We start from the raw sequence: 144,179 nt of genomic DNA, 5'->3' as shown, positions 1-144,179 counted from the left end.
TGGATGACATAGTAGATAAGAAGTATCCCTGGTGTAGAGAAACAACTGAAAGAGTTGAAAACAAATAAGTTACCACGTCTGGATGGAACCCCAGTTTGATTTTACATTGGCCCCTTTTTAATTTGCCTTTATCATGAATCCCAAGTGACTGAAAAAAAGTGCAGGTGGCTCCTGTGTATGAGAAGGGTAAAAGAATGGGCTCACAAAGTTACAGATCAATATCTCTAACATAGGTGTGCTGCAGAACCCTTGAACATATTCTCACTTCAAATGTAATATATTTTCTTGATACTGAGAAGCTTATGTCCATGAATCAGCATGATTTTAGAAAGCATTGCTTGTACGAATCTCAGCTTGCCCTTTTCTCACATGGTATACTGTGAACTATGGATGAAGGACAATAGGCAGAGTTGATATTTCTAGATTTCTGGAAAACATTTGATACAGTGCTCCAGTGCAGACTGCTAATGAAGATATAAGCACATGGTATAGGTACCCAGATATGCGAGTGGCTCGAGGATTTCTTATATGATAAAACCCAGTATGTTGTCCTTGATGGTGAGTGATCATCAGAGAGAATGGTATTGTCACGAGTATCCTAGGGAAGTGTGACTGGACTGTTATTATTTTATATACACATAAATGATCTGGCAGACAAAGTGGGCAGCAGTCTGTGGTTGTTTGCTATTGATATGTTTTGACTATAGGGGGATACAAGATGACTTAGACAAAATTTCTAGTTGGCGTAATGAAGGGCAGCTAGCTTTACATGTAGAAGACTGTAATTAATGTTGCAAAGTGACATGGAATGGAAAGAGCATGTGAGGATTGTGGTTGGGGAGGCAAATGGTTGACTTTCATTATTTGGGAGAATTTTAGGAAAGTGTGGTTCACTTGTAAAGGAGACTACATATAGGACACTAAGGCGACCTATTCTTGCGTACTGCTCAAGTGTCTGGGATCCTCACCAGGTTGGATTAAAGGAAGAGACTGAAGCATTTTAGAGGCAGGGTGTTAGATTTATTACCAGTAGGTTTGAACAGCACTCAAAGTGATACAGGAATGCTTCAGGAACTCAAATGGGAATCCCTGGAGGGAATGTGACATTCTTTCAGAGGAACACTATTGAGAAAATTCAGACGACAGATCTTCGAATCTGACTGCAGAATTATTCTACTGCCACTAACATTCATTTTGAATAAGGGTCACAAAGATAATCACAGAATGGAAACTCCAGGATGGAATATAATAATACTGTGAAAAGGAAAGTTGCTACTCATCATATAGCAGAGATGCTGATAGGCACAGCAAAAAGGCTGTCACAAATATAGCTTTTGGCAGTAAGGCCTTTGTCAAAATTAGATGACACACACACATATTCATGCAGATGCAACTCACACACACACATGACTGGGTATGGGGTACCTTCTGCCATGCACCTTGCAGTGGCTTCGGAATATGTATGTAGATGTAGCTGTAGATGTACTTTGTGGAACATTCCAGAAGATACTGTAACAATAAAAAATTAACTTAAAAACATTTACAGAATTTCAACCAAATATATTACTGTATCAGTTTGTTAATCTTGTGTCAAAGGCCTGTGGAGAATCCTCTCAAGGAGATACACTGACAAAAAGTTTAAATTTAAATTATTGTCATGTCATGGTTTTCAAAGTGTGCTTTACTACTTTTCACTTTGAAAATGTATTTCCAACTAAATTCTGATCATAAGAAACTTATTGTATTTTCCAGTAACAAATTTTCTACACAATTTATCAAATTGCCACAAATATTGGTTGTAATTTCAATTTTGATCATATTAAAACAATGTCATGAAAAATAGCTGTCATCATTGTGTATTTGTACACAGTGGCATGCCCACCAGTTCATTAGTTGCTGTCGTTAGAAATGAGTCTGTAATGATTGCAAAGTTGTAATATCCCATGTCAGTTTTATTCAGAAATGTAATTTGTACAGTATATTTGTTCAAGAAAGCAAAAATGAAACAAATTTTTATTGTTAAATTTAAAAAATATGGACCCTGCTACAATTTTTATTTTGTCATAGAAAACCCAAAATATACACCAAGCAGTGAAGTGCAGATTTACATCCCTAATTGTTGTGAAGAACTACATCACCAAATTAGATGACTATCTTTGATTTCCGCTCAAATATATATTCCACTCTGTTAAAATTAGTTACCCATAAAAAGGTACGTCACTTGAGCTACGAACTTTCAAATTTGAATCCATCATTGCACACACAACAAGAAAGTGAGATTAATAAGGTAAAAGGTGCTGTAGAGCCATGAAACAGAAGTAAAGATTGTACAGACTAAATTGTGTTTAGAAGGAAAGGCTGAAACTTTTAAATTTGACACTGATAAACAAATTTCTGTAATCAGCAACAAAGCTCATGATGTTGTCAATTGTAATGTAGATGCGTGCAAAAGTAAAGCATTAAACCTACACAGGAAATTTGAACTGTAAGAAGGAGGTGAAGCCAGGAAATTTATTAGTAGCTTTTGGAGGAAGTGGGCCAATGTCATTATTAAAAGCTTTCCTGGCGACAGAAAACTACACTCTGCAGACTTTTTACAACACTGCTGTGTCAATTTTTCACTTCAGATGACTAATGTATTTAAAGTTATGTTTGTAAAAAAGCTCTTGGATGGGGAAGTGCTTTCAAAGTCTAATCAGGATACTAGTACAGAAATGCCTTACAGTGAGTTTGAGAAAAGTTTTTAAGCAAAATTTGGTCAGAACCAGAGCAAGCAAGGATCAAGAGCAAATTTTTGAATGGACCAATTTACAGAGGGGGAAATGGAGGTACAAGCAATTTTGTGAAAAACCGTTATGGAAATTGGTTCATTTGGACAAGCCTTTTGATAAATCGACTCAACTAGATGCCCTAAATGAAAGGTTACCTGTGAACGTGCAGTGGGGAAGCTGGTTTACAGACCAGCTGGTCACTTTTTGAAGCATGTAGATAAATTAGACAGAGCCTTTGAAAGAAATGATAAGTAAAATTTTAAATCAAAGCAGTTTTGGGGATCCACAGAATGGGACTAGAATCAAAATTATAATGGGAGGAGGCATGGCGAAAATTACAGGGATGAATATCGGGGAGGTGAAACTAGAAAAGACTGTAAATAAAATGGCAGAAACGCAAATGCGAACAGAGAGTTTCATGAACAGATGTAGGTCATAGGAAGGTAATAACAGATCTCAGTATAACGGAAGGCCAGATAATAGAGGAAATGTACAGGAGAACTGGGAGTTGTCTATTGGAAGCCAGTCAGTTTTGGGTGTTTAAGTGGAATCACAATCAGGCAGATCTTTACAGGACAGACACAGAGATATAGGGAGAGAAGAAATTCTGGGTTGTGTGTGTGTGTGTGTGTGTGTGTGTGTGTGTGTGTGTGTGTGTGTGTGTGTGTGTGTGTTGGGCAGTGGGTGTGGGAGTGGGTGGAGGGGGGGGGGGGGGAGGTGCAGCAGGGGTGTGCCACACCACATGGTTATAACTTATTCTGATAAGAAATTTTGGGAGACTATGAGTGATGGAGTTAATAGTACAAGAAACAGTAAAGAACTATGCACCGGGTAGGTGGAATTAGATAATGAAACTCCAACAAACTTTTATAATCAGTCAGAAAACAGCATTATCAAGGATGAAGTCAGATAGCATTTGTGATGTAGTATAATTGACAGTGAGTAGAATAAAAAGTACTGTTACTGGTTCTAATCCCATCGCTGGTGAGGCGGTTGTCCATTTAGTGAGTGAGGAAGTGTTGACCTTAATTGTAACGATGCTGTAGATGCTGACGTTAATTTATGTAATGACAGTTGTAGAGTTGAAGGCAATTATTAGCCTGATGGGAGGATTTTGGTTGAGATTAAAGGAGTATAGACAGAATCACATATTGATGATGAGACAATTTGTGGAATGAGGACGCTTGCAGTAGAAATCATGGGAGTCACATTCTGCCACAAAAGATAGTGGAGCATCAACTGTAATGGGAATGGAAGTAGGAATAATGATTTTACTGAGATTTTGAGGGTGGTATGGGATAATTATATGGACAGTAATGAGAACAGGGAATTAAAGCTACAATAACGAATTTTGTGGGAAGTTTAATCCTGATTGTTGGAGAGTCGAACCACAGGTCAAGTGATGAGGGGGGAATCTGTAGAAGTCAATCAGCATGTTAAGGGGGATTGTGTAAGCGAAGGGAGCTCAATTTTTAAGTAGCTTACAAACTGAAAGATAAAAATTAAGAGAGGAGGATAAAATGAAAGAAATGAACTTTGAAGAATTACAGATGACATTTGTGTGAAGAAAATGAAGGTAAAGAATATGACTTACATGGAAGTCCATCAATTTATCTAAATGTTGGAAACAGGGAAGGTAACTGTTCACCTGATAATAATAGTCCTACCTGTAGGATTTATGATAAATTAAGAGGTGAAATCGAACACTGTTCTGATTTCACTGAAATGCCTGTTGTGGGCGTAAAAATAAAGGGAGCAAATGGTAGGTGCAGCAAAATTGTAAAGAAACAGGTACTCTTCATCATTCTCTATTAGAGATATAAAGTATGCCGAAAGATGCCTTGTAATTCCAATTTTCAGTGAAAGTGTCAACTTGTGGCGAACTAAATTACGAGGGCAGGGGTAGGATTTGACTGGTTCACAAGAGAATTAGCATTTACTGATCCAAAAAGCAAAATGCCTCTAAAACAAGACTGACAAATCAAAATTGTAGCAACACCACTTATCAAATTAGGGGGTGTAACTTTTGCTGATGAGATTATGTACTTTGACATTGATTATACTGGAGACAAATCTATTGATTAACAGTATAGTGGCTTACTTAAAGCTAAATTTCAGGAAGTAGAAAGTTAAATCCTGAAAGACACATTTGTGGGAATACTGTGACATTTCTGATGAGAAGCTTGGGAAATTAAAAAATTAAGAACATAAGTTAAAATGGAAACTACGTGAACCACCTTTCATTATACCTTGTGGGGTACTGATATCAGAAAGGGAGGCTTTCTTTCATATGCAACAACCCATGGGGGTGGAGGGGGGCTAAGATTGCTGTTGGATTTAAGACACTTAAATAAATGTTTGGTGAAAAGGAGACAGATCAACTGCAAAGCACTGATGAGTTGTTGCATAAATTTGAAAACACAAAATTTGTGATTAGTTTAGATCTCACTTTCAGTTTACATAATATCCTACTTAAACAGAATTCTGGAAATAACACTGCACTTCTTACAGGTGGAGACACTGCCAATATTGTGTTTTACCTTTTGGCCTTAACGTTTCTCTAGCAGAATTTATTCGTGTATTGGATTTTGTCCTGGTGAGATAATTGTGGGAAATTAACAACTCACACTAATTAGGATTTTAATTGCTGGAAGAAATTGGGAGGAGGTGGGACATTTTGGTTTACTGAGTGAAGTTTCTAAGAAATTAAGAGAGGAGGTTATGTCACTGAAGTTGGAGAAGTGAAAATTAGCTGTGAAGCAACTCAAATTTTTGGGTCACAGGTAACTGAAGAGGGAATTTTGCCTGAGGAGGAAAATGTTGAAGCCATTGCAAAACTCCCAGTTCCAAAAACAAAGAAATGGTTAAAATCATTTTATGGGCTTGGTGGATTCTGTAGGAACAACCTTTTAAAGAAAAATTCCATGTCAGTTTGGTATAAAGATCGACAGGAAGCAGCTGACAAAATTATGACACAACTATATGAAAGTAAAATTTTGCACAGAATGGATGTGATTCTACCATTCTATATCATAACACACAGTTGTGACAATCAGTTGGTGACCCATCTCTTCTGGGAGAAGACTGTAGATGGGAATGTAGATCAGGGTTAAGAAATTCTGGAAAGTTAACAAGAGTGATCTGGGGGCAGTGGGAATGGATCATAGTTGAATGGAGGAGTGAACTGAGTCAGGCAGGGTTCAACATTGGTCTTTGGTTGAGTGTGACAGATAGGCTTGGTGGTGAAAAAGAGTATCCACTGCAGAGACCAGAAGAAGGAGAGAAGAGACCCTTACTCCCATCCAGTTGCCTCTCCCATCATGCACTGCTGGTGCTGCTCATAGAGTGGCTTCAGCTGCCAGAGGCTGTGGTCATGTGTGTATGAGTTGCGTTTGTGTGTGTGTGTGTGTGTGTGTGTGTGTGTGTGTGTGTGTGTCATCTATTTTTGACAAAGGCCTTGTAGGCCGAAAGGTTATTGACTCAGCATCTCTGTTGTGCGGTGAATACAATTATCCCTTTTCAGTATCTATTGCATATTTTACAAACCAAAAAGGTTGCATCATGAAAAGTACCAAATCATACAACTAGCATATTTTCTTGTACTTCCACAGATTTACACTGTGGTTGTGATAAAATGTCATGTGGTTTATACAACACTTAATCAGACTGGGAAAAAGCCTTGTCACTATCTAGTGCTTTATTCTATGACACAGTTTATACTCGATTAGCTGCTGATCTGACTGAAGTATTTTAACTCTGTCACATGTCAGTTTGCATCGTTTAAAAGATGAAGAAAGAAAGAAAGACAAAGATGCACACAAGATTGCTTGTCTTACTCATTACTTAGTGAATTAATTTTGACATTTGCTACTGCATAGCTGGTGTTGAAATTTATCCAACACATTCAATTAATGGCTTTATTAATAATTAACTGAAGGTTTATTACTATTTTAATGTTAATGATTCATTGATCTTATTTATTTTATGTGATGTGACTGATCTGCTACAGACACACTGAACTTTTACGTTATTCATGATTTATGTTTAAAAAATATGGGATCTTATGCTAATGGGAAACTATGCTGATTCGATGAACTTGTTACTGTGCTAGGAACTGCTTGGTAAAAGAGAATGTTTTCCACAATGATAAATGGAGATTTTACCTTAAAATAAGCCATATTATTCAGGGTATGTGAGAATGTGCAACAAAACTTATGACAGATGACAACGACATGATAATACTTTGTATAAAGGTGAACTGGTTATTAGAATGTGGTATCAATGTTAACTAAGTAAATTATAATTGTTACAAGCCTTACTGTGGTGTCCTTAGCAGACTCATGGCTGCCATAAGAGTGTGATCAGAGAGGTCAGAAATTTATGTTTACTGGTCAAATACCATGATCAAAAGTAAAATATATTCATGTACTCATTACAAATATGCAAGATAGCTGACAAGATGCATTTTCTACCTAGTTTTGAGACAGTGCTGTTGAAAGGACCTTGTAAACTCATTTAAGTCAAATGTTAAATCATTTAAAATATCCTTTCACCACTGCATTCTGGGTAATTATGATGATGATGATTTCATTGTGTTTACCTGTATATGGTATATGTTTTATATTACAAGAAATGTTGATTCTTTTCTGATTAAAATTAATGATGTCAGTAATGACGAGGAGAGACTTCAGTCCACAAATACCTGTTCTGTCTAATGCTACATCCACCACAGCTACTAATAATGGTTTGTGCATATACGCTTTGTACGTAACATTTTGATGACTGTATTATTTAAGTTAGATTATGTTATTTCATTTTCAGAAAAGTATTAATTTATGACTAAATATGTAATTATTTCACATTGATTTTTTAGATTGCTGCTCCTAAAGTCACTAGCATTGATTGCCTCTTGTCCAAAACATATTACCTTTGTCCTGACTTGACATCATTTTGAAACTGTTTATTGACTTGTTTCTATTTCAGTATAAAACGTCCTGGTGACCAGCTCTGGCAGATATGAAAGAATAGCCAAATGACTGATATGTATAGAAGATGCCAGGCACACTATACAGGAAAACACAAATTAATGGATAAGTTGCTAAGGAAGACCTGCTAATTAAGAAAAATTCCTTTTCCTAAAAAAAAAATTATGGATCAAATCCAGTGACTCAGAAATACTGTAGTGTAGTACATGTCATAATCCAAAATATGCTAAAAATGTAACTGCCAGCATAGGAAGTTTTGCTGGAATGAATTACTTACTGACTCTTGCTATGAAGAATGTTATGTTGCTAGGGAGATTTATTTTGCAGATGGACTTGTTGGTTAGACATCTAAAAGTCAGCTATAATGTTCAACATACTTTTCATACAGTAATTAATGTATACACAAATTATTACAATTCAGTTCACAATAGTTTCTTATTTTCAAAGGATACATATATCTTGACTAGAATACAAGATTAGAACAATCATTGTAGTGTTTGTTCTGTAACATTAGTTGATATGATTCAGACAGATGTACAAAAACAGCTTTTGCTACAATTTCATTCTTTAATATTAATGTTGATTTCTCAGTATTGTTTTTTCTTCACTTTGGCAATGAATTATGTAACACAGTAATTGGAATTTAGAATGTTTAATTTTTTATACAAGTCATAATTAGATATAGAGCACCACACACATACACACAGCAGTTATACAAAATTTCCAAAAAAACATGTTTTGTTTTCATGTTTCTACATACTTATATTCTCATATACCAACTTGGTTTGTCTGTTGCAGGCATGCGGTATCTAATGGATAATTTTTATGTAAGGCATTCTGGGGCTGTATGATAGACCAAATTGGAGATTATGAAACTGACATGATACCAGACGTCACATATTTTTGAAATTTATATTGCATGATTTCTTTCTGCAAACTATGTAGTCCCTACAGAGGTATCAATTATACAAAAACAGTAAAAATGTTCAATTAACCTAGAAACTTAAAAGTCACATTATGAATAAGTGCTAATACTCATGGGTTTTTTTATTCTTTGATTTCAAACTGTTTTATAATACACCACTACACAATTTAGGTATTTTATCACACTGCAGGTGTAATCTTGTTTACATACTACAATGTTAGATCTAAAATTTTTCTTCTTTTATGTACAATTACTTTCTACAACATTCCAGAAGGTATTAAATTAACTTGAAAATATATACAAAATTTCAACCAAACATTTAACTGTATCAATTTTTGAGCTTATGTCAAAGACTTGGAGAATATTCATAATGAAATTCACTGAGTAATTAACAGAGTATATTAAAATTATTCACATGTCATTGATTGTAAAGTATATTTTATTAATTTTCGATCTAAAAATATGTTTCCCCGAAAATACTGGTCATAAAAAACTTCTTATTGTATTTTGTTGTAACAAAGTCTCTACACATTTTATCAAAATTCTATAAATACTGATCGATTATATTGAAAGAATGTAAGAACAAATAGCTACAGTTGTCATGTAAAATAGCTATTGTCATCATGTACTTACAAATGGTGGCAGCAACCACCAGTTAGTTTGTTGTTGTTAGGTAGTTAATTACTTAGCAATGAATCTGTCATGATTGCGAGGTTTCAGTATCCAATGTCAGTATGTTGGTTCAAGAAAACAAAAAGTGTAACAAATTGTGGAAACTAAACATTAAGAAATATGGTCTCAGTTACAGTTTTTAACTCATCATAGACATCCAAAACTATATGTTTGGCATCGAAATGCAGATTCACATCTGTAATCACTGTGAAAAGCTACACGGCAAAATCAGATAATCATATCCCTCTTCAGCTTAATTGTGTATTCTTCCCTGTCAAAATTAGATACTCCATTATGAATACATGTAAAAATGGTTTGTCATTTGTGTAACAAATTTTAAATTTTGAATCCATTATTGGACACATTGTGAGCAGAATATCTAGAGGTAAAAAATTAATACGTAACAAAATAATAAAGCAATACATTGCTTGCTGCTCTGCACAAGTGCTAAGAAAACATCTAAACACAGCAATTTCACTCCAACAGATTGGAAATACGCTAATCAATAAGGTAATGAGAAGTCCTTGTAGAATGTAAATAATTTGAGGAGTAAACATAACAATTAACTTTTGATCAGTTTGTCAGCTCGTATACTGTTTCAATTGTAGTTTACAAGATCACTTGGTTTTAAAGCACTTTCTTGTAATAAGTAATGTCTTCTCAGTGAATTTAGACATACAGTACAGTTATCAGAATGGAACAGAAATTAAAAGTTTACTTTTACAAGTTTCACTTGTATACTTAACATGACATAAACACCAATCAAGAAGAAGCAACAGTGTATACACTTAGGACTGTTTTAGAATAAAGTGCCACAGTAGCCTTGTATTTCACTATTTTAAGCACATTTCACACTATTGTAATTTTATTGTTTAAACAATTAAACAGTGACAGCAATATCATAAAAGCTGGTGCCGAGCCGGCTGACATGTTTCTGATATTCGTAGATTATGAAATGAAAACAGAAAAGACTGAGTAAAGTATTCTATAAATACTCTGAAATATGCCATTTATTACTCAAAGTTTGCAAGGTTATGCTTAAAAATTCTATCAGGAAGATGGCCTTCATTTAAATCAATGTACTTCCGGAACTTGTCATACACAGGCATCTGTAGGTCACTGTCAATAGCCAGAGTTTCATCAGCAATGGTTTATTTGGCTTCTCAGATGTTCACTATATGCTTCCAGAACACACAGTCTTTCAAGAATCCCCACATGAAAAAATATTAGACAATAAGACTGGGTAACCGAGGAAGCCACACAATGTCTTCAGACTGAGAGATAATGCTTCTGAACATTCCATAACCAATGGCCATATTGTCTCATGTCACGTTTGGGTCAATATCAAGCCATCATAAGTGAGGCTGAATAAAGTTATCTAACACAGTGACGTAACATTCTGAGTTAGTAGCAGCTGTTACTTCATCCTCATTCTAAAAAAATATGGGTTTACAATCCCAAAACACTGAATTTACACCAAACTATCACTTTGGGAGACTGCAATGGTTTCTTGTGCAGCTGTTTGAGAAACAAAATATTGTTCTTGTTAAACCCAACGAGCTCCCTATTTTCACAAAGTTATGAGTGCTATCAACAGAGGATCTCCAACTGATTCCACATTTCTACCTTTCCAGAAGGTTTATGACACTCTTCCTCACAAGGTATTTCCAATCAATTTGCATGCCTATATAGTAAGGATATCACTTCAGTTGTTTTACTGGATTCATGATTTCCTGTGAGAAGGATCACAGCACATAATAACCAGTGGTAAATCATTGAGTGATATTTGGTGACCCCCCAAGGAAGGGTTGTAGACCCTCTGCTGTTCCTAATGTACATGAACAATTCATGTGACAATCTGAGCAGCCCTCTTAGGTTGTTTCCAGATAAAGTTGTTGTCTACCACCTATTACAGTCATCAGAAGATCAAAACCAACTGCAAAGTGACTTAGATACGATATCTGAATTGTCTGGAAAGTGGCAATTTTTCCTTAATAAGGAAAACAGTGAAGTTACCAACATGAGTACAAAACGAAATCTGTTAAATTTCAATTACACAATAAATCACACAAATTTAAAGGCTGTCAATTCAACTAAATACCTGGGAATTACAATCTGAACAACATAAGTTGGAACACTCACAGAGATAATGTTGTGAGGAAGAAAAACTAAAGACTACATTTTACTGGCAGAACACTTAGAAGACACAAAAGTCTCCTAAAGAGGGTGTCTACATTACAGTTGTTCATCCTCTGCTAGAGTACTGTTATGCTGTATAGGATCCTTACCAGATAGAAATGACAGAGGAGGCTGAAAAAGTTCAAAGAAGGGCAGCTTGCTCTGCACTATCACGAAATATGGGAGAGAGTGTCACTGGTATGATAAGTGAGTCAGGATGGCAATAATTAAAACAAAGGCATTTTTTTGTGTGGTGGAATCTTTGCACAAAATTTCAATCACCAACTTTCTCCTCTAAAAGCAAAAATATTGTATTTTATCCAGCCTACATCAGGAGAAATGATAATCATAATAAAATAAGAGAAATCAGAGCTTGTACAGAAAGATTTAAGTATTGATTTTTCCCCATGCTGTTGGAGAGTGAAACAGTAGAGAAAAAGTCTGAAGGTGGTTCAAAGAATCCTCTACCAGGCACTTACATGTGAATTGCAGAGTAGTCATGTAGATGTAGATGTACTGGAGATCAGAACTTCACTTTCTGTTTGTTCACAAAGCCTCTAAAGATGAAAACGGGGTTTGGCATAATGAACAAATTATTCAAGAAAACAGGGCTTTTGCTTAGTGAATTGACCATGGCAGTGCAAAAAGTACCTTGTGCTTACTTGTCTCTGGGGTTAGGTTTCTGATAAATTTCCAATTTGTAAAGATGAAATTACATATCATCAAATATTTGATGTAAACTTCTTAAATTCACCCTAAAATATGAAACTGTGTAAGAGTCGAGGACTATGATCAAATTCTTTGTTCTTGCTGCAAGTTCTCGAGCGTGTGTGTTGCTCTCTGATGTCAGTGCTTCACATTCAGCACACGAATACTGCCTTGAGATTTCTTCAGCTAAACCAATATGGTACTCCCAAATGGTACCCAACCATGTTGAGCAACATTAAAATGTTGTCTAAAAAATGTTGCATTGCTGTCACAGATTTATTTTTGCAATAACAACAAACTGAGCTAAGACGATGTTAAACATTCCACTGCTGCTGGCATATGAAATCGCATCCTCTCCTTTGCCCTTTTCTCTCTGCCACCCAACACAAAATACTGCACATCCACAATATTCATGATCAAATTGTGGCAGCTGGGTCCACTCTAGGTTAATTCATTAAACAGATATTGTACTTACAATAAAGCAATGAGGTGGGTGTGCTGATATTTTTTATGCAAGAATTGGTATTCCCAGTATGGGTTTACACTTTTCCACATATTTAAAAAAAATATGTATTAAAATGCTTGGCAATTTTTTACGCATTGCCATGTCAACAAATAAACCATGCAGTATACATGGCAAAGGCCCTGTTATGACTTTTAAAGAAGCACATAAAAATAACACAGGCACATATATACAGCTTAAGTTCTTATTTTACGAAATGCAGTGACTATAATCTGTCCAGCTGTGCCATTATCCATTTGTATTCTGGAAGGATATATCTTTTAGCATCTGGTGGAGGTTCTTTTACAAGGTAAGCGAGGATGTAGACAGGATACAAACATGGTACTTTATTCTTAATCAAGGCTTCCATATCAATTGGTTCACTTAAATCTTTAATATCAGCAAAGCAATGTGTCGCTCCCTGTGGATCTTTGCACGGTGGCCTACAGAAATAAAAACAATTATTATTACCAGCAAAAATTAAAATATATTTAAGTTGTGCTATGAAAAGATCTTCCGTAATTAAATTTAAAATCTAATTGCAAATAACCATAAAATTTAAATCTAGACCTCCGCACCACCATAAGTGATTTGTTTATTTCGGACAAAGTGCAGGTCTGATATGTGGGTCACCATTTTGATAAAGTTTTGCAAGGACTTTTTCTATACACTATCTTGTTGGAAAAAAAAATCATATTTAATGACAGAAAATTGTATTTTCAATGCTATACATCAAAAGATCATCTCAAAACAAATATTTTTATTAATATGATATGGGACCCAAAGTTAATAATGTTCAAGTTATTAATGTTTTTGTGTTTTTGTGCTGTAGCTTGGATACCTGTCATTCAGTGTGCCTAACAGAGTGAGATGGGCAGCCGGGCAGTCAAGGTATTAGAGTAACTCCACTGGTCTGTGTTTGATTCTTGGTCATGGCATTTTTATCATTCTATATATTTTTCAGTGCATGTGATAATATTCTGATAACTTGATACTTTTCTACCCCCTTTTTTTGAAGTAAAACAGTGGGAGCTGTTATTAATAATCAAATAAATATACATTATAAATGATTGACAGTTACTTTCATCATGACACATAGTACAAAAATACACCTAAAGCTTATTATTACTTCATTCTAATTGCCTGCCTATTCTTGAGTGTTCTCACAATTAGTCGACTGAAATTTATCATTGAAACAGGAAAACTTAAATATTTCTCGAACCATGCACAACATACAAACAAAACCTCACCACACTGTCACGTTACTCGGTACTGTGTCCATGGAAAACATATCTGATTTACATTGCTAAAACAGATCCATCACATATCAATTTGGGTATGTACCCAGCATAAATAAGCACATCTTGAAGGACAGGTGTGGTCAAATGGTTATGAAGCAATGCACAAATTTTTATCACATCCACCCTATTTTATACCTCTTTGCTGTGTTGTGATGTCACCTGATTTTGAAGTCATCTGATGAAATTCTGTAACTGGCGGAAGTAAATGTCACACACTTGACAAAGAGGTACTTTTCAATGGTATGGTGCAAGTTGGTTGCGCATCATCATCTAAGAAAGTCCTATCTAGCATGTCATGTATCTCAATGAAAATAACTGTCAATACATTTTAATGTATATTTATTTGATTATTAATCACATTGTCCAATGTTTTACTTTTTTAAAAGAAGAAGAAGAAGGCAGAGAAAAGTATTTGGACTATCAAAATAATATCAAACCTACCGAAATAAATTAAAAAAAAAAAAAATTTGTGATGACAAAGAATTGGACATGGAACTGCGGTTTTGTAATCTAATGCCTCAACTGCTTGGCCACCAACTTCAACTTCATTCTGTTGGACACAATGAATGACGGGTACCTAAGATACAGTATAAAAACACAAAAACATTAATAACTCAAACATTGTTAACTTTGGCCCCATATTATATTCATAAAAAATGGTTGGTTTTAGATGATCTTTTAATGTATAGCACAGAAAATACCATTTTCATCAACTTTGATCTCAGTTTTTCCAAAAACTGGGGAGCAAAAACCCAAAACACATGTCTTTTTATTTTCAACACAGAATGTCCTTGCAAAACTTGAGCAAAATACATTACCCATGTGTCACTTCCTCCACTAGTGAGAATACTCATATAACCATTAGTTCTTCTACCATCTTATTTTGCTGCATATCTATTAATGCTGTTGCTCTACACATGCATCCCACAGAGAGAAACAACACTGTGATATTTTTGGACATAATCAGCCGTGACTGGGCAACCTTTGGTGGCATTAATTGCGTAATAAAGTTAATTGTAATACCAGTTCACAGTAATGGAGAAACTGGACTCGCATTTATTCATAGGAGCTATATAAATCAGAAGACATGATAATTGGTTTATCATGTCAGAGATGAGTCGAACTGTATAAAGAATCAACCAAATGCACAAACTGAAAAAAAAAAAAGTTGTCAGATACATGTGTAATGCACAGAAAACAGAATCTTGTCACCCTTTACTTTGAAAACTACAAATCCTAACTGTTCCCTCTATATACATTTATGAAATTATAAACTTCCTACACAGTAAACAAAAACTGTTTGCGAAAAAATATTTTAACCACACATACAACATGAAAAACAAAAAGAAGTTTACATCACCTACACACAAATTGAAATTATGCGCACGAACTCCATAATGATTAGAGATAAAGATACATAATGAATTAAGTGCCAAAAACATTTTTAATATGGAGCCACATATTCTAAAAACTGGGCTTCGGCAGATTCTGTGTGAGAAATAGTAATATTCGGTAGAAGAATTCACTGAGAAGGAAATGATAATTTGAGCAAGGGGGTAACTTACAAAATTGTTTTATTTTTAGGGTGCTAGTATTAACATCAATGGTTCTACATTTATGGTGAAGTTTTGACACAATTTTGACACATATCTTGTACCTGAACTGAATTATTCAGAGTTTTTACGTTATGGGACAAATAAATCACAATCCATGAAAGTACATTCTGTCATCAAACTATAATGAATTACCCAAATCCATAAAAATAATAATGAACACAAACAACTTTCAAATGAACACTGAAGGATTACATGATCAAGCACTGCTTCTATACAGTAAGGGAGTATCTAGAAAAACAAAACTGTACCACGAATTCAGATTGTATTGATTAAGTGCATAGTGCAATAAAATATTGCATAATATTACTTTTTGTTACAATAACATGTGAAAAATTTCAAGAACTGTATACAGCAAATAAGCAATTACACTATACAGTCCCAGATACACAGAACAAATAAATAAATAAATGGCAACTGGCTGTCTTTCCTCACACTTGTCTATATATGATACAAAATTTTCCAGTATCATATTAGGAAACAGGATGTTTGACTTACTAAAACATAAACTTACTAAGTTTTAATGTAGGAAACATTTTATAACTACCACCATCAGCTCAATAAAGTAATCATTGCACTGTATTACAAACAGTATCACAAAATAGCCAATCAGATCGGTATCGGCCCAACATCAAGGAAGTGAGGAATATGAAAAAATTAACTCTTTCTAAAACACCTCCAAGTTTGGAACATTTTGTTTTCCAATAGATACCTTCCAGTGGAAATGCTCTCCATCAGTTCCCCAATCATATAATAACATATTTTTCAAACAAAATGTTAAATCAGTAGTAATTTAAAGGTGGAGACAGTAAAATGAAGACAGCAATCACTTACCTACCTATTGTTTCATGCCTAAGTTACTACACTCCTTTAGCAACTGACCCCATCCCCTCCACCCTAGTGTTGGGATGAGGGAGGAACATGGTGGCAAAAAAATGGAAAGGAAAGCTCGAGCACGCGAGGTATGGAACTGGAAAGACAGTGGGGGCTAATGTAGATTTAGGCTAGAGGGACAATGAGAGTAAGACGTTCTGGAGGGGAAGTTCCCATGTGCATACTTCCTGGAACAGCTTCTAGGAGGGGAACTATATGGCACAGGAATTGAAGAATTTCGGAACATGTTTCATGCTCGTATATTATGAAATTCCTGGAGACCAAAAAACTCCTCAGTAGGATTCAACATGGGTTCCAAATACACTAATCATGTGAAAACCAGCTCACTCTCTTCATCCACAACACCCGAAAAACAACAGATAGTGGCACCCAGATAGATGCCGTGTTCCTTAATTCCCAGAAGGCATTCAAAACAGTTCTGCACTGTTGACTAAAAGAATTTTGGATGTACCCCAAGGGACTGTTACAAGAACTTTTTATGATATATATAAATGACCCAGTAGATCAGGTTGGATGTTCCATGAGGGTTTTCGCAGATGATGCTGTCTTATACAGAGAAGTCGCAATGTTTGAAAATTGCAGCAAAATGCAGGAAGACTTGCAGAAGATTGATGCTTGCTACGGAGACTGGCAATTGATGCTCAAAATAAACAAATATTGCATATTGCACATATATAAACAGAAGAACCCATTACTGTATTATTACACAATTGCAGAACAATGACTGGAAGCAGATACTTGTGCAAAAGATCTAGAAGCATGTGCATGGAGCAATTTCAAGTGGAACATAAAACTAACTGCATATAAGGCAGATGCCAGACTGACATTCATTGGAAGACTTCTCACAAAACATAGTGCACCAACAGACAGTGTAGTTTACAAAACCCTCATTTGACCAATACTTAAATATTGCTCATCAGCCTGGGATCCATAACAGACAGGATTGATAGAGGAAATATGGAAGATCCAAAGAAGAGTATCACACTTTGTTAGAAGTTCATTTAGTGAGCAAAAATTGTCATGGAGTCAATCACCCAACTCTGCCAGCAGAAAGACTTTGAAGTGTCAGCAATAGAGATAGTTGCTATAAATATGCCCAAGAAACTAACTATATTATGTGTAATCATTCTCCCAGTTGTAATTTAGAGATACTCTTTTCAAAACTTATACAAAGCCTAGAATTAGCGTTGACTCTGAAACATAATATCCTTTTCTGTGGGGACTTTAACATAAATACAACTAAAACAAATGACACCAGTAACACATTTATGAATATCCTACATAGTTTTGGACTATCATCACTAGTCAACTGTGCAACAAGAATAACCACACAATCATCTACCATTGACCATGTAGCTACATGTGTAGGCAGAGAAAACTGTGATGTACTTGTCAAAAATCTGGGACTGTCTGACCATCTATGTCAAATTATAAAAGTAAAAGCTTGTGTAAAAAAAGAATCAAAACTGCATGTATATAAAAGAGTCTACTCCCCATCAGCTTTGCAAGAGTTTTCCTTAAAGTTAGCACATGAAAGTTGGGAAGGAGTATACATAGAAACTAAAGTGAATAGCAAGTTCTCCAATTTTATGTCTCAGTTTAAATTAAAATTTGAGAAACATTCTCCAAATCATTAATTCCCTTTGGAACACCCATCAACAATAAATGGATGACTAAAGGAATTAGAAAAAGTGCTCAAACTTGTAAATACCTAAACGCCATTAAAAAGGACAACAGTGATCCAGTTTTTTTGCACTACTACAAAAACTACAAAAAGATCTACAGGAGGGTACTCAACACTGCAAAAAAATGAGCCAGCAATGGGTTCATAAATTTAGCCAATAATAAAGGTAAAGCTATATGAGCTGTAGTGAAACAAGAAACAGGAACTGTGAAGCAGAGAGTTACAAACACACAAATCAGGAACAAGGAAAACTTAGAAAGTAACCCGAAACAGTTAGCAAATTATGTGAATACCTACTTTAGCAGCATTGCAACAAACCTACAGAAAATTTTTCCAAAAGGTGCTAATCAACCAATACAGAAGCATATAGCAAACTCAATGGTATTGCTTCCAACTACTGAGGAGGAAGTATGCAATGTTGTAAGGCAGTTAAAGAACAAAAACTTGGCAGGTTTAGATCAAATCCCAATGTGTGTGCTGAAAAAATGCATAAACGGTATCAAAGCTCCACTAACAGAAATCATAAATGAATCCTTCAAAACTAGTTGCTTTCCTGGCTATCTGAAGCGTGCCAAAATTTTACCAGTTCACAAGAAAGGTGACATAGAAAATGTTGAGAACGACAGACCAATAACCCTATTGTCATGCTTTTCAAACTGATAGAAACAATAATGAAAAAGAGGCTTTTGAGCTATCTAAGTAAATTCAACCTCCTCTGCAATGACCAGCATGGTTTCAGGCCTGATACAGGTACAGAATCTACAATAGCACAATTTACAAAAACAGTTTTAGAAGCACTAGATGAGAACAGCTATGTAACTGGCGTTTTCCTAGACCTGTCTAAGGCATTTGACACAGTTGACCACCAGCAGCTGTCGCATAAATTAGAGGCACTAGGAGTAAGGGGAGTGGTTCTCAAATGGTTTTGTTCATATCTAGAAAACAGAGTACAGTCGGTAGAGATCATACATGTCTCCAGTGGATCAAAGTACATTGAGAAACCTATATCTGATCCACAATATATCAATACTGGTGTCCCTCAAGGAAGTGTACTAGGCCCTGTATTATTCCTGGTGTATATAAATGATTTCCCACAACATATCAGCCATGGAGAGAAGATATTGTTTGCAGATGACAGCAACATAGTAATCACCAGTAAGACACCAGCACAAATGTTGGAAAATTCTACTGAAGTGCTGAGGGATGTTCACAAATAGTCTCAGGAAAACAAAGTACCTCTCAATGTAAAGAAAACAAATACAATATGCTTTAGAATGAACAGAAAACAGAGTCCCTTAAATTTAAAACTAGATAACATCTCCATAGATGATGTACCTACAACAAAATTCTTAGGGTTGCACATTGACAGCCAAATGAAGTGGAATGAACATGCTATGAAACTTTCGAAAAAGATATCCACAACATGTTATGCACTTAAGAGTCCTTGTATCCGCATGCAGTAGTGAATGTTTGAGAACTTTATACTTTAGTTATGTTCATTCAGTAATCAGTTATGGTATTATTTTCTGGGGAAACAGTGCTCAGTATTTACTAACAGTATTTAAAATGCAAAAGAGAGCAGTAATAATTATAACAAAAAGCAGTAAGCGGGCCCACGGCACAGAACTTTTCAAAATGTTAGAAATTCTAACTGTTCCTTGTGAATTTATATTCCAAACCATAGTGTACATCAAGAAAAATACAGAAAATTATAGCACAAATTGCAGTTTTCATAACTATAGTACTAGAACAAGTCACTGTCTTCACCTAGACAGGAACAATAAACATAAGACTCAAAATAGCTTCTTGTATGAAGGTGTAAAACTGTATAATAAAGTGCCGCAGAAAATAAAAGAAGCAGATAACATGTACTGCGCTTTAGGAAAAATCTTAAATTGTTTTTGCAGGAACACTACTTTTACACTATAAGTGAATTCCTTAGTACAAAATGATTGTAAATAGTTTTTGTTTCACAATATTTTGATAAGGAGCAAAACTGATTGTAAATAACTTATATGTCACAATGTGTAACTACATGTAACAACAAACTGTACAAATATATGAATGTATGCAACTGACAACATCCATAGATTTTAAAATGTCCACGGATGGCTAAATAAATGTGCAAGAGAGGCATTCTGAATCAGGATGTGCTTTACTGCTAAGCTCCTGAGAGTGTATGTTCCTGGAAGAGTCAACCAATATATTGCTTCCTCCTACATATATCTCATGAAAAGAACATGAAGATAAAGTTAGAGAACTTTGAGTCCATGTGGGCACTTACCAGCAGTCATTCTTCCCGTGAATCATTTGCAACTTATACAGGCGAAGGGGAAAATGACAGCAGTACACAATGTACCCTCCACCACACTTCATAAGATGGCTTGTGGAGTATAGGCATAGAATAGGCATAGATGTAAACATAATAATACAGAAATGATTACGTAGGAAAGTCCTGATGGAACGTAAGTACTTTAGAAGTAAGGGACACCATCTGCTGGAAAATGGTAGCAATGAGTCATCAACAGGACAGAGGAAGGGGAAACCGTTGGGTGGAGGGTGTGGGGCAGTTGGTTAATGGAGGACAGGAGGGTTACATTAGTAGCAGCTAGTGGTGGAGGAAAGGATCCAGATGGGCCAGGCAGTGAAGCGACTACTTCTGCTTTTCAGTGGGTGGTCTCCTTTACTCGAAAAATATTTAATGCAGAAATTTGTGTTTTGAGGTACAACATCTAATCTTCAAGGACACAACATTTACAAGATTTGGGATAATGTCCATACATGCAACATTACGACTCTCGTAGCACTTCTGATCCAAAATCTCAACAATTTCTAATACACTAAAATACTTCTAAAAGCTTCTCCAAATTGCTCCAACTGAGAGATGCTACAGTCTTTTCAGCTTCACTAATAACATCCTGAAATTCACATTTTTCCTGCTGTTATGTTATAATTAAACTACACAAACTTAAAAATCAAAGCACGGATTGAAGTTAAGGAAGTCAAAATTGAAACTTCATCATAAACATCCACACTGCTGGATAATAAAGACATCCTCTAGACTTCCCTACACATTGCATCGTTGTAATCTTCAACTATATGTACCTGTGCTGCTTTTGCAAATTTTGTAATGACTTCTACTGACTGCTCTCACTGACGTTTCTTCTCTCTCACCATCCAGCATAGAACTTCCTATGTCCATCTACCATCCATTCACTTGCCTACATGTCTTGTCACCTCTATTTCATTTTTATTACATTTCTAATTGAATATTTCAATTCAATCTGATCCATCATCCATTTACATGTTTACCTGTTTCACCTTTTACATAAAAAACATGCACTACAAAGGAATTATCCAAATGGGACAGAAATTTGTAGAAGTGTTGTACATGTGCATGTCTTTGCTGGTCATCAAGGCTCAGTACAAAGTGGAACTCATCACTGTCTTTGCTGGTCATCAAGGCTCAGTACAAAGTGGAACTCATCACTGAAGACAATTCTACTCCAGTGAATGAGATTCCAGTCTGTAAACACATCTGGAGATGCCCCAGACAGCAGTGGGATACCAACCCGATATGACCTGAACCAGCAGTGATGGTCTGGGGTGCCATTTCTTTTCATAGCAATCCCAACTTGGCTGTCATCTGTAGCACCCTTACAGCACAGCAATATGTCAATGATATTCTATCCCCTGTTTTGTTGCCATCCTGGGATTACATATGAGCAAATAACGCCTACCACAAACATGGAAATTTTCTACTGCTTCTGTTCATGCCTGCCAACCCTACCTTGACTAGCAGGGTCACTGGATCTACATCTACATCTATACTATGCAAACCACTGTGAGGTTCATGGCAGAGAGTATGTACTGCCGTACCACTTATTAGGGTTTCTTCCAGTTCCATTCGTGTATGGATTGTGAGAAGAATGATAGTTTGACTGTCTCTGTGCATGTAGTAATTAATCTAATCTTATCCTCATGATTCCTATGTGAGTGATATGTGGGGGATTGTAGAGTAGTGTCACTATTTAAAGACAGTTCTTAAAACTTTGTTAACAGACTTTCTCAAGATAGTTTACATCTGTCTTCAAGAGTCTTCCGCCGCTTGGGGTAGACAAGCGGTCTGAGGCGTCTTGTCACGGTCTGCACGGCTACCCCCGTTGGAGGGTTGAGTCCTCCCTTGGGCAAGGGTGTGTGTGTTGTCCATAGAGTAAGTTGGTTGAAGTTAGATTAAGTAGTGTCTAAGCTTAGAGACCGATGACCTGAGCAGTTTGGTCCCATAAGATCTTACCACAAATTTACCAAGAGTCTTCCAATTCATTTCCTTCAGTATGTCTGTGACACTCTCCCATGGGTCAAACAAATCTGTGACCATTTGAGATTCCCACCTCTCTATACGTGCAATATCCCTTGTTAGTGCTATTTGGTATGGGCCCCAGACAATTCACCAATATTCTAGAACTGAACACACAAGGGATTTGTAAGCAATCTCCTTTGTAGGCTAATTGCAATTCCCCAGTATTCCATCAATAAACTGAAGCCTACCACCTGCTTTACCCGTGACTGAGCCTATGTGATTATTCCATTTCATATCCCTACAAAGTGTTATACCCAGGTATATGTGTTGCCTGATTCCAACAGTGAATCATTGATATTATAGTCGAAGGATACTATGTTTTTTCATTTTGTGAAGTGCAGAATTTTATGTTTCTGAACATTTAAAGCAATATTTGTACCACTTTGAAATCGTATCAAGATAGGACTGAATATTTATGCAGCTTCTTTTGGATACTATCTCCTTATAGATAACTGCATCAACTGCAAAAAGCCTGAAGTTAATATTAATATTGTTTGCAAGGTCATTAATATACAACATGAACAGCTAGGGTCCACACATTTCCCTGGGACACATGTGACATTGCTTCTACGTCTGATGATGACTTCCAAGCCACAATAACATGCTGCATCCTTCCTACCGAAAAGTCGTCAATCTGGTCACAAATTTCACTTAATATCCCACACGAGTATACTATTGACAATAAGCATAGGTGTGGTACTGAGTCAACTGCTTTTCAGAAATCAGGGAATACTGCATCTACTGCATATCTCCCCAAACGAGAACACTTGGAGTATTATAGGCAGGGCCCTCCAACCATCCACAGATTTTGACATTCTAACATGCCAACCAGACAGAATTTGGCATGACATCCCTCAGGAGAACAACCAACACCTCTATCACTGCCAAGCCAAATAACAGATTGCATAAGGGCCAGATGCAGACCAATGCATCATTGACTTACTCAATTTGTGAAGATCTTTCTCTTGAATTAATCATTGAATTTCTCTGAAATTGTAATCATTTGCTTGTCTGTATGTGTACGTCACATCTACTAATTTTCAACTCATTTTGATAATTCCTTCATAGTGCATTTTTTTTAAATTTTTTCCCAACATATGTCTCACCATGTCTTCTACATCTATATCCTTACTCTGCAAATCACTGTGAATAGCACAGCAGAGGGTATATACCTCTGTGCCACAATTTTGGATTTCTTCCTGTCTGGTTCATGTGAGGGAAGAATGAGAGCTAAAATGCCCAGTGCACGCAGTAGTTCATGTAATCTTGTCTTTGTGGTCTCTATGGGAGAGGGATGTACATGGCAGTTGTATATTCTTAGACTGTTTGCTAGTAATCATCAATTTTTGAATGGTTTTCACATTAAAAATTCACAGCTCACTGCCAAAATCTAAAACTGCACAGACTGATTGAAAATGTTAGTATACAGACACATGTTTACCCACAGCACTCAAAGCAAATTCCGCTTGTTTCTTTTGCTGTCCATTCAGATGTCTTCAACTACTCTGCACACAAAAATTCATGAACTGTTTCTATAATTTCATTATTACTGAGTTCTTCTTTTTTGTATGCTGGTTATACATTCTTATATTCTTATTGTAACTGATTTTCAAGCCCACTTTCAAATCAAGTTATTCCATTAGTTGTTGAAGTTTATTTGTACAACAGCCAAAGTGTATCGTGTCATCAGTCCAAAAAAAAACGTTGTTCTGATTACATTCTGCTTACACATATTCTTTCCTCATTTTCTCAGTGCAACAATTTGAATACTTCCTTTAAAGCTGCTGAGAAAATTTTTCTGATACGGAATCTCATTGCCCTACTTCCCCTTCGATTCCAAATTTTTCATTATACTGATCGAGTTTATACAAAGTGGTAATAATGAAGCATACAGCTGTGTATTTAGCTATGTTGAATCAGTACTTTGTTTCTCAAAGGCCGTTAGTATGGATGTCACTGAAGCAGAACCTAAAGTTTTTTCAGAATCTGTTACTTCCAGACAAAGTTGTAATTGATATTAGTTAGATCATTATACAAGTTTGTTCACAACTTGCAAATGATACACTGTGATATACACACTTCTAAAACCAGATCATTCCTTTACTGGATTAAAATCTAACTTTTTTCCTATGCAGTTGGCGGTAATTTTAGTAAATATTATGTATATTATTGAAAGAATCCTGATATGTCTGTAGCTTTTTTCGTCTTGTCTAACCTTTTCATAGAGAAGTGAAACAGGTAAAGCATTATTTGAGTTTTATAGAATTTTCTTGTTTCACAAACACCTAAAATCAATTTTCAAGTTCCCTTCTGTATTCTTCTTCTTCTAGCTACAACCATTTCAATTGGAACATTATCATCTCACAGCCCTCTTCTTTGTTCATAACACAATGCCGTTTACGTCTCATTTGGTATTACCTGCAGAAAGTTTTTATTTTCCATTACAGTATTAACATTCTGTGTTTCCAGGTCATCTCCTGCTTGGGAGAATTACCTCTCTGTAGTTAGCCAATTTGCCATCTCAACTGTTGCAATATGATGTCTACCCATCATATGGTTCTGCTTTGTTAATTCAGCATATTCTATCATGTTCCTCTTACATGGTCACAACAGTCAAGATTAGGTATATTGTGCATGATAAATTTATTAAAAGTGCATAACAGAGTATTAATTCTGTAAATATTAGCAGTTCCTTTTGCTGTAAGGTATTCACCTATTTTGACAATCTCCTGACAAATGAGCAGGGTAGTTAGTATTATATTCAAATGTTTTATGTTTTTTACGTTATACTTTCTGACATGTTCCGTACCCACAAGGATCATTTCAGTTTTTGGGTATACGGAATGCAAACTGGATCGATTCTAATTTAATCTAATCTATACTTTGATTGAAACTCCTGCCTTCTCCTGAATAGCTTCCGATTTGATCTGAGATTTTCTTGTCTTTTAAATCCTTTGTCCTTGCAAAGTCTTTTGCTGGTTGGATAAATACCTTTGTTAAAAATTCCTCTTTTGTCTGTATCCACATAATTTTCATTTCACAAGATGCTTAACCTTTTGCTTAATTTAATCACAAATCTCCTTATTCTTTGATGAATTCTAAAAATCTACTTTAGTAACTTCCTGCCTGATCAGTCTATTTTACTCTACATCTTAAGAGTGTATGATCAGTTGCCAGTCAAATGTGGTTCAGAACTGGCACATAGCGCTGTGCACTTGAGCAATGAAAGCCACACCTGGAGAACTTTGGTCTCTGCTTGAGCTTTGAAAGTCCTACAACTAGGGACATCTGTTGGTACTAGCTCCATGACAGAACTAACCACTGTAATTAATTCTGGAAGTCCCAATTACAATGCAATCTAATGGTCCATGTTTTATTTAGTTCAATAAACATTTAATCCATAACTAATTTTCTTGTTTCATCTTAATGATCTCATCATCGTTTTCCATTCTTTAAGAGCTGATAACTTTTTTAAAAGTGTTATTTTCATGAGTGAAAACTATTCAAAAAGTTCATTTGCAACCCCCTTAGAAATCTTAGTGCGAAATAACCAAATGAAATATTATTTCTCCCTGTTCTAGCTTCACAACTTGATATTTTTTGAAGGAAAACATTTTCACCTTTTACTCCTAGCTTTATTTTAAAGTGGTGAGATTGGTATTGGGTAATAGTAGTCTTATCAGAATGTGAAAGAAAATGCATCCAGAATAACATTTCTTTTTCCAGTAAATGTGTGTTAGACATGTTACATGTTCAGTAAATAATTTATAAACTGCTACATCAAAATGATCTACTTACTATTCTGCAGAAAAACAAATAACCTAAATTAAGAAAAAGTGTTGCATATATGCCATACGAGAATTCTTATTACAAATTTGGTCAAATACAACAGGAGTTTGTCTATTTACATTAAGGTCAGGGTTTGAAGATATTTCATCCACTGTTTGACAAAACTGTAGAATTTTAAATAGAGTGATAGCTTTCCATTGGGAACAGTTTGCCATTTCCTGCATGTCACTTGCAGTGTGAGTTACATAATAGTTCAAGTAACACTAGATTCTGTACCAAATTTGGTTGCCTACAGGAAAGTTTGGGCCCATTTGACCACTAGGATCATTTGCTAACCACATTCTGCACTACTTGTTTCTTATTATTTAGAGAGCAACACCCACTGAAAATGCCACAAGTTGAGACCAACAACAAGAAGATAAAACTGTTCACTCCTTGCCCGCTATCATGTATATGTGCTTCCTGCTATCTTGGGGCTACAATTTATGAGGGTTGTTTTAATTGAAAGTCGATGCCTGGTATTGGTAATAAATATGAGGCCTGTTCAGGAAATTCTGGAACATTCATAATTTCTCACCAATGTTGTGTTGCAAAAATGTGGTTAGCATACATGCACACACCTGTGTTTAATGTGTATGCACCAGAAGTTTCATTGTAGTACCAGTATGTCATTTAGTTATTGTTCAGTGCTGTGTTGAGCAGAACATTGTGTCACACAGTTTGTGTATTTCCATATGGCAGAGTTAGAGGAGCAACACATCTGCATTAAATTTTGAGTGAAACTCAAGAAAACCTTTACAGAGATACACCAAATGATGAAGGAAGCCTACAGTGATTAGTGTACTTGCTGTTATGAATGGTTCACATAGTTTATAAGTAGCCAGATGGAAGTTAAAGGCCTTCTTCATTGGGAATCTGGGCATACGAATGTGCACATTTTAGTATGGTTCATGAAATTCCAATACTGTTAGAGTATCCTCTGATGTCTTTTTTCTTTTTATGACGTTATGTAAGATATTTTAATGTTCTAGTCGTATGAACAGATGGGCTTCCTGCGTCATCATAGGTGTGGAATTTCGGTGGCGCCTGTTACCGGGCGCTGTCTGCCAACTACTGAAACTAAGCTATTTCTAACAGGTTGCAGGAAAACTAAAACAATGAAAAATTCCTGGGTTTTTCCTGTTTTCCCCTTTGTTGTTGTTGTCTTCAGTCCTGAGACTGGTTTGATGCAGCTCTCCATGCTACTCTATCCTGTACAAGCTTCTTCATCTCCCAGTACTTACTGCAACCTACATCCTTCTGAATCTGCTTAGTGTATTCAACTCTTGGTCTCCCTCTACGATTTTTACCCTCCACGCTGCCCTCCAATGCTAAATTTGTGATCCCTTGATGCCTCAGAACAGAAACTGTCTTAATTTCCAAATAAAAGGTTTGAATGATGGTTTGACTTTTTTCACAAATAGGCTTTTCTCCAGCACACAGGGAGTGAGTGTCACATGATACTGAGTCAGGGAACTGCCAGCTGTGCGCACATGCATAGTGTGTGATACAGATCAGGGGTGGGCAAATAGTGGCCCACGGGCCACATGTGGCCCACTAAGGGTTTTTGTGTGGCCCACTGAGAGTCCAAAAAACCTGCCTTGAACTGAGATTTCCTTCCCGTGCATGGCTGATCTTCACTAGGACAGCCACATCAGTACACATGTGCAGTGTAGGTACTATTTGTGCAAATCATGTTTATGCTTGGTGCAGTGGCTGATGGGGCTGAGGGTAAAAACATTTCCCATTTACGCTCGCTCCCATCAGCAACCGAGCCGACTGTCAACACGATGTGCATGCACAGTACGATGCAAAGCACTTTTCCAGTTAATCTGGTTTATTTCCATGTTGACTGTGCAACAGTAAACATATAAATGCCCAACTTTATTGAAACCACAAACTTCCAAAAAAACCTAAAATCATTAATGAATGTAATGTGTTCAATGAAGAATTGACCTTTTCTAAAACAGAAATGCAACTAATGAATACAAACATTTTAAATGGTGTGGCCCTCTGCTAAGCTTCATTTCAACAAAGTGGCTCCCAAGCTGCTATTGTCCAGCCTTGACTTAGACAGATGCTACTCACGCGGATGCAGTGCTCTAGTGTGTAGCCTGAGAGGACCATTTTGGAAGATTCGTACATCAGAGGTGGAAACAAAGAACTTGCCTGATGTCCAGCACCTCTCCACCTCCTGCCTTGATAACCTGGGCAAGAAGAACCGCCTTCTTCTGTTTTGTGCATACGATGGCCTTCATGCCGGTGAAAGGCCCGCTGTTACCGCCACACAGTTTACGTCGCCACCTGTAACCTGCCTTTGCCAGTGCCATTTGCATACTTCTGGGTTGCAGCTTGCCCCACAGTTTTTCTGCTTTAGGGTTTCCAAACTCATATTCCTCTTCCTGTCAAACAGTGAAATAGTTTTTAACCAACAGACATTGCAGTAACATTATTTGAACATTGTAGAAAATACATGTTTCAACAGTTAAAGTGAAAATTATTTTTCTTTTACACTTAAGGTAAATAAATAAATTTACTGACACAATTTTTTGTTGCTAGTGATAATATGAGGGCCATTTTTTCCAGCCACCAATCGATTGTAAAATGGAAGCTGCAGTGGAAATCAAAAATGTTTTATTTGCTACATTTAGCTACACCCTCGATCTACTTCTTGTCATAGTCATCACCCTGACTTTTTTTTTTTTAGCCATATGTCGTAGTCTGGTGCCACTTTTTAATATCCCGTTGTATAAATATATAATGTCAGCCATTTTTTGGAAACTTTATTCAGGCTACTAGTTTCCGTGCACCAGTTGTTTCTTCCTCATGTCCTTATATAGGTACAATAAGTACTTAACACGGCAAAGTATAAAAGTTCAGTAATACAATAAAATTGTTACGTCAAATAGATACAAGTATATAAATATGAACAAAAAATAATATGAACAACAGGAGTTCATAGACATAATGTGCAAGTACATCAGTTTGTTAAGACAAGTATGAAACACAATGGTGTTATTGTAGTGGGATGTAGCAAACTAGTGACACCATGTGTCCCATGGTTGTATTAATAGACCTGATATAATCCATACCTTGTGACTATGAGCTACTAATGTTCATATTTTTTTCTTACTTCATGATTATTTACTTGTATCAATTTGATATACCAATTTTATTGTATTACTGAACTTATTTTATACTTTATTGCTTTGAGCATTTTTTATAATTATATAGCAGCCTGAAGAAGGTGCTATGGAAGCAGTGAAACTAATAGCCTTGTTTTCAGAAACAATGGATGATAGTCTATATTTCTACTTATCATCATAGTTTGACAGGCCACTGTTCCTCATGCCATATTTTTATGAGGGATTTATGATTTCAATACCCTTGTCATAGAAGGCAAAAGCATGTGATTTCTGCTACATCTCCATGCTGGTCTGTAGCTCGTTGTCTGTGCCAAAGTGTTGTCTTCATAGCCAGCGATTCAGGTGAGCAAAGAGATGAAACTCAGAAGAAGCCAAGTCTTGGCTGTATAGTGGGTTATCCAACACTTTCCATTGGAAATGCTGCAGGAATGTGTTCATTGCTCCTGCAGTGTGCAGCTGAACATTGTCATGAAGAACAGAAAGTGTGAAATTTATGTTGTGTGGGGTGCATGAAATCAGGTGAAAAACCCTCAGCCAGCACTCCACACTTGACAGGAGACACTATTGTTCAATGAGCATTCATAAATGAAAAGTGTGACATGCTGTGATAGATGGGTATACTAGAGACACTGAATAACAACACATTTATGCAAAGCTTCACTGGATTTCAGTTGTGGTTTTTATTTCACAACCGACCGGATGCATTAAAAGAAAAAAAGAAAAAAGAAAAAAATTAAAACTTGTATTACTTTTACTAAATGCAAATCATATACACATTGTTCCCATCATGACCAGAGCAAATGCAACGAGAAACTGTATTTGTTTTTGACTTTGTGAATCTAAGCACTCCAAACCTTTCTCTCAGCTTCTTACTACTGATCTTTTCTCTACAATTTTTCCTTCCAGTATGTCTTAGCATTACTGTTGGTAAACAAACAATCTCATTTTTAAGAAAAGTAAGTGCTAGCTTGTTAAGTTCTGCTATTGTTTTCCTGGGTCTGATCAAGTTTATCTTACATCAAAGTTCTCCTCTCTTGATTTGGCCAAAATCCTCTTGTTTTCTGATTTTGATTGTGAACTTCAGTTCCTCATCCTTATCAGTTCACCTTAGAACATATTCATTGGTTACTCTTTGTGTCCAGGATGTCTTAACACTCATTGATACAGCCACATTTGGAGTGTCTCAATCTTCTTCACTGTTGTCTTATTAATTATCTTGCCTCCATTCTACACAATAGTACTTGTGTTATGTAACATTTATTATTCTTTAAGAGTCTTAGTTGCAAGTTAAAATTACAGTTGGTAAACAAACAATCTCATTTTTAAGAAAAGTAAGTGCTAGCTTGTTAAGTTCTGCTATTGTTTTCCTGGGTCTGATCAAGTTTATCTTACATCAAAGTTCTGTGATACAAGGGTGTGCTGAAAAGTAATGCCTCCAAATTTTATATGTGAAAACTGAAAGTGAAGTCGTCAAAGGAGTTCTTTTCTGGGTGCAGCATCTGGGGACTGTGGGGGAGGAGTGGTGGCGGTGGTGGTGGTGGTGGTGGTGGTGGTGGTGGTGGTGGTGGTGGTGGTGGTGGCGGTGGTGGTGGGAGGGGGGGGGGGGGGTGAGGAGGGTGAGGGGGGAGTATGGAGGAGCAGAAAAGGAGAGGAGCAGAGAGCTGGAAAGACTGGTGGATGAGTTGGTAGACAGTGGTGCACAATGGAGGTGAGGGACCATGAACTGGGAGGTGGTGATAGGATAGAGCATGTGGAAACTGTGGAGGGTGAGGGGACAGTGGGCTACTGTTGGTTAAGGCTGGGGTAATTTTTGGGAGTGGAGAAAAAAGTGTTGTATGGATAACTGGATCCTCCCCTCCACCACAAGCTTTCCTCGACAGTGTAGGTGGCAGTCATCCCTACAATCCTAGTGAAAGTTAATTACATCAGTGTAAAGGGAACAACCAAGATGATACTCTGAACAATAAATTCAAGTGAAATCAAGACTAAATAAGAATTTGAAATTTTTGTGTATGTGTTACATGCAAATAAATTACTGTATTGAAAACAAGATGAAAATTAGAACAAAAATCTTTTAGAGCATACATTCTATTGCATTGGGATTCTCTATGAAATTCCCAGTTAGTTGTGCATTGAGTGTTGTAGTAGAACTGGTCAGTGCACCTTATTTTGTCACATATTGTAGAATATGACACAAATGATTAATTGATAATGGGATCCAATGGTATACAAATTGTAATCTTGCATTTAGTGTAATTTTGGCAACATAACTAAAATTGTCTTATATATTCATAAACAGAAAAGATGAATTTAACATAAAACCTATAATGCACCAGAAAACAATCATTTTTATATTTTTGATCAAACAGTGGGAACTCCAGTAGAAGTATCAACAATGCAGGAAAAGTCATATTGCTACTTACTGTAAAGAAGACACGTTAAGTTGTACACAGGCACAATTAAAAAACACTTACATGAAGCTTTTGGCTACAGCCTTCATCAGTAAAAGAGAGACACATATCATTCATACACACAAGCAAGAACACCTCATGCACCCATGACCACCTACTCCAGCCAAGATTCTGGCCTGAGATGTTGCAGCTGGCGGTCAGAGCTGCATGAGGTGTGCTTGCATGTGTGTGTGAATGATGTGTGTCTCTCTTTTACTGATGAAGGCTGTAGCCAAAAGCTTCATGTAAGTTTCTTTTAATTGTGTAACTTAACATGTCTTCTTTACAGTACGCAGTAATCTGTCTTTACCTGTATTGTTTATACACTACTGGCCATTAAAATTGCTACACCAAGAAGAAATGCAGATGATAAATGGGTATTCATTGGACAAATATATTATACTAGAACTGACATGTGATTACATTTTCACGCAATTTGGGTGCATAGATCCTGAGAAATCAGTACCCAGGACAACCACCTCTGGCCATAATAATGGCCTTGATATGCCTGGGCATTGAGTCAGACAGAGCTTGATGGCGTGTACAGGTACAGCTGCCCATGCAGCTTCAACATGATACCACAGTTCATCAAGAGTAGTGACTGGTGTATTGTGAAAAGCCAGTTGCTCGGCCACCATTGACCAGACATTTCCAATTGGTGACAGATCTGGAGAATGTGCTGGCCAGGGCAGCAGTCGAATATTTTCTGTATCCAGAAAGGCCCGTACAGGACCTGCAACATGTGGTTGTGCATCATCCTGCTGAAATGTAGGGTTTCGCAGGGATCAAGGGTAGAGCCACGGGTCGTAACACATCTGAAATGTAACGTCCACTGTTCAAAATGCCGTCAATGTGATCAAGAGGTGACCGAGATGTGTAACCAATGGCACCCCATACCATCACGCCGGGTGATACGCCAGTATGGCAATAACGAATACACGCTTCCAATTTGCGTTCACCGCGATGTTGCCAAATACGGATGCGACCACCATGATGCTGTAAACAGAACCTGGATTCATCCGAAAAAATGACGTTTTGCCATTCGTGCACCCAGGTTTGTTGTTGAGTACATCATCACAGACGCTCCTGTCTGTGATGCAGCGTCAAGGGTAACAGCAGCCGTGGTCTCCGAGTTGATAGTCCACGCTGCTGCAAATGTCATCGAACTATTCATGCAGATGGTTGTTGTCTTGCAAATGTCCCCATCTGTTGACTCAGGGATCGAGACGTGGCTGCACGATCTGTTACAGCTAAGTGTATAAGATGCCTGTCATCTCAACTACTAGTGATACGAGGCCGTTGGGATCCAGCAAGGCGTTCTGTATTACCCTCCTGAACCCTCTGATTCCATATTCTGCTAACAGTCATTGGATCTCGACCAACGCAAGCAGCAATGTCACGATACGATAAACCGCAATCGCGATAGGCTACAATCCGACCTTTATCAAAGTCGGAAACATGATTATATGCATTTCTCCTCCTTACACGAGGCATCACAACAACGTTTCACCAGGCAACGATGGTCAACTGCTGTTTGTCTATGAGAAATTGGTTGGAAACTTTCCTCATGTCAGCATGTTGTAGGTGTTGCTACCAGCACCAACCTTGTGTGAATGCTCTTAAAAGCTAATCATTTGCATATCACAGCATCTTCTTCCTGTCAGTTAAATTTTGCATCTTTAGCACGTCATCTTTGCGGTGTAGCAATTTTAATGGCCAGTAGTGTATTTTTTATATATTTCAAAATCATAATTGCATTTTAAGGTACTGACATTTAAAATTATTATGACTGTGTTTAATGTTTCCATAACTTTTTTGAAAAATAAGTCGAAAGACTTTTCTATATGAATAATTAATCATATTTAAGTTTCTCTGCATGTAAAAAATTGATATGCAACTGCAGCATCTTTCAATGGAAATGTGAGTTGTCATATTGCAGGTCACTCTGCTATGAAATGCTGCATTGTAAAGTTGTTATGGTGCGCTGCTAAGAAGTGGTTGGTTTCTATGCATTGAAACATGATGATTTGTGCTGGCTGGAAGAAGTGTAATTTCTAGTGCTTATTAAAAATTGATGTGACAACAAATTTGCCTGCAATATCTACATTATTTTATTGTACATATTTTAAAATTTAAACCAGACTTCCTCTTACAAGAAGACCAAGCTACTATAACATGAGCAAATCAATAATTTATATATCTCCAAATTGGCACTGAAAGTTAAGTACAAACCATTAACTTTATTTTTCTACTTGCTCTTATGCATTCTAATATACATCTCTTATGCACACATAAGCAAAGCAAAAAACTTCAAAAGTTTGTAAAGTATTAATAATTTGAATATTGTAGTCAACAGAGCAAGGAGGCAGGTTAGAATATGCAGGGTGATAGTTACAAATTTTAATTTGTACCTGATAGGTACTCATGTTCAAATCATTTCTTATATAGACTCAATTTCTACTTCACTTGATTTAAGATATTTGTTTACCGTTAGAAACACTGGGTGTCCATAATTAAAGTTCCAGTTTCAAAATACAGTAGAAAGAGAACCACTGCTCAGAATGACTTCGCATTTGAACAGCATACTACTGACAGAGGGAAATGCGATATGGGAAAAAATGAAAATTTGACCAATGAATGGCACTGTAAGTGTCAGAATATGCACACCAACAGTCGTGTGGTACATAGATTTTCCTCAATTTGTGTCTGAGACTCCTGACATGACTGTCTCCATGGCAGATCCCACACTGCCAGTAATGATCTTTTACAAGAATAATGACTGTGCACCAGCAGCTCTGTGAAAGGGCTGTACACTCAGGTGAAAAAAAAGGGGGGGGGGTTATTGGTCTAATGTCTGCTAAGGCTCTGGAGAAAATGACTACAAAATTAGAAAAGACAGGCTCTTTTGAAATACAATGTGGCAGATGACAGATAGCAGTCAATCTGATGTCTGTCGAAGATGTGGTTGCAGCACTGCAGGGGAGGTCAAGTTGTGGTGTGGAAACATGCAGTGCATGGGGAATTGCCTGAACATTGGACATGCCTGTGTGGTTCATAAAATCCTTTGAAACACCATGCATTAGTTGTTGTTGCTACTCTATCCTGTGCAAGCTTCTTCATCTCCCAGTACCTACTGCAACCTACATCCTTCTGAATCTATTTAGTGTATTGATCTCTTGATCTCCCTCTATGATTTTTACCCTCCACGCTGCCCTTCAATACTAAATTGGTGATCCCTTGATGCCTCAACACATGTCCTACCAACCGATCCCTTCTTCTAGTCAAGATGTGCCACAAACTTCTCTTCTCCCCAATCCTATTCAATACTTCCTCATTAGTTATGTGATCTACCCATCTAATCTTCAGCATTCTTCTGTAGCACCACATTTCAAAAGCTTCTATTCTCTTCTTCTCTAAACTATTTATTGTCCACATTTCATTTCCATACATGGCTACACTCCATACAAATACTTTCAGAAACGACTTACTTAAATCTATACTCGACGTTAACAAATTTCTCTTCTTCAGAAATGCTTTCCTTGCCATTGACAGTCTACATTTTATATCCTCTCTACTTCAACCATCATCAGTTATTTTGTTCCCAAATAGCAAAACTCATTTACTAATTTAAGCCTCTCATGTCCTAATCTAATTCCCACAGCATCACCCGATTTAAACCATTATCCTCGTTTTGCTTCTGTTGATGTTCATCTTATATCCTCCTTTCAAGAGACTGTCCATTCCATTCAGCTGCTCTTCCAGGTCCTTTGCTGTCTCTGACAGAATTACAATGTCATCGGCGAACCTCAAAGCTTTTATTTCTTCTCCATGGATTTTAATTCCTACTCCAAATTTTTCTTTTGTTTCCTGTACTGGTTGCTCAATATGCATTGGTATCCACATAAAATCACCCATGTTCTTGAGTTGCTTCCTGCTGATTTGCCAGTAAGAGAATCATCCGCTCTGGAATGTCTTGCTTGCATGGAACTGGACAATGAATTGCAGTGGAACATTCTGTGGACAGACAAAGCTTATTTCCAATTCCAAGGACATGTCACTATGCAGAATTGCAGAATACGAGCAATGGAAAATCCACTTGCACATCAGCCAGTACCACTTCATTCTGAAAAGGTGACTGTATGGTGCAGTTTGATGGCATCATTTATCATAGGGCTGTATTTTTTCAAGGAGATGAATCCTGTGGGTCCTATTACCTGTACAGTCAGTGGTAAACGCTGTGAGAGCCTTTCGTGCACCAATGTCATTCCAATCCTTCAACAGTGTGGATGTGTGGGTAGGATCTTTTTCATGCAAGATAGCACTGCTCCGCACATTGCACAGCCAGTAAAGTGGCTGCTGCAGAGGCATTTCAGAAATGCTAGAATTATCAGCTATCATTTCTCTACAGCGTTGTCATCCAGATCACCTGATATTAATCTGTGTGACTTCTGGCTGCAGGGTTATCTGAAGATGTTTTGTGCAGTGCTCCAATCACAAATGTAGCTGAATTGAAGGCACACGTTGCAGAACACACTCTGAATGTGATCCCCCGGAGACAATTAGATCTGTTGTGAAACATGCTGTTTCTCAATTTCAACTAGTGGCACAATATGGAGGACAGCATATTGAATATGTCTTGTGCATCTCATGACAATTAGAAACCAATGTCATTTTTAATTTTTTGCAGTTTTTGGCCCAGGATGATTAAAAAGCGATCTTCCCATCCGATGTGGTATTACCTTGCCGTGGTGGATGGGCTTACCTAACTAACAATACCACAACTGTTGACTACCAATCTTGTATAGACATGCACATTGAACAGTATGGATGGAGAAATGCAACTCAAACCACAGCCATCATATTGTGATCCATTTGTCATCTGTAGTCGACCTCATTTATGTTAAGACACTTACGGTGTCATCTATTGCCAAAATTTTTGTTAAAACTTTTTTGTGTTCCATGAAATTTCCACCTGCATTAATAATATGCTGTTCAAATTTGATGTCATTCTGAACAGTGGTTCTCTTTCTACAGAGTTTTGAAAAATGAACTTTAATTATGGACACCCTGAACATCACCTCTTATCCCATGGAAATTGTTTTAGTGGTTTGTACCAAACATTTGAGTACTGTCAATTACTCACAAAGAGAGCTTTGTGATTTCTGTAAGTTTTTAACTTGGGCACTTTTCTATGAATGAATCTCCTGTTGTCCACTAATATCTGAATATTCCCACCTATTGGAAGTATTTCTTGTAGTTTAATATGAGCATTTTGCAACACTCTGGAGGAATGTTCATCTTGCCTGGACTGAGAGAAAAAAAATCCTTTATGTACACACTTAAAGAGTAAGTTATTTTGGTAGTACTTAGAGGAATGCTTTAGTTTTCATTCCAATGGTGCAAGTCTAGGAGGCCAAAACCTTTATTGTCAAATAATTGCCTAGGTCTCACTCTTTCCAATGGGCAGTCTTTTTTATTTATTTTCTCGTAAAAGTCTAGTTTGTAGCCTGATGTTCTCTGTAGCGGCCAGAGACTATTCTTCATGTGTGTGTGTATTTACAATGTCTTTCAAAGCAATGTTAAACCTGTTGAACGCAGCTTACAGTTCAGGTACTTGATTTCAGTCCAACTTAAAAAAATTACCTGAAAAATTCAACCTTATTACATTCACACAGCACACTGACAGGAAAGTCACAAAGCTCTAAGTATGTTTCTGATTGACAGTTATCTAAATGGTCTTCACAGTAATTACTAAGGAAAAAAATTCTGTTCATTCTCAATATCTAGTAAGAATTTGTTGCTTTGACATCCACTATAAATAAAGTGACACATGTATTATTATTTACCTAATCATGCTGATTAGCAGATTATGAGGAACACACACAATAATGGATCAATATAGATTCTCTTCCAACTACTATTATTTTAAACGAATGGCTGAAAATGGTGTTCCTTTTACCTCAACAAAAGTACCTGCTCGGCAACTTGCATCTATGAAGCTCTTGTGTAATATCCATTTCCCAGATGCAATACAAAGCAATAGGTTACAACATGCTGTCTTTTTATACCATCCTGGCCTGGAACAAATGAGATGCGTTGTTGTGGGATCAAAGACAGATTTATACGACACAATGCCACCCAGGTCCATGATCATTTTGACATATGCACGCTTGTCCTGAAATAAATTTAATTCAATAGGTCACAGCTGTGTTCCCTAGCTTGTGTTGGAGAAGAATTAAAAGCACACTTTACATATATAAGTCTGCTACTTACTTTCATGGACGATATCAGTATTTTGGGTGATTGTTTCACTCCCTGTAAAGTAAAAAAAAAAACCCAAGTGTACTGCATTCACAATAATGAGAATTTATCTGCACTTAATAAGCAACTCAGAAAGTGCATCATCAAATAAACAGAACATGTAACATATTGTTTTAACAATTAAAGGATCATGAACCTCGTTACATATTTCTGGAGCAGCAGTATCTATAAATATCCTACAGTGAATAACGCGATAAACTTGGATAAATGAAGCAAACCAGAACATTCTGCAGTTAATACATCATTTGGTAAAGCTATCCAGACATTATATGGTCAAAAAACAATTCTTAATTAATTGCAGTGATGCATACTAAAAAGTATGGACCAATGAATCTCCCCAGATTTGACAACATTGATGAGTTGGATGCCTCCAACATGAAAAATGGTAAGTTAGGATATTAATCCCCAACATATTTTTTCCAATCGAAAATTGTATGTCATTGTTAAATTACACATGAGGAGCACCTTTTCAAAATGCATAATGTCACAAAATATAAAATTTTCAGGAGAAGCAAAAAAATGTATGCCGCTAAAGAACTCTATTAATTTTTTTGAATTTTACACAAGATACTCAGGTAGGACCACTGATAAAAATATGTTTATTACAAGGCAATTTTTCTTATTTTACTTTCAATATACAAGGACTTCTGTGAGGGGCTAAATGTGGTTTGTTATGTTCTACTGGACAATATGGCTTTAGCTGTAACCTATTTCAACATACTGTATTTTGTCTAGTTTTCAATAACATAAAACTGGTAAATTATATTTTCTGTTTTGAAAATTCAATTCTTAATATTAAAAAATGCACATAAAAACCACAAGTAGAAACGAAAAATAAATGTGCTTCATTTCCAAAGATAGTGTTAACATTGCTATTTTGCTGCAGCTCTATCCACAATTGCCTAGTAGCAAAAAGCAATTTGCACGAGCCTCATAAAAGTAGTTGAGGTGAGTATTGATTTTCACCTTATTTACCCTTTTGCCTACCATGTATTTATTCAAATGAACTGTTTTCACATCACTGATCCCATTTACAGATTTCAAATTTTTACTCACTTCCTTGTAATCAAATATTTCCCAATCTTTTCTCAAAATCCTTGTTTCACCCACTTCTGCATACATTTCCTGGTACATATCTGAGTTCAATATTTCTGAAATTTTGCAGTGTTTCTCTTCTACTCAACCAAAAGCACAGTCACCAGGTAAAAATGATTGTCCTCAATGTGGAGAACCACATCAGTGACATCCTTTGAAAATTCTTTTCTCTTTTAACTAAAAAAAAGGCAAAAATGAATGAAAAATATGCATCAACACACTATTATACACTCCATCTTAACAGTAAAAAGTTTTTACATATGTCTTCTGTAATGCTGACAATGAATAGCAGTTGGTCATTTTTGGTGTGTTAAAAGCTTTCACTTTAGTCCACTAGTCTTACATTATAGCTAACATAGCTTAATGAAACCAAATAAAATAATCTGGTGGGCTATATGCAGTCTGATGCATTCATATTAGGGGACAAAATCTATTTGTTGCATCTACTAGTTTTCAGCTCTTTTTGGCGATATTAAAATGTGTTTTGACAATATCTGATTGTAGGCATGTGTGGAGCAGGACATAAAATACACAATTTTATATCAAACTCAATTTTGTCCACCAGTGGACATCAAGCATTTTTAAAAGTTGCTCCTTGTATGTTATGATACATTAATCGTCAGCTAACCCACCAGACACCGAATAATCACACATCATTAAGATCAATTTAATTTATCCAATGTGGAACATTAGCACATTATACTGCAGATAGAGGTTCAATATCTGATAAATGACAAAGGAGCAACAACAGAAAGCTGCCTATGTACTTGTTAGAAGGAACGGCATGAGAATCCAAAAAAAAGTACAAAAAAGTCCAGATACCTGAAGAGACACTCTTGTATACTTAGTACTCATTTGTGATCACAGATTGTGAGAACTGTTGGAGTAAATATGTACAACATATTGAGAAAGTTCTGTATACACACAAAAATATCCTCTTATCCACACAAAATGTTACACGAGTCTTTTACTTTGAATAATGATTAAAAGGAGGCTGCCAAAAACAAGCCTATTAACTTGAATTTGAAAATCTGGGGTTTATCTCGCACTGAACTTTGACAGAAAGCCCATTAAAAATGGTATCTTCAGAATAGTGTAAATAATTAAAGTTCTAATTTTTAGTAAGTGAATGCTGCAATTACTTTCAACATGAGTCTATACTGCGTGGAGGAAAATATGTACAGACATGGTGGACTCTTTATCACCAGCCTGCACAAAGTTTTTAAACTGTTATCACAGGCAGTTTTTGATGCCATTTCTAAGCTGGGACTGTTCTTTGTGAATACCACTTACTCTGCTACCATAGGAGATAATGAAATTGCCTTTTGTGAGTCTTAGTAAATAAGACAGTGATAAGTAGCTATCAAAGTGAAAGGAGGGCACATTTCAAAATTACAGAAAATGTTATCAGGAGAAGTAAGTATTGAATCATTCAATCATAACAAAGAATCAACTAGTTTGGTTGGTAACGGAACAGAAACTAAGAAAAATTAGAAAGCCTTAGTTCTGAAGTCTGACAGAAAGTGCTCCTGTGAGCCATAAATGCTATGTCACATTCTGTGTCCAAGGTCTCAGAACCAGTATCTAGTTTACAGAGAGAAATGTCTGATATGCGCAGCAAAATTGCCACTGTGAAATGAAAGGCAACTAAACAATGACGTTTGAGAATCTTTTGAAATCGAAATTGCATTTCATTTTTTACAAAAATGCTGTTGTGACATTCAAGTTTTTAAACATAATTTGTCTTAGTCAAAACAATGAAACCACGAGATTTAACATAAACAACAGGTGCTACTGTCTGTCCCTACTGTATAGGTAATCCAACATAAGTTGAGTGTCAAGCTACATCCTAACAAGGATGTGGGGAAGGGAAAGAGGAAAAATTCTTGGAGAACATGAGGGGATGGATGTTTAGGTGTCAGCTTGAAAGACTGCCAACTTTTAGCCATGCATGTATCACACATGCAGTCAATCAGGAGCTACATCATGTATTATGATATAGAAAAAAACACAATTTCACAAAAGCCCATTATTCAGACATTCATGTTGAAACACTCCTTGCATTATTTATTTCTCATTGGCGCACATAACACAAGACAATGCCATGCTGCTAGACTGCTGAGGTTGCAGGCAGTTGTAAACAGAAGGTGATATGTATTGAACATAGCTTCAGAATGAAGCTCAGCTTATCTTCACTATGCTGTACATCTCTCTCAGACAGTGACAAGTAGTAAACAGTTGTAAACAGAAGCCAGGCAACACCAATCACAACCTCAGAATGAAGTTCAACTTGTATTGGGTACACTGTAGAGACACACATACATATGTACGTGCACAATTGTAGTAACATTGTGATTTATCACATGTGCACTACTTTAAATCTTCAGCTCCAACACGTTCCAGCAATTGTTTAAAAAAATCCCTAGGAGGTGCCAGAACACTACTCTGATGCATTCAAACCAAAGTTAACCACCGAATAGCTCCTTCCAAAATTGTCTCTCTGAAGTAGAAGCACTTCTGTTTCAGACCAGCTTCAATCTGAAAAGAGAGAGTCATGTATTTGTTGATCAGTGACAAGCCCACAAAGCATTTCAATATGAACGAGGTAACAACTCAGAAAAAGCTGAGGCAAGAAGCAGGGAAACAGTACTGCAGTCTCAGATTTTAAGATGGTGGTTATCTAACAGATGTAACCACTGGTCAGCATCACCTCACAGTGGGAGGAGCTAGTTCAGATGGTTCTCTCTGAGGAAATTGGGAGGGACACAAGTCCAGGCCTCAAATGCAGGAGGGTCTGTCTGGACAAAGGTGCTCTAATCTTCGTCAGTGATGGAATGGGAACAGTGGATTGGATTAAGGAGATGGCAGAAAAGGTACTTCTGCATGAGGAAGCAACAAAGCTGATCAAGACAGCAGCTAAATTCCTCAAGATCACAAAGATATCAATTTGAGTACCAAAACTTCTTAAGGATGCTCCACCAAAGATCCTGTTCAAGAAAGTATGGGCACAGAACTGTAAGATCTTGACAGAGGATTCGAGGGTAATCAAACACAAGGTTGTACCTGATAATCAAACCTACCCTGAGTCCTCTCCTGGAAAGACAGGAGATGGATGAGGCCCTGATCCAGTATCCCAATTTATATAAAAAAGGTGTATCCAGCCTCGGAAGAACTGTGAGAAAACTGATTTATGCTAGGTATCTTAAAACCTCCAGAACATGCATTTAAGTCGAAAATGGAAAATCATTCATGCCAATGATAGACTTTTGCTAAAGGGACTTAATGACTATCAGGGCAAAAAACTGTAAGGAAGGAAGCACAAATGCTTACCTTCCCTGTGAGGATAGTACTCCCCTTTCCTGGAGAGTGAGGAGTCTGAGAGACAGCTGCTCATAGCTGAATGAACAGCTGCTCGTCAGTTGTGATGCCAATGCCCACTACCTGGAGTGGGGAAGCAATGACACCAACAGTGGGGGTGAGTACATACTAGAATATCTTCTTGAGAGCAATTTGGAGATATTGAATAGGGTTGGGGAACCTAACTTCAGGAACAGAAGAAGGGAAGAAGTAACTGACATAACTTTTGCTGTCCATACCAATGGGCAATTATGTCAAACAATGGCATGTGGTGTTGGACCATACGTATCTGACCACATGTATATTAAGTTTGAGGCTGAAATCATTGTTAAACATACCATGGCCTGTAGGAATCCTAGGAAAACAAGATGAACTTTTATAAGAACAACTTAAACATTCACTCATCTGAATATGTAACTTCACCAGAAGATCTTGAGGAAAGGGTAGGCAAAGTGACACCTCATACTTAGAAAGTTGTCCAATCCCTATGAAGAGCACAAAGAGAAAGGAATCTTGGTAGAACAACAATGTGGTATTGCAAATAAAGCGTGTAAGAAGACTGTTCAAAGTAGCAAGAAGGAAAAAAACAGTGAGAAAAATGTCAGGAGGCCTTTGCAAAATACAGCACTGTAATTAAGCAAGCAAAACTATCATGCTGGAAGTCATTCTGTGATGCAGTGGAAGGTGAAGTTACTTGCAAAACATCTTGCACATTATCTCTCACTCATCACATGCTAACTATTTAATGAATAAATACTGCATTAAAATTTATTGCTGCCAAAAGTGTAATTTATCAGTCTAGACTAGAATTTCATGAATATTTGTGCCATGTAAGTAAATAATGAGTTATTGTTGCAATTCTGCTGTAAAAACTAAGACCAATCTAAGTACATATATAAAAGGCAATGTCCTGACTGACTGACTGACTCACAAGCATCCAGCCCAAACTGCTAAGGACAGAAAATTGAAATCTGAAGATACTGTTGCTGTTATACTGCAGGCATCATTTAAGAAGGGCTTTTATTGAAGTCCATGCATAAGAGGGTGAAACAGGAAATGGAAGGTTTTTTAAAAATATGTCACTATTAAGACAATTTTGAAGTTAGAACATCAAAAAGTGATATTTCATTTCTTGGTCAGAAATGAAAACATGTGTTTTAGCATTTCAGGAACTACAGCCCCAAAGGGGGTGCTATAGTAGGTGTAAGTGTATTTTTAAGTTTATTTCGAAAATAAATCATTATTAAAAAACTACTAACGCATTATTCCCCCCAAGAACCATGGACCTTGCTGTTGGTGGGGAGGCTTGCGTGCCTCAGCGATACAGATAGCCGTGCCGTAGATGCAACCACAACGGAGGGGTATCTGCTGAGAGGCCAGACAAACTTGTGGTTCCTGAAGAGGGGCAGCAGCCTTTTCAGTAGTTGCAGGGGCAACAGTCTGGATGATTGACTGATCTGGCTTGTAACACTAACCAAAACGGCCTTGCTGTGCTGGTACTGCAAACGGCTGAAAGCTAGGGGAAACTACGGCCATAATTTTTCCCGAGGGCATGCAGGTTTACTGTAAGATTAAATGATGATGGCATCCTCTTGGGTAAAATATTCCGGAGGTAAAATAGTCCCCCATTCAGATCTCCGGGCGGGGACTACTCAAGAGGACGTCGTCATCAGGAGAAAGAAAACTGGCGTTCTATGGATCGGAGCGTGGAATGTCAGATCCCTTAATCGGGCAGGTAGGTTAGAAAATTTAAAAAGGGAAATGGATAGGTTAAAGTTAGATATAGTGGAAATTAGTGAAATTTGGTGGCAGGAGGAACAAGACTTCTGGTCAGGTGACTACAGGGTTATAAACACATAATCAAATAGGGGTAATGCAGGAGTAGGTTTAATAATGAATAGGAAAATAGGAATGCGGGTAAGCTACAACAAACAGCATAGTGAATGCATTATTGTTGCCAAGACAGATACGAAGCCCACACCTACTACAGTAGTACAAGTTTATATGCCAACTAGCTCTGCAGATGACGAAGAAATTGAAGAAATGTATGATGAAATAAAAGAAATTATTCAGATAGTGAAGGGTGACGAAAATTTAATAGTCATGGGTGACTGGAATTCGGTAGTAGGAAAAGGGAGAGAAGGAAACATAGTAGGTGAATATGGATTGGGGCTAAGAAATGAAAGAGGAAGCCGCCTGGTAGAATTTTGCACAGAGCACAACTTAATCATAGCTAACACTTGGTTTAAGAATCATGAAAGAAGAACCCTGGAGATACTAAAAGGTGTCAGATAGATTATATAATGGTAAGATAGAGATTTAGGAACCAGGTTTTAAATTGTAAGACATTTCCAGGGGCAGATGTGGACTCTGACCACAATCTATTGGTTATGACCTGTAGATTAAAACTAAAGAAACTGCAAAAAGGTGGGAATTTAAGGAAATGGGACCTGGATAAAACGACTAAACCAGAGGTTGTACAGAGGTTCAGAGAGAGCATAAGGGAACAATTGACAGGAATGGGGGAAAGAAATACAGTAGAAGAAGAATGGGTAGCTTTGAGAGATGAAATAGTGAAGGCAGCACAGGATCAAGTAGGTAAAAAGACGAGGGCTAGTAGAAATCCTTGGGTAACAGAAGAAATACTGAATTTAATTGATGAAAGGAGAAAATATAAAAATGCAGTAAATGAAGCAGGCAAAAAGGAATACAAACGTCTCAAAAATGAGATCGACAGGAAGTGCAAAATGGCTAAGCAGGCGTGGCTACAGGACAAATGTAAGGAAGTAGAGGCTTATCTCACTAGGGGTAAGATAGATACAGCCTACAGGAAAATTAAAGAGACCTTTGGAGAAAAGAGAACCACTTGTATGAATATCAAAAGCTCAGATGGGAACCCAGTTCTAAGCAAAGAAGGGAAGGCAGAAAGGTGGAAAGAGTATATAGAGGGTCTATACACGAGCGATGCACTTGAGGACAATATTATGGAAATGGAAGAGGATGTAGATGAAGATGAAATGGGAGATATAATACTGCGTGAAGGTTTTGACAGAGCACTGAAAGGCCTGAGTCAAAACAAGGCCCTGGGAGTACACAACATTCATTAGAACTACTGACAGCCTTGGGAGAACCAGTCCTGACAAAACTCTTACCATCTGGTGAGCAAGATGTATGAAACAGGTGAAATACCCTCAGACTTCAAGAAGAATATAATAATTCCAATCCCAAAGAAAGCAGGTGTTGACAAATGTGAAAATTACCGAACTATCAGTTTAATAAGTCACGGCTGCAAAATACTAACGCGTATTCTTTACAGACGAATGGAAAAACTGGTAGAAGCCGACCTCGGGGAAGATCAGTTTGGATTCCGTAGAAATACTGGAACACGTGAGGCAATACTGACCCTACGACTTATCTTAGAAGCTAGATTAAGGAAAGGCAAACCTACGTTTCTAGCATTTGTAGACTTAGAGAAAGCTTTTGACAATGTTGACGGGAATGCTCTCTTTCAAATTCTGAAGGTGGCACGGGTAAAATACAGGGAGCGAAAGGCTATTTACAATTTGTACAGAAACCAGATGGCAGTTATAAGAGTCGAGGGGCACGAAAGGGAAGCAGCGGTTGGGAAGGGAGTGAGACAGGGTTGTAGCCTCTCCCCGATGTTATTCAATCTGTATATTGAGCAAGCAGTGAAGGAAACAAAAGAAAACTTCAGAGTAGGTATTAAAATCCATGGAGAAGAAATAAAAACTTTGAGGTTCCCCGATGACATTGTAATTCTGTCAGAGACAGCAAAGGACTTGGAAGAGCAGTTGAACGGAATGGACAGTGTCTTGAAAGGAGGGTATAAGATGAATACCAACAAGAGCAAAACGAGGATAATGGAATGTACTCGAATTAAGTCGGGTGATGCTGAGGGAATTAGATTAGGAAATGAGACACTTAAAGTAGTAAAGGAGTTTTGCTATTTGGGGAGCAAAATAACTGATGATGGTCGAAGTAGAGAGGATATAAAATGTAGACTGGCAATGGCAAGGAAAGCATTTCTGAAGAAGAGAAATTTGTTAACATCGAGTGTAGATTTAAGTGTTAGGAAGTCATTTCTGAAAGTATTTGTATGGAGTGTAGCCATGTATGGAAGTGAAACATGGACAATAAATAGTTTGGACAAGAAGAGAATAGAAGCTTTCGAAATGTGGTGCTACAGAAGAATGCTGAAGATTAGATGGGTAGATCACATAACTAATGAGGAAGTATTGAATAGGATTGGGGAGAAGAGAAGTTTGTGGCACAACTTGACCAGAAGAAGGGATCGGTTGGTAGGACATGTTCTGAGGCATCAAGGGATCACCAATTTAGTACTGGAGGGCAGTGTGGAGGGTAAAAATCGTAGAGGGAGACCAAGAGATGAATACACTAAGCAGATTCAGAAGGATGTAGGTTGCAGTAGGTACTGGGAGATGAAGAAGCTTGCACAGGATAGAGTAGCATGGAGAGCGGCATCAAACCAGTCTCAGGACTGAAGACCACAACAACAAACAACGACATACAGTTCTCAGCTCTTTGGCACAAGTCTAGGAAGTCACAGCTTAGCTTGTCACAAAACCTTAAGATACAAACATAAATATTGTTTACAGCTAATGATACAGTCCAAATTATATTTTTCAAATGTTTTGAAACACCATCAAATGTGGTGAAGCTAATCACTGGCATGAAGTTGGCTGAAAAGTTAAAAAAAAAAACGTTTTAAGTTAAGTAACTACACATTGGTCATGAAAATTCTTTTATTTTAGCTATTATGTTTCCTGTCTGAAAGCTCATAATTTGTGGCAATGGCTGAATGTATAATATTCTCAACCTCTATCTGAATGCCTAATCATTTTCAGACAGATGGGTTTCCTTAGCTTTTTTCAATGAGCTAAAACTTTTATTTGTGTGGCTGACATACAACAACTCGTGCCTAGATCTTATGTAATCCAAGTATTGATCCTTCACAACAACAACTAGAGCAATAGCAAAAGTTAATCTACTCAATTATGTGTTAACAGACACATTAAAATTTCGAAAATTCTTGATGAAATTGGGTTGAAGTTAACCAATTCAGAAAATTTGGGTGAAGTTGAACTTTTCTTGAGTGGTGTTTTTATGAACAAACTTCCATGAACGCAACAAGAACAGGACCTAATGAATGCAGTAACAATGTGACACAGTGGATGCAATAATAACTAGGTGTAACAGTCTAGTGGTGGAGTGAGGAAGTCATTGCTGCAAGTGTCTGTATGTTAACTTATGAACTTGTCATACAGGGTACAGTTCTGTTTGTTGCATCATACAGCTCAGCTCATAAGAGCTGTCAGTGTGAAAGTACCGTGTGTGAACAAAAGTAAATTGGGTGTAGTGAATGTAGCTTGGACATTTGTTATTACATTTTACCATCAAACGGGGTGAAGTTGACTGTGGAGATGAGGTTGACCGTAAAGTTAAAAAAAGGTTTCATATGTTGTAAAAAATTTGCCAAACACAGTAGTTGTAGGAAGGGGGGATGTTTTAAAATTTTGAAGTTGACGTACAGGGGTCAAATGAACAGTGAACATGTTTCTTGTGTGTGGTTCTTCAGAATTCCATAAAGCAAATTTTGTGATCACATTTTTTGTCCTTAAACTTTCTATGTATGTTACTCTGAAGTTAGTGCTAAAATTTAATTACTATGCCAAATTTATTTTTCTATTATTGATAACATTTTAAAACAATCCACAATTATCACATAATAGATGGGATGAAGTTGACTGATACCGCCCCCCTCTACAGTCTGTTAGAGCAAAAGTAAACAGACCAAACATTTTATTACTACTGTTCAACACTCACACTATTGGCACTATAATTTTTGCGTTTTCACATGTACCATTTACTGAACAAACAAATACTAATTACATTACAGGTATTCAATGTAATGTTATTGCACTTTTGCCACTGTTGTGGTAACTTTTGTATTTGCATAGTAAAACATGGACAAAGGCATATCGTTCATTATTGGTGGCGAACTTCTTGCCGTGCATGACTTTTTTCACTGCATTGAACAGCGCATAGTCACTAGGAGCCAGATCGGGTGAATATGGAGCATGTGGCAGCCCAGTAAACCCTAGTTCACACACGGTGCCAATGGTCTGATGACTGGCATGTGGCTGCGCATTGTCATGTTGGAGCAGAACATCACGGCCCAATTTTCTGTAACAGGGTTGTTGAATGTGTCGATGGAGTTGATGCAGTGAAGTGCAGCACTGATCACTATTGAGGGTTGTACTGGGAGGGAGACAGTCCACCAGCAAGATTCCTTCCTGATCCCAGAACACAGTCACCATTTGTTTCTGCACAAATAGCCCCAGCCATAACCTCTCAATACGAGAGCGGCCAGTATGCTTCCACTCCATAAACAGACATTTCTTTTCTGGAGTCTCATCAAAGAACTGTGATTTGATGATAGTGAGCAGACGCTCAAAGAATTCTACTGGATGTGCACTGTACAGTTGCACCAGCTTTGGCATATCTCCACACAATTCTGTTTCTGCGCAAGGGTGATGGAAGAGGGCACCCGTTGTGCACACACCTCCTTCACTTCAGACCTTCGTGGATGATGGTATGATAGGTTCCCCTTAATGTTGCCGTCTTAAGTTCATCAAACATGATTCGCCTGTGCCCCAATTATCAAGTCATGCTGGGCATTGTTTGGTTTGTGTGCAGCACAATCCCTGCTGTCTCTGAACTCTGGTACCCAACAAAACATAGATCTGCAAGTTGATGCTGCTTCCCTGCATATGGTTACTAACCTCTTGTGGATGTCTGAAGCAATAGCAGTAGTAGCCATTCAGAGAAATCACACTGTCCATTGTCACCTGTGCTTGTCTGTTTCCACGCTGTGTCATTGCAAGATGGAACGGTGCTGTTGCAATGCACCACACATCAGAAGCAGCAATGCTGTCTGGTGGTGGTAGACAATACTTTGTCTCCTTCACACATAAACTGACACATTTCACATTGCTACATTGCAGGAACTTTAGGGGGATTGACAATCAGTACTGAATGAACTAAATGTGTATAACAAATAAATTTTATTGCTTTAAGAAATATTCAAGTTTAAAATCCAAAATTGGTCAACTTCACCCCACTTGATGATAATCATTGAAATATCAAGAAGAAATGACATGGATAGTGTTGTGACTCGCCGATCATTCAAAGGGCCGCCGCACAATTATGCGCGTCCTCTACGTGCGGCGCTGTCTGCCAGCCATGCAGCAGCTGCGCCACCTAAGCGGCCAGCCGAGCAGCGGCCACTAGACTGGGACTCAGTGCTCATTCTGATGCTAACGTGTACGCATGTCTTGCTTGTCAACTTACTCTGTGACTTATATGTGTTGTGTCATTCTGAAATATATTTATCAAACTTAACGTTATAACAGATAGAACATTTTGTTTCTTTGAAAAATGTTAGGACCTAAAATTGGGAAGTAAATTTGTCTGACATATAGGATCTCATTTGCACAAAGAGGGGAACTGAAAAGTCACCTTACATGTATAAATAAACATGCAGAATTCACATTGTTTCCACTTAACTAGTTTAATGACACCTTTTACATTAGTTTACTGACACCTTTTATGTTGGTGTGCCAAAACAAACACTGTAACACCAGTTTCTCCCAGTAATAAAAAGTGAAAGTTACAGAGCACAAAACAGCAAGTTTTTTACTTGAGGTAGCTAATAATGCTATATTATCAAATAGTCATTCAGTTTACTTGAATTACTTACAGTCTGTGAACTACTTTCTGGCTGCACATTGTCCCTTGAGGTACCAGCTACAGGTGAGAAGATACGAACACGTGTTGCTGCAGGTGGGGAAGCCAAGATATCACCATCTTTTGGCTGCAAATCTTCTGCCTTGCGCTATTTTACAACAAAAGCTTCCAGTTATGTGAAGAGTCTACATATCCAGTAAATGAGAATGATACAATACATGGACACTAATAAATACTACTTTTTAAACAACAGTGTCACTAACTTGTCATGCAATATTTTGGAAATTTCACTGAGAGCATGTTACAATAGCCAATTATTTATTAAATAAAGTATTACTTAAACTTCCACTTGGGATAATACTGATACTAAGGGATGAATATTAGTGAAACCTCCCTCAATCTGAAAGCTGATTTTTTGATACTCCAGCGATTTACTAGTCACAGTTCTATTGGAAGTGGTGCACCCTTGTCTTTCTCTGACCTATGAGCTCGCTTGTCCAGCCAGTTCTAAAGGAACTTAGGATTTAGCATGGACTTCAAAACCTGATGCATCTAAGTATTTACCAGTCATTGACGAAAAAAAAAAAAAAAGGGTCATTCAGTAAGCAATACAATACATTTTTTCCTTGGTCAGTTTCAATTAGGAAATACAGAATTTGTTGTGCGACATTATGGAACAATCCCAATTCAGCCCCTATATTTTAACTAAGTTCACATAGGTGGTGGCACTATGCGTAGGCTTCAAAATGGCATCTTTAAAGATGTGTGTTCCAAGCAGAGAGACATAACTGAGTTTCACAGGTATTCATAGGTGCTTCATTGGTGCTTGGGGCATGTCTACAGAGACATGGCAGTGAACAAAAGCATGCTGAATCGATGGTCAAAGCATCTGTCATTATCACAACAAGGTCACACAAACCTGTCTGATCTCCCACATGCTGGCCACAGCGCACAGCTGTGACTACTGCAATGTTGGAATGCGGAGACACTCTCATTCAAGGTGATCGATGGATCACTATCAAACATGTTGCTCCACCATTTCTGTTGGTAGAGCTGACAATAGATGTTGCCTCTGAAATCAACTAATAGTGTGATACCACGAAGGCATACAAGATCTCCCAGTAAGGTGGCTTAAGGCTGCCACATTGACCAGAGATTATGCTGAAAAATAGGATATAGCCAAAAGAGTGGGGAGTAATGTAGTGTACTAGAATCCTGAATAAAATCAATCTGCTTTCAGAAAAAAATGTGTTGTATTACTTATTGAATTCCCCTTGTACATCTTAGAATCGATCAAGGATTGAAATCCAGAAAAGCCATACATCTGAAATTTCTTCTGCATTTAATAAGAACTAGGAAACTACAAGTGATAAAAATACTGGAATCACACACTACATAAGAAGTTAATTTGTCTAATGGTCACGTTCATCTGGAGTTGATTGAGATGCTGCACAACATCAAATAAGCCCACAGTTGCATGTGAGGTTTTCACACCTAGCTTATCCCGGTCACTTCTGATACTTCCTCTCTTATCCACTTCAGTTGATCCTTCTCGACCCAACATACCATCTTCCTGGATGTTGACCTCCTCATCTCTAATGGCTCCATCTACACCACCATCCACATTAAACCCACCAACCACCAACAGTACCTAAATTTCAAAAGCTATCATGCCTTCTGCACCAAAAAATCCCTCCCATACTGCCTAGCCACCCAGGGACAGCATATCTGCAGTGACAAGAACTCAATTCACCAATATGCTGTAGGTAAACACCAAAGCCTTCACAGACAGGTCCTATTCACTCCTAGTCTGCAAACAAATCTCTCGTGCTATTTTCCCACATACCTCCAATCCTCCCACCACTCCCAAGAGCCAGCTACAAAGGAGTGCACCCTTCATCACTCAACACCACCCTGGACTTGAACAACCGAACTACCCTTCATCGGGACTTAAGTTACCTATAATTTTGTCCTGAAATGGGGGCATCCTATTGAAGATCTTTTCCACACCTCTTGAAGTGGTGTTCCATTGCTTACCTAAACTCTCCAACATTGACATCCATCTCCATGCCACTCCCAATCATAATCCCTCACCACAGGGACCATACCCCTGTGGAAGACCCAGGTGCAAGACCTGCCCAGTTCACCCACCCAGCACTTTCTATTCCACTATGTCACAGGCATATCCTACCCCATCAAAGGCCAGGTCACCTGTGAAGGCAGCCACATCATGTAACAACTCTGCTGCAGTCATTGCTCAACTCCAGAATGAGATATTCACTCTGCAGCAGAGTGTGCGCTGATATGAAACTTCCTGGCAGATTAAAACTGTGCGCTGGACCGAGACTCGAACTCGGGACCTTTGCCTTTCGTAGAGCACTTGCCTGCGAAAGACAAAGGTCCCGAGTTTGAGTCTCGGTCTGGCACACAGTTTTAATCTGCCAGGAAGTTTCATTGTTCAACTGTTTATACTTGTATGAATACAAAGCAGCTGCCCACGAGGATGAACGATCACTGCCAAAATGCGCCCAAGAGCAAAGTGGACTGACCTGTTGCACAACTTTCACCTCTACATAACATGGTTGCTCTCAATGGCTGCCTCACAACCTGTGCCGTCCGGATCCTCCCCATCACCAGCTTCTCTGAACTGCACAGATGGGAGTTATCCTTACAACACATTTTCTGTTCTTGAAATCATCCTGGCCTCAACTTACTGTAACCTGCTGTCCCCGCACCCTCCACCCAACTGTTTCCGCCCCCTCTTTCCTGTCACCTCCTCACAATTCGCCTCCCCTCACCCGCACTGCCTGCTGGTCTCTGCTGACACACTCATCAGTCTTTTCCCCTTCTCTGCCCCTCTCCTATTCTGCTCCCTGTCCTACCCCCCACCACAATGTCCTGATGCTGCACCTGTCAACCCTATCCCGTACGCTTCACCAAACAGTGCAGATTCCTCTTCCGCCCACCTGTGCCCTTCTATTCCTCCCTTGTTCCTTCCCCACTCCAGACTGCTGCTCCCAATCAAAGTGTTTCAGTTGCATTCTGGCCAGAGCAGCCAGAGATAGTGGTCATGTGCGTGTGTGAGGTGTGCTTGCTTGTATGAATCTGACCACTTTTTTATTTTCTGGAAAAGACTTTGGCTGAAAGCTTATGTATAACAGTCTTTTCATCATGCCTGTCTGCAACAAATGTCATCTTTATGGTGAGCAGCAATTTATTCTTTTTATGATTTGCTGATGCTACATTATCTATTCTTGGCCAGGCTGTCACCTGCTCCCCTACCTATCAGTATCTGATCCTCTTCTCTCAAATCTGTATTCAGTGCCTCAGTGTTGGCCATTACCTGACCTGCTCTCAGTTTTTTCTGTAACTGTTGGCCTTCATCCTCTCCCAACTGCTAGCTAACAACAAGACTTTTTATTCCATTCAACTCACTTTCCAACCATTCTCTTACATTCTTACCTATAGCCTGGTAACACCCTACTTTCTTCTACAGCTGAATGAGGACCTTCCCCTTCAACAAGTAACAGAAATATCCTAACTGCTCCCTTTCTGCCTCTATCTGTCACCTTTTCCCAAACCCTACTTTCTTTTGCTTCTCTCAAATGTTCTAATGCACAAATCTTCACCTCATGTTCTATGATCTTGTATTTTAAACATAACCGAGCCATGGTGCAGTCGACCTGGCTTCAGGTTTGATCAGGGTTTGATATCTTGCATTAAAGCACAGCTTGGATATTAGAGAAACTCTGATCAGTTAGTCTTGAAAGGGTGTGCATGGTGGCACTAGAGAGCAGACATACAGACAGACGAAGAAGATTAGGGCAGGCAGTGAGTGAGTGAGTGAGAGAGTGTGTGTGTGTGTGTGTGTGTATGTGATAGAGAGAGAGAGAGAGAGAGAGAGAGAGAGAGAGAGAGAGAGAGAGAGACTGCTGGGTGAGTGCTTCCCTGCATAGATAAGCGGTGGAGACACAATGACATAGTGCAACCAGTCATATGCAGAGCCACTGTATGTGGTGTCCTGGGTGGATGGGTGGCCGTGTGCTGGATGGGTCCTGCCAAGCTGAATGGAGTATGTGTCATCATGCTGTGTGTTAGCTTGGTTCAGTTGTATGAGTAGATCACACTTTTGGCAAAGCAGTTGTTATTTAGTTCCCACAGACAGTTAGTGGAAAATGTTACTGGCGCTACTGTGTGCAACACACTCAGCTTTAAATGGGTCTTGTAGTGTGGCTAATGTATATGAGAAATGTATTCTAGTACTAATGATGAAAGCTGCAGTGAAAGTTTTACATACTGCTCTAAAAATCTGTACTAAAACAAACCTCTGTGAAGTTCACATTACTCACTACCAGACATAATTTAGTTCCAGTGACCATGTAGTAACATGATGTTAAGAGCACCTTAAATTTAAAGAGTGCAGTATACCAGGCAACTGAGGTGTGGTTTATTCATATTTAAATTTGCCAATTGGGTTTGCCTAGCTTCTTTCCTAGTTAGACATTTTTTTGGTAAACTAAATTCCTTGCTTTCAATTGCACCAAGTAATTGAGGTGCAGGGTTTGTTTTTAATATTTAAATTTGTCAGTTGCTTTGGCAATCAACTTGTCTAGCTGCTTCTCTGGTTAAGTAACATTTTTGGGTAAATTAAAGGCCTTGTCTTTAAATCAGCTATCAGCTAACTGATGTTATTAAGGCCCAAGGTATTTTATATTGATGTTGCTTGGTTATTACAAGTGCTAAACAGTTGTTGTGTTGCTAGCTATTGTTACTGTGTGCAGAAATTTTGTGGATGAAAAGCCAAACTAACAACCACACAGATGGCATATATGAATGATACCAGCTGACCGCCCACTCTAAACTTAATCTGCCATGTAAACAGAGTCCTTTTGGAAATGAGGCATTTTATGTTCAAGTAGGGTAAGAAGGATTAGCCTACTTCCCATTGCATTGCGTACCTTTCAAGTGACTCAATTTGTTGTAAGTGTGAATATTTGTTTTCTTAAAATTTATGTGAACAAATTTTAAAATTGATGAAAGCTCTGAAAGTTTTGCAGTTAACGTTTTAATCTAGTGTAAAGTTCTTTAAATGTTTTGACATTTGGCTTTATTGTAAGAATTTGCATAAATACAGATTTAAAATGAAAGTCAAAGAGACTAATAGATATCAGTAATGATGATTTGAAATTACCAGCCTTTGGGTATTTAGTAAAATAAATAAGTCTTTTTATAAATAGTGCTTAACATCTCCTGTCCCAACACCTCTCCTACTCCCCATGTTTGGAATAACCCATCTGTTCCAAAATTAATTAGTTTTTATGCGGTTGAAATTGTGCAGAATAACTTAAAATTTAATATTTTCAGAGTATGGAACCAATAACCTACATACCCATGTGACAGCCTCACTGCTATAGGTTGCACTACAGTCACCCTAATGAAACCACAATCTCCATGCAGCAAACCCAAACTATTAACTAATCTGTGGCATCATGCACATTTGGCACCCATGGTCCTACTTTTATACTTAATTACAGACATGTGCATTTCAATGCAACTGGTAGCCCCTTACAGTTGTATTTTTGCGGTTGCAAAACTTATAAGGTACAACTAGAGAGTCTGCAAACTATCATTTGAACAGGTTATGGCAGTACGACCAACAATTTGACATGTCAGCTGTTTATTATTAAATATACAATGGATTACAGGATTATGTTTAAATTGCAATAGAAGATGCAATTTATTTTTGGCTCTCTTGTAAGCCTTTTTTCTTTCTCTTGTTGGCAAGTTAAAAGTAGCTTTTTTTCCCAAAAGCACAGCAAGGTTTACGAAATCTGAGACAAAATCCTGAAATAGTGTATTACAAAACAACAACTGAGCAGAAGTAAGGTCAACAACTTGTGAAAAGCTCATGCACAGAATAAAAATAAACACGAGTTTCCTTCACATATGTTATTACAAATTCATACTAATTCTTATTTGAACAGTAATTGAGTGCCCTTATAATAATTCATTGAAAAAATATATTGCAGTAGACAAAAATGTTTTGCATGTTAACTATATGGAGAAATACTCTCCACTTTGCATGCTATCATTGGCCAAAAAGTTGTTTCGATATCTTGATCCATGTGGGACATTATGAATATTTCACTCTATTGTTTGTGTGCATGATCAGAAGTGAGTGTGCCACATACAATCCATTTTCTTAACACTGAAGATAGATATAGACCTCATCTCAAGTTTAAAGAAAAATTAAAAATGTTATCTACATTTCAGTAAACAGCATTATACAAGTTAATATGCACCAAATGCAATATTGTAGCGACCCTTATTTTTAATTGGAAACTATTCAAATATAGTTCAATATCTTACTTCATGTAGAAACAACATAATAATCATGACCCGTAACGAAATTATAGACAGTTATGATGAAGCCGAAGAGAGGGAGCTGTAAGCATAAGAGGATTTAAAAAAAAAAAAAAAAAAAAAAAAAAAACCACAAGTAACAAACTGTATGAGAAAAGTTGCAGTGCAACAAGTGTGTGCATGCCTCCATTCCTGCAGAGAACCAGAGATGGGGAAAATGTGTTCCATTCATTAAAGATGAAGCGCACAGCTCCGTATGTGGCAGCAAACTGAGGGGACTTATAGAGATCAGAAATGAGCTCCATATACTCGCTTTAAAGTGAGTCCTATGACATCATCTCTAAACTCGCCGTCTCCATATGGTTGAAGGATTTACTCACGAGTCTTCGCTGCTGCCCACTTGTCACTTGCATCTGTTGTTGAGTACAACTGGACTTGCCTCACTCAGAAAAGAGAAAGAGTACACGAGTTAGCAAGTATGACAGTAGACTCAGGGTATTCCAGCTACATATGCAACATTTTAGAAAGAAATTTTTGCAATTAGATTATAAATTACTATTTATTTATTTAACAAAATCATTGTTTCAGCTTTATAGCCATTGAAATGATAATTAAATCAAGACCCTAAGCTGTCAACAGGAGTTGGTATACATCAACGGGGACAGTTGAAAATGTGTGCCCCGACCGGGACTCAAACCCGAGATCTCCTGCTTACATGGCAGATGCTCTATCCATCTGACCCACTGAGGGCACAGAGAATAGTGCGACTGTAGGGATTTATCCCTTGCACGCTCCCCGTGAGACCCATATTCCCAAGTTAATGTCCAAACACTACATTCGTGGTGCCCCTGCCCATTACACTCATTACTTGCGGCAGACAATTTTACCGAGTCCCATAAGAGTTCGGGCAATGCGTGTGCATCCAGCACAGAAGGAGGTCAATGGCCAGTTAGACTTAACTATATGAAGAGGGTATCTGTTCTTTCGGACATGTCCGAAAGGACAGATACCATCTTCATATATTTATAGTCATTCTTCAGTGCAGGTTGAAATGTCACAGTATATCCACCCTGCCAGTCTAAATGATGTAAGCAACCATTAGGCAGGTTGATTATTATATACCAGTATACTGACTGACTGGTTAGCAGTGAATAATATTCAGTGTGTGTGAGACTGCTGTAAATTTTTAATATCTGTTCTGAAAATATCTAACAATTACATTGACAAGCACTCACTTTTGAGGTGTTGCTGGGTCAGTAACAAGAGTGCCAGAAAACTTGGCATGAGGATGAAATAGATTCTCTAAATGGTGACTAATTACTAAATAAATTTATAACAGTCTTCATCAAATTTAGAGAAATGAATGATAGTCCAAGGTACACAACTTGCAAGTTTCCATGAACAAAAGAATACAGAAATAGCATGCTTTTTGGTCACAGGGTTTATAATAGTAACATTGTTCCATGCCAGTTTTTGTTTGACACACTTGACAAGTATGAAGCAACTGCAGTGCCACAGTGTCAGACTCATCAAATTTACAGCAGCAACAAAGGAAGCCTGTTAACACTGAAGTCAGAGCAGCACCTTGTTTTTGTGAAGTATACAAACTGACACATTAGACTCATAGTTGCTCTCTTTCTGATCTCTAGCAACTGTGCCTTCGGAACAGAGGGGTGGACTCACCCAGTGATGAGAAAGGAAATGCATTTCTGCACAGGGGTCAACTTAACTTGCATGGGCTCCGCATATGGATATGCATACATAAATTAAGCCTACCAGTTGCAGCTCCCAACAATGACTATCCTTACATAAAAATAACTGGAATCAAACTTGTGTTAATTCCTGTAGCTGAACACTATGAACTTTGACACTTTGCATTTTATTTTATTTAAAAGTCTAACAAATATAGTATTTATCATGCAAAAATTTAATCCTGGGTGTATGATTTTACTTGTTATGAACTTTTTACGTTTAATGAGTAATAACAACGGTAAATTGATATGAACTGCAACATGCACTGATACACTTCTTTGCTGCATGTGCATAAAACAGATGAAATTAACTGTTAAAACCTGAATAATAACTTAACTTTATGGCTGCTTGACATGCTCTCTCTCTTCCCTCTCCCCCCCCCCCCCCCCCCTTCTATCTCGTACGTTTGTGCCACTGCTTCCATACAACCCTTGTGTGGTTATATAGTGAGCTGGTGTCTTTAAAACTGATGTTAGCCTGTCCATAGTGATTAAAAGAAAGAAAAGTATGAGTTTGACATCATAACAGATGGAGAACCATCTTAGAAGACAGTCAGGTGAAAACTTCAAAACAGCATATGAGATAACAGTAATTTGCAACATTACACCTACCTTTCTTGGAATGTTTAGTCCTCCAAATGTTTCCCCCGACTGGCCCTTAATCTTGGACAAAGGCTAAATACAGAAAAACCAAAAACATACAATTTTAGAGCAAAACTGGTATATTTTTGCACATTTTTATTGTTTCTAGAGGCAAAGAGGCAAATGCCATATATAAACTGAAACTCTAAATTGGCATGGAGCATCTGTCTCACTTTTGCAGAAAAAATTTTCCACAAGTTACATTACATTAATTGATGTGGAACATATTACAATGGATTATAGTTGATCAAAATTGTGTGACAGCAGTTACCAAAATAATAACAATAATAAAAATAAGAGTATAATTAGAGCAGTTACTAAATAATAATAATATTAACCTAGAATGAGATTTTCACTCTGCAGCAGAATGTCCATTGATATGAAACTTCCTGGCAAATTAAAAATGCTGGACCAAGACTCAAACTCCGAAACTTTGCCTTTTGCAGGCAAGTGCTCTACCAACTCAGCTACCCAAGCACGACTCACGACTCATCCTCACAGCTTCAGTTCTTCCAGTACCTCATCTCCTACCTTCCAAACTTGCAGAACTAGCCCTCCAGGAAGAAAGGATGTTGTGGAGATATGGCTTTGCCACAGCCCGGGGGATGTTTCCAGAATGAGACTTTCACTCCACAGCAAAGTGTGTGTTGATAAGAAACTTCCTGGCAGATTAAAACTGTGTGCCAGACTGAGACTCAAACTCAGGACTTCTGCCTTTTGAGAGCAACTGCTCTACCAACTGCGCTACCCAAGCACGACTCATGACCCTTTATGGACAGCCCTGCAGGATTCATGGTGTCAGTTCCTTCCAGCAGTACTTCAGACACTAGTCGAGTCCATGTCACATCATGTTGTGGCACTTATGCATGTTCACGGGGGCCCTGAATGATATTAGGCAGGTATACCAGTTTCTTTGGCTCTTCAGGGTATTTGAAATAAATTGGTCATTAACTTTTTGAGATTTTTGGGAACAATGTTAAAAACCAAGTACCAAAAATATTAAAAAATTATGTAGCCTATGCCTTTCTGAATGCTTATTAGAGGATCATGAAAAAATTTGAAGTATACCAATGAAGAACTTTTTCAGACATTTGCTCACAACATTTCTTCTTTATATATTAATATACATTTAAATATACCCATATATTAAAAAATATGTAGCTGGTGTCCATCTCAATGTTTGTAAGAGAATAGTGTAAAAAATATGAAGTAAATTGGTCAAGAACATAAAGAAACTACGTAGCCTATCTCGATCTGAATGTTTATTCAAGTATTGCCCAAAAATTTAAGTAAATAGGTGAAGTGCTTCTTGAGATTCTTGCTAACAATGTTTCCTTTTTATATGTTACTATACTTATGTTCATATAACACACATATTTTTAAAAAAATATAGCCTATGTCTGTCCAAACATTTGTTAGAGTATTGGGTAAGAATTTAAAGTGAATTAGTAAAGAATTTTTCCACGTTACGTAGCTCACAGATATTTGTATACCATGCATTTTTTAAAAAAAAATACGTAGCCTATGTCCAGTCAATGTTTACTGACTATCATATAAAGATATGAAGTAAACTAGTGAACAGCTCATCTAAATTTTTGGTAACAACATAAAACAATGACTTGTCTTCGTAAAGTAGTACGGATGAGAGTAGTATTATGTCTGTCTTGCATCATTTGTCATTCTTTCACATTATAAGAGGGAAACAGAATAAAAATGAGACAAAATTATTGCAATTGAGAAGTACTGGCACATACTGACAAGGGTTCGAGGTTGTCACCACCATACCTTTCTGCTCAATCGTAATGGTAGTTCAGTAGGCTTCACAAATACCAAGAAATGTGATTCGGGTGCAGGATGCCTTTGCTTCATGCTCTCAAGCAACCAGTCAACAGTTACAACATGTGGTCTGAAAATTAGAAAGAAGATGTAAATTATAAAATTAGAAAGAGAGAGAAGTGTAAGATTACAGCCACAGACCATTCTGCCAGTATAAAAAACAAAACAAATTATCTCAAACCCATGAGGATGTGATTCACATATGTACAAAATGCTATTTCACCTACTTCCTCCTCTTCCACCTCCTCCACATACATACATATTTGCAATTGACTACATTGTCAAGACCTACAAGTTTCTTGAAAAATATATGGGTATGGAACATAAAAATTTTCACACCTTATCTTCTGGGATTCTAGACTTGCAATGCATATCAAAATAAGCAATATGCATGTGTGAGACTTTCACTGTATGAAACATAATGGAGCAGAATGGAATGAAAGTTATCACTCAGTGTCTCTGCCTTGAAGAAAGAATTTGGTATACAGTTATTCTAAACCAAGTAATTGTTTCCGAGAAAATACAGATAGAAAAGAAAGAAGCAGAATGGTGCACATCAGAGAACGTTTCAAGTTTCAACAAATACTGAGGGTTCATTCCCATTCCATTATAACAAGTTTATGTTAATTAAAGGAAGTTCCTGGCCTATATCAATGAAAAAGTGGAATTTTTTACATAATTTGCATTCATGAAGTATATAGATAATGTCTACAAATAGACTTTTTGTCTGTGAAAGTATTTTAGAAGTTACAGAATGTTGAATGGGACCATGCACTGACCAAAATGTAAGCAGCTGTAGGCGCTCAGTGAATTGGTTAAAGAAAAGATTCAACCAGTACACGAATTTCTGTCCAAAGAAGATTTGCTTAAAAGATGCACTGGTGTCAGTACACATAATGAGCTCCCATGTGTGCATTTGGAAACTGGCTTTGAAACATCATCATTGTGGGGCAAAAATTGTTTAAACAACTGCTGGTATATGCAGTGAAGGTTATTCATCTATTCCGAATATCATGAAGATGTGAGGAATTGTCACAGGGATGAACACACAAAAAAAAAAAAAAAAAAAAAAAAAAAAAAAAAAAAAAAAAAAAAAAAAAAAAAAAAAAAAATATATGCAGTCCTGACAGGAAAAGCATGGTTGTTGTGGAGCAAGGAATGTCTCAGATTGTTAAAAGTGGTTAGTTTGAAAAACTGCAGAACCACATTCAGACCCAGAACATATCTGAGGAAGAGCAACAATGGCCTCTATGGTCCCAGATCCGGAACATTTCTGAGGAAGAGCAACAATGCCTCTATGGTCCTAGGATCACAGATTAGCTGGTTTGAAACAACATTTTTGCTACTCCAAACTTTTTGAAACAATTTCTATTGTTACTCCATACTTTAAACATGTATTTTCTTGAAACAGCCTTTTTCAGTGCATGAAGCGCTCTAGAGCTTTGGCAGAGTAAGCGATTCATTTGAATTTTTTTTAAAAAAGAAAATTGAATTTTAAATATTTTCAAACATTTGTTCTTAGGAAAACGTGCTAAGAAATTTACATTGTTTTCAAATAGACGCATTTTTTTTTTTTTTTTTTTTTTTTTTCCAAACCTCCATCATGATAGCCATCAGATTCATTCTAATTTAAGAATTTTCTATTTTTATGGGTTCCAGAAATAGCCTTGAGTCTGTACATTGCTTCGTGGAAACTAGGACACATCAAGAGGCCCTTACTTCAACAAGGGCTGCAGCCACCATTTTTAATTTGTTACTAGGTTTAAAAAAAAGAGTTTTCATAAACAGATGCATGTATAATAGTGTGGTAAACTCCCATTTTAATAAAAACAATCACTGTATGACAAAAATTCTAAACATTTCCAGACATTACCCATTTTTCATGCCTCCTACCAGAACCTCCCCTTAATGTGATATGATCTAATGCCATACGAAAATAATTAAATAATTAATGATATGAATACAATAGAGGGAAACATTCCATGTGGGAAAAATATATCTCAAAACAAAGATGATGTAACTTACCAAACGAAAGTGTTGGTATGTTGATAGAGACACAAACACACACACAAAATTCAAGCTTTCGCAACCCACGATTGCTTCATCAGGAAAGAGGGAAGGAGAGGGAAAGATGAAAGGATGTGGGTTTTAAGGGAGAGGGTAAGGAGTCATTCCAATCCCGGGTGTGTAAAGACTTACCTTAGCGGGAAAAAGGGACAGGTATACATTCGCGCGCGCGCGCGCGCGCACATATGTGCGGATGGATATGAGTGTGTGTGCGAGTGTATACCTGTCCCTTTTTCCCCCTAAGGTAAGTCTTCCCGCTCCCGGTAAGTCTTTCCTCTCCCTTAAAACCCACATCCTTTCGTCTTTCCCTCTCCTTCCCTCTTTCCTGATGAAGCAACTGTGGGTTGCGAAAGCTTGAATTTTGTGTGTGTGTTTGTGTTGGTTAGTGTCTCTATCAACATACCAACACTTTCATTTGGTAATTTACATCATCTTTGTTTTTAGATATAATTAAATAATTACATTTATCTGGTCTGATTCATAAAATAATATTAATCTACAGTGGATCAAAGGTCAGAACACGTGATGAAGTTCAGGAAGTAAGTATTTGAGAAGCGAAGGAATACTTTCACTCACCTGATTCCACTCTTCTTGCGGTAATTTACATCTTCAGGTACATGGTCACCAACAACAATGTGGGATACTGAATCTGAAAGTTCATTTAATCTTGTTGCTCCACCTGCATTTAGAATCCCGCTAAGATTTTCACAGACATCAGGAGTAAATCCACTCAGATAAACCTACACAAAGAAAAATTGTTTCTTGCTAGCAAGAATACTGAGGAGAAAAAGAGAGTGAGCATGTCACTGTTACAGTTTCAACAAATTCATATGCATGCATGTGCCTGTCACCAATGTATTAATGATATACTTTTACTCCAACAGTTTGCTCTTTACAGGATATCAAACTTACAGAATAAGAAGAAGATTCATTGGTTGGTTGGTGTGACAGGTCATTAGTCCATAGGATTAGGGAAGGTTGGGGAAGGAAGTTGGGTATGCCCTTTCAAAAGAACCATCCAGCACTTGCCTGAAGCAATTTAGGGAAATTACGGTAAACCTAAAACAGGATGGCTGGGCATGTGTTTGAACCGTCATCCTCCTGAAATCAGAATTGTAGACTGCAAATAAGTTCTGGATTAAGAAAAAAGCTTAAATAATTCATCATAGATAACTATAAATGCCCACTGAATGGCAGTGGGCACTGTTTTATTTTTTGACTGGAAGTTATATGATTAATAAGACAAATTCCACTGCATGGAGGCCATGCTTCTATGGTTCTATCTTTCAAACATCAAATGAAAACCAAAGTTACAGATTTGTGATTACCTGACATGATCAGTTGGTGCAGGAGGTAATCTACAAATTTGTACTGTAGTCTTCTTACGAAAACCTTTTATTTATTTACCAAAATCATTTTGTTAATATATTATTGGATTAGGAGTTTTGGCAATATAAATTGTGTGGGGACGTAACTTGGTGGAGTTGCCCAGAACAATATCACTGCCTGTAGTAGCACAACTAACCTCTCTGGACCTGCAGTTAGTTGAGTTACCTCAGCACTGTGATACTGTTCCAGGCAACTCCTTGGAGTTACAATATGACTCTGTCACAATAAGAACATACATCTGGAGATGGCAATTTATTTTGTTGAAAGTAGTAACAAAATGATTTTGGCAAACAAATAAAACATTTTCATATGAAGACTACACTACAAAATTATAGATATTGAGCTAAGTTACTTAGGGACACTAAAATCATCCAAAAGAGGAAAGCTGACTGACTTCGTGAGATACCTATAGGATTCTGTATAGAGTATGCCAATGAACTTGCTCCTCTTGCTGGAGGTGAAGCATTCCAATTGATTGTAAAAATGCAAACACCACTCATGTTTTCAAGAATGAGCATTATACAGATGCACAAAGCTATAGTTCCACATTGCTGACATCAATCCACAGTACAGTTGGGGGATGTGCTTTATGCTCACTTACTTTTAACTTTCTGGGGACCAGACATCTTCAACAAAGTAGCATTACTGTTCATGATTCATATACAGTATAACCCCACTTCTACATTCTTGGAATTAATATTTTTCTGCTGTTTACATTTTTTATCGTGCCTGTCAAATTTCCTATGTCCAGAATGTTAATTTTCACCTGATTTTGCATAATCATATTTATAATTTTTGTGTGATTTATGCATTACGAAAAAAATTTTGTGGAGAAAAAAATGATGCTGGTGAGATGTTGGCCATCCAGTAGTGTTTACAAATGTTACGTGGTTAAATTTCTTAACACCAGTGCAGTCTACTGAGCACATTTGAACCGGTAAACATGCAAAAGTTGGTACAATTTGTGCCGTATCTCCTGCCGCTGCCAAACTCTACTTAGTGTAGTGGCTGATGGGAGTAATTAAGTTCATTCGAATAAAGATATCATGACAAATCGCAATCATTTCTAAGATGTCTCTACTGTGCATGTGCAGTTTTGTGATCGTTGTCATCATCGTACACCTTTATCGCGCTAGTTGACACTATCATTCACTTTGCATTGCTCAAGTGTTTTTAGTTTAAACACAGTGCCAGTTACTTATTTTTAATGCTGAGCAAAACATGTTTTGAGAAATTCTTCTCATTATCAAGTGCAGTATTTACGTATGTATTTTTTGTGATGTTACACGAACAAACAATGTGAATGATAGTTTGTATGTGTGTGATTCCACATAACTGAGGAGGCACAGTACCTGACAACCTCAAAAAGATGACTACAGATCAAGAGATGCAGAATAAAACATATTCAAACACCGCACAAAATACCTATGTACATATTTGCACTTGAAAACAAGAAAAAATTCCAAAAATGCATCATGCTAAGCATGCAAAAATACTAACTAGTGCAGTATTTCATTATTTAAATAATGAATGACAGCTGCAGGCTTTCGAAAACATTGATTATGATGTATGAAACTGAGCCAAACGTTACTGCTTCCCAGACAGTTATCAGTCCCGGTTACATCAGTGGTTTTTATTAGGTAGTAAACCTTTATTACATAATAAACACATCCCTGACAAGTCTTTTGATGCCTGTTATGTACATATATCATACATAAAATGCAAAACTGTAAGGGAGTGTCCTATATGTAACTTTTACTGCTAAAGATGTTATTTCCCACATTTTACATTTTCCCACATTTTACATTTTCCCACATTTTACAGCATTTTTCTGAAGTCCCTTGAAAAGTGTAAAAGTGGGGTTTGACTGTAAATGCACTAGTGGAGAACGACAAAAGTTCCACAATGCTGGTTGTGGATGCAGCTCTGGTACATCAAGAAATTGAAAATCTAGAAAGTTGTAATAAACAGAGGAATACCTGCTGAGGATCAAGAGTTGGTGCAGATATTAGCATTTGCCTGTCAACATTAAGAAATGTGACATACTGTGCATAAGAAAACAGGTGAAGAGACTCATTGTTTGATTACATGTGTGCCAAACAATCACTGTACTCCACTAAAATTATCTTAAATTCCTTGGATTAAGCATACAGAGCAATTTAAAGTGAAGTGATCACATAATGCTAAATGCAGGAAAGACTGGTGCCAGACAAGTACACTCAAAGAATCCCCAATAAGTGTAGTCCATTTACAAAGGAATTGGATGAAAAAACTCTCATTTGACCAATACTGGAATACCACTGTGACTCTATGAAGATATGAGGATGCTAATAACTGGTGTAGGTGAATTCAGGTTAATCATTGGATGTTTTTACCAGCTATCCTATTCCACTATAACAATCATTCAAAGGAATTCTACACTTAATAGTGCAGAAGTACTTTGTTCATGGAATATTACTTCATAGGGACTTTAACCTACCGAGTATAGAATGGGAAGGCTATGGATATACTGCAGGTGGTACAGTGACACAGTCTTGTGAAGTAGTTATGAACACATCCTCTGAAAACTATCTTGAGCGACTAATTTGACAATCTAAACATGAGGAAATACCTTAAACCTCATAGCTATAAACAGGTCATCAGTAATTTCAGTGTGGAGACAGGGATTAGTGATCATACTATAGCCTTGATAGCTACTACAGTCAATAAATCCATTAAGAAGGCTAGGAGAGTTTTTATGCTGGAAAGATCAGAAAGCAGTTGTTAGCATCCTGATTACACAAAGACATCATCAGTTCTGATATCACAGATGTTGAGAATTCAGGAGGAAGTTTAAACAGACTGTACACAGTCCAGCCACATTAATGTGATCATCTATCAAAAGTGTGAATAACCACCTTTTGCAGCACAGATGTGCAAGAACAGTCAATGCTGTTCTGGAAAGTACCAACAAGGATAGGGAGCCACGCCAAATCCATGCCGTGGACAGCTGCACTAAGTTTATTGGTTGAGTATATACACGGCATGAACAGACCAATTGAAATGGACCCACAGATTCTTGATTGGATTTAAATATGGGGAGTTTGGTGGCCAGGGAAGTACAGTGAAATCCTGATGCTGACTGAACCAAGCATGTACACTGTGAGCTGTCTCTCACGTTGCATTGCCCTGCTGGCAGGTGCCATCATGCTGGAGAAAAAAGGAACAGTATTTAAGGGTGGACATAGTCCCCAAGGATAGGTGCACATTTGTGTTAATCCATTGTGATTTCCAGTATGATGACATCACGAAGTAAATGCCACAAAAACATTAATCAGACCACAACCCTCCCTTCTCCAGTCTCCACCCTTCCAATGATAGTTGTGTGGCCATTTCTATGATAGAGTGTGAAATGTGATTCACCTGAACAGGCCACCTGACACCACTCATTGGACATACAGTTGTGGTACTGATGTGTGAATTCTAGCCTTTGTCACTGATGCACAGTGGTCAGCATGGTTTAGTAATAATTAAATAAAATAAATAATAATCAAATAAATAATTAATTAATTAAGAGGAAATGTAGTAAATGAACAGTAAAATGAATTTAAATATTTCACTCGCACACACAGATCACTTTCTTAATCTTTTTTACCTTTTTTTGTTGTTGGAAGTGAAGGTTGGTAGACTCTTGGCATGCTGAAAAATGTTTAATTTGCTTTCCTATGATATCAGGATGTAGTCAAATTAAGTTGGGTGATACTGAGGGAATTAGATTAGAAAATGATACACTTAAAGTATTAAAGGAGTTTTGCTATTTGGCGAGCAAAATAAGTGATGATGGTCGAAGTAGGGCGGACATAAAATGTAGACTGGCAATGACAAGGAAAGCGTTTCTGAAGAAGAGAAATTTGTTAACATCGAGTATTGATTCAAGTGTCAGGAAGTCGTTTCTCAAAGTATTTGTATGGAGTGTAGCCATGTATGGAAGTGAAACATGGATGATAAATAGTTTAGACAAGAAGAGAATAGAAGCTTTCGAAATGTGGTGCTACAGAAGAATGCTGAAGATTAGATGGGTAGATCACGTAACTAATGAGGAGGTATTGAATAGAATTGGGGAGAAGAGGAGTTTGTGGCACAACTTGACTAGAAGAAGGGATCAGTTGGTAGGACATGTTCTGAGGCATCAAGGGATCACCAATTTAGCACTGCAGGGCAGCATGGGGGGTAAAAATCGTAGAGGGAGACCAAGTGATGAGTACACTAAGCAGATTCAGAAGGATGTAGGCTGCAGTAGGTACTGGGAGATGAAGAGGCTTGCACAGGATAGAGTAGCATGGAGAGCTGCATCAAACTAGTCTCAGAACTGAAGACCACAACAACAACAACAACATATCAGGGATACAATTAGCTGTCTCCCCGCCTCGCGAAAAAATTCAGAACAGTTTTAATTTAATTTCATGGGTATCGCATTGGCAATGTAAGAAAAAATGTAGTAAAGCAAAATCTGTAACATTTTATAAATTGGGGATAGATGATCATTACTATGGAATGAAAGCAGATATACCAAATTAAACAATTATTATTTCACAAAGTAAGGTTTTTTATACAGACATCTGACATCTCAAGCTCTAATCTCACAGTTTTGGCCATGATAAAGAATTGTGCCATCTTTCGGTGAAACACACAGAAATTATAATAACCTTAGCTTGGCTATGGGGCGAAAGAAAAAAGTGTTCATAGTAAAGTCATATCAGTAATCGCAATTGGCGATGGTAATGGCACAATTAAACAAATTCCTAACAGGAATACAATTTCATTCCATTTGAACAAAAATGGAAGAAAATAGGAGTCTGATAGTGTAAGATGCTGTCAGATAGGTGCGCGGCTAAAGAGAGAGAAAGAAAAGACAAGCACGCATTCTTATATAGGACAAAATACACATGATAATACTACGTCGCTCTCATTATCCTGGGTGTACATATTCGCTGACTTGCAGCACAGTTAATTGGCACAAAGATTAAATTATATCTTTAACTTCTGACATTTCGATAGGAAAGGAAAATAGTATGTTACCACGTCGCGGGCAGGGCGCAATATTACACTGTATGCATGAACCAGTCATCTGCTGCGGAAGTCTACATGCAGTAATGTTCAGTGAACTGTCATTAAGGAGGCACTGTTGGTAGCCCATTGGTTCATCTGGGTAGTCAGTTGCTCAACAGTTGCATATCTGTTCACCTGTACACATCTCTGCAACCATCAATCACCTCAGTCCTCTATGACCCACGGTTCATCACAGTTGCCTCAGCACCAGTTTTAGATAGCACCATTTTGCCACACTGGTATACTTTAACCAAGGCGGCGTGCAAACAGTTTACAAACTTAGCCATTTTGGAAATGCTTCAGCCCTTGGCCAGAAAGGTAATGATAATGTCCATTTGAGTGTCAGATAAATCACTCTGTTTCCACATTATACCAATGACTGCGGTATTTTCCACATCCCGGCGTCCACTGCTAGTGTTGCCATCTCCTCTGTGAGTGGTCACTGCATGTTGATACTGAATATAAGCTGTGATCACATTAATGTGACTGGACCGTGTAAATTGTGTTCCGGAGAAGTATCTAACTGGATTGAGTGTGGAAAAGATCCAGTGTGGATTAATGACAAAACTTAGAAAATTCTGAGAAAATAAACATTATTGCACTCTGATGAATTCTGATTGAACTGACAACAAGCAAAAATTGATGGAAATTCGCGTTTCTGTGAAAAGATAGTAGTGTGAAGCATACAATAATTTCCACCACCATTAGTGAAAGATATTACCAAGAAAACATGAAAATTCTGCTCCTACACGAAATCATTAAGAGAGTCAAAGGTTTGTATTGATAGTCTGGTGTGGCAATAGAAGACAGCAAAAGGAAAGCTCAAGTTTTAAATTCTGTGACTAAAAAATCATTCACACGGGAGAAACATAACACACCGTCATCTGACTGTTGTGCATACTCCTGTATGGAGGACACAGAACCAAATTTGGTTGTATAGAGAGTACTCTTTGGCATTTATTGCATTTATTGTCACTATCACCCAGCATGAAGTCCTAGGCCACTGGAAGACATGCAGGTGACTCTTGGACACAAGAAGAGTAAGAGAACAGACCTGCAAAATTAAAGACAAATATCCTCAACATTGGTTTGCTGCAGGATTATTGAGCATATTCTAAGTCTGAATGTAATAAATTTCCTTTGGATAGAAAATCTTCTGTCCACAAATCGGCACAGATTTAGAAACCACTACTCATATGAGACTCAGCTTGTTCTTTCCTGCACAATATACTGCGAACCATGGATGAAGGGTAACAGACAGATTCGATATACTTAGACTTCTGGAAAGTGTTTCACACAGTGCACCACTGCAGACTGTTAATGATGGTCCAAGTGCACAGAATAGGTTCTTAGATATGTGAGTATCTCAAAGACTTATTAGGCAATACAACCCAGTATGTTGTCCTTGACACTGAGTGTTCCTCAGAGACATAGGTATCACCAGGAGTGCCCTGGGAAGTGCAGTAGGATTGCTCTTGTTCTCTATATACATAAATGATCTGGTGCAGAGGGTGAGACAGAATCTGTGGCTGTTTGACGACGAAGATGATGCTGTAGTATATGGAAGGTGTTGTTGCTGAGTGACGGCAGTAGGATACAGGATGACTTGGACACAATTTCTATTTCACGATGAATGGCTGCTTCCTCTAAATATGGAAAAAAGGTTAATTTAATGGAGATGAATAGGAAAAACAAACTCATAATGTTCGAATACAACATTAGTGGCATGCTGCTTGACACTATCATGCCTACTAAATATCTAAGTGTAGGACTGCAAAGTGATATGAAATAGAATGAGTACATAATGTCAGCTGCAGGGAAAGCGAATGGTCAACTTCAGCTTACTGAGAAAATTCTTGGAAACTGTAGCTCATATGTAAAGGAGACTGCAAATAAACACTAGTGCTGACCTTTCTTGAGTATTACTTCAGTGTTTGAGAGTCACAGACATGCTGTTAAGATCTGTTGCCAAGTGTTCAATTAACAAGTGAGTATTACGGAAATGATCTGTGAAGCCATTGGAATCCTTGTAAAGAAGATGATGTTCTTTTTAGGAACATTTTTGAGGAGGTTTAGGTAACTGGTATTTGCAACAGACTGCTGGATGAAACTACTGCCACTTACACATGTCTCACATATGGACCACAAAGAAATGAAATGAGAAATTTGGGCTGGTATGTAGGCATACAGACAGTCATTTTTTCTTTGCTCCAGTTGGGAATGAGACAGGAAGGGGGATGACTAGTAGTCGTAGAAACTACCCCTCGTCATACACCTTACGGTACCTTGCAGAGTATGTATGTACGTCACTACACGTCAAAAGTTTTCGATCACCCGTAACCAAAAACTACATACTTTATTTCAATGTATAAACACACCATACAAACTATATAGGTCAAGAAAACAAGTATTTTTCTCTCTCTCCCATTAACCATTAGATTACCAGTTCATTTTTTTGTCACACACTGTCCTAGGTACATTCTAACAGACTGTTATATTTAAACAGCCATAAAAATTACATTCAGTAATTTCAGTGAAATAATTCAGTTTTTATGTAAAAGTTACATTAATACCACACAAAAAATACATTCAATAAATCTTAAAGTTTATTTTTATGAAAAAGATGCATTTATATGGAAAACTGCACAAAATGAGCATAACATTACATGATAACACTAATGCAATACAACTCAAACACCCTACATCTAAATTTCATTTTTTGCTGTATTTTTATTGCTTGTTATTCATGTAATAGTAAAAACATAGTAAACTCCCATAAAACATTCAAAAAATAAAAATTACACTAGTAGCTTTTAGGGTTTTAGTTCCCTTCTTTGAAGTTTTCTTTAGACTCACTGCAAATTTTTGTCAAGTATTCAATGCAGATCGGCTTCTTGCAGTAATGGCTAACATAAGGTGTCATCCTCTTCTTTTTTGGGTCACAGGTGGTGCATGTTTTGCATTCTTCCAATCTGTCTGCAATGACTTCTACTCTTGGTTCCACTACACCCAAAACATGGCAAATGGCTGAATGAAAAATGCTTTTATTTCACATAAATCAGCTTCATACTGAAGATCTGGATCATTCTCAGGCATTTCTTTATTTATTTTTACATTAGTTCATTTCAGTATGATATTCAAACATCGTCAGACATACACAGATTCCTAACAGTAAGAGGATCTGGATTATGATCTACTTGAATTGGTGGTTGCACTGTCGGCAAATGAATGGCATTATGTTGCCGGACATGAAATTGCTTGAGAGCAGCCTTTGGCAACCAGTGATATTTGTTCGACCAAATACATTTCTAGCAGAACCTTTAGCTAAAGATTCAGTCTCTACACTTCTATCTTCATCACCTTCACCACCTGTTTCATTCAAGGAATTCACAGGTGGCAAAACAAATTCATCTTCACTTTCACACTGTTCCGATTCTGAATTATGTCCATTTGCAATTTTGTTGTCACCATCTGATAGAGCATAACTTCATAAACTGTCTTCAAACCACTTTAAAATAGTATCCTCACCATCAGGGTCTGTAACATGAAAGCTGATTGAAGATCTGGCTCCTGAATCCGTAAAACTAAGTCCCACATACAGTCTCAGACACAGACCGCTAGCACGAAAGAAGCAGTGCCAATCCACATCATGCTCAAGTGGCTACTGACAAAGGAAACCACATCAGCTTTGAGACAGAACAACTAGGTAACACCGTGTTAATCTCCTACCCATGCCTATGTGTTAGCAACAGTCTGTAAGACTGCACCAGGGATGTTAAGGGTTAAATACAATACAATATGGCTTAGATTTTAGCCTGTTCAAAGTGTCCACCATTTGACCTCAGAGCAGCTACACACACTCTTGGCATTCTGTAGGTAACATTTTGGAGTTGCTGTTTTTTTTTTTTTTTTTTTTTTTTTGCGTGTGTAAATTATGCCATTGATCTTCAACATTTGATGATCTCAGTTTTCTGACATCCCTGTCAAGTTCATCCCATAAGAGTTCAATAGGGTTTTAATTCAGGTGACTAACTTGGCCAAACCATTATTCTTCATTTACCCACATTTCTTTTCTCTACTGACATGTCCTCTGCACAATTTATATTCAGGTTTGAGATCACTGTCCTGCTGCAGAACAAATCCATGACCAATAAGCCACCTACCAGATGTAACTGCAGTGTTGAACAGTATCCTGTGATATTCCTCCTTCTTTAATGTTCCATTAATTCTCACTAGTTTACGAACTTTATCACCCACAAAACATCCCCACACCATGACCAAACTTCCACTGTGCTTCTCTGTTGGCATCAAACACTATCTCTTCATATGTTCTCCATAAAGTTGCCAAACATTTGACGATCGTTTCTAAATACTTCAAACATAGATTTGTCTGTAAATAACACTTTGGACCATTGCTACACACTTCAGTTTTTATGTTTCTGTGTCAATTGCAATTTTTTCACTTTATTTTGTTTATGTTACAGAGGTTTCTTGGTTGCTATGCAACTCTTTAAACCTTATTCACAAACGGGGCAGTGCACTGTTGAGACAAAGCTTGGAGCTGCTTGCATATTATTTACTTCCTCTTGAATTTCAGTACAAATCCTCTGATGAAGTGATCTTCCCTGTATGATGTTACTCAGGGTCTTCCAGACTGTGAAATACTTGCACTGGCACCAGTTTGCTAGAACCACTGCAACATATACAACATTACAGATGGGACTAAGCCAATTTTGTTCCTGTTGTTTTATTAGAATAGCCTTTCTGATACTGAGCTACAATTACAGCATGTTTTTCAATTACAGTCTCCTGCTTCTGTCCCAATAGGAGGTAATATGGTATGCACTGGATCAGGTATACAAACACACTGCTAGATGCACACAATATACAAAAAGATGCTGAAGTTGAGTGATTGTAGGATGATACAAGATGACTTTCACAAAATTTCTAGTTGGTGTGATGAATAGCAGCTAGGTCTAAATGTAGAAAAATGTAAGGTAATTCACGTGAGTATGAAAAACAAACCCATAATGTTCGGATGCAGCATTAATAGCGTCCTGCTTGACACAGTCATGTCATTTAAACAGATGGGTATAATGTTTCGAAGCAATATGAAATGGAACGAGGATTGTGGTAGGGAAAGCGAATGTTCGACTACAGTTTATTGGGAAAATTTTAGGAAAGAGTGGTTCATCTGTAAAGGAGACTTGCATGTAGGACACTACTAGAGTACCGTTCGAGCGTTTGGGATCTGTACCAAGTAGGATTACAAGAAGACATTGAAGCAATTCAGATGCGGGCTGGTAGGTTTGAAAAACACGCAAGTGTTACGGAGATGCCTCAGGAACTCAAATGGGGTCCCTGGAAGAAAGGCGACGCTCTTTTTGAGGAACACTGTGGAGAAAACTGACATTTGAAGCTGACTGCTAAATGGTTATGCTACCTCCAACATACACTGTGCATAAGGATCACAAACCTAAGATATGAGAAATTAGGGCTCTTATGGGAGCATATAGACAGTCACTTTTCCCTCTTTTTTATTTGCAGGTGGAACAGGAAAGAGAATGACTAGTAGTGGAATGGGGTACCCTCTACCATGAACTGTACAGTGGATTGCTGAGTAGTGATGTAGATGTAGAAGTAGATGTATTGTAAACTAATGCGAACTGATTGCTTCACAAACAGTTCAAGGAATAAGGCCTATTTGAATGTAACCATCTTAGGTAAATTCATGTCAGTATTTTTGCGGATAATTATCAATGCCCGTCTGTGCGAACAACCAGTCAAATACACAAAAGCAGCAGTCAATCCTTACATGTTAATACTTCTTTTATTATCAGAACAGGGATATGATAGAATATTAAAAAAAAAAAAAATCCCTATTTCAATCACAAATCTATAGTTGTGGTACGTCATTGAAAACTTTTGACTGGTATGTATGTACATAAGAGGTCCGTTCAAAAAATTTTGGAACATTGTGTCAATGACGTGTTGGAGTGAAATGCGATTGGCATCCATGCACATGTCTGTGTTTAATGTGTAACTACCAGGAGTTTCATTGTTGTATGTCGGTAAGTTATTGTTCACTGCTGTATTGAGTAGAACATTGTGTTGCACAGTCTGCAAATTTCGAGATGGCAGGGATAGAGCAACAATGCGTCTGAGTTACATTTTGCGTGAAACTCCAGAAAAACCTTTTCAGAGACATACCAAATGATGCAGGAAGCCTATGGTGATGAGTGCTAAAGCCATACTCAGTATTATGAGTCGTTCACATGGTTTAAAAATGGCTGGACAGAAGTTAAAGATCACCCTTATTCAGGATGCCCTTTGACTCCTACCGAAGATGCTCATGTCAGAAACATCAATGAAACTGTGTGCCAATCGAAGACTGACTGACTGACTGGGAGATCACAGAAGAATGTAATGTTTTGGCTGGATCTTGTCATGACATCCTGACACAGTATCCTGGAATGCATTGTGTTGCGACCAAGTTTGTTCCACAGTTCATGGGTCAATACTATAAAGACCTTTGCCTTGCTATCTGTGAAGAGTTTTTGGATCACAGAAATGAGAATGAGGTGCTCCTATAGAGAATCATAACTGGCGATGAGATGTGGGGCTATGGTTATGATGTTGAGACTAAGGTTCGGTCTTCATAATGGGTCAGGAAAGGTTATCCAAAACTAATGGGTCAGGAAAGGTTCTCCAAAACCAAAAAAAGCCTGTAAGGTCAGGTCAAATGTCAAAGCCATGTTGTTAATTTTCTTTGACTTTGACAGATTAGTTCTTCATGAATTCATGCCACAGGGACAAACTATTACTTGATGGTACTATTGGGGCGTGTTGTGATGTCTGTCAGAAAAGGTGAGAAGGAAACAGCCTGAAATGAGGAGAGACAATTTATGGCTCTTGCATCAAGATAATGCACCCGCACATTCATCCCAGTTGATGCGTGACTATTGCACAAAAAACGAAATCACTGTGCTGCCCCATCCTCTGTACTCTCCAGACCTGGCCCCTGCCAAAGCTGAAAATCCCACTGAAAGGACAAAGAATTACAATGACAGACAAGATAAAAGAAAGTCTGCAGATGGCACTTCGCACAATCCAGCAAGAGGCATACCAAGACTGCTTCTGGAAGTGGAAAAGGCATTAGGAGCAGTGTATCAATAGTGGAGGAGAATATTTTGAAGGAGGCCATACACAATAAGTAAAAGCACAGAAAAATTTAGCAGGCAAAGTTTCGGAATTTTCTGAACAGACCTCCTATGTGTGTTTGTACATGTGGGTGTAGATGAAGACGTGGCTGTAGATGTACAATGATGGAATGATAGGGGAAACAGAACAGATTGAAAGAAAACGTGGTGTGTCTTACGTTGAGAGGTGACAGTGATAGTTTTCTGAGCATGTAATTTAATTAGGGAGAGTTAGAAGTGGAAACTGTGGCACATTGTAGCACCTACCTCAGTATTTCCAATTACCAGACTATAAAATGGCTCAAGAGCATGGCGATGAGTGAAGACACAGCACACTTGCAATACCAAAAAGTATATTCTGGCTCTCCCTCTGTGCAAAAGGCATCACGCACCTGCCTTTCTACTTGCACATTGCAGTAGTGGCAAATGCTACAAGAGAGATATTATGCAACACAGTGTGGCTTACAGTTAAAATTCAGAGAGCGACCAACATACAGGGTGTTTAAAAAAGAATATACGCGTTACACAGTATTATGTTGTAGAAACTATTGATCGCTGTGCCATGGCTCTGTTATTCGAGGAGCAGATACAGTGTATATTTTTATAAACATTGCCACTAAGTGTTGGTTCTCTTCTGTTTGCTTGGTTACAGTCACATGTTGCAAAATGGCTACTCCGCAGCAGAAATCACTTTGTGCTCACGAGTTTGTGAACAGTAATTCAGTGATTACAGTGGAAAGATATTACAAGTTGAGGTATACAACTGCTCCTCTGAATGAAAGGAACTTTCAAGTACGGTATTGACAGTCTGTAGACACAGGATATGTATGCAAAGGAAAGAGTCTTGGCCATCCTCATATTTCTGATGAAAATGTTGCACGAATTCAAACCACTTTCCAACATAATCCTACAAAATCAACTCTTCATGCGAGTCAGAAGTTACAAATACCAATAACAACAATTTGGTGTATTTTGAGACATCAGTTGGGTGTGAAGCTGTAAAAGTTACAGTTGTTACTGGCTCTACATCGTGACCACAAATGCAAAAGTGTGACATTTTCTGAAGAGCTCCAGAACACAATTGACAAAGAAAACACTTACACAATGCATTGCATTTAGTGATGAAGTGAATTTTCACCTTAGTGGGAACGTAAACAAACACAGCATTTGAATTTGGGGCATACAGAAACCACATGCACACACTGAACGTGTAACAGGATTCACCCAAAGTCAACATGTTTTTTGCAGTGCCCCACTCATGTGATTACGGCCCTTTTTTTTTTTTGGTGCTGGAAACACTGTTAACAGTCATCAGTATCTTGCTATGTTACAAAACTCATTGTTCCTGATGCTGAATGTGGACAACTTCATTTTTCAACGAGACACGGGCACCCCTTCACTGGAGTCACCAAGTGTATAAATATCTGAATGAAACTCAACCGAGCTGTTGGATCGGCTGTCAAATAGCCGAAGACTTAGCACTTCTCAGCTGGCCTCCACAGTCACCAGATTTAACACCTTGTGACTTCTTCCTGTTGGGTTTCATTAAGGATGAAATTTGTGTACCAACACTAACACAGAACCTAGAAGAGTTGAAGAACCAGGTCCTTACTGCCATAACATCAGTGACAATGGACAATCTCACCAGAGTACAGGAGGAATTCAAGTCGCAATGTGATATTGTTTGTGTCATTGGCGGAGGACGTATGGAACATCTGTAATCTAAACATGAGAGATTGGTAAATACGTGTCCCAAGTTTCATAGTTCTACGTCTTACAATTTCACAAATGTGAGTGTCCAAAGTACCTATATTATTTTTGAAATACACTGTACTATTTCCTCCAGCATACATCTTGTGAAAGGACAATGGAGGTAAAATTAGAGAGGCTTGGCAACAATCTCTCTTCCCATGCAATATTTGTAACTGACAGGAAAGGCGAAAAGTAACATCAGAACCAAAACTAATCCCCAATACATACCGTATGGTGTGTAATGATAATGATCAGTGGCTCACACATGTTATGTACTACACTTCCTGGTACACTCTCATAAATGTATTACTTGATACACTGAGATATGTCATAAATAATAAAAATTTGGCACTTGGTTCTGTGAAAATAAATTGTAGAATATTATTATTTTACTATATACAAATATAAAAAATTGTAATAAGAAATTATTTCAAAATAAAAATCAAACCGCTAAAAGTTGCTTGAATTTTGAGAGGAAAATTCTGAAACTTGATGATGATGATGATGATGATGATGATGACGATAATAATAATAATAATAACAATAATCTTGACAGTTTTTGGATTACAACCTGAAAAGCAACTTTAATGAAAATTTTAGAAAATATTGACACAATTTTTAGATTAATAATAAAGATAAATATCTTAGCATTACAAGTCGAGCATCACTGGTCATTTTAGTCTAACTTTTTGGCACGAGTCATCAGTGTTCTGTAAAGTGGTATGGCATGTTCACACTGTTCTGGCCTGTTCTGATCTGTAATGTATTCAGGCCCTTTACTACTCAGTCTTGGAAACTGTTATGGAAAGAATAAATTACATAATTGTAGAAAATCAATAAGGCTCTGCAATATTTTATTTCTAAGATTTATACATGGAAAACCAAAACCAAAAATGTGGATTTGTCCTAGCAAAGCTGGAACATACCTTGAATCTGAATCAATTTACAGAAACTCCAAGAAAACAACAGAAAGCAAATAAGCTAAATAACTTATTTCATTTCAAATATTGCTTTTTAATCATGTGCATTAATTTGCTCCATCTTTCTATTCTGTCACATGTACATCTGCATAAAGCTTGCCACCAAAGCCTGCCTGACAAACAGAAAATCGTGTTTTAAATACGGTTGACAGAAGGATGAGATTAGAGATGGTGTGTGGATGTAGAAATACAAGTGTAAGTTAATTATTATCTGCAATTTACTTATATTTTTGTTTATTTTGGTTGTACTGTCATTTTACATTGATGACGCATGCTTTGGCTATTTGTTGTTATGTTGTTGTTGTTGTCGTCTTCAGTCCTGAGACTGGTTTGATGCAGCTCTCCATGCTACTCTATCCTGTGCAAGCTTCTTCATCTCCCAGTACCTACTGCAACCTACATCCTTCTGAATTTGCATAGTGTATTCATCTCTTGGTCTCCCTCTACGATTTTTACCCTCCACACTGCCCTCCAATACTAAATTGGTGATCCCTTGATGCCTCAACACATGTCCTACCAACCGATCCCTTCTTCTAGTCAAGATGTGCCACAAACTTCTCTTCTCCCCAATCCTATTCAATACTTCCTCATTAGTTATGTGATGCAGCCATGCCTGCTTAGCCATTTTGCACTTCCTCTCGATCTCATTTTTGAGATGTTTGTATTCCTTTTTGCCTGCTTCATTTACTGCATTTTTATATTTTCTCCTTTCATCAATTAAATTCAGTATTTCTTCTGTCACCCAAGGATGTCTACTAGCCCTCGTCTTTTTACCTACTTGATCCTCTGCTGCCTTCACTACTTCATCCCTCAAAGCTACCCATTCATCTTCTACTGTATTTCTTTCCCCCATTACTGCCAATTGTTCCCTTATGCTCTCCCTGAAACTCTGTACAATCTCTGGTTCTTTCAGTTTATCCAGGTCCCATCTCCTTAAATTCCCACCTTTTTGCAGTTTCTTCAATTTTAATCTACAGGTCATAACCAATAGATTGTGGTCAGAATCCACATCTGCCCCTGGAAATGTCTTACAATTTAAAACCTGGTTCCTAAATCTCTGTCTTACCATTATATAATATATCTGAAACCTGTCAGTATCTCCAGGCTTCTTCCATGTATACAGCCTTCTTTCATGATTCTTGAACCAAGTGTTAGCTATGATTAAGTTATGCTCTGTGCAAAATTCTACCAGGCGGCTTCCTCTTTCATTTCTTACCCCCAATCCATATTCACCTACTATGTTTCCTACTGTCGTGATTATTAAATTTTCGTCTCCCTTCACCATCTGAATAATTTCTTTTATTTCATCATACATTTCTTCAATTTCTTCGTCATCTGCAGAGCTAGTTGGCATATAAACTTGTACTACTGTGGTAGGCGTGGGCTTCGTGTCTATTTTGGCCACAACAATGCGTTCACTATGCTGTTTGTAGTAGCTTACCCACATTCCTATTTTCCTATTCATTATTAAACCTACTCCTGCATTACCCCTATTTGATTTTGTATTTATAATCCTGTATTCACCTGACCAAAAGTCTTGTTCCTCCTGCCACCGAACTTCATTAATTCCCACTATATCTAACTTCAACCTATCTATTTCCATTTTCAAATTTTCTAACCTACCTGCCCGATTAAGGTATCTGACATTCCACGCTCCGATCCGTAGAACGCCAGTTTTCTTTCTCCTGATAACGACATCCTCTTGAGTAGTTCCCGCCCGGAGATCCGAATGGGGGTCTATTTTATCTCCGGAATATTTTACCCAAGAGGACGCCATCATCATTTAACCATACAGTAAAGCTGCATGCCCTCGGGAAAAATTACGGCCGTAGTTTCCCCTTGCTTTCAGCTGTTTGCAGTACCAGCACAGCAAGGCCGTTTTGGTTAGTGTTACAAGGCCAGATCAGTCAATCATCTAGACTGTTGCCCTTGCAACTACTGAAAAGGCTGCTGCCCCTCTTCAGGAACCACACGTTTGTTTGGCCTCTCAACAGATACCCCTCCGTTGTGGTTGCACCTACGATACGGCTATCTGTATCGCTGAGGCACGCAAGCCTCCCCACCAATGGCAAGGTCCATGATTCATGGGGGGGTTTGTTGTTATATCTTTGCAATTTTCAAGCTGCTTGATTAGTTTCGTTACCGCTACTGTGCTGTTAATCATGGTTGCTCCACTGTCTACATGCACCAAAGAAGAACAACATTCAGTGATCCATTTTTTTTTTTTGTGGTCAGAAGGTGTATCAGGGGCAGAAATTCATCAAAGACTTTCAGTACAGTATGGCAACAATGTTTTCTCACAGTGGAGTGTCTACGAGTGGATTGAAAAATTCCGAAATGGTCGCACAAGTGTTACGCATGATGAAGGTGCCGGACGACCGTTTACCACCACAAATGCAGAAATCATTGAAAGTTCACATGAAATGATTCTCTTAGACAGATGCTTAACTATTGACGAAGTGGCACACTGTCTGCAAATTAGTCACAGTTCTGCCTACGTAATCATCCACAACAGACTTGGGTTTCATAAGTTTGTGCAAGATGGGTCCCAAAACAACTCACACAGTTGCATAAACAAACACATTTGGACATTTGCAAAAACATTTGGATTGCTATGGTAACAAAAGCGATAATTTCTTGGACAGAATCATTACTGGTGACAATAATTTCTTGGACAGAATCATTACTGGTGACGAAACATGGATTCATCATTACGAGTCAGAGAGTAAACGGCAGAGTATGGAATTGAAACATCCAAATTCACCGTGCATGAAAAAGTTCAAGACCCAACCATCCGCAGGAAAACTGATGCTTCCAGTTTTTTGGGAAGCACAAGGTCCAGTACTGGAACATTATGGGGAAAGGGGCTAACAATAAACAGCGTACATTACTGTGAGATGCTTACTGCCAGGATAAAGCCTGCAATTCGAAGCAAACACCGAGAAATGCTGTCACAAGACGGTGTGTTGTTGCACAACAAGGCCTGTCCACATACTGTTGCCCACACTGCTGAAACACTCCAGAAATTCAAATTTGAAGTACTGGGTCATCCTCCATATAGTGCCGCTCTTACCCCTTCTGACTATTACTTGTTTTGTCCACTCAAACAGGCATTAAGGGGATGTTGATTTTCCTCAGATGAAGCAATGAAAGAAGCGGTGCATTCCTGGCTTGCAGCTCATCCAAGAACCTTCTTTTATGAGGGCATTAGAAAGCTTGTACAATAATGGACCAAGTGCATTGAAACGTAAGGAGACTATGTCAAAAAATGATGTTCTTGTAGGTTTCCTATTTGATTACAATAAAATTTTATAACCACTTTGCAGATAATAATTTACTTCCCTCATATATGTAGATATTGACAATTACTCATGATTAATTCTGCAAATGTCTGAATTACAATTTGAAGCAATGCACACACATAATTATACATGTCGTTAAGATACAACAAATCATAAACTCATGTACATACACATACACATGAATCAACACATGTCCAGTGAATGGTTTTCATTATTTTTGAAAAAGGCAAAATAAGACTCATTTATAGCTGCCACAGTAAAATGATGCTACGTCATGCGTTACCTTATATGAAAATGGCATAAACAGAACAACCAAATTTAAATAAATCAATTCATGAAACAGAAAGTGACAAGTCTGAATTCCTAAAAGAACACAGTTACATTGAAAATTTAGTAGCTTCAATTAGTAAATGATTTTCCTTAAGTGGCCGAAACAAACACTCCTGTTCATTTCCACAGTAAGTCTCTCACAAGAAATGTGCAAGAATATTTTGATTTTTTGAAACTTACCTTGCACCCATCTAAAAAAGGTCCAGCCTCCTTTGCATCTGCCAATGTCAATTTATTGACAATTTCCATATATTTTGGAGGGGCTGAAACAGAAATGTTTAATATAATTTTTAAATTTTTGTATTCCTTAACAATTCACACACACACACACACACACACACACACACACACAAACACAAACATTGGGGGTGAAAATTACAAGCTTAGCAGTTAAGCTATGGTAACCAAAATCAAGCTGTTGGTGCATCATATGGGTTGTAGGACAAAGGTCCCTGAAACTTTTCCATTCCTAATGTTTCACCCACCCAATGGATATCTTCAGAGGTAGTCCAGGTTCAAATAAGTCTGGCCGACTGATGGGTCGGATGTCGGAGAGTGGTCAAAATTTGCACATGATCAGCAGAGATAATCCTCATCTGAGATTAAACATAACTTTCAATTGTTGTCTGTACTAAATAAAATTTATGTATTAATTCTGCAAAACCACTGTGCATATAACACTAAATTTCATGGCAGCTTCTTTCCTTATAAAATGATACCCATGTTTATGTATTTCCACAGCTTCTCTATATAGCATTGGATAGTAGTTCACCAGTGTAGCTAAATTTTGGTTTCAAAAAATTTCACTTCATGATTTCCTGACTGAAGAGCATGTTCAATTACTGCTGATTTTTCTCTGTTCCCTACTTGGCAAAGACATTTACGTCTTTTCAGCTGTATATTCATGGTTATCTTGGTAATTCCAATGCAGACCTTACAATATGTACACATTATTTTATATATCCCGCATGCTGAGAGTGGAGGGCATTTATCCTTTAAAGATTGGAGTGCTTGACAAATTTTCTTCGTTGGTCTAAAAATCAACCTGATGTTATGTTTGTGTTAGATCCTTGTGACAGATCAGTTAATTTTTTAATAAAGTTTTTTAAACATTATGTTTTTACATTGTTGTATTTTATCACTGTTCTGTGGCCTACTGTAATTTGGTAATAGAAACACGTATTTGCTTCTTTTCCTAAACAGCCATTTTTCTCGAAAGCCTGCTTCACATGTTTTAATTCGGCATCCAGGCATAGCAGAGCAGGCCTTTCATACAGGAAATCAGAAAAATTAAAATTTTATGTAAAATGACAGGCTATTACTCATGACTATATAGAGAAGCCATTGAGAAATATAAACCTGGTTATAATTTTAACAAAAAAGAAGAAGCCATGATGCATAGTGGTACTTGGACATGAGCTCTACAGAATTGATAGATAAGTTTTTCTTGGACAGGTGACAATCAATAGTTAACCTTTATCCCTGACAAGGATTGTCTCTGCCTAGCACATGTAAACTTCAAGCAAGTGCCTTTTCCTCAGTATTTATGTCATTCTCCAAAATCCAACCTGTCAGTCGGCCAGACTCTACAGACACAGGAGCACCTATGAAGATGTCTAGTGCAGTTCTGGATGAAATGTTGGGAACAGAGAAGTTTTAAGGAACACTGCCACACAGTGTGGAAGGATCACCAGCAGCTAAGACACCCGGTCATGAAAGCCGTCATTGTATAGCAAAACTGAAGTTTCATCTATGAATGCTTAACTCCTCAATCCACACAGTGTCTTTTCTCATGTCACTTTTACTGAAGATACAGCTCCTTTGTGGGATATAGATAATGGAACAAGTAACGGCAGCTCATCGTGCAGTTGATGTATAGAATTGTTGATAGATGCAAAAACCAGATTGAACACAACAAGTCACTGGATGATGTCCTCGTCTAGAGATAACTAGTGGTTTGAAATACAGATAGCACAGAAACTGAAGAAGCCATACAATTCAAGTACATTATGCTCAGTGAGGTGTTCCACAAATGAGTGATGAACTCTAGTCTCAGTCACAGACTGGGTGTTTCCATTCACTGGTGGTATGATACAACCGACTTCATGTGTGACCGTTAGAGGTCAGAAGTGGAGCTATACGAGTTTAATATAGAGGGGTCCATACACAAAAGATCAAGGTGCTGCTGTTACATCGGTTTTAGACTGGCTTCCTTCCTTCCCACTGTAGTTTTTCTGGTATGTTGAGTCAGAGAATGATGGTGCTGTGGTCGCTTCATACTGTTAATTTGCTCTCTCTTACTGAAGTGAGCTGGAGTTAGGCTAGCCATGACTTAGTATGGAAGTTGTGTGCATGATCATGCTGTTGTAAAGTACAAGGGGCATTCAATAAGTAATGCAACACGTTTTTTTTTCTTGGCCAATTTCAGTTGGAAAAATGCAGAATTTGTTGTGGGACATCGTGGAACATTCCCACTTCAGCCCCGATACTTTGACAAAGTTCTGATATGTGGTGACATTACACATATCCTTCAAAATGGCATCTATAATAGAGGTGTATTCCCAGCAGAGAGCCATCAGTGAGTTTCTTTTTATGGAAAACCAGAGCATCGCAGATATTCACAGGTGTATGCAGCATGTGTACAGAGATCTGACAGTGAATAAAAGCATGGTTAGTCATTGGGCGAGGTGTCTGTCATCACAGCAACAAGGTTGTGTAAACTCGTCCAATCACCCACATGCCGGCCAGCTGCACACAGCCGTGACTGTTGCAACGTAGGAACAAGCAGACACTCTCATTTGAGAAGATCGAAGGATTGAAATCAAACACCTCGCTGCTCAACTGGATGTCTGTGTTGGTAGTGCTGAGAGACTTGTCCAAGAGCTGGGGTAATCAAAGGTGTGGGCCGTCTGGATTCCTAGCCGCCTAACGTAAGACCATCAAGAACAGTGAAGGACCATCTGTGTGGTATTGTTTGGGTATTACGAGACTAATTATGACAATTTTCTGCTGAGCATCATCACAGGTGATGAAACATAGGTTCATTATGTTGAACTAGAAATGAAACAGCAATCCACAGAGCTGCGCCACACAACCTCCCCTCTGAAGAAAAAGATTAAAGCTGTACCCTCAGCTGGTAAAGTCATGGTGATGGTCTTCTGGGACTCTGAAGGGGTAGCTGTGTTTGATGTCCTCCCTCAAGGTGCAATAATCAACTTTCAAATGTATTGTACTACCCTCATGAAATTGAAGAAATGATTTCAGCATGTTCGTCACCACAAAAATGCAAACAAATTTCTGCTTCTCTGTGATGAAGTAAGACCTTACAGTAGTCTGCTCACCAAAGATGAGCTCACGAAACTTCATTGGACTGTTCTTCATCACCCATCCTACAGCCTGGATCTCGTGCCTTCAGACATCCATCTGTGTGGCCTAAAGGAGGATGCACTCCGTGGGAAGCATGTGGATAATGGGGAGGTGCTGGCTCCAACATCTATCAGTAGAGTGATATTGTGCAGGTGTACAGGCCCTTCCAGTTAGATGGTGTAAGACTGTCGCATTGGACAGAGGTTTTGTTAAAAAATAGAGTTTTGTAGCCAAAAGAGTGGGGAATAATATGATATATTGGATCCTGAATAAAATCAACCTGCTTTCAGAAAAAAAGGGTTGCATTATTTATGAATGCCCCCTGTGGCACCGACAGAGTGAAGTGACTGATTGTTTGGATCAGGTGACCTCTATCAAAGCTGTGTTTTGTGAGACTGTTGAGAGTGAAAAACTAAAATTAAGTGATGCAGTGAATACAATTGCAAATGTACTGCATTAGAAGAATTATAGTGCCTGGAAAAAGTCTGATGCTACAGTCCATGCTCCAGATGAAGAATATACAAAATTCGTCCAATACAAACAAAATGCTTGTGTTCTTGTGAAAAAATGAAAACTGGACACAAAGCAACACTACCGTCATGTCCTTACGGCAAAAATGCACACTGCTTGTCTATTCTTTTGGTCACATCAACCTGCATTTGTGGGATAATAGCAAGTTCTGTAGCTTATCATTCATTTATGTAACTTTTATGATGACAACTGTAAACTTATTTTAATAACTAATCACCATTGAGAGAGCACACTTCATCCTTGTGTACTGTTTTATTGTACTGTCATCACAGATTCATTAGACATTCTCTGAACATAGATTAATTACTACAATAAATTTACAGCACTCTTCAAAAAGTATGTACATACTGTTATGGCAGGGAATAGTAAGGGGTTGAAAAATGACAAAATTTGATTAAAACTCGTTCACCTTACTACAAGCAAAGTGTGGTCATGTCAGAGGCAGGAGGTAAGTGGTATGTCGCAAGTGGGTCAGACCTCAGCACCTTACAACACTGTGCCAAGAGAGAGAGGATGAAGTCAGCATAAAAAAGCATGGGACAGAAAATCAACAGAAATGTGACACATGTACTTGTTACCTCGTAAGAGATGTTGAAAGAAACTGTACGCATTTCACAAGAACCAGTATCAGAGAACCTAAACAGCAGTTAAGAACCTGTTAAGTGAATATAGCACAATAAGGAGGACACACGTGGTCATTACGAACTGAGCATCACATCATAGACTCATATTACGTGCCTTTAAATACTCGAGCTCTCCAGCTCTCAAGGAGGTACTCGTTGGGATTGATGGTATTCACAATAATAGCACTCGATTCCACAATTATGACACTGTAGCAAATCTGTCCCAGTACAGTCTACGAACCAGCCGAAGATGAACCTGAGATGACGGTCTTGGACTGACGAACCTTGTACTGTTCGCTGCCTACCACTGGTGATGGAGAAGTTGACTGTCTTCCAACAACAGCACATCGCAGAGTGCTGACAGAACTAAGCTTCAGCATGGAAACCGGCAGCAGGGCCTCGTGGGGTCCACATTCCTGTTTGACACTAGGCCCCTCTATGTCCTGAAACCTACCCAGCTGGTAGGAAGGAGATCGACCAACCACATGACTTCCAACACCACATCATGGATTGTCATTAAAGGTCAATGTAGAATTAACAGTGGGATCGAGGACACTCCAGCAGCTAGTATAAGACCATTCTCGGTGGACCACAGCCGCACTAGGAAGACACCGCAGTGTGAGGTCACTCATTCTAAGCCTAGGCCTGCAGAAAAGTAGCTGACTCGGTAGTTGTCAGTGGGAATCCAACATGCAGCTGAATGAGGCATTGGCTACAAGGCTGGTGTCAGACAAGATGACAGTAAATATGATTAATAAATAATTGAACTCTGACAATGTTTGACTAACTTCAAAGACACATCAGAGAACCCAACTGCTATTCCGACTTCATGCAGAGGAGTCTCTGCACGGTTCCTCTGTAATACACATATACGTACATACATACACATCTAAAAACACAGATGATGTGACTTACCGAACGAAAGTGCTGGCAGGTCGATAGACACACAAACAAACACAAACATACACATGAAATTCAAGCTTTCGCAACAAACTGTTGCCTCATCAGGAAAGAGGGAAGGAGAGGGAAAGACGAAAGGATGTGGGTTTTAAGGGAGAAAGGTAAGTCTTTCCGCTCCCGGGATTGGAATGACTCCTTACCCTCTCCCTTAAAACCCACATCCTTTCGTCTTTCCCTCTCCTTCCCTCTTTCCTGATGAGGCAACAGTTTGTTGCGAAAGCTTGAATTTCATGTGTATGTTTGTGTTTTTTTTTGTGTGTCTATCGACCTGCCAGCACTTTCGTTCGGTAAGTCACATCATCTGTGTTTTTAGATATATTTTTCCCACGTGGAATGTTTCCCTCTATTATATACATACATACACACTTATAGATAAACATATCCATACTTATGTATAACAATACAAGGAAAACATTACTACTCACAGTAAAAGCAACACACAGAGTTGCAGACAGGCACAACAAAAAGACACTTACATATAACTTTCAGCCAAAGTCTTCTGCAGTAAAGGAAAAACACTCTCTCTCTCTCTCTCTCTCTCTCTCTATCTCTCTCTCTCACTCCTCACTCACACTCACACACACACACACACACACACACACACACACACACACACACACACACACACTGCAACTGCCATGTAGCAGGGGATCAAGAGAAACTGGATGGGGCACATGAGGGGAAGGGACAGCAGGGTATGAGAGGAGGAGAGGAGTGCTGTCTGGTGGAGTGTGCAGGGACTAGACTGCCACGAGGCACAGTGTCGGTAGGTTGTGGGACAAGGAAATGGGGAAAAAAGGAGCAAAAGAGCAAAAAAGGAGAGGAGCGGGAAAAGATGGACAGGTGTGTTGGCAGAAAGCAACACACAAAAAGGGTGGGAAACAAGAATAGGGATGATGTGATATGACAGAAGGAATAGGAACTGTTGGGTGGAGAGTGTGGGGGACAGTATGTTACTGTAGATCAATGCTGGCATAATTTCAGGAGCAGAGAATGTGTTGTAAAGGGCAACTCCCATCTGTGCAGTTCATAAAGCTGGTAGTGGAGGGGAGAATCCAGATGGCTCAGGTAGTGAAGCAGCCCTTGAAATAATTGCATGTTATATTCAGCTGAATGTTGTGCCACTGAGTGGTCTACTTTGCTCTGGGCCACAGTTTGGTAGTGGCCATTCAACCTGGTGAACAGCTGGTTGTTGGTCATACCATTATAAAAAGCTGTGCAATGGTTCTAGCAGGGTGTGTGGATTGGGCCAGTCTTCCACCTGAGTCTTCCACAGCACTTCCAACTCCAGTCCTGTCACAGGCTTATCCTATCCAATCACAGGTTAGCTCACCTGCGAAAGCAGATATTACATGTACTAGCTCTGCCGCAATCATTATACAACATTTTATATTGGTATGACCAATCAGCTGTACATCAGGATGAATAGCCACTGCCATACTGTGGCAAAGAGCAAAGCAGACCATACTGTGGCACAACATGTGGCGGAAGATATCAAGCTTGCTTTCAGTGGTTGCTTCACTACCTGACCCATCTGGATCCTCCCGTCTACCACCAGCTTTTCTGAACTGTGCAGATAGGGAGTTATGCTTACAAGACTTTCTCTGCTCCCATAATCATCCAGCCTCGACCTATGGTAAATATACTGCCCCCCACCCCTTCCACCCAACAGTTTCCATCCCCTCTGACCTATCACCTCTTCCCCATTCTCATCTCCCACCCACTCTGTGCATGGCCCTCTACCAATACACCCACCCATCTTTCCCCTTCCTCACTCCTCTCCTTTTTCACTTTCCATCCTACCATCCTCCACACACCGTATTTGTTGGCAGTTTAGTCCCTGCATGCTCTGCCAGACAGCACTCTTCTCGCCCCCCACCAGTGCCTTGCTGACCCTTCCCCCTCCCCCTCCATTTTTCTGCTTCCATGCTATGTAACAGTTGCATTCTGGTCTGAGTTGCCAGAGATGGATGTCATGTGCATGAAGTGAGATTTATGTGTGGATGACTGTGTGTGTGTATCCTGTATCCTTTACTGAAGAAAACTTAGGCCAAACGCTATGTGTATGTGTCATTTCATTGTGCCTGTCTGCACTCAACATATCATCCTTATGGTAAGTAGCAACCTATCCTTTCCTTATATTTTTGGTATTCCATCCTCCCCCCCCCCCCCCCCCCCCCACTCTCTCTCTCTCTCTCTCTCTCTCTCTCTCTCTCTCTCACACACACACACACACACACACACACACACACACACACACACGATTTCTAGAAGGTTTCTACAGTGAATTTAGACCCATTTACTGTTAGTATGACAATTATTATTCAATAGACGACATCAATTACATGCATGCCCTATAGGTTCATAGACATCTGAAGTCAGTTACAAGAAGAAGAAGACTTCACTTCTGAATATTCTGTTTCACAAAAAATTAAATGAAATTTACAGATTTTCTTTGACATTTCGCATATACAGTGAGAGTGAGTGAGTGAGTGAGTGAGTGAGTGTGTGTGTGTGTGTGTGTGAGAGAGAGAGAGAGAGAGAGAGAGAGAGAGAGAGAGAGAGAGAGAGAGAGAGAGAGACAGAGAGAGAGAGAGAGAGAGAGAACAATATTAACAATATTCACTGCTACCTTAGCAGTTACTGTATTGGTGGGTGGGACCCTACATAATAATAGCCATGCCCATCTGTATGTGTATGTACTGGCAATGCCACAAATCCTTGGTCATACTTGCAACCTTGCGTACTCACTCTCATTTCTATGCTGGTACAGTCCACTAGTACTCAATAACAGGTTCAAGTGAAGAGTTTTCAGTTAAATAGGCAGCAGCAGACTCTTGCAAGGTGACTCTCTGAGCATATAGAGATGGTGGGTTCAGAGATGATGTCATAGGATCTGTAATCCTTCCTTCCTGACAGATAATACAGTGAGGAAAATAATTAAACTGAGTAAAAAGTATGTAAAGCACAAATAAAGGTTTGCCGTGGGAAAGACAAATTGCAAATGCAATGGTGTGATGTGGTCACTACAACAACACACATCAATAAGTAATCAGTTATGTTGTTATGTTGTATTATGTTCATTGTATTGTGTAGGTCATCGCTTGTTATCTTTCATAGATCAGGCCCTGGTCGTTATTGTACATGGTCACTGTTTGAAAGCTTCTTGACCATGGAAGTATTAAACTGACTTCCACTTAATAAGTGGTAATAAGTATTAGTTTGAACTTCATATAAAAGGATATACAGGTTCTACTTTTTAAGAATGCAGTATTTAAATGGCATAAGCTATCGGTCATTCTGCCTTCAAACAATGCACACACAATTGCCGACTCATTCGTCTGCAATATGAAATTCATATGGTAAAATTAATACATCATTTCTAAAAGGTTTCTACAAGGAATTCAGACTCATTTACTCTTAGTATGACAATTATTATTCAATAGATTACATAAATTACATAGCTCAATTACATGCATGTCCTATAGGTTCGTAGACATCTGAAGTGAGTTACAAGAAGAGGAAGACCTCACTTCTGAATCTTTTGTTTCACAAAAAATTGAATGAGGTTTACAGATTTTCTTTGACATTTTGCATATACAGTGCCTTTGAATTACAACTAGTAGTCATTCTGTAGTCCTTGATGTTATATACGTATTTTACAATGTTGCTCTCTTACAGATTAATTATTTCATCATAAGAATTTTAAAAATTGAAAAATAATACATCTTTTACAAGATATGTTTCAGACCCACTAGTAAGTTCCAAGCAAGTATACAGAGCTCATTTCTGATCTCTAGTGGCCCTACATCTAGTAAGACAGGATATGAATGTGACAGGATTGGAACAGATAGTGTTGGGTGGTTGTGTAGGTTGGGTCTTGCAGCTGGGTCTTACAATACTGTAGCGTATAAAGCAGTGGTCTTCTGAGTAAAAAAAAGACGGTACATGAAGACAAGTATATTAACATACAAACCAAATAAGTGAGACTTAGCTGAAGAGCTGAGTGAAATATAAATTCACACATGGTACAGCAGGAGGCAATATTTTGAACCATATTTTCATATTTTTTTAAAATCGTTCTCATTTTTATTGATTTTATATATTGCTCAATGGTGTAAAATGTCTGGGAGGTGACAAAGGTAACATGTCACAGATTCTATGCCCAGACTCTCAATATACAGGAATGGAGATTTATAATAAAATAAAAGGGAACAGTTTATGGCAGAAGAAGGTTGTGACATCTGCTCAATGAATGACTGATATTCAACGTTACTTTTAAAAGATATATGAATTTTTCATATAAAATCACTTCACTTGAGTATCTAGAATATTGTTCATATATACAGGGTATCCATAATCAAAGTTCCAGTTTCAAAATACTGTAGAAAGAGAACCGCTGCTCAGAATGACATCAAATTTGAACAGAACATTATTGATGCAGTGGAAAATGTCATGGAACAAAAAACAATTAATGAAAATTTAGACAATAGCTGGAGCTACAAGTGTTAACATAAATGAGATTGGCTACAAATGACAGACAGATTGCAGTACAATGACTAATAAGTTGCGCATTACACCACCCGTACTGTTCAGTGTGCATGACTGCGCTAGTTCAGCAGATAACAGTTGTAGCACTGTTTGTTATGCAAGCCCATCCACCACGGCAAGGTAGTACCACATCGGATGGAAGAAATCGGTGCAGTCATGGATGGTACGGGTGGCGTAATGTGCAACTCAAACCATAGCCATTGTATTGCAATTCATCTGTCATTTGTAGCTGACCCCATTTACATTAATACTTACAGCACTATCTACTTGTCAAATTTTCATTAATCATTTTTTTCCCTTTTTTCCATGATGTTTCCCCCCTGTGTCAATATTATTCTGTTCAAATTACTCAGTGGATGAATTCATGAAGGACAAACTGATAAACTTGTTATTTATTCCACCAATTAAGAATTGCTGTTTATTAATATATGCATTATTTTAATGCTATATTATTTTTTGCTAGAACTATTGTAACTAGGATGCAAATTTCTGGTGTGTCTCCTCTACACAAATTACGAAGATTGTAAATGTATGTCTTGAGATTAATAAACCACGATTCACTGTTGCAGTAATGATACAAATTGACACATTGCAGAGATCCTTCACCTCGTACAGGGAATCCAAGGGTTGATGGCAGGCCTTTAAAAGGAGGGGAAATAGCATTACATCATTCAGTTTGAATAACTGGAAGAAGATGTGCCTTACTTGAGTGGTTGATTTAAATCGTCCAAGGTTTGTTCCCTTCCACACTCACTCAGCCCCTCTCTTCCTGCAAAGCAACAACTGTCCTCCTCACCAATGATATCACCAAATGCATGGTAGCCTCACACACTGTCATGGCATTTTCCTGACAAGCCGGTTCGACTGGTGCATCAGCAGCCTTGTTGCCACTGCTTACAATATGCCCATTAACTGAGCGGAATGACACCTCTTTACGCAGTTTTTGCATAGAAAAGGCATCCTAAATATCACGAATGAACTATCCCGGATATTCTCAAAAGCAATCTGTGAGTTCAGCAGATGAGCATCACATATGACCCTATGCAAAACACCATGAACCTATGGGCAAATTGATCCTTAAAACGCTGTGTGGGGGGAAAATGTTACAGAACACAAAGTCACCTCACTTCAAACTATCTACATACACTGAAGCATTGTTAGTTTGCCCATTTAAATCACAAAGGAGTTTACATTAGTAGATAAAGTTTATTGTATGCTATTTGCTGATTTAAATCATATGATGAAGAAGACCACAAAGAAATTAAAGTGGAGTGTAAGTGTATTAAAGATTTACTGGCTAAGGATAAAATGCATAAAGATTGTACACAGTGACCCAAAAGCCCATTAACAATTGAAAATTCAATACTTCACTGGATAATGTGGGTAGAAGGGAATAACTGATGGGACATGATTGAAATGACATGGGGTTTATTGAAACAAAAGAAAGTGCACAAAATGACCAACACATGGTGCTTCACACAATACAAAATCGATTATCAGCTTAACAAATGATTTTTCGCAAAAGTGATGATCTTTATAACAAGTGGTCAACATGTCAGCTGTCATTCATCAACAACACCTGTAGTTAAGGAACAACATTGTGAACAGCATTGTACATCATTTCAGTAGTTACTGTGAGAAATTGCTGTCAGGTGTTGTCTTTATCATCCCTGATGAGGTCGAATAATTGTGGTAGACTTGTGACTTCAGGTAACCCCAAAACCAATAATCACACAGATGAGGGCCAGGAGCCTGGGAAGTGGCAGCTCGGCACACGATTTTCACCAAACAACATGCGAAAGGGATGTTCCACACATGTAGCAATATGGAGTGGAGCACCATACTGCATAAAAGTCATAGTTTGCAGCAGGTGTTTATCAGCCAGGCTAGGGATGATCCGACTCGCTCTCTCACTATAGCTTATTTTATAAATGATTCTCATGTGGTGTCACTGACGTGTTGCTAGCCAGCTCTACCTGTTGGCCAGTTTATCCATTCGTTTTTGGTTTCAATAAAACCTCAGGAATTTGTGTCAATTTTTACCTCTCAACCTACATCTTGTGTATTAGTACAGTTTCAAATGTTAATGGGCTTTTGGGTCACCCTGTACATTAGTATACAAAATTTGCATGAATGCGCAGTGACAACCTTCAGTGTGGATGCACACTTCATCCAACTTCCAGTGGGAAACTGAAATATGTGAGCATGGAAGGAGTTGGCTTACAAAACACTCGTTCGACCTATACTTGAGTATTGCTCATCAGTGTGGGATCCGTACCAGGCGCGTTTCGTCACTGGGTTATTTGGTAACCGTGATAGCGTTACGGAGATGTTTAATAAACTCAAGTGGCAGACTCTGCAAGAGAGGCGCTCTGCATCGCGGTGTAGCTTGCTCGCCAGGTTTCGAGAGGGTGCGTTTCTGGATGAGGTATCGAATATATTGCTTCCCCCTACTTATACTTCCCGAGGAGATCACGAATGTAAAATTAGAGAGATTAGAGCGCGCACGGAGGCTTTCAGACAGTCGTTCTTCCCGTGAACCATACGCGACTGGAACAGGAAAGGGAGGTAATGACAGTGGCACGTAAAGTGCCCTCCGCCACACACCGTTGGGTGGCTTGCGGAGTATCAATGTAGATGTAGATGTAGATGTAGATGTAGATGGGCGGGACTGTGGATAGTGCCGCTAGTTGGGAGTGTGGGTCAGGCCAGGGAGAATGACGAGATAGTCTGTGCATTTGCGATAAGCACTGTGTCCGGGTAGTGCAAACTACCTAATAAGCAGATCCCAGGTTCGAGTCCTGATCTGGCACACATTTTTCACTCATTGCCACTGATTTTCCATAAAGTTCTGATGCAGCTGAATTTGCTGCACTCAACTTGCTGTACAATTTTTTCAAATATCTACCTCGGGTGATGAAGAAGACTATGAACAAGTTGAAGTGCAGTAAAGGTATATTAAAAATGTATTGGCTGTGGGTGAAATTCGTGCAACATGTACCTCAGAAAGAAAATGTAAAGTCTGTACTGGGAGTCCACTACTGAAACCTCAAAAGTGTCACCTGCAGCTTAAAAGTTACCACTATGTGGTTGGGAGAACAAAATTACATCACACAGCCGTCAACAAACAGTGAGCATTTGGCTGGCCCCTATTGTACTGGGTACAGTTGATAATTGCAGCAATAAAGATAACTCTCTGCATGCACTCTGCACCATTCTACTGTGTAAATATGCCTGAAGCTATTTTCGCAGCAGTGCAGTGGAAATACTGCTCTGTAAGAAAGGATTGTAGGGAAAGTGGGAATGGACCCAGAAACCCCAGTTGTGAAACTAATTTGAGATATGATCTCTCCATTTTTGTGTCATATGCCTTTTTGCTAAGGAATGTACACATTGTAGTGGGATGGAATTTCTGAGCACGCTGCTACCTTTACTGCCTAAGCAGCATGAGGATGAAGATGCATAAAAATATGATTAGAGAGTATTTACTCATCATGATTTTGTGAAAGAAATAGATAAATCTGTATTTTTTATGTTAAATGAAAAGGGACTGGAGCAACACAAATGCGTGTACTTCATTGGAGTGGATCACTACTGCACCACTCAGAATGACACCTTTACCCAGCAGCCATCAATCACGAGAAGATACAGACATTTTGTTCTGAGTATCTATGTCTGTTATTTTTAACTGTATAAAAAAAGATGAAAAATTTTGTATGAACTTAACTTTGGAAACGTTCAGTCTTCCTGTTATACCTAGTAATGCAAAGGTTTTCTGTTTGGAAGACAGTGTAGCTGAGATTATGACACACTTCTGACAGTCACTATGTTTCACTACTATGAACAGTGAAAATAAATGCTTTGTTTGTGGAATGATAAATTTTAACTATGCCACCTGAAAAATTTATTTACGAAACAATTCTCTCATCTTATTGGAAGCTTTACAGAATGCTGAACGAAACAAAAGGTTTATAACAATTATAAAAGTGAAGCAATCAAAGGTAACATACTGCTCTATCAGTAATGTGGAAAGAACCAACATATATGAGGACTATTAGTTTTTACATGTTAAAAGTCTAGTTAACAGACAGAAAAGCTATAAATGTTATGGAAATGCCGTGTGACTAAGGCCTCCCGTTGCATAAGCCGTTTGCCTGGTGCAAGTCTTTCGAGTTGACGCCACATCGGCGTCTTGCGTGTTGATGGGGATGAAATGATGATGAGAAGGACAACACAATACCCAGTCCCTGAGTGGAGAAAATCTATGATCCAGCCGGGAATTGAACCCGGGCTGTTAGGTATGATATTCCGTTGCGCTGACCACTCAGCTACCAGGGGCGGACTTTACATTTTATGAAAAATTATGGAATCAGTTTAACTGAAATCTTGTGAAAGAAAATGTCATCTTTATTTGAAGCTACTGAAATAAATGTGTAAAGAATACAATTATCTCAGGTTGACGCTACAGCAACTAAAAGTAAACATCATTCTGAGGCTGACATCTTATGTTGTTGGTCAATTTCAAAAATTATCTAGATACTAACAATGCATATTCCCGGTCACAAGAAACAAGGTGTATCACAGCACTATGAGTTGTTTCATGAATTTGAAAGCTTCCTGGAGAGTCATTTCTTGATGGCTCATGTTGCTCAGGATTAAGCAGTAGTTGCTGCATCTGGTCTGGAAGCAACTGACTTTCTATGACTTGCAAACCACTAGTTGTCTCAAAAAGCACCTGCTACCTACTCATGCCATCACAAACTGTGTATCTCATTAACACATAGCACCCATTAAGGCAGATTTTTTCCTACAAATACAAGTTTGTCCCATTCTTAAATCTGAGTAGTTATACCGAGATCCCCTATCTTGGAGGCCCATGACATCCCACAAACATTCCCAATAACAGTTGCTGAAGAATGCCCCAAGTTTTCACTGTTAGAGGAGTGGTGGCATTAAACAGCCTCCATCTAAGAAATTTCAGGCATGCCAAACCTATAACCAGACAGGAATGTCAATTACATTATGTCTTTACCATTTAAAATGAGTTTATTCAAATACATGCACGCTAAAGCACCTTTGCCTCACAAAGATGGTTATGATTATATAGTTGTAAATGACCTGACTTATGAATTCAGTATTTCAAGAAGCTCATATCTGCTGGAAGGAAGATTAAGGTTAATGTTCCATGGACTTCATGGAATTGCAATAGTAGAAAAACTTAAGTTTTATTATACTGATGGCCTTACAGTCAACTGGTTCAAACCATACTTAAAGAGAATGGAAAAAGTTATGCTGAATAATTCAAATGACGTTGGAAAGGTAGTAAATTTTAGTGACTTGGGAGAAATCACAAAAATGAGACCTACAAGGTTCATGTTTAGATCCACTCCTCTGCCTGACATATGTGAATGACCTTCCACTCAAACATTCAACAAGGAGAATTGGTACTTTTTACAGACAATACTGGTGTCATAATAAATCCCATCAGAGAGAAAGCAATGGAAGAGACTGTTAATGACATTTTACAAAGAATTATTAAGTGGTCCTCTGAAAATGTTCTATCCTTAAGTTTTGAGGAAACGCACTATACTCAGTTCTGTTTGGCAAATAGAGTAATATCAACAAATGATGTAGCACATGAACAAGAGTCAGTACATACTGATGAGAACTTGAACTGGAAGAAGCATATTACTGAGCTTCTCAAAAAATTAAATTCAGCTACTTTTGCTCTTTGTGTAACTGCTAGATTTGGGAGCAAATGAATCAACCTCCTGAGATATTTAATACATTTCCAATTACTAATGTTTTATGGAATAATTACCGAGAGAACATCACTCTGACTGCAAAAAAATGGGCAGTAAGAATAATATGACAGAAACAAAAATCCCAAAAAAGTTCTATGCTGTCATGACTGAACACAAATGGGAATATTATTCACAAATTTGTTTCTCTAAGTTATTTTTGAACCATTCTTACAGGGAAAATACGAATTTCAAAGTTGACAACACTATCGGTTGATATTTTGTTCATTCTGTGACGAACATCATATGTGCTGCTGAATTTGTTTACTTCAAACTTTGTAAATACCAGTCTAAATTGTGTTGTTTTAGTTGAAGTACATGGTAAGCAAATTTGCAGTTCCGTTTCATTAACAAAAGACTCAGTTTTAAAATATACTTTTAACATGACTTGTCTTTTGGCTAACTGAAAATGTTGGGACTTGTTTTTGGGGTTAATAAGGTGAATAAAACAGTTGTCATCACTGTTTCCTCAGAAAAAAACTAAGAATCTGACAGAATTGGAGAACCACCTGTCACTACCCTCAGCTCAGGAGATTATGCTGTGGTTGATGTATATGGAAAATGAAAGCAGTCATTTAGATTGTATATATGCAAAATTTGTTATTTGGAAGGCAGGGACTACATTGATTTTTTAAGCAAAAAGACCAATTAAACACTTTAAACAGAAGAGGAGCCATATAGTTTTTAATCAAGGAGATACTGTTCGAAAGCTCTTCGTTACTTCTAGGGGTGCGAGTTGTAGATTCAAAGACATCGTTTTTAAACTGATGCCAGGAACTTAACGTATTAACAAGCAAACCAGGTTCATCAATTTAATGTTAAAACCAAGTAGCCTACTTAGTTCTTTTATTGATTAAAAACTTTTTGAACCAGGTAAATTTCGTTTCTTATTCCCCTGGATTCAAAACACATTTTCCATGTCCTTACTCACCCCAGAGACCAATAATAAGGTTAAAACTGCTGTTTCTATTCACTGCTCTTTTTGGGGTGGATGGAAACACCTCATTTTTATTTCTTTATGTTATAATACAAGGTCCCAAACCTAATTGTCAGTTTAAAGCTAGGCAGAAGCCCTACCATTTAATTTTGATTTTCATATATATTTTTAAAATTATCAATTCTTTCTTTTGAAGTTGAAAACTGTTTCTATTCACCCCACTTTACAGTACATAGTTTAATTAAAATTCATTTCATATTTATTATAAATGTAAGTTTGTAGGCAAAAAAAATGTAATATAAAAAATTTCCTATTTCTGTGCTAGTTTCTTTTGGTAGTTCACAGAAAGATTTAAAAGCGGTACTGTAGCTAAGAAGCTTCATAAGTTTGACGACCAGTGCTCTGGAGGATCGAGCAACAGATACTGCAGAATAATGAGCGACGATTTCTTTGACATGAATCATTGATGAAATCGGGGGAAAAAAAAAAACCAAAAACTTGACATTATACTTTCCATGCAAACTCGGCAGTGCTTCAAAATTGCTACATATGTATGGGAACTGGATACATATCCAAATCACCTTCCCCCTCCCCTCCCCTCCCCTCCCCTCCCCCCCTTCCCTTCCCTTCCCATCTTGTCTTCCCCTTTCTCTTTCTCTCTGATGTTGAGCCTTGTTTATTGTTATTGCATATGAAACCTGGACTGGCAATGAAGTCATGTAAATGAATGGGTAAATCAGTTAGAAACAATGGCATATGGGGTATGTGGGAGACCTCTCCAGCTTCTGGATCTGTGTAGATAATAGTTTCAATGACAGTATTTCGTATAGTTTTAATCAGTGAATGCATAAGAGTGCCAGTTTTGGACAGTTCAGATTCTAACCATAGGCCGATAATCCATAATACAACTTTCATGTTTTTTTTGTGAAAACTAACTGTGAGGAAGAAAACACCACAGCATATTGATGTGTAGAATTTTTGTGCAAAATTATGAATAAGGAGAAGGAATATAAATAGGGGAAGCAATTTGTCTAATGGTTTAAATGCCCTGCTACAGCAGTTAAAACTGTTAGTGAGAATGAAAACCAAAATAAAACTGCCCATTTTCACAGCACAGCACAGCACAGCATTCTCCTTAAAGTCAGTTTTAAAAGAAAAGCTGAACACACTTGTTTAAAAATAATATAGCTTATACCTGTATTAATGTTTATCATCATGTAATTCTTTCAAGTAAACTGGTCATGAACTTTCTGAGATTTTTGTTATATATATTAATGAAGGATAAAATGGCCAACCAGTTGCAGAAATTTTATTGCATTGATCTGGTTTCGATACCAACAAAGGATACCGTCATCAGAATAAGTTGCAGTTACATAGATTCACATTGGCTGGAGGTATAATAAAAACAAAGTGCTCATGTCAAATAAGTTGAGGTTATCTTCTAAAGTCAACACTAAAACCAAGCAATGAAAAATCTAGGATAGAATAATGACAACACCACAGGGTGTTTGAAAAAGAACTCCCTAGTTTTAAGTATAAATTTAATGGGGAAATTAATGAAAAATTACATCAATGAGTACATATCACGAAAGATAATTTCTTCGTTTTGTTTAATGTTAGTAGACGTCAACATGGAATCCATTTGTTGCCCTGCACACATCAAGACGATATGCCACTTTGTCGCCAAGTATTCACCAACATTTCAGGTGTAACTGTCCCAACCACCATGACGATTCTTTCACGTAAATGACTGATGTCTCTGATCTTCACATCATCAATTCTGTGTAGAAAGTCAACAGCAAACTCATACCTCTCGATTTTCTGAGTAGGTTTTATTTCACATAACAGTTGCAATTTGTAGGCATGCAATTTAAGTCTTCTACACACAACATCATACACAGTTCCTTTAGGCACTCCTGATTAGAGATCACGTCTGGCCAATGACTTCTTCGGGCTCTGAACACACGAAACACGAATCTGTTCAACAACATCTTCAGAAGTTCTTGGTCTACCTGGTGATTTTGCTTTTAAAACACTACCGGTTTCCTTGAAAGATTTTAGCCAATGACGGGTAATTTTTTCTGAAGGTGGTTCACCACCATACTGATGGCTAAAATTATGTTTCACTGTTATAACTGACTCAGTTTTCACAAGCCAAATAACACACTGCACTTTCTGTTGCAGAGTATACATTGTTGCTGAGTTGCACTGCACTGCACTGCACTGCACGCAAGGAACTGAGGGAGCAGAGGAAAATAAACAGCACTGGTGCCATCTCAAGTTGAAGCAGACCTGCCAACCACATGGGAGCCAAACTTGGAAGTTGAGGAAACAAACACCACAAACTAGAACAGTGTATGTCACTTTGTACAGATTATAGGACACATTAAAACTAGAGAGTTCTTCTTCAAACACCCTGTATTACGAAAATGACATACTGCTACTTACAATATTGTTCCTGTTTCTTTAAGACACGGAGCTCTGCTCGTCACTATTGATGCCACCTCCTTTTACACTAACATCCCTAATGTCCATGGCTTTGCTGCTATTGAACACTACCTTTCCGAACAGCCAACTGATCCAAATCTACAATCACCTATCTGAGCACCACAACCAACTATACCATCACCCACAATTACTTCCCCTTTGAAGGCCTCAGCTACAAACAAATCCGGGGTACACCAATAGACACCGGCATAGCACCATCCTGTGCCAGCCTCTCATGGGCCATCTAGAGAAATTATTCGTATGTACCCAGAATCCCAAACCCCTACCTGGTTCAGATTCACTGACAGCATCTTTATGATATGGATCAAGCATGAAAACACCCTATCTACATTCCTCCAGAACCTGAGCACCTTCTCCCCCATTGACTTCACCTGGTCCTCCTCAATCCAGAAAGCCACCTTCCTCGCTGTTAACCTCCACCTCAAAGATGGCTGCATCAGTACTTCCATCCATATGAAACCTACCAACCACCAGCACAACCAATTCTACAGCTGTCACTCATTCCGTACGAATAAGTCCCTGCAATAAAGCCTAGCCAACTGTGGCGGTTGCGTCTGTAGTGGTGAGCAGTCCCTCTCGAATATAATGAGGGTCTCACTGAGACCTTCACAGATCAATATTACCCTCCCAACCCTGCACAGAAACAGATCTCCTGTGCCTTATCTCTTGAGTCACCCACCACCTCCCATAATCCCCATATCTGGCCATAGGGAAACATTCCCCTCATGACTCAGTACCACCTGGGACTGGAGCAATTGGATCACATTCCCTGCCAGAGTTTCAACTACCTGCCATCATGCCCTGAAATGAGGGATATCCTATTCACTATCCTTCCCAGCCCTCGCACGGTGGTATTCTGCCACCCACAAAATCTATACAATAGCATCATCCATCCCTACTCCACCTCTTACCTCATCGTTCATATCCCTGTGACAGACCTAGATACCTGTCTTATACATCCTCCCACCACCACTTACTCTGTTTCTGTCACAAGCACCATCTATCCCATCAAAGGCAGGGCTACCTGTGAAACAAGTCATGTGATCTACAAGCTAGGCTGCAACCACCGTACGGCATTCTATGTGGGCATGACAACCAACAAGCTGTCTGTCGTATGAGTGGCCACTGACAGACCGTGGCCGAGAAACAGCTGGATCGCCCAACTGATGGGAACACTAAACTGCACACCATCGGGATTCTTCCCAGCAACACCCACTTTTCTGAATTGCGCAGCTGGCAACTCTCCCTGCAATATATCCTATGTTCCCGTAACCCTCCTAGCCTTGACCTTCCTTAATCTTTGTCCTTCAACCTCCTATCCCCCTCTCTGTCCCCCCTCCAGCACTACACAGCCCTCTATTACACAAGCACACCCAGTCTTTTTACTTCTCTCCTTTTATGCTGTCCTCCCCCCCCCCCCCCCCTCTGTCCAATCTCCTGACTGCACTTAGCAGTCCTACCCTGTTTTCATCACGTCCCTGTAAGTTCTCACAAGCAGCACTTTACCACCACCCACCCCTACCCTCCTACCTCTCCCTCTTCCCACCCCAGCCTCCTCCTTACCCCCACAACCCAGATTGTTTCTCCCAACATCCACAGTTGCTCACAGTGCAGTCTCAGTGGGCAGATTCAATGGTTATGTGTGTACGAGTTGTGCTAGAACGTAGGAATGTGCTGCCTACCTTAGAAGGCCTTTTTAATGATGGATCTCCAAGACAATTTCAAATTATTTTACTTTAGCACTTTAGTTCACACAGTTTTAATATATCTCCAGGCAATGTGAATATATGTAATTAACTTATTCTTATAAAGATACCCCTTGGTTGATATCAAAACCAGGTCACAGGAATAAAATTTATGTAATCAGTTGGCTGTTTGTATCCTTCATTAAACCAAATACAGTTGTGTAACATCCATTTTGTCATTGGGAGATAGTGAGTGGAGCTATGGATGCTACAACATGGGAGTGCCAAGTGGAGAAACCTGAACATTCTGATGTATTCTTATTTTTGACTTCAACAGAGGTGTGGTAACAACAGAGGCAACTAGAAACATTTGCCAATGGACAGAGCATGGTAAGAAAATGGTTTTCTCATTTTAAAGATGGTGATTTTAACTTTAGTGACTCTCCATGTTCAGGAAGACCTTCAGGATACGAAGAAGGTCATTTACACACATTAATCCACCACTATTCATGCCAGTGTACTTGAGAACGGGGAAATATGATGAAATGTGATCATTCCACCACTATGTGACATTTGTATGAAATGGGAAGGTTCGAAAATTGTCTTCCTGGGTACTTTATGCTCAAAGCAAGAATCACAAAAATCAGCAAGTGGCCATATGTGCTCTTCGATTGCTCATCACCAATTGGACTGTGAACAATACCGACCATTCCTATCCTGTACCATTACTGATGATGAGAAATGGTGTCTTTATGCTTCCATAATGAAAAGAAAGGAAGGGATGAGATCAAACAAAGCAGCAACTCCCTGTAGAAGCACCTGCACTTACCCACAGAAGGCAATGTTATGCATCTGGTGAAACAGTGATGATGTCGAGTACCATGACTTTCTTCCCTGAGGTGTGGCTATCACTGCTGATATTTATCAACAACTGAGATGACTTGCACATGCAGTCCAAGAACGACAAGGAGCAAGAATGCACGAAGTGATGCTACTCCACAACAACACCCGCTCGCATTCTGCTAGACTGGTAAAAAACACTATACAGGAGTTGGGTTGGGAAGTCATTCCGCACCTGCCTTCTTCACATCATCTCGTGCCCTCAGATTTTCTCATTTCTGCTCTATGTCAAAAAATCTTCAAGGAACTTCCTTCCCAGGAGAAAATGCATTCTGAACATTCTTCACCTCACAACCACTATTACTGATGACTAAAGTCTCTGTCATGTGTATCTGTTATGTTTATAACACGTATGGGAAAATGCTACATTCAATGTCTTTTTAAAAACCTAGAAGGTAGTCCTCACCCAGAGGAGTTGAGATCATGTTGTCTGCAATAGCACTGAAAACTCTGTATACTGTGCCCTGTCGATAGGCATAGAAGACAAATGCTGATTGACAGATTGTGGTCACTGAGTGTTCAAAATCCCAAGATAACGCCGATAATCAAATAACCTACACTGCACATAAAATATAACAGTCAAGTTACCATCTATGTCACCCTGCCATCGAAGTGCTGATAGCATTTTAGGTTGAAGTCACATGCTGACTGGAGTATGTGATGTGGTGGTGGTGGTGGTGGTGGTGGAGCATCTTAAAAAACTGTGAAACTTACATGACACAAATCCTCACAGAGGCATACTTGGTATTAACAAAACAGTCCATCTCACTGTTAATTTTACACACAGTTAAGCCATATTACCACTTAGTTTACTAGATTCAATCACCATTAATTCTGACCTTTATCTCATTATCCAGCAATATGTATTTATAGATTTAACTAGTTATTTATACACTTGTTTCTATATAGAACCACGAGCCAATATTTCTGACAACTTGTGCCTTGTATCGATCACAGTCAGCGTTCAGTCATCAACACAAGACAATATTAGCATGCAAATCTGTGTCTAGTTCCCACCAGGTTAACATCTTATCACTACTACAAGTCAAAATCCACAGTTAATTTGTTTTGTAACACTATTTATTTACTCGTCTTCATGAATTTACATATACACATAAACTGTATTAGCCAATTTGCATTTGATAATTCCGTCATCTTCATTGTGTTTCACTTTGAGAACCACTCATAATTGATACTTTTCTTTCAAACTATGATTCGTGAGGGGCCCAATGTGTGTAAAGAGAAGGGCCATGAGACTGTTACAAAATGTTCTTGAAGTATATTATCATTGTGAATGTCTGCTACGTATAGTTGACAACATGTGTTGTGTAAACTATATCCAAAGATGCTATAAGAAGCTGACCATCGTGATGTGTTCTGGACGCAATAAATATGCAAACTCTTCAAGTTCATATCAGTAGTATGGTCTCTGTTAATGAACTATCAGGTTATGAATTCAATCCACAAGAAAGGAGGAGAGGCCTATATTTCACCGTTACTGAGGAAATTTGGACATCAGTTAGGTTAGTCAACTCACAGATGCAAGAAGTGACAACAATACGAAAAAATAATATGAAAAGCTTTTTATGCAAGATTAAAATACATCATTAGTAAAGCATGATAAGAAAAGTGTGTATACATCCCATCATATCTACTACAGTCCTCTAAAAGAAGCGAAAAAGGACCTAGTATTCACAGGTTATTAATAAATCTAAAATTCACCTTACACTCACTGTTACTACATTCTTCGAGTTTTGCTGTAAGGGGACATTTACTGATTGTAAACAGAGTTCAAAATTTCACTTTCTAATGAAACTGATCAATAGTGCATCTTTCATTACACGTATATAGTGCATGCTGATACAGTGAAGGAAAGGATTAACCGATGCCCTTCATAACTTTATCAAACAATACAATCCATAATATTAGTAATTTCATTATTCAAATAACTTCATTATTTTTCATATAGTGGATTTATTTTGAAATTTACTTATGAAATTTTATTCGCATTTGAAGTCTTAGACACTACAATTTTGTTACGTGAAAGAATCTCTTTGATGTGCATGGAATCCTTGTTATTAGTGAGCTGTGAGAGATTGTTTTTGTACGTGCTTGACTGGAAAATGTAAGATGTGAAACTTTATTTTGTATCATGCACATGCTACATTGTGCCTATATCTTTTTTATTTTAAGGATAATCATTTGAAAGTGTGGAACTAGTGTGGCAACTGTTGACACAAACAACTGCAACTTTTAGTACTAATGTTAAGAAATTGTGAAATTAAAGAACCTAATATTTTTGAGCATCCATCAGGAATTTTAAGTATCTCAAAACTTCTGTGCCAACAATAAGGAGAAAATGTATTAATCACAAAAAAAAAAAAAAAAAAAAAAAAAAAAAAAAAAAAACAAAAAAAAACAACAACACGATATGTTAAAATAATTGTTTTCAATTATCTTATTGGAAATGATATAAAATTTCTAAGGTATCATCTCTGTTCCTCAGTTGTTTCAGAAACTCATCCCAGTCAGTTTGTTATAAAGAAAATGTGGTTTAGAAAGACATTTTAAATTTCTGGAGTTTTACATATTGTTGGAGGTGTTGCGCATTAGAACCTTGGGATATTAACTTATCATTTCTTAACAACTGAAATAAATACAGATTAAATCCATTCTTTGGATAAGTGTCTAGACCAAGGCCAATGGCGTACTTACGTGTTTTGTGGAGCAATGTTCTCAGCACTCACCAAGAGGTATGATGGAAACAAAAGGGGATGTCTCTGCTGCTGGTTCTATGTTGTTTATGTGCAACCCAACTTCCAGAGAATGCAAACTAAATTTCGGAAACAGTTTATCCTGAATTGTCTTTTACATGGCGTGAACTGGTTTTGCTGATCCAGTTTCTTATTTCCAAATTACTGGCATTGGGAAATGTCACTCATCTTTTGATCATATGTCATAGTTACAGAGCAACCTGTCATACTGGAACTTTCAATTCACTGTAATTCACAGTTCACTGTCGAATATATGACAGTGAAGTAATAATTCCATTATGACAATTACTCCGTAACTATAAGACATGATCTAAGGATTGGCAACATTGCCTGAAACTGAAACTTTCAAGATAAAAACAGCAACTGACGGACAAAAAAATAAGCTTGTTGCAGGTGTGACAAATATGTCCAGTTCTGATTCTGAACATTGGTTTTCCAAATATTATTTATTTTACACAGACGGCCTAAGACAAACAGCTTGTGCAGTTAAAACTCTAGTCAGCAGCTTCAGTATAGGTAAACAATTTAACTGGTGTATTTGTGATGTTTCTCATAGAGGCGGAATATGAATATCTAACACACGTGAGTGAAATCATATGGAGGAGGGAGTTATTTAAGAAGTGACATATGTGAATCATATCTATCAAATTTATTCCATCCAAAGCTGGTCTTTTGCACCACCCAAGATCGCTCACTTTGTGAAAGAAATAGTCTAGTGAAAACTGATGGAATGGTACTGCACTCCAGCATTTTAATGAATACTAATGGCAAGAGGAAAGAGACATTCCATAAACTGTGTATTATTACCAACCACAGTATTTATTTGTGAGCCACTGCACTAGAGAAGAAATGGCAATAGCCATTTATAAATTAGCAAGCGGTGCAGAATACAGAGTAACTGTCAATCAGTTAGGTGTGCATAAAAGCTCTGTGCACAAATACCTGTATTCTTTTGTTAATGCAGTGAACACTGTATTTCTGATGAAATTTATAAAAATACCAGACACTGAGGAAGAAGAGAAAATTAGCAACAAGTTCTCTATCATATTGGATTCTCACAGATCGTAGAAACAATACACGGCACACACATTGCTGCGTTAACTCTGCAGGAGGAATATGCAGAATTCAACAGAAAATGCTGGACATCCATTGTAACTCAGGCAGTTGCTGACTGCCATTATTGGTACATATATATTTTGTCAGATACACAAAGCGATACTAAAATTAGCTAAAAGAAAGATTTTCTTTGGACAGTTCTAGAAACATTAAAATCTGCCATATCAGATACACAAACGAGACATCAGTATTGACTAATTCAGAACTATATAAAATGGCAAGCAGGCTGATGCCAAATTTAAGATATAGTTCTGTCTAGTTGATACAGCCATAAGTGAGATTTCCATAGTGTCTAAATTTCAGATCCACAGTTTTACTCCCTTGTGAATGGCTATAATATTTGTCCAGTAAAGTGACAAGATTTACTTACACTGATATGCCAAAACATTACGACCACTGTCCACCGTAACATACCACCTGGCAGTGTTGCGGTAACGAAAATACGTAAGTTGGGCAGACACGGACAGGAGAGCACCCTAGTGAAGACATGTGCTGCAAATGGGGAAATCCATTGAGATAAGCAACCTTGATAAGCAACCTTGACAAAGGGCAGGTTATTATAACACAAAGTTAGTGAATGAATGTCTCAGATATGATGAAGCTGGTAAAATGTTCGTGTGCTATTGTTGTGAGCATCTACAGGAAGAGGCAGAAGGACAGTAAGACTACCAATAGGTGCTAAATGGTTGGAGCTCTTGATTCTTCACAAAATGTGGGATTTGGAGACTTGTCTGCTCTGTAAAGTAAGATAGATGGTGATCTACGGCATCTCTGCCAAAAGAGCAGAATACTGGTGCACACACAAGTGTTTTGGAGTACACCATTCATCTCACTGTTGAACATGGGGCTCTACTTCACATGTTGACCCAATGACATTGTCAATTACGACAGGTCCATCTGGATTTGACCGTTGATCAATGGAAACAGGTTGGTTCTTTGGATGACTCATTTTTGTTACACTAGGTCAATGATTGTCTCTACAAACCCAGTCATCAAGGTGAATGGCAGCTTGAAACGTGCAGTGTGCCATGGATGCAGGCTGATGGAAGCAATATTATTATGCTATGGGAGACATTATTGTACACTTGCATGGGGCCTGTGGTAGTAATTGAAGACACACTGACAGTTGTGAACCACCTGCATCCCTTCATGCTTGATGTCTTCCCAATGGTGATGTCTTTCAGCAATAAAACTGTGCTTATCTCAGATCCAGAAACCCTTTTTCCCAGTGGTTTGAGGAGCATTATAGTGAACTCACATTGATGCCTCAGTGACCAAATTCACCCAATGTAAAACCCACCTGGTCACTATCGAGTGCCGTCACCGTGTACGCAAATCAGTGGCCCATTATTTACGTAAATTACATGACCGGTACTCAGACATCTAATGAGGCATACCTCCACAAATCTACCAACGAAGTCTCGGGTCCCTGATGTGCAGAACCATTGACGTGTTTTGTTCCAAAGATGGACAAACAAGCTATTAAGCAGCTGACCATAATGTTTTGGCTCATCAGTGTATAACACATCGTCAAAAATATACATAAATATTAACTCGTGAATTATCTTACATCAAATGTAGAAACAATTCCACATAAGCAAGAAACTGTTATTAGATATTCTTCAGGGTAGGCTAATTGTGAAAAATGTAGCTGCTCAAAGCACATCTTGAGACTTTATTTTAAAAAATATCTGCATATAAGTGTCATTATCATACAAGGAAATGAATTTCTAGTGACATCTCTCTCTCTCTCTCTCTCTCTCTCTCTCTCTCTCTCTCTCTCTCTCTCTCTCTCTGTGTGTGTGTGTGTGTGTGTGTGTGTGTGTGTGTGTGTGTGTGTGTGTGTGCGCGCGCGCTGCGCGCGCGCGTGCGCGCGCGCGCATGCCAATGTTATGCATATTCCAATTGGAAGTAACGTAATAAAAATGTGCTACAATAATTAGTCAATATATGCCAAATAGCTCTGTTTCAAATGTAAGCACATAATTTCAATTACATTGAAAGTTATTGCTGAGTTAAGGTACTTAAAAGACTGAATCTAGAACACTGTAGTAACCCCTACTAACAAATTTCTTTGGCACCAGGCACAATCAATGGCACTGTCATGCCAAAGTTCCCACTTGTAAATGGAGCTTGACTCCTAACACCTATTTTGGCTGATAAAACTTTGGGGAGTAATGTTTCAGTTGAAGAAGGAAGTTTCAGTGTTTACCTGAGCTGCACTAGAATGGCTGTGGAAAATGTTTTGGCTGTCAAAGTTTGCTGGATGTGTCTTCCTTAACTTATACACACGAACTATGGATTTGTGCATCAGCTTGTTTCTGCCTGTTGTGTTCTCCACAATGCCATTACAACACAAATACAGTTTTGAAAGAACTGGCTCAATAATGTGGGCCCAGTGAAACTACTTGCTGAAGTGATAAGAGAACATAGTGTTCTTACAACTTTTCATTAAGAAGACTTTGATTAAGGTTTTAGCTTATCATAAAGCACTTACTTACTAGAGCATTGGGTAATAAACCTTATGTAGTACTGCTTAAAATTCAACTGCCGTTAGTTAGACAACACCCAATATGAAGCTCTAACATACAGAGTGTCAGAAACAATCTGAAAAATTTATAAGGATATGGCGTGCTGAGAAATGACTGTTAGAAAAATGACATGTTGCACCATTTCAGACTTAATTAGCATTGAAGTTAGCCAATCAGGCCGTTCGGTGCACATATACAAGTGTCCCATTAGATACAATTAGTGTCAGTTGTTCTCATAGTACAGACAATAGCACACGAGACTGCTCAGCCTTTGGCTTAGGTTCGAATCTTACTATCGTCCCATGACCAATTTTTGTATCTCTGAAACAAAATACACATTTGGCCACACTCTCCTTAGGGAGGGTCACCTGACTTGTTCACACAACAGCCTGATTGACTTCAATGCTAATTAGCTCAGACGTGGTGCAATGTATTGGAATTTTTTTTTTTCTCAACAATTACTTCTCAGCACAACATATCCTGCAACACTCATACAATGTCTTCAGACTGTATCTGGCCATCACATATTTTGTACACTCTTTGAGTAATATAGTATAACGATCTGTAAATCTGATCAAATTTGGGGCAGTTACCAAATAAAAGAGAAGTTTTTTCAGTAAGTACTTTATTTATTATCATGTTTCATATTACAACATGATTACGTGGCCAATATTTCTGATTGGGAACTGGTGTTGATAGGGACCTGCACACTGCCAGGGAATGAGATGAAGCCAGAGTAGGGAATGTTGGTGCAAAAAAGCCAGGTTGGGGAAAGAACTGTGAGGAGCATAGGTAAGGCATGAAATTGGGTCGGTTGTTCCTTCCACAGAGACTGAAGGGCACATAAGGAAATAGTCACCAGCCGTTCTGTCTCTTCTGCATGCCTTGCCTGTATATTCTCTAGCAGTTGCTACTCCCACTGCCTGTCTGTTTCAAATTCTTCTGATATTCTGTAACACAGTTGACAGAAATTAGCACTGTACTGATGTCACACTTATAACCGGTAATGAGACTCTTTATAAAAAGACTCAGATGTCATTACAGATTTCTCCAGTGAGCCGATGAAACACTGCTATAATGTTATGCATACTACGTAATTTTAATATACATAATTATTCCAAATTGGTACTGCCTTTTACCTGTATGATTTCATAACTAATGCATTACTAATTTCCATCAGTAGGACTGAAATTAACGAGATTCCCAAGATCTTACCAATTTCACAATAACTGGGTAACAAAAGCACCAGAACACACTGTATCTAGTATAACAAAAGCTCTATTGCAACAGCTAGCAACACTTTTTTGTGTTGAGAAAGGTACTTTTATTTCCATTTATTTTTGTAACCTGCTATCTGATACCAATTTATGAAAATCATTTTTAAATCATTATGGCAACAACCCTCACTCCTTTCACAGAGCAACTGAATGCTTAGACTTGTTTTTTTATACACTAAAAATGAGGACACTCGCTAAACTGTCATTTAAATTAGGTTGCTGTAACAAATTCATCTTTCTGCTAAAAAGGTGCCTTATCCTCAAACTTAAGCTACAGTGGTATATGAGATCTACTGCTTTCATAGACAGAACCTGCAATAAGTGAGAAACATTCTGCAATACATTCACCGATCAGTTCAAATTGTGTGAGTACCCAATGATAAACTTCCACTGCAACTGTATGAAACCGTAAAAATGTGCACAGTAATTCTGGCACTAAACGAAAATGGACTTTTCACTCCTTTTGTAAGCCATTTGTACTACAAAACAGAACTTATTTATGTTTTTTATTTATTTGTCCACAAAATCATGTTCGTGATATGGAATACAAGCTATAGCAATACATAGCTAAAAGAGCATAAACTTATTAGTCACAAAGATTCCTAGATACATATGTAAGGTAAACGACAGAATACACATAGATTTGCATTACAATAGTTCCTATGCAGCAATTTCTACTTTAAAATACTTTTGTAATCAGCATAGTAATTGCTATTGAACAAACAGCACATTCATGGTTAATATGTTTTGGACAAAATTAAAGTTACACAGGACATAAGCTGGTCTACATAAAGTCACCTACAGAATGAAAACGGCACTGGAGCATTATACTGGAATGCTGGATCATTATATCTATAACATTCTCCCTGAATATTTACCGCTTTTGACTGAGCAAGATAATTTATTATGAAGTATGCTACCTATGTGTGTGTCACACTCGGGATTACAGAAACGTCCAATTCTGCCCGTCTGCTTTGACCCATGACGTCATCAATGTGGCAGAAATGACCATTCATTCACAATGTCTCCAATATGGCACCTATTACATCACTACATAAATATGGCAACAAACATGAAAATACATGTAAATACAACATCCCTCCAGAAATATAATCAAACTAACAGGACAAGCACAGGAAATTGGGGGTTTTAGGGTGGGGACAAGCTAAATATAAACACAAAGATGTACACCTTGACCCCAAACCACACAACATGATGAAAAACACCACAAACTCCCCATATTCGGCTACACCCACAAAATCCACAGGAATCTGTCACTTCCCTTCACCTATATAGCTCAACCATAAGTGCCAATACCACAAAAAAATCTACAACTACAAAAATTGGAAATGCACACTTCCCTTGACCTATATAACTCAACCAGAACTATCGATTCCACAAAACCAACACCTAAAACAACAAAAATTGGAACCTGACACTTCCCTTAATCTACATACGTCAACCACTGCTGGCGATACCAAAACACACACACTTATTGCGACAAAAATTGGAACCAAACATTTTCCTTTACCTAGACAGGTTAACCACAGCTGACGATACTACAAAAAAACACCTACAACTGCAACAAATAAAACCAAACCCACAACACCTTAAAACCACCACAAAACATCACAACTCGTGAACAATAACAAAAAAAAGACTACTTACCACCAACAAATTCCAGCACCACACACACACACACACACACACACACACACACACACACACACACACACACACACAAATAAAAAACTCCCAAACTATCCACAACCTACTAACCCCCCCCCCCCCCCCCCAAATGGGAAAAAAACTGCCAACAAATAAAAACTACAAAATAAACGAAACTATCACACATTACAACTAAAAACAGCTGCAGCAAAAAAGATCCTCTACACCATAGTCATCATCCCCTCCCCCAACCCACCCACCCACCCAGATCCACAAACATTCCATACCCCCCCCCCCCCCCCCCCCATACCAAACCCCCTCAGCTAACCATCCTTGGCCCGTACATCTTACTCGCTGCCCTAAAAAAAAATTACAATAATCCCCAGGTTAGAGGAATGCCTCTTCCCCTCCCTTCCTATGACTGATTTAACTGCCCCCCAAAACTCCTCTATTGTACTAATACATGCCCCAGTTTCTCAATTTTTAAACTCTAAACTATGGTTTACAACTAAATGATCATAACCCCTCTTTACCAAAACCCTGTATGATGAAAAACCATCTCACTTACAGTATACCCCTCCTCTATATACTTTTCAATTAACCCCACCAATTCCCTCTTAGTATGCCCCTCCAAAAAACCCTGAAAACAGAATTCCCCTGAAATAACAGCCACAACACCCATAAGCCAACCGGAGACGTAACCCTCCCATCCTTCCTCTTTTCAAACTGTGATTCGTCCATGTCAACCACACCCCCTCCCCGCCCCACCCCACCCAACTTACCCCTACACTTCACGTACTCCGAACAACTTCCCTACAAAAAGAAAACCAATCTAACACCATCCTCTCATCCACCCCAGTCTCATGTGCACAAAAACTGATAGAGGACCTATAACAAAAATAGTAAGTCATAAAGACATCACACACCACAAAACCCTTATGTCATGGGTTAAAGCAGACGGGTGGGATCGGATGCCTCCATTGCCCCTCACAGTGTCATGGCATTTACTTAGGCTCTGATTTGTTAGATGAAGGTTGCCATAATTACGGGTGTGATCATCATGCACAGCACTGTTTAAAAGAGAGGGAAATTCTTATTCATAAATGAAACAGTCTCTACAATGTATATGTGTGAGTCAAGTAATATACCCAGTCTTTAAAGACTGGCTTCGTAGATGTGGTGATACTCTAATTATGATCTTGACAATTCATTTTTGCGTAACAAGTATTTTCTTATGTTTCGACCTCCAGAAATGAATGCCATATGGGAGGACTGAGTTAACTAGCACAAAGTACATAGTTTTAATACTAATCAAGTCACCCTTTCGAGGATAACTCTGAAGTTGTAGCATATGCTACTCATTTTACACAGTGGTTTATCTTTATGGATATTCTATTGGAGTGTGTTGTCTATCCAGAGCCCCGGGAATTTAGCCTTTTTAACTTGTACAATAACTTTTGTGTTTCTGAGTAATGATTGTATATGTATTGCATGGATCTTTAATGGACAGAAGATCACCTGAGATGTTTTTTCCATTTTAAGTAAGATGTCATTATCATATGGCCAGTATAGGAGCTTTCCACAGAGCTGTTAACTATGTTGGCTCTGGTCTCTATGTGAAGGTAATAGCTTCATAGATTTAAGGCCCATGATCAAGTTAAATGTTTACCTCAAGTCAGTTTCATGTTCCATGGGCGCTTTTTACTATAAATCTTAATGACTTGACTATCTCCAGAACAATTCCCACCATTCACAGAGTATATCTGTTTAACAATCAGATACTGAATGCAAGAACAAAACCAATTATTTTTGTTGATCCTTTTGGCCTCTAACTGGTTTGTACTTACATTGTGGGCAAGGGTGGCTAAAGTACTAGCATAATCCACTCTGCAAGTAAGAGTTCTTCACAGTCAATAAAAAGTACAAAGATGGCAAACAACATCCATACATATTTGTGGTTAGTATCAACCAGTAGATAAGTGTCGTTCACCTTTGATGTTACAATCTCTGATTCTGCTCTCTTTTTCTTTGTGTCTGTGTGCCCTTACAAGTTGTTCAACTGTATTGTGCTTCCCATTTTCATTAAAGCTTTTGATAATGAAGCACTTGTTGGTGATTTCCATCCTCTGCCATATCATGGTTAGTTCTGGAATTACCACACACTGTATTTCCCATAATAGATACAAGGGCTTATTACAAAATGCAACAATTACCAAACCTGTATCACAAGTAAACATAATATGGACACTGTGTAAACACAATAAGTTAGTGGAGCTATCATGGTAGATATAGGATGAAACCATGAAGACAGTTCAGCAATCACAAAAATGAATTTCAATACTCCAAACTACATAAATTTTAAATATAAGCAGCACTCACTTGTTGCAGGTCTGGTTGTTATGACAGCATATTGTAAAAGCAATTTTCTCACACACTGGCAGTTTGAACTGTTACTACAGATTCTATACAATAAAGCAATCTACAGTGTAGCATTTTACTTAACATGATAAAATACCACATTAACTAAAAATGCTGTCTCGTTACAAGAGCCAAACGCTTGCCTTCTTTGTGTGGCGTGGAATCAACACCACAATGTATTATTAAAGATGACAGTCTCCGGTAAAAGAGAATAGCCATCTTATCACAAACAAAATCCGAACATCCAAATCTGCTAATACCACTAATACCACTGTGCTTGTTGGTGTCTTGGAAATCACTCTTAACAGTGTTACCTGAAATACAACATAATGAGTTACATCCAATTTAAACATACATGTTACTTTTATCTAAAAGCAGACACCTACCTTAACTGACCAGATGTTCGTGTGTAACTACTTCCAGCCACACCTTTCATTAACTGTGTGAAAATATCACCATCCCGAAATCTCTCGTCATCTAGCAATGTTAGTATATGCTTCTCTTCTGTTTAATAAAGCTTAGGAATAACCTCTTCATCTATGGAATACTACTACTACTTCTTTGCTGCACAACAGTTGCTTTTAATTTTATTTTATTTTGATCCAACATCAACTGATTACAAAAAAAGGCTGTGTTTTGTTCCAGTCTTCTGGGTAAGTCAGAGCCTTACTTAATAGAGTTACATATTATTGGCTGGCACTTTTATCTACACAACTTTTTCTAAATTTAGTTGAGAGAACAGAGTTACATATATGGACTACACATTAAAAAAAATTGTCATTGCCATACTTAGATTAAGGAATCTACAGTTTGTGATACAGTATTCATATCTGACATTCAAATATTTACAGGTTGTGACACAGTGTAAGACCTGAGATTACATATATTTTTAGATAGATTGTCTTCCATCATATGAGTGTACTAAATCTAGAAACTCATCTACTGAATAGACAGGACTGTTTAGGAGCCATAATTTTAATTTCATTTTTAGTTTTGTAATGGGCAATTTGGAGACATTAGAATAGAAGCAATTCAGTAGTTTTATGCCTGCATAGTGAAGGCTTTTCTCATAAAGTGTTGTTCTATGAGAGATGATGTGGGGTCTCTCTCTACCTCTAGTTCTGTGATCGTGTATTTCTTTATTAAGTGTTTTGTTACTGTTTACTGCCATAATGATAATCTTCAGCACATACAGGTTATGAACAGTTAGTGTTTTAAATTCCTTAAACAAATTTCTGCAGGACTCCCTGGCACATTTATTTCCCATAATTCTAAGTGCCTTCTTTTGCAAGATAAGTACACTTTTCATATTACCTTTACTGCTGGATCCCCATACCTCTATCCCATAGCTTAGATAGGATTCAAATAGTGCAAAATATATTTGCCTCAGAGTGGTGATGTTACAAAAAGGTGTCAGTTTTCTTAGGACATATGTAGTAGTACATAGCTTTTTGCAAATATCATTCAGATGATCAGACCAATTTAACTCTGCATCAAGTGCCAGGCCATGAAATTTGGTCAAGTATTGTTTTTTAATGTATTTGTCACCCATTAAAATCTGGTTTTCACGGGTTTTTTGCCCCCCAAGATCAAATTCAATATAGACAGATTTATTTGTGTTTAATTTTAGTTTGTCTTCATTAAAATACTGCAGAATTAAGCCTGCTGCAGTATTGGATTCCACTTCGAGCTGCGAGTAGCTTGGATTGCAGCATATTAATGTGGTATCATCTGCATATAAGATAGCTGTTGCATGGTTTGCTATGGACTGAATATCATTAACATAAATAATAAAAAGAAGTGGTCCTAATATTGACCCCTGTGGAATACCAAAATTTATGTCAGTGGTGTTTGATTTGTATGCTCCCTCTGAAGTGCTAATAGACACAAACTGCTTCCTTTTTGTCAAGTAGGACCTCATCAGATTATGGGCTGTGCCTCGAATGCCATAGTTCCACAGTTTATCCAGCAATACGGTCGTATCAACACAGTCAAATGCTTTTTGTAAGTCCAGGAAGATGCGACATACATGTTCTTTATTATCTATTGCTTGAGTGACACCTTCGATTAAGTTGGATGCTACTGTAATGGTGGATGATGCCTTGACAAACCCATGCTGCCCCTTAGAAATCACTTTTTTCGCATACCGGGAAGTTCCAGATTCTTGTGTGTATTACTTTCCCAAAGATTTTGGATATTAGTGGAAGAACAGAAATGGGTCGAAAGTTTTCTACTAGATTCCTGTTTCCTTTTTTAAAAATAGGCACAACTCGAGCAATTTTCAACTCATCTGGAAAAAGACCATCTTCCATATGAGAGTTGATAACTGTTGATAAAGGTGATGCAATTTTATGTATACATTTCTTAAGAATGTCCAGACTAAGACCATCATATCCTGCTGCATGGGAATTCTTTAAGATACTCACTATTTTAATTATTTCTTCTTTACTTGTTGGCATCAAAAATATACTTCCTGACACTGGTGTTCCTCTGAATTTGTATTTATGATTTTTAAGCTGATTGTTTATGCTGGAGCCAACAGAAGCAAAGTAATTGTTAAATAAATCTGCTATATCTTACTGTGATCAGTTTCTATTGTGCCGTTTATCAGCAAGTGATTTTCAGTTGTATGTCTCCCAGATTTACCTATTTCTCTATTTACTAGTGACCATGATGTTTTGGAGATATTAGTTGAGCTCTGAATGACACTTTCAAAATGTTTCTGTTTTTATGAAATTCGGAGGTCTACATAGTATTTCTGATACTTTTTGAACTCTTCTTTTCATTTTTTATTCTCAAGTCATTTAACATAGCATACTCATACCATCTTAGTTTTTCTCTAGCCTCAGTGACTGAACTTGATGTCCAGTTTCGGGTTACAGCGTGTGAGTGAATTCTCTTTTTTATTAATGGGCAGGCTTTTTTAAGAATGTAGAATAGTTCACTTGAGAACTTGCCATAACTGTGAAGTGTCGTTAGAACACTGTTCCAATCCATATTCCTTAGCATATTATTCAAATGAGTTATATTTTGGACTGTAAGCAACTGTGTGTAGGAACCTTTTTTATGTGCACACTTAGTTCTACTGCATGGTGGTCTGACAAAGCACTTATAACAACAGAAAATATAAGATCGTAAAGACGAATACCAGTGATTATGTTATCTATTGCAGACTGGCATTTTTCAGTCTCCCTTGTTGCAGTGTTTATCAGGTATCTAACATTATATGCAAGCACAGCATTCTTGAACAGTCTAGTAACTTATCTGCTAATACATTAATGTTGAAACCTCTTATAATTACTAACTTGTTCAGGTGTGATATAAAAACATTCTCTATCATGTCACAAAACTTTGTTAAGAAAACTTTCTAAGTTTCCACCTGGCGGTCTATATAAACATGTAACATAAATTTCATCATTTGGTACCTTTATATGTGCTGCACATAATTCAATCGTTCCTTCTAATGAATATTTACTTACATTTACAAAATTGCTTTTTACATACGTTGACACACCCCCACCTCTGATAGTAGATCTGCAAAACTTATTAGCTAGTACCATGTTTAGAGGTTTAAAAAGTTCTAATTTGGCATCAGATAGCCAGTGTTCACTAATACCAAGCACATCAAGAATAGTTTCATTTACAAACACGTCTAATTGTTCGTATTTCTTGCTCAAGCCCTGTACATTCTGGTGGATTATTTTAAAGTTATAAATACCTTGTAGATTTCTCTGTTTTACCAACTTAGATAAGGTCATATCTCTGTTTCTCTTGTGGGCTTCCTCCTTGTTCTGGTTTCCACTGAAAACATTTAGATGGGATGGAGGCACTGGCTTCCGTCTGCTGTCTGAAGTTTTTTAGTTGACAGTACTGGTTCTGCTAATGTTTGAGTTGATTCTTCTGCTTTTGTGTATGGTTCTGCTGTTGCTAATGATGATTCTGTTGCTTTTGATGTTGATTTTCCTGCTGGTATTAGGGCTGGCTCTGCAGTTGAGCTGTTACTGCATTTGTTGTTGTTAGTGCTAACTGTTCTTGATGTTTTTACTAGTTTTGGTGGATTTGGTCCTGCTACCATTGTTTCTGTTGCCGCTTCTGGTACCAGAGGTGGCTCTGCTGTTGATGTAGCTGCTGTTGCTGCTTTTGTTGTTGTTATTGTGATTGTTTCTGATGATTTTAGCACTTTTTGGAAATACTTATGCTGGTGCTTGCTTTAAAACTGATGGAGGTAGGGTGCTCATCACAGTTTGCCCTTCTTCACACAGGGTTTCTGGCTCTGTTTCTTTGGTGTCTTTAATGGAAGGAGTATTTGCTGAGAATTTATGCTTGGACGAATGGACTGTTGGAACGTCCACCAGATGGGTAAACCAGAACATATGATACCACCAGTCAACTTTGACAAATTATGTCATACAAAGCCCCAGGATGAAACAAAAATTATTTCAAAATCGTTGCCAATAAGCTTAAACTTTTCCGTGGCGAAAACAAATTCGTCAAGTACAGATCCGGGCAAATTCTTAATAAGAAATGTTCAAGCTAACGGGAGTACTGTGGGAAAATGGGGGCTTTGAGTGGGTGAAACTGAAGTCTAATACAACAACTGCAGATTCACATAACAAACATTAACTTCAAAGAAAGAAAAAACTTAAAAGCTAAAAAATTGTGACTGGTATCGAAAACACCAGTTGAACTTTATGCATCAACAAAGATAATGACCACCACAAAAACATTAAAACCAAGATCAATACACATACCGGGAAACCACGAAAACTAATCAAAGGCGACATCGATAACATCAGGTGAGCTATAAAGTTCAACCTGATCTATACAAATTCCTAAACAAGACCGTACTAAATGAAGTCAAACGACTCGACAGAAAAATCGCGAAACCAACGAAAGGCGGTATCGACATCAGTCAACCTGTCCACAGTGCCACGAAACCAAAACAATCTCATACTACTAAGATCCAAAACTTAGCCCTACGAAAGTAGGTAAACTCCACGATACCTACCATCCACATTGTAAAATAATAACCAACAACAACACAAACAAACAATTCACAAAATGTTGCGAGAACACAAATTTCGACATACAAGAAACGTACAATCACAAGAACTACACATGCTGCAATAAAATAAACCATTAAAACATACTTACCATGTAAACTCGAGCGATTCGTATGTCTCACAACATTGCGATAGCAAAAACATTACGTCATCCGCCCATTCCCGAACAGCAAAACTAGACTTAACGAACCAGCAACAATACCGGATACAATGGCATATGTTATCCCAACTTCAACGCCGGATCTAGTCCCTTCTCCGTAGTAGTCTCAGGGCTTCTCCACAAACGTAAGCGCGTGACGTGCTCGGTTTCGTAATTAAAACGAGTAACTGTAAGAATTTAATCAGGATCAACATGTCATCCCTCACTGCAACATGCAGGTACCACCTCGTCAACTTTGCTGTCATATCCACAATTAACAAGAAAACGCACCTCACTAACAATTCCATACCCAGAAATGAACCTATTGCCTATAACTGCCAAAATCATAACTACTCACTAAACAGAGCTTAAGGTGTCCAACAACATTAATACTACTAACGAATAATTTAGAAAGATAAACATCCCACATTTGTGCGCGCCACAGCGTACTCCAACACGTCTTGTCCAAACATGATACATTTCAAATACGCCGCGCCACTATGACGTCACAAACGCAGACGACTGGTATCGAGCGCCCACCAAATTAGCGGACATAGTACACGACACAAAATCTGACAGACCAAACACGCTTAAGAAACGGATTTTCGTTTACATGGGAGCAGAAATAGATTTTTGGCGCGGAAAACCAAATGTTAGAACCGCATTTCTAGAAGCGATATTGGAGTGTTTACATGTGCAACAACAAGCGAAATTCGGAAGTCCGTTTACGAAATGCAGTTTTGGGAGCCCCTTGAAAACGTAGTGAATTAGAAAAGTGGACAAACGACGTGTTTCGCAGCAAGATACGAAGAAGTAACGTTACATCTTCACACCAATACAGAACAACCATAGAAATCTTAACACATTCGGATGACACAATCAAATATTTTTGACAACAAAGACTATAAATGTAATTTATGCTCATTACATTCGCAGAAATTTAGACTGTGCTATCAGGTCATAACACAACCACCTCGTAATTCGTGACATGGGATAAAACAGTCAAATATTTGTGACAACAGCGAAGCCGATAATAGTTTCAATTCCGGCGCTAATAATTCATTGCCTCTTTCCGCGTCTCTAGTGCGCTCGTAACTTTATTAAGAGGAAGAGACAAGAAAACCAGACAATACTTACGCCTCTCTAATTCTGTTTCGTTCATAGTAGGCACTTTATTTTTTACAAGCTTCGTTTGACACAAGCAGAAGCAGCGTAATTCTTCTGGGCAAAGATGCTCTCTGTTGACATCAGCCAAAGATCTTAAACCAAAGATTTTATAATCTATGGAGTTGCCATTATGCCGTAAATATGAAGGCAGCGACTTGTGCAATTCACCATGTGTTGGAGAACAAAAAACAGTTAGTAGCGTGTGTGTGTGTATTGCTGTGTTATTTATTGATATAATAGGCAAATTCTAATAAAGTTTGTCTACCGAACGTGCAAGCCCCTAACGATATATAACAAACTTGCGACTCGATGTTGACCGCACAACTCTTGTGGCGCGACTCATGGTAAATATTTAGTGCAAGGGAACGTAGTTTATCGTTTTCCGTTGTGATTAGCAATGACTGAAAGCGTTGCAGTTTCGAGTGTCGATAGTCTCACATGGCGAAATCTAATTCCTCATTTATGTAGTGTGGAAAGTTGTTTGAAATTTGGTTGGGACTTCGGAAAGCTTCCAAATGAGGATAGCGGGAATTGTGGAGAATGTCATGGACTAAGTTCCACGGAAATCAACAAGAAAAGTGCGACTGCTGATTTTGCTTTGCAGTTGCACTGCGCCCAAAGTCACAAGAGAACATTTTTAAGACAGAACACATGATTTTGACAGTTCTAAGTTATCCATAAGAGGGGCATCATTTTAGTTTCCTGTTTGATAAGAGACTATACGTTACAAGCAACAGCTTCTTAAACGCAGTTATCCACGAGCACCGGTGTGCAACTACTGCGGTTTCTGCCGAGAAATCTATTACGTCATATTCACGAACGAGAATATTTCAATCGGAGGAGAAAACACGGATGTCGAAGTAGACGAATAGCGTATAGCTACCAGGTAATACGAGAAAGGACGACCGGTGAAAAGTGAAGCAGATCAAGTGCTTTATAGTTCGAGTTTATTCAAAGCGGAAGAAAACTTTTAGTCTCTCTGATAAAGCACTTTGTATTACCAGGTACGAAAGCGACAACAGATGTCTTTAAGCCATACAATATCATAAAGAAAGAAGGATTTCGGGGTCTAGTGCAGCAGGGGATACAACCCGTCGGCTTTGAACAATGACGTCATTCCTTAGTCATAGATCGTAATGTCTTCACTTCGAGGCATAGATAATAAAGCAGTTCTGTGTTCTAATAAGCACTATCATTAAAATAATTGAATGTTAATCTAAAAGCGATCGCTTGATATTCGGTACATAATTAAACGTGTGATTTAATTAACTTAATTGTTTTTTATTCGGCCGGTACTTAATATTTTTCGTAATGATATTGAGGTAATGTGGATTGTGTTTTTTGGCTTTAAAAAAAAAAAAATCTCACGAGATAGAATAAACTGATCCTACTTTATTCAGCAATCAATAAAAAAACTAAACTAAAACATAACAGCTTTTGCTGTTATCTTTCCATTTCGTTTTTTTACTGATTGCTTAATAAAGTAGGATCAGTTTATTCTATCTCGTGAGATTTTTTTTTTAAAAGCCAAAAAACACTTATCAGCTAATGAGCGCTATAAATAGAACCAAAAACCAGTGAACTCAATACTAAACTGTAGAGACTGCTCAGAGACGTGTTTGCCTAGAAAACTGTGAAGCTCTTTGGTGGGATCGCCGTATTGCAACGGGACAGTAGTACTTCTTGTCGTTTTCTGCTTGTGACTTTAAACCGATTCTGTTTCTTTTTTTAACAAACATGATCAAGAATTGTGTTGCATACTGATGCAGTAATCTACGGATAACAGGAAGTGGTATTCATTCCACCTATAAGTTACATATGCTTTAAGATATGGTAAAGGAACTAGTGTTCGAGAAATTCAAATATTTTAAAAAGATATCTTAAATCTTTCCAGTTTTCCTCGCTCGCACCCAGAACTTCTGAAGAAATGTGTGCATGCAGTAGGAAGGGAATACTGGAATCCATCGAAACTTGGAGTCATTTGTAGCTCTAATTTCACAAAAGATGGCTACATGTTTCGACCAGGAGCTGACAGACGGCTACTGAAGGATGACGTTATACAAAGTTTATTCAAATTTCAGGGACATCTGCAAGTGAAAATTAACTGGAGAAGGTGATTTGTTTGGACTAACCCATCCGTTTCTGAGGTAAAATGGTGTATTTAACTAGCAACAAAGATACACATAGCTGTTAATGTAACTTTCTGAATTTCTAGTAGCTAGTAATTGTTACTGATGGATTCTTTTGATTTTGTTTCAGGAAACGAATGAGATCCAAATGACAAATGCATTGTTTCAATTCGATGACAGAAACTACCAGAGTAAGAAATAAACATTAATTTTCTACAGTCCATGAGATTGAAAAGAAACATGCTACTAAACGCAAGAGTCAAAATCATACAGAAAAGTAAACTAGAGATACACTTACGGGCTCAGCTACTTTTCCAAAGTGCGATAGTGTTGATAATGGCTCCCACGATTCTCGGAGATAATATTTGCTTCGCGAATAGACCCTAACCGTGGCTCATATTACACTCGGAAACAGCGAAATATTTCTCATAAGTAATTCCTCGTAAATCGACTAATATTAGAACTAAGCCAAACAAGCATCACAACGAACAAACTGATAACGTTAAATCGTTACTATGTTGTCAGCCAATTAGGATACTTATTTGTAGATAATATCTGTTGTAGTTATCTACTAATAACTCGTAACTGAACGACATGCCCCAAATATTCGGAAATATTACAAGTAGGATACTGCGAAAAGCATCATATATAACGACATACGATACAGATGAAACAGGCACCTTGCATTTCTGCTGGCATTCGTTTCCTTCGACACCTCAACGAAATTTGCAGATTACACCTAACACAGATGTCTTGCTATGTTACACAGAATGTTTTCCGCTGTCAGATTCGTTGATAGCTCACAACCAAACTGTTACATTTCAACTTAACCTAGACCTCAGGCTACACTACAGATCAGTTTGTCACAACAGATAGCTTTTTCGCTATCTGAGTCATTGGCTTTGCCAACTCAGAAAAATGCTGTTGCTTTCCAACCTAACCTAGACCTCAAGCTGCACTACAGATCGGTGCATCACACAGAAAGCTTTTACACTGTCATATCCTATGGCTTTGACAACTCACAACCTAAACTAGAACTCAGGTTGCGTTACAGATCATTTTGTCAACACCGACACCTTTTCCAGTGCAAGATTCGTTGGCTTTACTGACTCAAGTCCATATCATCACGTTCCAACCTAAACTAGACCTACAGCTAAACTAACCCATTATTGTAACATTAAGCTGTTCTGTTGACTCGACTCACAAGGTAACCACTCTCTAGGAAATCCGGAACTTCTTCCATAATTCCAAAACACACATCTCTCTTTTTCACTCTATCTACCTTTCGACATGTGCTCAATTTATATATACATACTCACTAACACCTATGTCAAACAACTTCCAACATTAGCACACAATAGAAGAAACACCACACCGCAAGCCGTTGTTAGAAAAAACTAATATAGAAATGAAAATGATGGTAATAGGATATGCACTAGTACTTACCAACAGCTGATTAATATTCCCAATAGGTTGACATTCAAGAAATCAAGGCTGTCTACATCTACATAGATACTCCACAAGCCACCGTCCAGTGCGTAGCGGAGGGTACCTTGTAGCACTACGTGTCATTTCCACTTCAGTTCCACTCGCAAATAGAGTGAAGGAAAAACGACTGCTTATACACCTCTCTATGAGCCCTAATTTCTTGTGTCTTTTCTTCATGGCCCTTATGTTCAATGTATGCAGGTGGCAGTAGAATCTTTTGGCAGTCACCTTCAAATGCCGGTTCTCTAAATTTTCTCAAAAGTGTTTCTCGGAAAGAACGTCGCCTTCCCTCCAGGGATTCCCATTTGAATTCCCAAAGCATCTCCGTAACACTTACGCGTTGTTCTAACCTACCAGTAACGAATCTAGCAGCCTGCGTCTGAATTGTTTCGATGTCTTCCTTCAATATGACCTTGTATGAATCCCAAGTACTCGAGCTGTATTCAAAAATAGGTCACACCAGCGTCCTGTATGCAGTCCCCTTTACAGGTGAACAACTCATTCCTAAGGTTCTCCCAATAAACCGAAGCTCACCACTTGCCTTCCCTGTCACCGTTCTCACATGCTTGTTCCACCTCACATCGCTCTGCAACTTTATGCCCATGTGTTTAATCGATGTGACTGTGTCAAGCAGGACACTAGTAATTCTGTATCTGAACATTGCTGGTTTGATCTTCATACTCATCCACATTAACTTACATTTTTCCACATTTAGGGCTACCTGCCAATCATCACACCAACTGGAAAGTTTGTCTAAGTCATATTGTATGAACTATAAAAAAAGGCATCCTATGACTTCAGAACGAAACATGAAGGAAAAGTAACAATACAAAAGTAACTACAAAAATTAGAATAAAAAACGAAAAATACACCTCCATTCCAAAACAGAAACTTAGCTCTCTTTCTTTGGCACACACATCCTCCCCCACACCTTCCAAAAAAACCTCAAACAAGCACCAATTTTGTGAAGCATCCTTCCTCCAGACATACCCATATACATGACTTTGTAGTACTTTACCTCACCCAATAATACTTTTTATTACCCCTTGCCCCAATACCTGTCAATTGTGTTTATAAAGGCCCCTGTTTCTTTTTGTCTCTAAATTCAATGGTACGATTTACAGCGAAATGCATGTACCCAATTTCGTCTGATCGTCTGTAAATAGCCCTCCCAGCTGACACTATGATTGACCCATCTCCTATATAACTTTTTACTAACTGAAAGACAGAACAAGCTGTCCTCTGTTTAATTACCTAAAAAATCATATCTAGAGTATAACAACCCCTGTCCCACCAATTTTGCCCGTTCTCATAACAAAATCCAAACCAAATTCCCAGTCTATAACAGTTTTACAGTCTGTCTCTGTCTCATGAGCAGCAAGCCAAATAGGAGATCTTAAACAAAAAAGTAGGAAATATTTTTCATAGGAAACCCTGATTTCTCAAACCACGTTCCTGTAGGAATAGACGGCCACAGGTGTTGACAACTGTAAAAAAATTGCAGTTGTGGGTGCCTTTAAACCACACTGACACAGATTCAGATTCATTTATTTTACGATGGTTCCTGGTCCTCAGAACCAAAGGCATCGACAACAGATAATATGATTTATCAATATCTCTACTGTAGACCTCTGCGATCTGAAATGTCCGATAAGCTGTGATGTCCATAGCAACAATGACGCCAATCAGCAAGGTAATGGCTGCGTTACCGTAGCTCTCGTTTGTGGACCTAAAGTCGATAAAGTGGCAGTACTGGAATCTCTCAACAATTGCAACGTCATCCTTAACAAACACTTTTCGTCAGGAGAGGGTAGAATCTTCGTAGACTTCCTCTAGTGTGTATGACGCTTCTTTAGCTGTAGAGCTATCCTACAAATGAACATTTATCATTTGATGGACAGAGAGTACAATTTTAGTTACATGTGTTATTTTGTAATTGTTCATGTTCTACATACATTCACTGACGACTAGAATAAAGAATCATTCGTCAGTGTAAGAATATGTATCAAAAATAATTTCCATGTCACAAAAACGAAATGCCTTGAAGTTTGAAGTTGAAGAAGAATGAATTGGATGTATTCTACTACAAGACGAATATAAACCTATGATTATGAGTTTAGAAACTTCAAACTTGCCAATTACATGATACACCACAAAACAATTATTGCAATAAATAAGCGAAAACGTCTGTAATAAATCATAGACTGGCGATGTTGCTCTGTGTATCAGCAAGAAAAAGAATGATGATATGTTCCCAAAAGGTCCCAGATAATGTTAATACAGCTGTTGTGGGCATCTGGCAAAAGATTGTTGCAGCAAGAGCAAATCCAATAGAAAGAAATCGACCAAGACAGCAAGTTAACATTCTTATCAAAGCCCCGTAGACTCAAGTGGATCAGCGCAAATGTCTAAATATCAAATGGTTCAAATGGCGCTAAGCATTATGGGACTTAACAGCTGAGGTCATCAGTCCCCTAAACTTAGAACTACTTAAACCTAACCAACCTAAGGACATCACACACATCCATGCCCATGGCAGGATTCGAACCTGCGACCATAGCAGCTGTGTGGTTCTGGACTGAAGCCGCTCAACCACCGTGGCTGGCGTCTAAATAACAATGTGATGAATAAAACGTTGAAACAGTGATTGGCTTACAATTTTTGATAGCGAATAGTGACAACTTAGCTGCAAAAGCAATAGGATTTTCATTTGTAGATGTTCTCATTGGTAACAAGGAAGGTAGAATTGAAAGATATTCTGTATGTACCTCAACAGAGCACAAATCTACTGGAAAAACCTCATTCAGTTTTATTTGACAGACAAAGCTGTCATATTTATGACCCATCCAAAATGTAGTTGCTGTTGCGCCATCAGCAAATAGAATGCACCAACTAGACCAACTATATGGTGAGAATTTTGAAGCTAAGTCAATATTGTTATCAAATACTGCAGAATTATGGCATAAAAGGCTATTTCATTTGCATTGGGATGCTCTGACTAGTGGCTTCTCATACAACAGAGCAATGAACACCCCAAATTCAATTTAATGAGTGGGCAAACAACTAAGACTTCCTTTTCCACGATCTAGCTCAAAAGTCAAAAGAGTTCTCGACCTAGTTTACTAAGATTTGCGTGGGCTGACACCAACTACGTCAATCGGAGCCTCCAAATACTTCCTTAGTTTAACTGTTGACTATTCCAGGAAAGTATCTGATATAAACAGAAATAATAGTCAAGATCTGCAACTGATTCAATTTTAATAACCTAGTTGAAAGGCAAAGTGGGAAAAGAATTTGTGCTCTACGCACTGATAGTGAAGCAGAATATGTGACTGGTAATCTGATAAAGATGGGATCTGAGATCAGACTGCAACGTGTTGTATGCCAGAGTAAAAAGGAGAAGCAGAGCATTGAAACTGTACAATAGCAGAAAAAGCATGATGGCTGTACTTTGAAGCAAATTGCTAAATAAATTCTGGGCAGGAGCAGTCTCAGCTGCAGTCTACTTAATTAACAGATCGCCTACAAAGGCACTGAAAACAGGACTCAAGAAGAAGCTAGGACAAACAAAGCCAAATCTTCGAATCTTAAAATATTTGTAAGAAAAGCCTGTGTTCACATTCTGAGAGCCAACTGATGAAAGTGGGACAAAAAAATATTGAACGTATCTTGGAAGGATATTGTGAAGACTGGTTATTTGAACCTAACTACCAGTGAATAATCTAAACAAGTGATGTTATTTTTGGTGGAAGGCACATCTAAACAATATAAAGAAGAGACTGAGTCACAGGAACCAAATCAGTTGTTCATTCCACTGACAGAAAGGACTCAAAATAAAATAACAGTGACTGAACTAAAGTAAATTAAAACCAAACCTGATGCTATCACATCAAATAGTAGTTCTGTGGTTATATGAACATTGACTGCAATGAGCAATCAAGTCCAGTCAATTCAAATAATGTCAGACATTGTTGAAAATGGGCTGAATCCAGTACAAAAAGTGCTACAATCTCACAAAGAGAACCACTCATGGTAGTCTGCTGTTAAATCTTCGGAGAAGACGTCAATAAATGCGAAATGGGTGTTTAAGACTTAGAAATATTTGGAAGACCACATTATATGTTACAAAGCAAACCTTATAACAAAAGGCTTGTGCTTAGAGGCAAGGCCTGTTGAAACTTACATGCCAGTTATAAGTTATAGCTCATTAATGTATTTATTTGCTATGACTACTAAATATGATCTTGACAACGATCACCTAGATGTTGACACAGCTTTGTTACAAGGTGACTTACATAGAGGCATTCACGTGAAAGTTCCATAAGTAGATCCAACTACAAAGACAGTGATAGGTACTGCGAGTATGTGGATTTAAGCAAGATTCTTCACCACTGGCACTTGTAATTATATGGTACTCTGTTAAACCTAAACCTCAAAAGATTAACAGCTGACCCTAGTTTCTATTACAAAAATAAGGTTCATTCGTTTTAATAGTTGCTGTTTATGTGAAGGAAATGCTGATTTTCAATAACAACGCATGAGAGAAGGATGTTTTCTAAAACCAGCCTAAGACAAAAATTCTGACTGAAGGATCATAGTGAAGCTACTAAGTGTACACAAATCAACTGTAAAATTAAAGTTTGTTGTTTTTAATTTTTCCAGTTAATTAGCGAATAGTCATTACATTTTTTGCGATCCAGGCATTAGGAAATTATCAAGAGATATGAATGATCATGAAATATATGTAAAAACAGTCGGATTTCCTTGATTCAGTGACAAAAGTTATAACTTATGTATATAACCGCAGCTTACTCGGCTTTCTAATACATAAATATGTTATAAACGTAATTACTTTTGATTCAAAAGTGAATGTGTTTAATATTCTTGCCATTTGTAGCTCATGCAGCAACAATTGTGGAATTGGTTTCTTCTGTGTTGAGAAACATTTTTATTGCTTTTGTTCTTTTATTATCATGTATGTGTGCTTTTTCCTTCATCTACAGTTGTGGTAGCTTACACTGCTACATGAAATAATGTAGGTATGGCATTCCATACATGTTTCCAGTGTTACACATTCAATGATTTGATTGGATGGATAGTGAAGACAATTCAAGTTCTTGAATAGATACATAACGCCTTTCTACAAAAGGTCATGTCTTCTGCCAATTACCTGCATTTTTTTCGTTCTTAAAGAACATGATAGTCCCCAGTAAATATCTGTAGGTTACAAGAAAATGACAAATAAACTGTCTCTTATGTACAGACTAAACCTATTGAAATCATTAGGAAACCTAAAAAAAAGACAACTATGGTGTCTTCATCTTGTTGTTGCTGCAATTTATTGACTACAGAGCCTCCCGTTTGTAAAATCCTTTCGAAGGAGCAATATATACAATTACAATTCACTTTTGTTTTCACAAGGTCTCACTGAGCTCAACGGTATAACTTCCTCGTCGCTTGGCGCACTGCAGTTGTAGTGGGTAAGAAAAATGAGACATTGTGTCACAACTATTAGTTAGACTGTGCTACATTACATTTATATGAGACACATCTTCCAAAAGACGAAACCAAATATCGGAAACCGTTTTTCGCCGTTGTGATACATGTTAAAGTCTGAAGCGGATTTGCTTGCATAGTTAAATATGGCGTCTGGAAAACAGCTATCCAGTTGTTGATTCAGTCAACACAGTCGCTATTTCTCTTCACCTAAATGCTACAGTTAGACAGCTTCATGCTCAATTTAATATTTCTGCTTCTCCTTCTCTGCACAATAGGTCCATATTAATCAAATATTCTGAAAACAAGACGTAACTTGACAACTGAAGCACGTTTCAAAATCGGTTGCGTTTGCTTGGGAGTGAAAATCGATAGCGGAATTGGAAAAACCGGCAACCAGAAGCGGATTTCTGGGATATTGGCTTATGATGTGTAAACGAGGTGCAAATTCTTACCACATTCAAAGATTGTGGTCCGAGAGCAAATACCATTGGACTAAACCAAGTGCTGACTCATTGTATGAGTCCAAAAACAAAACAAGAGCAAGAAGCTATGTAAAACATACTCTGTTGTCAAGCAACAGGAAGTTTGAAGTATGCTCAGTTAGGAACAAGGCCAGATGTAGCTTACATGATAGAAACTAAATTGTCAGCCGTTTTTGTAATAATCCAGTCGTACAGCACTGGCAAGAAGTCAAAAGGATCTTTAGATATCTGTTAGAAGATGCCTAAGAAAGGAAAAAACTGGATATCTGTTTAAATCTCAAGGAGCAGTGATATCCTGGCAGAGTAAGAAACAGCTGAAAGTAGCCTGATCTGCAGCTAAGGCAGAATGTATGACCCCGACTACAGCAAATGAGAATGCTAACAGAGTTCCATTGATATAATGGTTAGTGAAGTTGTGTACGTAAATAAGATTTTTAATTTCGAACTTGAGTGGAACTATGCTACACCCAGTTGTCACTCAACAATCACTTTGTGTTATTGATAATAGTCATTACAATCTATTACAGCTCTTGCACTGAGAACACTGAAACTCTTTGCCCACAGAAATAAAACAAGATTGAATCTTGGGCTGAACTCTTAGATGACACAGGCGAAAGAGTGAGACCTACGTGTTCTGCTTGCTTGCAAATTTTTTTTTCGGAAAATCACACTTCTGCTGCGATGAATCGGCGCTCCTAGCTTCACTGTCCTGGGCGTTGCATTAGAAACAAGTAATATCGGTTCCCACTGTTTTACTGCATTTCTAACATAGTCTATCTTCTGCAGTACCGGTAGTACTTTTGCTAAACGCAGTGGACACTGCACTGATCTGTCTTACATACAGCATCTATTTTGCAAGTTAAGCTCGATTTCTGTTGTAAAAGCGTCTCTTTTTTACATTTCAGTCCTCTGATCTAATTTAGTAACACAGTGATGACCTCATTTGTACGATCTTTGTTACTAAGTTTTAACTTAAAGCTGGGTTTCCACAGGCAATAAAAATGAGGCCAGTTGGCCACCACTTGAGTGACATAATCGCAGTAGCGTGTAGAAACACCTGAATTCTCGAATAACGTCACTTTTAGACACCCTTTAACTTTGTAATGGCACTATCCTTCTCTCACCACGAGAAGGGATGAAGATCTTTGAAGTCGTATTTGATGGTTTTCACGAAAATGTGTAGTTTCATGATGCATTGCATTAAATTTCTCTCCAAAGAACATTGCTTGCAGTATGGTTTATTATGCTGTAGTGGTAGCGTGTGTAACTTCGATGTATAAAAATTTTACCATAGGGGTTGTGAGCACAGAAAGGTTAATTTATGAAGATAAAGTGTATGATACTTCTGTTATATGATGCCTGGATAAATTTTGAGTGCAGGTAACCAAATATTGTTTAATTAATGAAAGTTGACTTATTTGTGGTTTACAGCAGCTTACTTTAGTCTAAAAATGGTGAAAATTAATGTAGTAATGGCAGTGTATTCACACAGTCACATTCTAGTACTGGAAACTTCAATGCTCTTTAAATGACTGCACAGTTTATTTTAGAAAGGAAGAAACAAGATTTTTTGGTGACAATGTTATTTCAGAATGATTCCAGCCTTTAATAAAGGACATCAACTGCAATACAGTGTTTTTTAGGCACTCGTATGAAGCATAGCTCCAAAATTCAGTATAGAATAAGTTTAATATTTCATTTTATTTAACTGATGTGGGGTGCAAAAGTGAAAATGTTAGCTACTAAATAAGTATTTAGGGCATTGTAAATAGCATCCAACACACCACACAAAAACTTTGAAATTGTAAACTTGAGAATAAGATGTAGGCCTAAATGTTGGAAAGCTGTAATTGTTGAATATGAAATATTCAGTTTTACTTGACCCAGGTCAACAGCTTTAATGTGAGTATCGGATTTTTTAATAGTGTTCGAATCACAGCTCTACATGTACACAAAATTAGCTTTTGTTATGTAAAAATTTGTCATATAAGGGTCTTCACTTACGAGTGTTACATCCATTGCCTTGTTTGATGCCATTGCATTATTGGTGCATAAATTCCACTTCTCAATCCAACATTTGTGCATTCTCTTTTTGTTATTGTATTCGTATCTCAGTTCTTACAACATGATCTGGATGACAACATGTGAATAATCTCAGCTGACGCCATACTGAAAACAGTGCCATGCCAATTCTGATAGGAGTACATAGAAACAGCAGCACAACGTCACTGCCATACCAGCTGGAATGTTACTTTGCTGGGGCATTAATTTTGTTGCATGTGGAAACCCAGTTTTAATGTGGGTTTCGACAGGCAACTAAAGCGGTGCCACTTGAGTGGTGTCACTGAAGTTGCTCATGGACACGAAGATTTCAGTGGTATCACTTGAGCGAGGCCACCTTTACCCACGACACTAAGATGTATAGTCGTTGTAATTTGCTGATTAACTTTCGTTCTCCCACTGCCGATTACCGTCATTCGACTTGTGCTTGAATTTCCAAGCACCATCACAATACTTTGGTTCTCTTGTTGTCTGCTTTGCAGTACCAAAAATATCTACAAACTGATTGTTAGCAATAGTCACACAATTTATTAAACTCTATGAGAAGTGACATTGGTTGCGAGAATGTAGAAACGAACACTAGAAAAGTATTGCTTGAAATTGTGGATGGCTTGTGGAAAAACGTCCCTGGTTGTGATTTTTCACATTGCAAAAGTTGAAATATGAAGCATTTGCAATGCCTACTTCAATGAATACAATAATGTGTTAAAATATTAAAAGAGTGGTGTCTCTTCAGGGTCATCTGGCACCCAAAAATCTGATTGCTTAAAAATAGGTAGAATACTATAGTTGTAAATAAAATATAGCCTACTTAAAAAATTGTTACCATCTGTTATAGGCATTTGGAAAAAGTTTCTTCATTGTAATTAAAAAACCATATGAGAAAGTTTGCATAAAAATAATGCTATTACTACACTTAACCCATGCAAATCATCGATCATTTTATGCCGTATGATAAATGCACAGCCATTATGAGCATAGTGAGTACCAAGCAACGCTGTGCTTTTATTCTAAATTGTATGTGGCCTGAACAGTGAATACTTGGGATGTATTTTAACAAGAATATAATATTAACTTTCTAAGTTCAAGATTGCTGCTACTTGAAGATATTGTCTTATAATACATAATGGTTAATTTATGTCGTCAAACTATATGTTTCAATTGTATGATGTATGGATAAGATTTGTGTTTAATAAACAAATAAGACTGAACAATTAGTGAAAGGTGAGGTTTAGCTTCTCAGCAGTTCATTTTATTCTACAAATGGTGGAAATTAATGCAATACTGGCGGTATATTCAGATGATAGTAATGCAACTTCAATGCTCTTATAAACTTGCCCTGTGGATTTGGGAAATGAAGTAATGAGGTTTCTGGCAGCAGGATAATTTCAGCTTCATTGTCACTCATAATAAAGGGAATCACCAACTGTATTGCACTGTCTTTTGGTGCATTTCCACCAAACGTAACTCAAAAAAATGGTATAGAATAACTTTAAAATTTTGTCTTTTTAACTGATGTGAGGTGCAAGAGTGAAAGCAGTGTTTGGAGCACTGAAAATAGAACTTTAAAATTTTGCTGTTGGAGACAGGCATAACTACTGAAAAGATGAAATAATCATCAGTTGTCAAATACTGAAGTGTCACTTCCAGTTTCACTTGAACCAGAACTGCATCTTTAATGTGAGTATAGGTTTTCTTTTATTAAAGGCCGAGTCACAGCTCTACAAGAACTCGGAGCTGGCTCTTTTTACTTGAAAGTGGTTCACAAATGAGTCTCTGTTTATGAGTGCTCCTTCTTTTGTAAGTTTGTTTGATGCCACTGTGTTACTTCTGCATGAAATTCACATTCAAGTTCAACATTTATGCTCTTTCTTCTCCTTATTGAATTCTTGGTTCAGTGCTAAGGCTGTAATCTAAATGACAGCACCAGTGTCCAAACGAATAATTTCAGCTGACACTACATTGAAAACCATGCCACTACAATTTTGACATTACCACGAGGAAACAGGGATACATGACCCCAGTGTAACATTAGCCATCATTCTCCTTGTTGTGGGTGTCACTTTTGGTGCATGCAGAAACTTGGTTCAATCCATATTTGTCAAATTTATTACACACAAAGATTTACCTCTTGGAATGTTCATTATCACAGCCACAGTGGTGTAATATCTTGCATTTTACACACATGATACGTTTAATCATATGCTTTTTGCAAGGAGCAGATATCATTGTCCGTTTTTTGTGAGTAGTCACAAGGTAATATGGTTGCTGCAGTTGAGGGTTTACTTACCTATTTTTCAATTTCTGCATTTGCTATTTTCGTCACTTGTGTTATTGTATTAAGTGTTAAAAATATTTTACATTTCAGACCCTTTTCCCCAGAATTATTTATATATTCATGGTACTGCAAGTGACATTCACTTCCGTTTTAAGTTAAATGTTTAACATCCGATGCACAGCTACAGACAGATGACATTGATGTGAGTATATACTTTTGAAATCGAAAATTAATCCAATTAGGAAATTATTTGCGGAGGCACCAACACTTTGCATGATTAAACGAATACTTAACTAGCAACATAAGGTTTCATTTACTGTTTATGTACTATCTATACATAGTTCATGTCAAATGTCTGCTGGTAAATATTATTGATGGACTGACTAAGTTTGTTTCAGGAAGTGACTAATAGTTTTCAAAGTGGAATTGTTTCGTGATAATTTGGTATTAATAATTGTTACAAGTGATTTACTTGTTCATTCTGAAGTGTTAGATGATACTGGGTGCCACAGGACAAAAATAATAAGAAAAATGAATTTTAAGGAAAATTTTTAAAAAAGTGCAAAATGTCAGAATTAATTGGAATGTTGAAAAAAAAAGAATTTTCTAAACGAAATTGAAATAATTTTATGCTCAGGATTTAAGAGCTCCCAATCCAGACATGATTAACCATGCATTGTCGCACCTCACAGATGTTGAATTTCTTCTCATATTGATAGAAAAGCAGCAACAGTAAACTCACAGTACTGAAATCTCTTCTTTTCTCAAGGTTCATGTTCTCATTATTATGGTGTCAGTAAGGTCCCATTTGTATGCATCTTCTGTTTACTACATTTTTCACTCTGCTGTCTGTCATTTAAGGAATACTGACTACAATCCCTTGTACTTGGAGAATTTTATATGTTGCTGCTCAAACAATGTTTTTTGTTATCTCCCCATGAACTCTACCACAAAACAGCCACTAAGATGTTTTTTTAAAAACTACTGCATTACAAACAGGTGCCAGACAAACAGATTTAGTGAGGGTTTAATTTTATAATTTACAGATTTTGATATTCACAGTACCACTTTGTTGTTTCTTAATGAATGTTCTTTGGTAAATTATAATTGTAAAATTTACTCTGTAATGCCACTACACAATTTTTGCATGATATTAATTTATTTTTACTGTCATAATGAAAAATATTCCCATACAATTGACGAATTTTACAGCAGACTGTGTTATACCTTAGAACATTTTTCAAAATTTCGTCTCTACTCAGCCTTGTAATAGAAGTTTAATACATTTTCTCATTCCATTTAGAAATGAAAGCATTCATTTTATGTGTGCTGTAGTCTTTTTCTGAAAATTCAAAAATTACTTGGTCATGAAACTAAGAACAAGTATTCAATTCAAATTGAAAAGTGTTGCAATGGACAAAATCTTGTCAACACTGTATTAAATAGCCTATGTGTTACATTATTACTTTACTATATACCAATAATCAGCAAGTGAATCAAACAGAGAAGTATTATCAAAACCGAGTTATGGAGTACAGACACTTTGAAATGGAAGTTATTGGTAACTAACCCAAGTTTCCATTTCCAAGACAGGTAAAACGGAATTGTTAAGACATTAAAGAAATTATGTTCATTTGCAAATATCATATGTTCCATTATAGAGGAACTTCTTCATTTCAAGATACAAGATGGAGCACAGCTGACAGAGTGTGGCTTAACTGTTTACATGTTAAGAATGTACAGAACATTACTCAACATGAAACTCTGTAACTGAAGAATTAGGATCCTGCAAATATACAGCAATTAAACATGTAGGACTCAAAATATTTAGAAACACTGTACAAAACATAAATAATGTCTCACAACAACACAAACAATAGAAAATTCTGGAAACTGCTTTTGGGAGTCTTATATGTGTGAATATATTCAGCAAATAATCGAGGACATAGATTGCAAGTGCTACTCTGGGATGAAGCACTTGGCACAAGAGAAGACTTCGTTGTGGCCAGCATCCAACCAATCAGAAGACTGAGGACTCAAAAAAAAAAAAAAGAGTGTACATTGCTTCACGTGATTCTAAAATCATTAGCTTGAAAGACCAACCAGAAAACATCACACATTCCGAGGTACACTATCCTACACAGTCTACACTCCTTTCGTGTTTCTAGGCTCAACATCTTCATCAAGGATGCTGACTCTGTTTTAAGACAGACAAATGGGAAAACACAGAGAATGTAAGGCAGATGTAGTGTCACAGACTTGCAGACTTGGTATCATCTAGACATATATAATGTGTGTGAATTTGTCTGTGTGTGTGTGTGTGTGTGTGTGTGTGTGTGTTTGTGTGTGTATGTACAGTACTTACAATGTGTGCTGTGACTAGAGCTGGAAATAGAAGTAAATAAATAGTGAACGTTTTTTTGAAAGATTGTGGTATTTCTTTATTTTCTACTATCATTTCGTCTGTTACCTAGATGCAAGAGCAGACCAAATGCTGAACATAGACTAACATATTTGGCTATAACACATAATACATGAACATAATATTTCAAATATATTAGTGTAACATAATCTACACTATTAATTATGATCAGACAGAGATTCTAAAATCAGACATTGGATTTTAAGCTATACCGGGGGCATATATATAGTTGGTATACTGAAGTTTAGGAGCATTGTTCAGAAGAATCAGTGTGGAAAGAAGTGGAATACTGAAATATTGATAGTGCACTTGAGTTTCTCTAAGGTTGAAGATACTGCAAGAATGAATACCATAATAGGTGGTTCAGTGGAAGAGAAATGAACATAACTAAAAACCAGAGTAATAAAAGTGGGGCAGATGAATAAAGATACAATCGGTAAATGTGAAAAATACGTTGGGTATGTTAACAGAGGAATTACATCAACTGATTGACGAAAGAAGGAACTGAAAATATGCTAAAAAAAAGATGGAATACAGTAATATAAGTCACTTAGGAATGAAATAAGTATGAAGCATAGGGAAGCCAAGGCAAAATGGCTGCAGGAAAAATGCAAAGCAACTGAAAATAATGGTAATGGGAAGGTCTAATTCAGCATATAGAAAAGTTAAAAGAACCTTCACTGACATCAAAAGCAAAGGCGAGAACATTAACAGCGCAACAGAAATTTCACTATTAAACACAGAGGACAGAACAAAGAGCTGGAAAGAGAACAATGAAGACCTCTACTGTAGGGAGAATGTGTCTGATGACATGGTGGAAGCTGAAAGGGAGTCGACATGAAAAATATAGGAAATCCAGTAATAGAATCAGAGTTAAATAGAGTTTTGGAAAACTTGTGATCAAACAAGGCGGATAAAGTTTTTTAGGAATTTCTAAAACCGCTGGAGAAAATGGCTGTATAAATTGGATTGTAGAACCTGTGAACCTGCTGACATTCCACAAGTCTTTCTGAAAAATATCAACCACATAATGGCAAAGGCAAAGAAGTGCAAGAAGTAATGCACAATTAGCTGAACAGCTCACGTGCTGAAATTGCTGATCAGACAAAAAAAAATGTTAGCAAAACTTATGAAAAAACAAAACAACTTGTAGGCTCTAGCGATCTAGAAAAAGCGGTCCACAATGTTAAATGGTGTAAATTGACAGAAAAATTTACAGTTAAAGCTAGGTAATGTACGATACACCATTCAGATACATTAATGTGACCACTTGTCAACAGCCTGAATAATCAGCTTCTTCAGCACAGCCCACTGCGAGACTTGCAGGAAGAGAGTTGCGAGGTTCTGAAAAGTACCAAAAGGGATGTGGAGCCATGCCATTTCCAGTGTTGTGGCCAGCTGGACTAGATTTCCTCGTGGCGCAAACAGTCCAATCAAGACGGTCACACAGATGGTCGATTGGGTTAAAATCCAGGGAGTTTGATAGCAAGATAGTAGAATAAACTCATCCTGGTCTTCTTTGAACCACACATGTACACTGTGAGCTGTGTGACACTTTGCAGTGTCCTCCTGGTAGATGGCATTGTGCTGAGATTAAACAAATTGCATGTAGGAATGCATATGGTCCCCAAAATAGATGGAAAAGAGTGTTGAACCATTATGCTTTCTAGAATGACGCAATCAGACCATAACACTCCATCCTCCGACATGTACCTTTCTGACGATTGCTGCAGGGCGTTGGCCATTTGTCTGTTTTGTTCAAGGTTTGTAAATATTACGAGTTTATATATTTAAATGCTGCATAATATATTAAAGCTTTCTGGCAAAAATTGTTAATTCCTCTGTTACAACGTTTTATAGTGAGCAAAACTAGTTACAAAAACTGTGTAAAATTAAGACAGACTTTGTCACTCCTGCACCAGCTTGTACCCTGAAATGGAAGAAGTTCTTTTTACCATGAAACACATAATAATTGAAATGAAATGAGATTCTTTAATGTCTTAACAATTTCCTCTGCCTTGAAAATAAAAAAAATGTGTTAGCTGCCAATACCTTCTATTTCCAAGTGTTTTTAATTTGTATCTGATTTTTGGTGATACTTCTTCATAATTTTATTCCACCTGATGATTACTGCTGTGAAGCAGAGTGATAATGTAACAAGTAGACTACTAAATATAATATTGACAAGATTTTCTCAGTTGCAACACTTCTAAATTTGGGTAGAACACTTGATGTAGTGAGTTTCAAAACCTGCCATGTGAAAATTTCGCTCATACTAAGTTATGCATGCCATCTGATTATGAATAACAAAGTCTATGATGTGCTCGAAAGTAATCTTGCATAAGTCAAGTGAGACACTTGTTGTAACATGCTGATGGAAAAAATGGCAACATCAAAAATAATTAATGCAGAATAATGGAATTTTTAGCATATTTTTGTCTAGGCAACATATTTAAGAGATTAATATTGCAAGACCACAGGCTAATGTAAATGTGAGACAAGCCACTGAAAATACATTAATAACTGATTTAATCGTCAAAATATGGAATGCAAGGATGCAAACGCGCATGCATTGTGCTATACAGGTGTCAGATACGATGGTTGTCGAGAATGTAAGTTCCGATCGATCGCGAAATGGACACCGCAGAGAAAACCCAATGAAGCTTTGCACAGATGTGTTGGGCAGTGCCTCTAGTATGCCCGTCGATTGCATCAAGACGCTCTTTTCAGTTGTGAGCGAGTAAAGGTGCCTAGAACAACGATGTCTCCCGCCAAGTAGGAGGACCCGCTGAGAGGCTTCGCCTTACTGAATGCAGCCCACCTAACACAACTGCCACTCACTTCCTTCTTCACAGCAATTCTCAGCCGCACTCTGCAGGGGCAGTGAAGACGCTCCTGCAGCCTTTTCGATGGGAAGTGTTCGATCACCCACAACACAGCCCTAATTGGCTCGTCCTGAGTATCATCTCTGTTCACATGAAACGCTGGATAAAAAGACAACACTTGGGCGCAGGCTACGCGCTATAGACCAGCGAAGAGAATTACTGGAAAGCACAGGCGGCTGACTTCTATGAAGATGGTGTTGGAAATTTGGTATAACGCTCCGACAAATGTCTAAGTCGGAGTGGCGACTATGTAGAGAAGTATCTGGAACGTGCAGCTAACTCTTGCAAATAAAATGTTTCTGATTTTCACGTGGTTTCCATTTAGCGACCGATCGGAATTACTTTATGGTTCAAGTGGCTCTGAGCACTATGGGACTTAATATCTGAGGTCATCAGTCCCCTAGAACTTAGAACTACTTAAACCTAACTAACCTAAGGACATCACACACATTCATGCCCGAGGCAGGATTCGAACCTGCGACCGTAACGGTCGGGCGATTCCAGACTGAAGTGCCTAGAACCGCTCGGCCACACCGGCCGGCAATTACTTTCTGGACAACCCTCGTATCAGTTTGTGGGATAGAGAAACATGCCTGTTGCACTTGGTCGGTCAGTACAGGGATGGTTAGTACTGCTTGTAGACAATACTAGAGTTGTCCTTCGACGCTGTCCCCTATGTGCTCGATTGGAGACAGATTGGGTGACTGAGCAGACAAAGGCAACATGTTGACACACTACAGAACACATTGGGTTACAACATCGGTGTGTGGGTGAGCGTTATTCTGTTGGAAAATACTCCTTGGGATGCTGCTCATGAATGGCTGTACAACAGGTCGAATCGTGATATTGACGTTCAGTTTTGGAGTCAGGGTGCATGGGATAAGCATGAGAGAGCTCCTGGTGTAATACGAAATCGCGCCTCAGACCATAGCTCCTGGAGTAGGTACAGTATGTCCAGCACGCAGATGGTTGCAGGCCTGCAGTTGGTCTCCTTCTAAGAAACACTCGGCCATCACTGACACCGAAGCAGAACCACCTCCCTTCACAAAACACGACAGACCTCCACCCTGCCCTCAATGAGCTCTAGCTTGACACCACTGAAGTCAGCAGAATGTACGATAGAGGGCGTCGGCGCGGAGCTGTCCTTGAAGTAACCAGATTGCAATAGTCCATTGTGTCACTGTAATACCAACTGCTGCACAAATTGCAGCTGCAGATGCAATAATATGCGCCAGAGCCAAATGCCGAACACAATGGTCAGAACAACACTGCTAGTATGAACAACCGCGGTAAAACGAAAATCGACGAACAAAAACAAGACGGCGACGAGGACTACCAAAGATCATATTGATGCGCTCTTGGTTGGTGTGGCGGGAGTACGTGTGGAGGGATGTAAATGGGCGGGGCTTGTGCAAATGTCCGGGGCTGTCGCTAACGTTTCCTGTTTATTTGTTGTTATATCTTTGCAATTTTCAAGCTGCTAGGTTAGTTTCGTTATCGCTGCCATGCTGTTAATCATGGCTGCTCCGCTATTTGCACCAAAGAAGAGCAACGTTCAGTGATCCGTTTTTTGTGGTCGAAAGGCGTATCAGGGATCGAAATTCATCGAAGACTTTCGGTACAGTACGGGAACAATATTTTGC

The 144,179-nt window shown here is 38.0% G+C and overlaps 1 protein-coding gene across 1 annotated transcript; it reads right to left on the bottom strand.

Annotated features, from left to right (window-relative positions):
* Window positions 1-28,184: 28,184 nt before the first annotated feature.
* LOC124718737 (DNA topoisomerase 2-binding protein 1-like) lies at window positions 28,185-123,635 on the bottom strand. The gene is made up of 11 exons (XM_047244353.1): window positions 123,578-123,635; window positions 123,263-123,508; window positions 83,458-83,540; window positions 63,814-63,977; window positions 61,120-61,240; window positions 59,305-59,367; window positions 50,592-50,726; window positions 38,291-38,332; window positions 37,977-38,192; window positions 28,587-28,823; window positions 28,185-28,334 (listed from the first exon to the last, which is right to left on the bottom strand). Exons 1-11 carry the CDS (start codon window positions 123,633-123,635, stop codon window positions 28,185-28,187), a joined length of 1,515 nt encoding a protein of 504 aa, XP_047100309.1.
* Window positions 123,636-144,179: the final 20,544 nt, after the last annotated feature.

This window comes from Schistocerca piceifrons, chromosome 10 (genome assembly GCF_021461385.2).
Source record: "Schistocerca piceifrons isolate TAMUIC-IGC-003096 chromosome 10, iqSchPice1.1, whole genome shotgun sequence".
Classification (NCBI taxonomy): Eukaryota; Metazoa; Arthropoda; class Insecta; order Orthoptera; family Acrididae; genus Schistocerca; species Schistocerca piceifrons.
This window is presented reverse-complemented; position numbering and strand designations above follow the sequence as displayed.

Coding starts and splice junctions, on each gene's coding strand:
- LOC124718737 (XM_047244353.1), bottom strand. CDS start 123,635: ATGAGTCGCGCCACAAGAGTTGTGCGGTCAACATCGAGTCGCAAGTTT. Junction 50,727..59,304: donor GACTAAACATTCCAAGAAAG/GTAGGTGTAATG, acceptor GTTGTAAAATAG/CGCAAGGCAGAAGATTTGCA. Junction 38,193..38,290: donor TACTGATATCGTCCATGAAA/GTAAGTAGCAGA, acceptor AATTTATTTCAG/GACAAGCGTGCATATGTCAA.